General features: G+C 43.1%; 1 protein-coding gene across 3 annotated transcripts; it reads right to left on the bottom strand.

Moving 5' to 3' along the window:
* Positions 1 to 56436: 56436 nt before the first annotated feature.
* ZNF366 (zinc finger protein 366) lies at positions 56437 to 119691 on the bottom strand (the record flags this gene model as incomplete). 3 transcript variants are annotated; one of them, XM_079703855.1, is made up of 5 exons in its annotated part: positions 56437 to 56963; positions 60003 to 60177; positions 70226 to 70417; positions 73545 to 74890; positions 119498 to 119691. In XM_079703855.1, the coding sequence occupies 4 exons, from the start codon at positions 74874 to 74876 to the stop codon at positions 56437 to 56439; spliced, it is 2226 nt and encodes a 741-aa protein (XP_079559981.1). The 3 variants fall into 3 exon arrangements, with proteins under 3 accessions (XP_079559981.1, XP_079559982.1, XP_079559980.1); XM_079703856.1 differs by lacking the exon at positions 119498 to 119691 and adding an exon at positions 113584 to 113599; XM_079703854.1 differs by lacking the exon at positions 119498 to 119691 and having other exon boundaries at positions 73545 to 74945.
* Between the last annotated feature and the right edge of the window lie 24488 nt (positions 119692 to 144179).

Raw genomic sequence — 144179 nt, 5'->3', positions numbered from 1 at the left:
TTAGGAGTTTTGGGGTCCATGGATTAAGGGAGTCACAGGCCAAGAGAAAAAGGGCAGAAGCAAATATGGCTCGTTATAAAAGAAAATAGTGCCCTGTGATTTCAGCAAAAACTGAAAGCACAAATGACTCCAAGATACTGAAGGTCATGGATTTTCATTGTTTCACCAACACAGCAAATGCTCTGGCTAAATGAAGTCACAAAACTTTACAGTAACATTTTTATTAGCCCATAGGGGCAGTCGACCTAAAGTAATCGGAAACAAAAGGCGTGAACTGATAACTCACAGAATAAATACCTACAGGCAAGAAAGATATGAAAAGGGGTTCAACGTCAATAATATAATTTTAAACGAGATTTTTTCTTGCCCATCAGGTTGGCAAAAAATAAATAAATAGCATTCAGTGCTGCTAAGGATGTAAGGGAATAGCCAATCCTGAACACAGCAGGTCATGCAAAATTTTAAATATGCATAGATGTTGACCTAGCAATATCAATCCTAGAAATAAAGCCATCAGAAATTTTTCCATGGGTATTCACCTAATGCTCATTTGCTCTTAATAGATAAAACTTGAAACTACTCACACCAACAGTGGTTTGGCTGAACAAACTTTGTACACCCAAATAACAGAGTAGTACTCCAGAGCTGTTTTTAAAAAGGATGAGCAATACCTAAATGTACTGATGTGGGAAGATCTTCCTGTGAAAAACAAGCTTTGGAAGAGAACTCTAAAGAAATGTGAATGATCCAATTTCTTTAAAAGGTGCACAAGTGCCTACGTGTGCATGGGTGCACGCAGGCACACACACGACGCTCTCAAAGTCCCCGCCTGCCTCCACCCTCACATCTGGCCACGCCCACGTCTCACGCCTTGTCCTAGCACCAAACTGCGTCTCCAGCTTCTGTAATGTCTCTTATGAATACAAGTTCTCAGCCCTGGCTCCCCACTCAATGACTGGTCAACTCCTAACCTTAATCCTATGTTAGTGCAGGAATCTGGGAGAGTATACACCAAACTGTTAACGTGGATATTCCTGAGACCGAGATTACAGGCTGTTTTCTCTTTCTGTATCAAACTTTCCTGTATTGTTTGAATTTCTAATAATGATAATAATGTTTGACTATTTTGTAATCAAGAAAAAAACCCACTGTAAATGTAAAGAATAAAACTGAAGGGGCTTCCCTGGTGGTGCAGTGGTTGAGAGTCCGCCTGCCAATGCAGGGGACACGGGTTCGTGCCCCAGTCCGGGAAGATCCCATATGCCGCGGAGCAGCTGGGCCCGTGACGGAAGAGGCCACAACAGTGAGAGACCCACACACCACAAAAAGAATAAAACTGAAAAACAAAGGGATCAGATTGTACTTCTTGTTCTGCAACTATTGCTACATTCTGCCCCCTATAAATTCCTCCAGTTCCAGTTAGATATCACCCATCTGTGGACTAAAAAGCTCCAAATAAAGCATCCCAGGAAAGTCTAGGATAGAGGGGGTGAGACAGAGAGAAAAAAAGGAGATTTGCCAGTGACTTAAAAGATGGTGCTGGGCTTCCCTGGTGGCGCAGTGGTTGAGAGTCTGCCTGCCGATGCCGGGGACACGGGTTCGTGCCCCGGTCCGGGAGGATCCCACATGCCGCAGAGCGGCTGGGCCCGTGAGCCATGGCCACTGGGCCTGCGCGTCCGGAGCCTGTGCTCCGCAACAGGAGGGGCCACAACAGTGAGAGGCCCGCATACCACACACACACACACACACAAAAAAGAGGGTGCTTACTTCCAAATTTCAGGTGAGGAGACTGGAGTATTTTTAGCCCTATGGAATGAAAGCTGAAGCTTTGGTTTATTGTTCAACTTCTCAGAGAACCTAAAAAGAGAAATAACTTTAGTAGGAACTAGACACGATGTTTAAATTTTATATTATCAAGCCCCCAAGCCAAAAAAAATCAAAGAATACACTTCTGTTAACTGTAAAATAAAACAAAAAAAAGCTCTGTCACTTAATTGATCTTATACAAGTCAAAGTATGCTATATTTGAAAATTTGTAAGTATCAGAGCATCTGGGTTACAATTTGAGTTCTACAATAATATGTGGTGCTCATGTTAGTGCATGCCACTCCAAACATAGTAAGTTCATCTTTAATTTCTTTCTTTCCATCTCCTGCTGACCTCCCCACCCTCCATCCAATGAGTCTCCAGGCTCTGTCAATTCCTGTCCCTGGGTGCCTCTCAAATCCATCCACTGCCACTGCTCTACCACTGCTCAGCGCCCTTCCTCACCTGGACCACAGCTTTATGGCTGTTCTCCTAAGTCCTAGCAGTCTCTTCTCCACACTAGAACTGGACTGATCTGTTACCATTCAAAATGTGATCACGTCTTTTCTCTGCTCTAACCCCTTTGGTGCCTTCCCAATGCTCACAAGACAAAGTCCGAACTCTGATTGAGTCAAGGGTGAGGCTTGAGGCAGCTTTCCTATTAGGCGCTGCCTTGGTTAAAGCAGTGATTCTCAACCCTGAGATTTATGCCCCCCCCATATTTTAATGCTGATCCATTTTGAAAATTCATCCCAGGTGACTCTAGCCTAAGTGGCCAGATGTCCACTTAGAGGCACACTGATGAGGGACAGGAACAAGGAGAGTCAGAGGTCCAAATGTGGGTGCAGCCCGGAGTCTGGCATTAACCAATGGTGGCTTCCAAGTGCAGGCTAAGCCCCTGTTCTCAGAATCTGCACCAAAGAAGCCTCATTTCATCTCATCCCCTCTCCATGGAGGAAGGTTCTGGTGACATGCTCCAGCCAGGAGCTCTTTAAAAAAGGAATGTAAATATTGAATCTTCCCTTTTGTAAATAATGCACCTATTTATTTATAAGAAGTGAATATTTAACAAGCAGCAGTGTGGCGATTTTAATTTGGAATTTAACCTGTTTACAAAATCCAAGAGCAAAATTCCACAAGGGCAAGAAAAATTCATACATATGCTGAGTCTCCATTGCATCTCCAAGCTTTCCTGTGTACCGCTTGTTTAAATACGCCTTGGATCCGGGGCAGGGGAAGGGGGCAGGAAGGATGCTCCATACACTCTTTTAATCCCATAGCTTCTCATTGAGCTTATTATCTTTTTCCCTTCACACAGGACTGAAAAGTAATTCCAAACAGCATACATCTATTGGATGCTTGAAAAAGAACTTGAGGAGAGTGTCTCTCTTAGGTAACTGTGCATTCTAATTTCTAAGTCTTATTACAAGGGCACTTTTATACTTATTTGTATACAAATTATCTCCGCTTGTTATTATTATTACTCTTCAAACTAGCCAGGCCTGGGGTTGAATACCATCCCTCTGAGCTACTAGTTGGCTAACTCTGGTCAATTTACTTACCCTTCTCAAGCCTGTTCTCTGGTTATTCTTCTTATTTAAAATAAGTATGCAGGACCTGGTAAAACAAGGTCGGTGTCCCATGAATGTCAGTTCCCCTCCCTTTCCCTTCTCCCCGCTTCCCATCACACACCACAGCATTACCTCCAGGCTGCAGTTGCGCTGTTGATAATCTCCTTTTAGTCTAGAATTGGAATTTCTTTTCTTGCAGTCATGCACTCTGTAATAATATCAGTTTAAAGGAAACGTTGTTTGGTCTCACATGGTCCAGCAGGGCGTCTTCTAAGAGTGCGGCTGGCTGGCCGTCAAGGGGACTTTGAAGGTGGTGTTTACCCTGTGGGAATTCACGATGGCCCAAGGTGTCATCTTCAGCCTTCCAGACATGGAACCTGATTTGTCCAATATGCTGATGGAGGGTCTCTCCTCTCTTGGACGCTGTCTGTTAACCGAGGTCACAAAGACTAATACATACAAACCAGAACACCGATTCTTTAATTTACAGCGGTAGGGGAGGGACACTTTATTAGAGGTACAAAACAAGAAAAATTGGCTCTATAATGTCACTGCCTAGGAGGCCCTGACAGCTCTCTCTCCCACTTTCAGAGATAAGAGTTTGCTAAGGTAGACACATCCAGCTTCTTATGTTCTAGATCCCATTTTCTATGTTCTAGTTTATGCTTTTCTGCTCACGCATCTTTCTCCAACTAAAGTACAAAACTATTCTAGTCCTGCCGCCTTGCATTCTCCTTGGTTGATATCCTGGCTGCCCCCAGCTCTGGAGTCATGCTGTTACACCCTCGTGGTTTACCGCCACTACATGGCAATGCTTTCCCCATGGCTGTCATTTCCTTCTTTGTGATGGAAGATCGATTAACATAATAGCTCAGATTTTCTTTCACTCTCCCTTTCACTCACAGTCTCCTCCTCTTGACTCTCTAGGAAGATGGAATGACTTCTCCACTTGGTCAATTTGGGGAAAATAAACTGGATGTTCAATATCAGCTTCTTTTTCTTTTTCTTTTTGGCAGTAGACCTGTTCACGGAGAATGGGATTTCTCTGTTCCTCCAGTCATGCTTCCCATAAGGAGAGGTCCAGCACTGCCTGGGCCAGGTGGAAAAGGCTGCCTCATTCTGGGGTTCAGTATCAGGGAGCCCCTCCCATAGATAAAAGCCTTGTTCTGATCTATCCTTATCAGTGAAAACACCGACTATTTTGATCCCTGTTTGTCTTTCTTACATTATTGCTCATTGTTTCAGAAGTTGAGCAGGGGGTTAAATGATGCTGTTTATTAGGCCCTATCAAATGTCCAGTGGCTGTTAGGTGTTCACCAAAGCCATTTCCACTTTTTTTAGCGCAAGGGTGATGGATCAACCATCCTAGTTTGTCTGGAACTGAGGAGTTTTCTGGAATGAGGTCCCTTCTTTTTTTCTTTTTGCGGTACGCGGGCCTCTCACTGTTGCAGCCTCTCCCGTTGCAGAGCACAGGCTCCGGACACACAGGCTCAGCGGCCATGGCTCACGGGCCCAGCCGCGCCACGGCATGTGGGATCCTCCCGGACTGGGGCATGAACCCGTGTCCCCTGCATCGGCAGGCAGACTCTCAACCACTGCGTCACCAGGGAAGCCCCATATCTACACTTTTTAAGGTTGTATTAGAAGCTCAATAAACCTGTGTCAATTCAATGGATTAGTTATATGAGATTCACAACAGGCCCTTGTCTTTAATAGCGTTCTATTTTGTCACTGGCAACAATCACGGCTGCTTTGTTTTAAAATTGTGGAACCATGTAGCCAGTGAAAATATGTCTTATAATAGCTTTATGCTTAACTTTCTATATTTTGAATCCAAGTCCCCAGAAAATAACAATAATTCTTACCTGTGACTTTGACTAAATCTTCACAAACATATTGAAAACAAAAGGATTTAAACTCTGGTTGTTTTAATACTTTGATTTGTGTGAACACATGCAAGAGATCATACTGACTATGCACACGAATGGAAGGAAGCATTGACACAGAGAGTTTTAAAAGAGGATTAAAATATTTTCCTGATTATTTTTGAGTCCAGATGCGCCAAAGATCCTGGAACTCCCATTGTTTCAAATAAAATAATGAAGTCATTGTGAAAAGATTTGATTTGGGAGAGCTGAGTCATGCTTCTGTATCCTGTCTTAACAAACTGTTCCCTGATCTTTACCCCATCATGAAAATTGACTATAGCACCCCTCACACTGATGGAAAGTGAAACTTATCAACACTTTGTCTCAAAGCTGGCTGTCTTCTATATCCTACTTCCTTGATGTTGCAGTAAAAGCTTTACTGGGCTTCCCTGGTGGCGCAGTGGTTGAGAGTCCGCCTGCCGATGCAGGGGACACAAGTTCGTGACCCGGTCCGGGAAGATCCCACATGCCTTGGAGCGGCTGGGCCCGTGAACCATGGCCGCTGAGCCTGCACATCCGGCGCCTGTGCTCCGCAATGGGAGAGGCCACAGCAGTGAGAGGCCCTTCAAGCTTTACTTATGTGTTTTAACTGGAAAAAGAGTTAACAGATTTAGACTAATGTTGACAAATTATTCAATAAAATTAAGTTGATGATGGTAACAGAACTGTAAGGCAAATTTTGCTAGTGGTGACTCACAATGATGATATGGTAGGAGTTTGTAACCTGTGCTCCATTAAAGAAAAAAAAGTTCAATGACACTGGTTAAAGATGGAAAGACAGACTTTCTTCAGGACCATCATGATAGGTGTAGGAATCGCTGCATCGGGGTGTTACAGTGGGGAAGAGAGATTTGGCTCAACTCTGAATACAGCCTGGACAAGTGGGAATCTATAGCCAAAGAGCAGGGTGGGGCCCCATGCATGGAAGGTTACTAGGAGGAAACATCGGGAGTAGGGTTTTTTTTGGCTAAATCAACCTAATAGGATTCTTACTGAAGACAGGCCAGGGTGATCAGATATCACCTGAGAGATGGTGGAGGGTGAAGAACCTGATTAGATGTTAAGGGTGATCAGATTTTATGGGTGGAAAATTCTAGTTAAACTGACTTAGCAGGGCTCTGGTTAAGCTAGATTTTATAGGGACGTGCACAGATGGGCCTAGGGGAAGGTTCAGGAGCCTGACTAAAGTTTGGTCAAGTAAAGAATCTTTGTCGGCTCCCCAGACCTCTACGGGCTTTGGCAGGCCCCTGAACATTCAGAATGCAAGCTCTAATGGTCCATCCCCACAAGGAGTTTTTCATCCACTGGGGGAAGAAGACAATAAACAAGTAAATACAGAGGATAACAGGTATTAAAAGAAACTACTAGGAAGCTGTAAAGGAGAATTAGAAGAGGCCACTTTGGCAAGTCAGTCAGGGGCGGTGCCTTGAGCAGTGAAAAGCGCTGAGGCCAGGGGGAGCCTGGTGTGGTCTCAGAAGGGAGGGCAATGCCCAGTGCCGACGTCGAGAGGGAGCTGGGTCCAGGACACGCAAGGGAGGGTCTGTTTTATTGGATGTACAGGGTAAGCCAGTAAGGGGCTTGAAACCAGGTTGAGATTGGGCCTGACTTGCTTTTTTTTTTTTTTTTTTTTTTGCGGTACGCGGCCTCTCACTGCTGTGGCCTCTCCCGTTGTGGAGCACAGGCTCCGGACGTGCAGGCTCAGCGGCCGTGGCTCACGGGCCTAGCTGCTCCGCGGCATGTGGGATCCTCCCGGACCGGGGCACGAACTGGTGTCCGCTGCATCGGCAGGTGGACTATTCAACCACTGAGCCACCAGGGAAGCCCCTGACTTGCATTTTAAAACAATTGTTCTGCTCTCTATGGAGAGAAGTGGTGGTAGTGGAGCCAGAGGGAAGCAGAGAAGCCAGTTAGGAGGCCATGCAGCAGGCAGTAAGAGCTGACGCAGGCTTCTCTAAGGCTGGGACAGTGGGCCGTCAGGAAGAAAGATGGTGTCAATCTGAAGATGCATAAGTAAAGATATCTCATAGTTAAATAAAGGCTTTTTAAAATATTGAGTGTTTTAATGTTGACGTCCTCAAGAAATGCACTAACGTTATGGAACAAATAATCCCCAATTTCCACATAAATGCATAGGATTGACATGTAATTGTCCTTGAATCTTCACGCCTAGCAGAAGAATCCTATACCAGCCATAAAGCATAGGAGCTTGGAGACGGTGACTGATTCTCCTGCCAAACAAAATCCTGTTCTCCGTGATTAACAGAGGCTGAGTCATGCAGGCAACAAGGCTGTTTACGGACAGCTGTCTTAAAATAGGCTGGGTGGCAAAGCGAGGGAAGGAGGAAATCACACTCCTAAGGTTTTCTTACTAATTTCCTCCTTGGGGCATTGGGTGCAGGCAAGGATCTATTATCAAAGATGGATCAGGTTATCCTGGGAAGATGTAGTGAATGAAGGTTGTATGCACACATGTGTGTAACTCACTGCTTTAATCACCTATGCATGGCTATAACGAGCTACAAACAAAACAAGCTCATAGAAATTCCATTAGTGAAAAGGTTCGGAGAGAAATGATTTCATTTGGGGACATAAGTAGAAACTCCACCAAAGTAAACTTCATGTGACATCTAAATTGCTTGGCAGGAAATATTAACAGGTTTGAAATAAATATCTTGGTGAAATCATTCTACGGAAGCTATAGTCTATGAGGCAGAAACGGGGCCTATTCTCTGGGTAATGAATTTATCATGTAAAATGGCACTCTTTGATTTGAACCCAGCAAGGGAAGGGAAAACTCAGTACCTCTGCTTCACCTCAGTCTTTAGGCCTATTTCCCATTTTGAGGCAATATGTGGCTGGCTAGGGTGACTGAGATGTTGGAGGTGAGGAAAAATCAGAAGACTTGAAGGGGCACTGCTACCGGAGGGCGGAACAAAAAACTGGGATCAGCTCAGCTCTTCCTCTCCACAAGCCAAAGCAGTCAAATAATTCATTCATTTTTTTTTTTAAGAATGAATGACATTTTGTGAATGGGGATGAAAGGAAAATGCTATTATAAGATAATTTATTTTATAAGATTTTAAGCATACCAATAAAGCTCTAATCCAGGATATAGAAGATGCCCTCCCCCAAATTATTCAAAATTGGTTTAATTGTTGAAGAAATATTGGTAAAAATTTCAAACAATTCAGAAGCATAGAAGGAAAAAATTGAAATTCCCCTCCTCACTTCCTATACTTTCTCCTCCCCCCAAAGCAACCACTGTTACATGTGGTCTATATCCTTTCAGATTTTTTCTAACCATATATAAACTTATATATAATACACAGCATACTACTAACACATAGCATAGAACATAGATTTTTTTAAAACAGGGATTCTATTAGATGTATTCTTCTGCAAATTGCTTTCTTTACTCTCTAGACACTGTACATAGTCACCTCATATTAAAAAAATAAATGCACCATTATTTTACCAGTGTCCTATTGGTGAACATTTAGAAAGTGAATTTCAAAGAAGAAGTTTTCTTCATGTAATGGTAGGATTCTTTCAATGTAAGGTAGAATGTGCCTATGCTGTGGTAGGATTTTTATCCAGGTGGTTTAAACCAAGTATGGATATGAACTGAGAACTATTTGAATTTACAGATAGCTGAGGCCCTGAGACACTGAAGAACTCATCCAAGGTTGTAGGGCCCTGAGCTGTCTGCCTGCTTCTCAGCCTGGGATCTTCCCTTTTGAGCCAGTGAATGTCACTGTCCCCTAGGGATTCGAAGAGTGCTGAGAGGGGGAAGAAGTTTTTAGCGGAGGAAATAATGCAAGGAAAGGAGGCAGGAAAGTGACACAACAGGCAAGGGGAGAAGGAAGAACAAAAGGAGTTGGTGACCTTGCTGGGGGCCCCCGAAGAGAAGAAGGAGGCTACAGGAGGGAACTGAAAGACTGTGTGGAGATCCTCGGAATGCAGGAGATCCTGGAGTCATTGTTTTCAAAGGATATTTTGATGCCAAAATAAAATTTAAGGGAGAAACCAGAAACTATTCACATAGGAAGGACATTGTGAAATTTTGATTACATTCTGACAGATGACTCAAAGCAAAGAACATTGCCATGACTCAGATTGGAATAAAAAGCATGATGCAAGTTTTAGGAAGGGAGTGATTTTTCATGTAGTTACTTTGGGGGTCAAGCATGCCAGAGATGAAGGTTACAGAGATGATGTGTGTTGCCTCCAGGCACAAATTCCAAAGGAGATCCAACTTTGCCTGGGTCCCCATTTCCCCTTTCTCAGCCATCTTCCGCCTTGTAGGGTGTCCCCCGCTCTCCAATGCCCTGAGTCACAGTGGCAGCTCCAGAATTTCTGTAGTGGAGGAACTTAGGGGCAGCAATTCGAGTAGAAGGAGGGGCTAGAGGCCTAACCTTGAACTTGCAACTATAGAGCAAGCAAACCATTTTTTGCTTAGAGTATGTCATAAAGCAAGACAAATAGCAAAGTTTCTAAAGATGCTTTTGCTCACACTCTTCATAATAGTAAGAGAAAGTTAATTATTCACCTCAAACGATGTTTCTCGTATTTTCTACGGGGTGGCTTGAGAGAATAGAGGGAGGGAATCTCTTCCCGGGCCACACACTCATTCCTTTGTACTGCTGGCCACGTCCTCGTGTCCTCTCTGCTTCCTTCTTCTCATCAACACTTGCTCTGAGGACAGGTTAGGATGAGCTCAAATAAGGCAATTCTGGATCACAGGTTCAACTATCACAATGACTGCGCTATCTGTATTTTGTCAGGGAAAAAACCCAAGCCAAAGAATCAGTCTCTTTGGGGTACAATGTTAGCTGGTGGAGTGAGGATTCTGGAAGAAAAATTGCTCTTCTCAGGCTCCTAAAGTTTGCCTGCCTTTCTGTCTGCTCCTGAGGCCAGGTCAAATAAGAGTCAAGGGATTTAGTTGATGCTTTTAGGTTGGGGAAAAATTGCACTGTCATTAGTCAAATAAATAAAACACTGGATAGATCCTTGAGTATGTAAAGACACACAAATGAAGATATTATCTTCATTGTGAATGATGTGCTATTTTAAACACTTGAGCCCTTTTCATGTGATCAAGCATGACAAGAAGCTCTGGAGGGGGTCTCCACAAGGACTGAACGCGAGGACTGCCCTCAGGAAGTTTATAAGAGAATGCTAAAACGGAAGTGTCAGCCTGGCTCTTGATGTGCCAGTGAATGTGGTTCCCTACTCCCTTTCCTAAGGGGAGGTATATCAGTCAGGGATCATTTGCAGGAAACAGAAACCACTCTAGATATTTTAATCAGAATGAGGTTTACTTTAAGGAATTTGGTGCTTAGAAAATTTTAGAAAGGCTGGAGCAGTAGATTTCAGGCCAGGCCTACAGAAACGACTGTCAGAAGAAGACCACTAAATGGGTCCCCAGGGGAGCTGCTACTCTGGCCACCATCCAGAGGTGAGGAGTCAAGAGGCCAACACTAGGGCTCTAGAACCACTGGTGCCAAGATCATACCACCAGGACTGTGACCCAGGGAGGAGGACATCTCTGCCATCACTGATGCAACTACTTCTTTTATTTATTTATTTTTTAACATCTTTATTGGAGTATAATTGCTTTACAATGGTGTGTTTGTTTCTGCTTTACAACAAAGTGAATCAGTTATACATATACATATATCCCCATATCCTCTCCCTCTTGCATCTCCCTCCCTCCCACCCTCCCTATCCCACCCCTCTATGTTGTCACAAAGCACCGAGCTGATCTCCCTGTGCTATGCGGCTGCCTCTCACTAGCTATCCACCCTACGTTGGGTAGTGTATATAAGTCCATGCCACTCTCTCACTTTGTCCCAGCTTACCCTTCCCCCTCCCCATATCCTCAAGTCCATGCTCTAGTAGGTCTGTGTCTTTATTCCTGTCCTACCCTTAGGCTCTTCATGCATGACATTTTTTTTTTAGATTCCATATATATGTGTTAGCATACGGTATTTGTTTTTCTCCTTCTGACTTACTTCACTCTGTATCACAGACTCTAGGTCCATCCACCTCACTACAAGTATCTCAATTTCATTTCTGTTTATGGCTGAGTAATATTCCATTGTATATATGTGCCACATCTTCTTTATCCATTCATCTGTTGATGGACACTTAGGTTGCTTCCATGTCCTGGGTATTGTAAATAGAACTGCAATGAACATTTTGGTACATGACTCTTTTTGAATTGTGGTTTTCTCAGGGTATATGCCCAGTAGTGGGATTGCTGGGTCGTATGGTAGAAGATATACAGATTGCCAACAAACACATGAAAGAATGCTCATCATTAATCATTAGAGAAATGAAAATCAAAACTACAATGAGATATCATCTCACACCAGTCAGAATGGCCATCATCAAAAAATCTAGAAACAATAAATGCTGGAGAGGGTGTGGAGAAAAGGGAACACTCTTGCACTGTTGGTGGGAATGTAAATTGATACAGCCACTACAGAGAACAGTATGGAGGTTCCTTAAAAAACAAAAAATAGAACTACCATACGACCCAGCAATCCCACTACTGGGCAACTACTTCTTAATGTCCATGAAGATAGTGGTTGGCCACTGGATCATGGATGCAGAAAAGTTCTATCTTTATCTCCATGGCCTTGCATACGGTAAGAAGATCCCTCACCCCATCCCCCTGCTCCATTCTGCCTTCCAAATCTTGTTCAAGTGCCATCAATGGATGGAACCTAATTTGCTTCCAGAACCCTAACTGCAAGAGAATCTGTAGTGCAGTACAAGAAAGCACACAAGAAAGGAGATTGGAATTGATGCTAAGGACCAATTCACTATACGGTTATAGAAGGGAGGACTTGGGGTAGGTGTCAGGGGGTGATTTCCCCTTCCTTCAGGTCAAGAGAGAAGGGCCTCAGGGACACTATTCAGAAAGTGAGAAATGTGTCCATTGCAATTTAGGAGGGAGGAGGGGGATACATTCTCACCCCTACCTAGGGAATCTAAAAATGAGAGACACCCTGACAGCAGGAGCAAAGGTGATTTTGGTGCTACACTGTCTGGCCTATTCTCCCAGAGTTTGGGACTCAAAAGGAAGAAAGTAAAAGGAAGCATGAGGGTTTCCAATGGACATAATGGCCCACACATGAGAGGGAGCTGGTGTGAAACTGACTCACATCTGTGCAAGTGGGTCGTCTGAAGGGGAGAAGGGGTTTCAGCAGGAAGATGCTGGAAGTCAGCCCTGGAATTCTTCGGGGTTGAGGAAAGAGCTGCAAGCACTGAGCAGGAGGATGTAGCAACCATATCAAGAAGGCCTACTAAGGACTGAAAAATATTCTTCCTAAGTGAAGGACTCATGTTTACACTCTACCAGGCCTGGGGAGTGTACTGAAGTCTCACACCAGCTTCAGACAAGTATAAATTGTCCTGCTGGGACTTCCCTGGTGGTCCAGTGGTTAAGACTCTGTGCTTCCACTGCAGGGGGCACAAGTTTGATCCCCGGTCGGGGAACTAAGATCCCACATGCTGTGTGGTGTGGCCAAAGATTAAAAAAATAAAATAAAATAAAAAATTCAAATGGTCCTGCTTCATTAAATCTCCTCTCTCCCCATATTCATGGGTCAGAAAGTAGGTACAAGAAGGGAAGGAGGAGGAGAGGCAAGGTGATGAAAGTAAGTTTTACAGACTGAATTGTGCCCCCCCCGAAATTCATATATTGAAGCCCGAACCCCCAGTGTAACTGAATTTGAGATAGGGCCTTTAAGGAAGTAATTAAGGTTAAATGAGGTCATAAGGGTGGAGCCAATTAGGATCCACTAATTCTAGATCCAACAGAATTAGTGCCCTTAAAAGAAGAGACACCAGAGAGATCTCTCGCTCCACCTTGTGAGGACACAGTGAGAAGGTGACTGTCTGCAAGCCAGGATGACAGTCCTCACCAGGAACTGAATTGACCAGCACCTTGATCTTGGACTTCCCAGCCTCCAGAACTGAGAGATATATTTCTGTTGTTTAAACCTCTGAGTCTATGGTATTTTGTTATGGTAGCCTGAGCAGACTAACACAGTGAGAAGCCAACCAAACCCCTTCTCTGTCTCATCACAACTCACAAGCTGAAGGGAGGGATGCACCAATTTGCTAACACAAGTCCTCAAGTCTTCTGGATGACTTGACAATTCATGCTAGGTTCACAGGTTGGTGTTCTGGTTTGTGTATATCAGTCCCTGTGAGCTTGGCTAATGTGAGTCTGCACCTGAGGGAGAAGTCCATTCTCAGTGCCTGCCAAACATCAGTCAATCAAGCAAGCCATGGAGTGATAAGAGTTCTAATTTTAAGACTGATACCTGAGTCTAGAAAATTATCAAAGGAAATACTTTATTGTGTCTCTTGGCAACTAGCTGTTGGCAACTAAAGCTATACTTCTGGAGACATGCATTATCAGATGCCTTTCCATTTCCAAAAGTACCAAAGACCTATATAAACAGAGGCAGAATTCAAGTTCGTGAGCCCTTCAAGGAATCCATGCAGATCATGGCACTTAAGTTGGAGCTGTTTAATGAATTGCAAACTAATTTCCTCCACTGTTCATGGCTGTTTTGTTGTTGCTGAAAATGTTTGCCAAGTAAAGGATCATACAACTTTTCTTTTTTTTTTTTTCTTTTCTTCTTCCTTTCCCTGCGGTATGTGGGCCTCTCACTGCTGTGGCCCCTCCCGCTGCAGAGCACAGGCTCCGGACGCGCAGGCTCAGCGGCCGTGGCTCACGGGCCCAGCCGCTCCACGGCACGTGGGATCCTCCTGGACTGGGGCACGAACCTGTGTCCCCTGCATCGGCAGGCAGAACCCCAACCACTGCACCACCAGGGAAGCCCCACAACTTTTTACTTTAACATGTTAAAGCATATTTGGTATATGATGGTATATGATGCCTCAGGCATTCAGCACAGAGCCAATTTATAATCTATGTGGAAATAGCAATTGTGTAAATAGTCTGATAAGGAAGTGTAATTTCATTCCAGTGACTGGAAGCCAAAGCAAGGAGATTCTGTCCATTAGCCACCTCCAGTCTGCTTTCTTCAGCCACTCTGGCCCTTTTCCCAAGCAGGATAAGTCTCACTATTGAAACAGCACAGCTTTAAAGCAGGCCACCCACATGATGTTTGAATGGAATGAAGACACATGGGAAACATTCTCGGCCTTCTACCAATAAAAAACCAGAATAGGTTAAGGTCCTCTTTGTAGGAAGAAGCCTAATCTGACAGGTAACAGACAACCCAGATTCTGATGAAAAATTTGACCCTGTTAAAGGCAAACTATGTTGCCTCTCTTCACCACTAGTCTTTAAATTTTTTAATTAACTGAACAAGGTGAAACCATTCTTTCAGGTCTAAAAGTCAGCATTTCAAATGTGTCTGTTTATTCAGTGTTGGATTTTGAAGACGTTGACTAACATTGTCAAAATTTGGTAACCCAGTAAAGGAAATCAACATACACTTTAAAGGCTATTTGTAGTTTATGTTGCTCAGTGGCCAAGCAAAGGCAAATGGCACCAAGGAGCAGTGTAATGTGTTTGGACCCTCTCTCCATTGTGATGCTAGAGTTTTCCCAGAAATGAAAGATGCCAAGCAAAGAAGCGTGGGTTAACAAGGTTCAAAAGTCAATAAAGCTAAGGATAAAAAACTTAGCAAAACAATTCTCTAATTTGTATATCACATATTTTACCCATTATGTTTCATTATTTCTAACCAATTGGCAGTTATATGACCATCATCACACCCAGTTTTAGAACTTTTCTACTGTTCCAGACAGTGTCTTATGCCCATTTACAGTAAATCTCCATTCTACCCTCAGCTTCAGAAATGAATCTAATTTTTGTCTCTATAGATTTTATATAAATGGAATACAAGGTGTACTTTTGTATACATCTGGCTTCTTTCAGTTGGCATAAGGTTTGGCTTTTATGAATAATACTGTGATGAACATTCTATACAAGTATTTGTGTAGATGTTTGATTTTATTTCCCTTGGGTGGATACTTCAGAGTGGAATAGCTAGGTTGTATAGTAAGTTTATGTTTAACGTTTTAAGAAACTACAAAACTATTTGCCAAAGTGGCTCTATCATTTTACAACCTCATCAACAATGTATGAATGTTCCTATTTCTCCACATCCTCTATAACACTTGTTATTGTCCGTCATGATTTTAGCCATTCTAATGAGTGTGAAAAGGTAACTCATTGTTTTACTTTGCATTTCCTTGATGAGTAATGACATGAACACCTTTTCGTATGCTTATTAAAATCCCTATTTAAATTTTTTGCTCACTTTTTAATTGGGTTATCTTTTATTATTGAGTTGTGTGGGTTCTTATACATTCTGGATATAAATCTTTTATTAGATACATGATTTGCAAATATTTTCTCCCAGTCAAGAGACTTGTTTTGGTTTTCTTAGTAGGGTCTTTTGAAACACAAAAGGTTTAATTTTAATCAAGTCCAATTCATCAATATTTTTATTTTATGGATCATGTTTTGGTGTGACAACCTTTTTTGTGGGGGACGGTTCTATCATAAACTAGTTCATGGGAATATATATTCTCCTTTGTCCCTTTTGCTATATCCCTAAAGCTGCCCAAAAGTATTCAGCTGAAGCAATACAGGGATATAGGGAAGAGTTTTCAGGTATGCACAATCTCTAACAGATTATTTTGAGAGTGGAGAAAACTGAGCTTGCAATGAATAAAGGTAGAAAATAACCTAAAACACAGTCTGAAAGTTACTATTAGAGAAATGTTGCGGTAAACCTAACATTAAATTAATGTGAACAAGAGGATTGAAGAGCAGGAAAGAAGAAATGGTCAAAAATTAATGCTATTGGGGGCTTCCCTGGTGGCACAGTGGTTGAGAGTCCACCTGCCGATGCAGGGGACACAGGTTCGTGCCCCGGTCCGGGAAGATCCCACATGCCGCAGAGCGGCTGGGCCCGTGAGCCATGGCCGTTGAGCCTGCGCGTCCGGAGCCTGTGCTCCGCAACGGGAGAGGCCACAGCAGTGAGAGGCCCACGTACCGCAAAAAAAAAAAAAAAAAAAAAATTAATGCTATTGATTCTTTCCAGGGATTATAAAAGAACAAGCAGACGGCTTTGGGGGGACCTTGACTCCAGGTGGGCCACGGGAGGGACCGGTGATGTTTTCCTCTCTGTCATTCTCTTAGCTCTCTTCTGGTCACATGAACTGAGCGGGTGAGCAGAGTGTAGTGAACGAGAGGAGGAGAACAGAGCAGTCTGCTGGTAACACGTTCGGAAAACGATGATGCGCAGGAGCTGAAGTCAGAACACCCAGGCTTGTATTCCAGCTCTGCCCCCAGCTAGCTAAGTTGCCTCAGACGGAACCCTGGATCGCCAAGACTTGTCTCTTCCCCTTTAAATTGGGAACAGTAATTCTGCTTCCCAGGGGGTTGTGAGGACCCGGTGTGTGTGTGTTGGGTGGAGGGTGCTTGTGAATGTGCCCGCTGCACGATAGGAAATAAGTCGACTCCACCACGAGGATCCAGAAAAGTTCTGGAGCAAAGTACATCTAGATTTGACAAGAGAATGCCAGCACCAGGTCCCAGAAGCTAGAGACTGAAATAACCATTCATAGCAAAAGTCTACATCCCCACTGGAAGCCCTCCCAGACACTATGAGAAGGAATCCCAGGGTCATCAGTAAACTGATTTGCAGAGTGGACTATAGGAAAGGCTCTCTGGGAGAAAGAAACCCCATCGTTTTTTGTTTTTATCTTAAGTTATTAGAGGTGTTGGAGATCTTAGACCCTAATTGAAAGATAACGGAGAACAAATGGGAGAGGGAGAGATGAGCTGAAATCTGATCACTGTCATTAATAAAGGAAAAAAGCAGGAAGGATTTTTCTCATCAGTCAGACGAAGGGGTTGCCATAGATAACCTCGGAGACTATTGCTTGCTTATGATTCCACCAGGAGGAAAAGCTTTTCACAGAAGTAAGACGGTACTTGCCAGAGGACAGTTTCCAGAAGAGATTTTAAGGTAGTTGGTAAGACAGAGAGCTGCTCAAAAAATTCCCTTAAGAGGGAAGGTATTTTGAATGAAGTGAGAAGGCAGAAATAAAGAATTCCTACCTTAAGACACATGCCAGTACTTAATTGATGTGTGGAAAACACTGAGGACATATTTAATTCTGTAGATAGAATTTTCTCTATATAGGAATTCAGAAAAAGTTGTTATTTTGGAACATGATGCTAACTTTCAGATTGCAATGTTAGTCACTGCAAAATAAGTACATTTGGAAAGGCCTGGAGATTTGCAAGTAGATTATGAGAATCAAGAAGGCAACTGAGGGACAGATTATTTAAAGGGCCTGGACCTACACTGGGGCTTGAAAGAATACTGTGACCCACATATGTCACAATTAAACAGCTTGTCATTGAAAAGAGTATTTCCAGAGACTGGCAATTTCGCCCTAGTTCTCTAGGCCTGCAACTCTGGTTGACAGCACCCTGAAGCTTAGACGCACCAGGCAGGTTTATTTGTGGCATACGGCTATGACTGAGTTTTAAAATATGTTCTTCAGTACCTGGATATGATGTTCTATAAAGATGTAACTACTAAAGTAACTTAGTCATCACACCTGTGCTGAATCTTTTCCATTCTTCCCCCTATATCTTTTCTCTACCTGTCACTGCTCTGCTCTTGGCCCTGGAAGGCTGCCCTCTTTGGTGTGCATCAGCAGAGCCCTTTGCCCTCTAAATCCCTGCTGGGACCCTGGCAAATACTATACCTAGTGCTAGGTGTTAGGAAAGAAACCTGATTAAATTTCTCAGTCTCAGGAGAACAGGAGTTTTGTTTGAGGTGTGAGTGTGAGTGCGTGTGTGAGTGTGTGTGTGTGTGTGTGTGTGTTTAATTACATAACAACATGTGTTGATTTTGAAAATTTTGAGTATATAATACTGTATGGAGGAAAAAGTAAGAGACACTTTTCCCTTTTGGATCAGAAGTTGATAACGGGACATCAGACTAAATAACAGTTTCAGCCTTCAGAGTGATTGCTCATAGAACTTGGTCACATGCTCACAGCTGAAAAATGTACAGGGAACGCTGACTTTGAATGATATTTCTCTCCCTGAGGTTCACAGTTTCTCCCTGTCTTTGTTCCCCTCTTATTTTTAGTGAATAACTATTTGGTCATGACAATTTTGATGACCATGATCTTAGAGGAGCTTAAAAAGCTTTAGGTAGGAATTCTTTTCCTTTCTGAACAATGTGAAGGTATTTTTGAATTAAAAAAATAATTTTTGTAACAAATTAGTACATTATTATCATAAAAACTTTAAACAAAAACAGTTAAATCAAATGTAAAGGTGCCCTGTTCTCCTCCCAATCATTACCCCAAAGTTGCCTCAATTCCACACTTGGGGGAAACTACTGCTTAAATATATTTTTTTAAAAAACTGAATAGAATGGCTATCATCAAAAATAATAAATGCTGGAGAGAGTGTAGAGAAAAGGGAATGCTCCTACACTGTTGGGGGAAATGTAAATTGGTAGAGCCACTATGGAGAACAGTATGGAGGCTCCTTAAAAACTAAAAATAGAGCTACCATATGATTCAGCAATCCCACACCTGGGCATATATCTGGAAAAGACAAAAATTCTAATTAAAAAAGATAATGCACCCTGATGTTCATAGAAGCACGATTTACAATAGCAAAGACATGGAAGCAACCTAAGTGCCCATCAACAGATGATTGGCTTAAGAAGATGTTGTGTATATATACATATATATATATATATATATATATATATATATATATAAAATGGAGTATTACTCAGCCATAAAAGTGAATGAAATATTTGCATGCATATTTCCATGTCATTTGCAGCAACATGGATAGACTTAGAGATTATCATACTAAATGAAATCAAACAGAGAGAGACAAATATTATATGATATTACCGATATGTGGAATCTAATCTAATAATACAAATGAATCTATATACAAAACAGAAACAGACTCACAGTCATAGAAAACAAACTTATAGTTACCAAAGGGGAAAGGGAGTGAGGGAGGGATAAATTAGGGGTATGGGATTAACAGATTCACACTACTATGTATAAAATAGATAAGCAACAAAGATTTACTGTATAGCACAGGGAATTATATTCAATAACTTGTAATAGCCTATAATGGAAAATAATCTGAAAAAAATATATACAACTGAATCACTTTGCTGTACACCTGAAACTAATACAATATGGTAAATCTTACACTTCAATTAAAAAAAAGAGAACTGAATAAACAGAACAATTTTTATCAGATGTTTTTAAGGTATGAAAAAAAATTTTGGAGAAAGAGAATCAACCTATATTTTGACCATTTTAAGTGGGCGGAAAGGGATAACACCAACACAAAACTTACAAGGTGCGAAGGAGGCTTACAAAGCAGGCAGCAAAAAGGTAAGAGACAAGGTAAAAAAAAAATTCTGAGAGAAAAGTGTACCCCTAGAGAAGAATTCAATCTGTTGGGGGGGAATTAAGAAGCGATTCAATTTTAGCAAGTTTTAAGAATTGAAACTTCCAGAGGGAAGTAGAGACGGAGTGTGGTTCATACACCAGGGGAAATGGCTCACTCAGGAGGTCGTGGAGGGCTTCAGCGGGATGGTGACAGGGTTCCCCAGGGATGTCAGGGAAATGAAGGAGAGGGCTGGCCACACTTGATTGCTGGATGCCTAATTTTAAGCCCTCGGGCACAACCGATTTGGCATAGAGGCAAAGGAATGGTGGGATGGACTGAAAACGGTTGGTAATAAGAACATATTAAGGAGACAATAGAAAGCTTGATATGAGAAGAGGAACATTAATGACCCCGATGGTACATTGCTTTTTTTTAACAGTTTAAGATGATGTTTATAATTAGAGAGTGTGGTTAAGAAAATAAAGACCAAGGATGTGTACCAAGTAGGGCACAGGTGAAAATCTTTCTGGTTTTGTTGATGGCTACAACTGTATGCAGGGCCTGTTACTGATTTGTAACCAGACTTCTTGGAATTTCTTTTTTTCTTTCAAAAATAGCCACCGTATTTTTGGAGATTGCTGTGTTGGGATTAGAACCCTAAAGCCATTTTGCAATGAGAAAATGTTTGAAAGTAAGATCCTGCGCAAGCTTTCATGGGACCAGTTATGGGCTTGAGCCCATTTAGGAAAGAAAGAAAAATCCTCCTTAAGGGGAAGTGAGAAGAAAAATGAGAAACAAAACTGTAAGAAAGAGGTAGGCTAGAAATGTTTATGTTCAGTAACTTTGTTATCGGTTTCTGAGTGTGGTGTGAAAAAAATTAATAGATGATGATTGAGCAGGAAGTGGTAAAGTGGAGAGAAAAAGAATCAATCCTCCAAAATAAGGTTAAGCTATTTTTGTTATTATTGTTGTTAGGCAGTTATTAGTTGCTGAACTGGGTGGTTTTTCTTTTTCTGTTTTTTATAAGTATAGGAATTATGAAGTTAAAAGAGTTGGTATAGGAAGACGTAACACTTGTTTCGTTATTTATTTTTTTAAACTTCCTTTGTAGCACTTTTCCTACTAGAGTATGTTGATCATTAAGTTGAAATCTGGCTTTGAAAAGTCAGCAACCAATATTTACCCTAATCATCCCATTGATGGAAGCCCAGCTGTGGAGCCTAACAATTAGAAGAGGACTGTCCAGCTAGCATTTCTTCAAGTGGGCAGACTGAAGCAAGTAAGTGGCAGAAAGAGTTTTTAATAGAAAGTGGTATAAATAAAGTAGCAAAACTAGCTGTTTCCACCTCCAGTCCTCCTACTCTTATATATATGCTTATTAGCTGCATGCTAAAAAAACAACAACAGCAACAATTTAAAAAACCTATTTGGGGCTTCCCTGGTGGCGCAGTGGTTGAGAGTCCGCCTGCCAATGCAGGGGACACGGGTTCGTGCCCCGGTCCAGGAGGATCCCACGTGCCACGGAGCGGCTGGGCCTGTGAGCCATGGCCACTGAGCCTGCGCATCCGGAGCCTGTGCTCTGCAGCGGGAGAGGCCGGCAACAGTGAGAGGCCCGTGTACCACACACACACACACAAAAAACCTATTTGCATTTCAGTCTGTTGAATATCAAGAACCCCTGTCACGGTTAGAATTCCTTTGATTATAACAAACAGTGTGGTTACATGCTAACAAAGACACATGCTGACGCCCCTGGGAGTCTGACCACCCGGCCACCGGGAGGGTGAGAATCAAGGCAGCTTTGAGCCCTGGCTACATTCTCTCCTCTCCTTTCCTGCTTGCCCTTTCTTTTCCCTCCCCCTTCCTTTCCTACTGCCCCTTCCCCCTTCTCTCCTCTCCTTTTCTTGGCAACTTTCTTCTTTCCTCTGTCTACACAGTTGGTCCAAAGGGCTTCTTCTGGTTACCGCACCCTCTCTCCCTCATCCCTCTGTATTTGCATGTGCTGCATCTTCACCCTGACTGTTCTGCTTCCTCTTCTTAGCCTGGCTACATCCTGTCTGCACCTGGTGCAGGATGCAGCTTTCTCAGGTGCAGCCTTTTCCAGGTAGCTGCCCTTGGTCCCCCCAAGGCTGGGGTAATTGTCCCACCTCTGAGCTTCCAGGTTCGCCGGTGTTAATTATTCCACCTTACATCTTTCCACTCTGTACTGTAATTGCCTGACCACTGGTGCCTCTCACTGCACTGAGCCCCTCGAAGGCAGGGACTGTCCCTTGCTCCCCTGGAGCTTTACACAGAGTGTGGAAACATCTGTGAATGGCATGCCCTGGAGCGACAAAGTGCCCTCTGACCAGGAGCTCAATGAACACATATTGAATGGATGACCGGGTGAATAAATGGATCTATTGCTCACACTTCTGGATTACACGTAAATTGTTTGTATTGTCACAGGACCTAGTCTTCCCATCTTTGTCTTCCTCAACATAGCATGCATCAGGTTTACTTGCGACTGGAGTTGAAGTCCAGAATTTTATAGTGCAAATCAGTACAGGTCTAGCACTAAGTAAAATTGTACTGGAACTGAACATAAAGGACCCTGACTCAAGTCTTGGACTCCCTGACTGAGAATTCCAGCTGGCAAAGAAACAGCACACATGCAGGAAGATGGCTAAGATGAGTGGCTTTGTCCATATCCATAAGACAAGTCCCACTTTGGATATCAAAGGACTGAACTGGTTGGTACTCCTCTTGAAAGTTTCCATTCCCAGCTGGAGAAATTCACAGTGTATAAAGAAAATAATGGCTTGTGATTTATATTTTTGTGACCTTAAGAATATTCCCAGGAGGCAACTTATGTGTTCATCCTCTCACCAGGCTCATAAACTTTTGTTTCGGATCTTTAGCTAGATTGCAGAAATTGGTTTTATCATTTCTGATTTGATTCCATCATAGTCTGTGAACACTGCAAATCGGCCGTGTCTATGATGTAAAAATAGTCTATTTTATAGTTACTGGTTCCTCCAAGAGTCCATTACTACCCACTTCAATCTGGGCTCATGCTCACCTGTAAAAGGAGGGTAAAAAAGTGGGTTTGAACCCTAAAATATTTCAAGGTCCAGTATAGATAACCCTATTCAAGCTCTTTTCCATAAGTACCAGGTCTAACTGCTGAGTTACAGGTATCATATTCCCAGAGGGGCTTATTGTGAATTCTTGGGACATCAACATCAAGAAAAATCATGTTCTCTTTCTAATTGGAGGCAGAAGGATATAAAGAACATTTCTTTGATGCGGAAATGGGATTTTCCTCCCAAAGCTCATGGGGAAATTTTTGGCTCATTTTTTGGCTGCCATGACCATGGAGGTAAAATGTCCTTAAGTACAGTATAAGAAATCAATTTCTAGTTGTCAAACTCTGTACCAAACCAGGGATTAATTTATCTTTTGACTAGTTTCAATGGCTTTGTCCATAGTTATGCTTCTCTCTCAAGCATTCTTTACTCAAAATATATAACAGAATAATCTCCATGGTAGACTGAGGGGCATTCTTTACACATGAGCACAAGAGGAGTTTGCAAAACGCAAATAAGGTTCTGGGATGGGAAGGTCAGAGAGAAAATCAAGTCAATTTTTTTTGTGTGTGTGGCGGTGGGTGGTTGGGTGGACAAGGAATAGTGCCTTTATTTGGAAAGCCAGCAGATCTAGAAGATGGTGGACCAGTGTCCCAAAGAATCATCTTGCTTGGGTTTGGATGATGGTTTCTTTTATAGAACAAAGACAGGGAGGTGAGGACGTCAAGTACAAAAGACGATAAGTTTGTTGCAGAAAATCAAGTCAATCTTAATTAAAAATGGCCACTTAAACAGTGAGACTCTAACATAGATAACCGCATGGAAGTTCACTTTTGTTATAAGAAGCCAGGTGGATGTCTATTAAATATGTTGTTTCATTAAGTTTAGCTCTGGCGTTTGGTTTCTGGGACATTGTGAATTAGGCAGAAGCTGAAAGGAGGTAGTTTATAAGCAAATTATTTCCTTTTGCAGGAAATAGCCCAACCGGTGGTGTATCGGCTTACGGCCATACCCACTTGTAAAGGTCCAAGCCAAGATTTTCTCTTTCCTGGATTAAGATTTTTCCAGAACCATATTTAGGAGCAACTGTATCCTTCCCTTATTAAGCCTCGGGCTATGGAAAGAAGAATGGAAAAGGAGGAAGCTTGTCTGTCAACAGGGTCACTAAGGTGCTTGGGCAGCCATTCAGAGTTGAAAGGCCGCAGGACACCTGGACCAGGTGCTTCCTGCCTTACCTTGACGGCACAGGAGCCACATACTTGGACAATACTGAATGTGAACTGACCAACCTGCCTTTCCAATTCCCCTGCAAATCATACATCAGGCATCAGGTGATGCCAAAAATAGTTTTTCAAGGCAAAAATATCTGCCCTACTTTCCAGTCTCTGATGCCTAAAATACCACCAGTCAATATCCTCGTACTGAAGAACTGAGTTCATAAGCCAGAGGTTTGGGACTGTGTCATTGTGTACTGCGACAAGGCACTTAACCGCTTTGAACCTCGTCTATAAAATCTGGTAAATAATGTCACCTTTCAGGTTGTTGCGAGGGTTAAATGGGATATTAGCTGCTTTCAAACTTTGGTGCATATGAAAATTATCGTGGGTGTTTGTTAAAAATGTAGATTCTCAGGCTTCCTTCAGAAGATAATGTGTATTAACTAATTTTGTAAATATGAAGAGTTGTACAAATATAAGTAATCACTCTTATCATCCTGGGCACTCCTAGAAGGTATAACACTTCGAGTAGTAATCAGCCTGTTACACAACGAGAAAGGGAGTGGGGTTAAAGAAACGGACATTTATTGAATATCTAATATGGTCTAGGCCTATTAAATACTTTAAATTGTTTAATTATATGAGGTGGATATTAGTATTCCCACTTTACAGATGAGGATATTGAGACTCAGAGAAGTGAAGAGTCCTGTTCAGCATCAAACAACAGGGTCTGTGAACCTGCTTTACTTGCCTCCAAAGACCAAACTCTTCGCGCTATACTAGAATTACATCACTGATAGGTATGGATCCTCTCTAAGTAACCATAAGCAGAGACTAGGCCTGTAGAAGAGGAGAGATATAAACACGAGGTCCTCAAAGTGTGGTTTCCAGGTCAGCAGCTTTAGCATCACCTTGGGAACTTGTTAGAAATGCAAACTCCTGGGCCCCAGGCTTCTGGATCAGAAACTCTGGAAGTGGGCCCCAGAAATCTGGGTTTTAAAAGGCCCTGCAGGTGATTCTGATGCACGCGCACGTCTGACAACCTCTCCGGTAGACCCAAGGTGCTGAGTGTGAGTGTGTGTCTGTGTGTGTCCCTATTGTGGGGAGGACGCTGGGAGGGTGCCGAGGAGGGGCGGCCTGAGGTAGGAGGTGACCTGAGAAGGGGGAAGGTAACTGAAGCAGAAGTAGGAGACCTTGCAATGCTCCCCTTGCCTCCCCAACTTGCTCTGTTTGTCTCACTCCCCAGGCAGGGTGGGGCTGTACATCACACACCCCATGCCTAGGAATGAAATGGTGTCGGGAGAGTCTTCAGTAAATCGGAGGATCTGCTAAAGTTCTGAGCTAATCATTCATTCATTTTATACAGGTGACTAGAGACTTAGGGCAAGTTCAACAAGAAAATCTTCTACCAAGTATCAGAATGATCTCATAATGAATGGAAACAGAAAACCTGCATTAAAAACTGTTCCTCTTTTCTTTTTGCTTTTACCTCACCTCCCTTCACCGCCACCCCGAAAACACTATCTGGCCATCACTGGAACTATCTTGCTCCCTTTCAAATTGAAAAAAAAATTCCCCTCAGAAATTTTGTTGAGATTAAAAAAAAAAAGGAGTGAATGGAAATCAATAACTAAGTGGCAGGAGGTTTAAAAGAGAATTCGAAAGTAAATATCCTTAAGAATCGAATGACTAAAATGCAATTTTTGAACTGTGTTAGGTCATGAGCGTAAATTAACCGTAGGCATATAAGAAACTTCAGAAAATTACTAAGTGTGGCAGAAATGGATTCTTTCAATTAATTGCTTAGCCTTTTAAAAATGTTTTTGAACAAGCAAGTATACTCACATGGTTCAAAATTTAGAAGATTCAAAAGGGCACACAATGAACAGTCTCCCCGTCCCTCTCCTTCAGCCACCCAGCTCCTCTCATACTAGGCCACCAAGTTTATCGTAAATCTTTCTAGAGATAGTTTACACATTTAAACATTGTTACCTGAATTTTGGGATAATATACAGTCTTCTGCATTTGACTTTTAAAAACCTAAAAATATATCTTTCAAACCATTAAAAATATGATATTTTATATAAAAACAGGAGCCAGAATTATCAGTGTGCCTTCCAAAAGAGTATTCCCAGAATAAAAGGGTATTTCAATATAACTTCTTCTATGAACTACTGCTGCATTCATTAACTTCATTCTATCTAACTTTGTCATCTATTGGTGGTTTCTTGCTGTGAAAGAGAGACGGGGGAGGTGAGCCGATGTTTCCAGTGAACACACTTGGGCTGGGTGGCCTAATAAGAGGGGCTACCATGTACCTTTGCACATGGGGGGTGGGGTATCATGAACCTTTACAGGTCCAGAAACACCCCTTTATTTCACCACGAGTTGTTCCACCTCAGTAGGACTCTCAGAGAAAATTTATAAGTGCCCATTTTAAACAAGACCCCCAAAGAGTCAAGTGGACTCCTGTTGGCTGATGAGTCCCATCTCTTTTTCTAGGTAAGTGTACCTAGGAAAGCAAATCACTATCTAGAGGGTACTTGGTAAAACTAGAGCTTGAGGCATCAGGTGGTGGTATTATTGGCTTTTGTCGTTGAGCTACTCATAACTGCTGGCCGGCAAACTCTTACTTTTATACTAGCTATATTTTTGTTGTATAGTTATTACTTAATGCTTGTCACGTGCGGAGCACTTCACTCCTGTTACCACACTCAGTTCTCACACAAGGCTGTGAGGTCTTATCTGAACGTTACAGATAAAGAAACTGAGGCTACGAATGGGTAAACAACTTGCCTAAGGTCACACAAGATTCCTAACTAGTCCTCTCCACTCTCTCTTTATGATCTCTGGGCAAATGCTCCAATTAACAGATTCACTCTTCTCACAGGCTAAAGAACCTTGAGGTCACAGTTTTTTTTATTACATCCCAGTCCTAATGACAACCCCTACTTTTCCAGCACCTGTTCACGCATGTATCCAGCATCACTGGCTCCTTGGCTGCTAGAAATGCAGGTATGAAGGAGCTCCCACCTGGTGCCCTCGTCTAGGGGTGAAAAAGACTTATAAACTAATATTTACAATGCAGGATGTTATCACAGAGACTACGTATATCAAACTTTACTGTAGGGTGTAGGAAATGCTTATAATGGCTAACATTTACTGAGTACTTGCCACATGCCAGGAACTGCTCATTTATTTTATACTTATTTAATCATCTCAACAATCCCCTGAGGGAAGGGCTATTATTATACCGTCAGTCACAGGGAGGTTATGTAACTGGCCCCAGTGACACACAGTTATAATGTAAGCTAAGCATTTCCATGATGTGTTTTTCTTAGTTCAATTCAGAGGACAACATAGCCGAGTCTTGTGGCACCTTGCCATGACACTTAAGAGCTAACTGTGTTGTTGTAGCTAATGTTTGATGATGTGGTAGCTAGAGTAGTGTCTGTGGAGAAAGAATAAAATATGAAGGCACCCAAAGAAACTCCTTTGAACTTTAACTGCGTGGTCAGATCACCCTTGAGGGAGAGACTGGGGAGAGGAGACTCAATGTGGTATAGACATAAGTCAATTTCAAAAGTGATAATGCATTCCATTTAGGGTGCAGTGCTCTTGTGCCTGGATTAACTTTTCACTCCCTGCACTGGCCACCCAACCTTTCCACTGGGAAAAGCCCTGTTTTGCAGTTGGCCAAAGACTATACCTCGCAATCAGCCAGTTTGCTCTCCAATGCGTGAGGTCACAAGGGAAACTAGTCTGAATGACTCAGCATGACCCATAACTGCCACTAGAAAAATCACCCAAACCAAGACTCATGGGCTCTGATTTCCTGGTGTCCAAAGAGCAGTATCATCTCACTGATCCTAAAGGAATCCCCTCTAGAAAGGGGATTTCACAGAAGCACCTAAATGTGTAAGATGAACAAGAATGCACATTGCACATGGGTGGGACCTGTGCGGGAAGGGGACTCGGGGCATTTCAGAAATGGGTTGGTCTGGGGTGGAGTGTGGACTGGGAAGGGAAGACAGAAAGGGTCTATCCTAGGAGAAGCTTTACAATCTATTCTCGGAGAGGGACCGAAGGTAGGAGCTGGGGAGGGGAGTCAGGAGAGTAGCAGCCTCTTGGGGCAGTTGCCATGCTCTCATTTCCTCTTCTGAGAACTGGCCCCTAATCACAGACACTGTGGATGGGCCCCCAGCTGCTGCGTCTCAATTCCTTGACCCTGTTCTTTCTTGACCACAGCGGATTGGTCCAGGGGACCCCAGAACTAAATGGAGCCAACCAGATTTGTCTCTGAGGAATGTGAAAGTTTGAACCGAGGAGCACAGATAGCAGGATCCATGCTGCTGAGTGGGGTTGGTGGCCTGGAACTGTTGCTAATGTGTATGACTGATTTGCCTTGGGTCCAGCACCCCCTCAAGCTGATTGTTCAGCTCCTGCTGGGTTTTCCTTATTTATTTATTTATTCATTTACTTATTTACTTACTTATGTTTAAGTTAGCTACGGTTGATTTCTGTGATTTGGGATCAGAAGAGCATTATCCGAGGCTGTCAGAAAGCTGGCAAACACCTCTTCAGGCTTCAATGCTGTCTGCCCAGTTCTGACTGAAGGAAACCCATTTCTTCTAAGTATGATTGACAGGTTACTCGGCTGCAAATTAAGGCTCCGATGAAGTCTGAGAATCCTGGAGAGTGGAAGCCAAGAAAAGTGCAGCCCCCAACCCCCATCTCTCAAATCCTTTAAATTATATCTCAGGGAACAAGATTAGGGTCCAACTGTGTTGACTCCAGCTAGGGGTGGCTGAGAGGCCTACCACCTGATGACAGCTAAGATTTCTAGAACATACTACTGGCTGCTAAACCAGATTTATTACATTAGAATAGCTACAGAAGATCTAGGACCCAGGAATGTGCATTTTACACAAGCTCTCCTATTAAGTTTTCTGTTATTTTTTAGATGGATTATATATATCAGTTATCTTGGGTAATTCCAATTTTTAAAAAACATTTACTAATCATTGGCTTACTATATTAGATCTTTGGGGCTACCAAAACAAATGACCACAAACTAGGTAGCATAAAATGACAGAAATATATTCTCTCACTGTTCTGAAGGCTAGAAGTCCAAAATCCATATATAGGCAGGTCTGTGCTTCCACTGAAGACACTAGGGAAGGATCCTTCTTCTCTCTTCTAGCTTCTGGTGGTGGCCAGCAATCCTTGGCCACCCTTGGCCATCCTTGGCTTGCAGCTGCATCACCCTAGTCTCTGCTTCCATTGACACATAGCCTTCTTTTCTGTGTGTCTGTATCCCTATTTCCCTCTTCTTACCAAGACACCATTCAGTGGAGGAAGGACCCACTGTAATTAAGTATGAGATATCTTAACTTGATTACGTCTGTAAAGACCATATTTCCAAATATGGTCACATTTGTAGGTACTGGGAGTTGGGACTTGAACATATCTTCTTGGGGGACACAGTTTAACCTATAACACTTGCTGTTGGATATTTAAGTTGTTCCTAATTTTCTTCCAAATGATAATGCTACAGTGAACTTCTTTTGTATACATCTTTGATGTCACCTTCTCTGATGATTTCTCTATGATAGATTACTAGAAGTGAGTGATGGGTCAAATGGAGTAGCAGTTAAAGTCCAATCAGGGAAACAAACAAAAAAAACACTCAAGTTTTTCTAACATTGGGGAATTCATGCAAAAAACTGAACCTCTGTAAACAGGTTCTAGAAGTAGCCGCGGAGCCATCAGGGGACGTGAGGTTACCCAGAGCTTAAGAGTGAAGCCACTCACCCTCTGTGAGCATCTGATGGAACCTAGAACTAGGACAGGACTGTTGGGCAGGAGCTGGATCCCCAGCAGTGGCTTTTAGAGGTGCCGCCCAAGGTTGAGAGAGAGGAGGGACCTGCCTCATCCTCTCCTCCCATCCCCCAGCTCATCACCAGTGTGTCCGTGACCAGGTGACCAGGGGGCCTGAAGCACACAGTCCATAGGGATCAGCCCCCTGCCATTCAGAGCAGACTAGGGACAGGCAGAGAAAGTAAGCTGAAGGCAAACAGATCAAGACTAGAACAGATGCGTGGCATTTTAAGGGTTTGATATGGTGCTAAATGCTTTCCAGAAAGTGGCTACCAATGTACACTCTCACAATAATAACTGAGGGCCTGTCTCTTAAAGCTTTCGCTAGTGTTGAGTATTTAAGTTTAATAAATAATATTTCCTCCTAATTTCCAAGGCAATACATATTCATGGTAAGAAACTTGTAAAGTAGAAAAGTAACGGAAAAATATTAAAATCCCTTCTAACGCTGTCACTCTGTGACAGCCACTGTTAACAAGTGCCTCATACACACCAGTGAGAGTTCAATAAATATTCCAGAAACTAAGTGGCATTATCCATTAATTGCCCTACTATATGCAAAGTAAGAGTTGCCCACGAATGTCCCTGTTGAAGATTTTTCTGAGCATTTGCTCTCCTGAATTCCTGAGCTTGCATCACTGTTAAAATATGCAGTATGATGCAACTCAAACATCCAGCAAGGAACCCCACAGATTCTGCCTTCTGATCCTTGGTTTAGTCATTCATCTTGCTGGATGGAAAACATTCAGACCTTTCCTTCTCAGTTTCCTATCCCCAAGTCCAGCCCAGTGTGAGGCTCATAGTAGGTACCCTATATAAATGTGTATGTGTATGTGTGTGCTTAATGGTGAGAGAATGAGTACACCAGTACTTTCTTTAAAATTAACCACATCAGCACAATCAGCCTTATACAAACTCAAAAGTAAGATAGGGAATACTTTTCTCACAGAATAACATAATACAATTACTGCCTTTGGCCGTGTTCTCAGAAGTGAAGGAGATGTGTTTCAGGCTATGAAATATGCCATAGGTGCTAGAGTTTACTCTCTTTTTTTTTTTTTTTTGTGGTACGCGGGCCTCTCACTGTTGTGGCCTCTCCCGTTGCGGAGCACAGGCTCCGGACGCGCAGGCTCAGCGGCCATGGCTCACGGGCCCAGCCGCTCCGCGGCATGTGGGATTCTCCTGGACCGGGGCACGAACCCACGTCCCCTGCATCGGCAGGCGGACTCTCAACCACTGTGCCATCAGGGAAGCCCCTAGAGTTTACTCTTCCTCGGCCGAGGCAGCTTCCCTAGGTCTATTGTCTAGCCAGATTTCAAATCAGGCAATCCATGAACATATCCAGGATTCAGACCAAAGACAGTGCAGACTTAAGTAAACAAAAGCCTATAGGACCTGCAGAAAGAGAGGAAACAGTTTGCTTACATTCACTTACAGACAGATGAGGTACAGACAGCAGCTTGTCCCAGCTCCCAGCGCTCCGCTCACAATATCAGAGGCTCAGGCAAATCAAAGGCAGAGACTGCCTTTAAGTTCTCATCACTGGACTCTGCTTTGTATTTTACTTCCCCTACATTACCAAAGTGATGATAGAAAGGCCCCACAGGCCCCATAAAAGATAGGCATTTTGCAACTTTGTTGAGTCCTTGAAATAATTTCCAGACACTCTTTCCCAAAAGAGACAGGCGTGGTCCACCATGATGCTTGGTGTTACGTCAGACGAGGTCGTGAGTTATGAAGGAAGCTGGAAGAGGGATGCCTTCTGGTGTGTTAGGTCTAATCCAGGTGTTTCATGGGGGACCCAGGGGAACACGGCTGGGCAAAGGGAGCTAGAATCTAGACACAAGGGTTGCAGGAGTGTGGCTGCCCCAAAGTAGGAGATGGGGAGTGAGAGCCATTCGCGCCTCAGACACCCTTGGCTCTTCTTGTCTGGGGTTGCCATGGGATCGACTTCATCTCCCTTAAGTGGTCTAGGGCTAGCTGCTCCTCAAAAGTATTTTTTTCCTTCCTTCCATTTTTAAGCCAAACTGTTCAATGGGAAGCATTAGCTATCGATGCCTAGGCTAAAAGGCCCCAACACAGACTGGAAGTCCTGGGACACATCCTAGCTGGGTTCCACTGCTCCGTGCTCCCTTCATGCCAGCATCTCTGCAGTGGACCTTCTCCCAGGGGAAGGGGCTACAGCTCTTTTTCTTCCTCTGCCTCATTCAAACATCACCTTATCCCACCACCCTGAAAGATCTTGAAGAATCAAGAAAATGTAAGAAGAGTTCCTTTTACAAAACGAAGTCTTAAACTAGGCAATTCATTCTTTCCTCACATATTTACTGAGTACTTAGCCTGTCTAAACCAAATTCAGACCCCAATATCCCATTTGGGGGTATCAGTCAATATCAGCCCAATGTCAGTATAATATCTGTCATTTTCCATATTTTCCCTTTCCTTCGGCTTGCACCTGGACACTGGCTCCTTACAGGTGTGTCTCCAAAGATGTGTGTTATTGTGTGATTGTGTGTGTGTGTGTGTGTGTGTACAGGGGACAGGAAAAGGCGTCTGGCTATCATTTCACACCAGTTGCCCTCGGCATCACTCCGCCTTTGCTGCGCACTGCTGCTGCTAACTGGCCCCTGTTTCAGCAGATCTCCGCCTCCACTAGAGGTCTGGGTATAAGGGCCCAGCTCACCTCTGAAGGCCAGCAGAGTCATTTGGCATCTGGCCTCTGTAGGCATCACACAGGTCCTGCTGGTCAGACCCTCCCCACGAGGAACACACGCCCTACCTCTCTCCTAGTATCCTGGAAACCAACGACCCAAATAAGAAAAGGTGCTCTCTTTTATCTTCAAAATACAAAAGGCATTCTCCGTGCAAGGCAATACTCCATGCAAGGCAATACTTTGAGAGTAAGGCCTCTTTGGGGTTGTCTGGCAGTTTTCCTTCGGTGCGCGTGTGTGTGTGTTTGTGTGTGTGTATGTAGCATCACATATAAAATTTACAAAACCACTGTTAACTCCTCCTTGAAGGTTAGAATAAAGGGCTAACTGCCTAGCCTTTCTTAGCGGAGAGAAGGGGGTAAAATTCCCTTTGTTTCTTTCCAAATGTCTAGAGTAAGGAAGAGAAACAAACAAAAAGGCAACAAGTCATATTATAAGAACTCATCTTGTTACATATTAATTCATTCCAGACTCAAAATCAGGTTATGTCTGGATTCCAAAGCTGAAATAAATGTGAGCCAAAAGAAAATACCGGAGTGGTGGGAGAATTTGTCTGTAGAAAAGGCGTTCACAGCGAGAGGGGGCAGGGCCTAAACGCTCAAAGATCTAGGCTCCTCGATTCTAAAAAGTGGAAGGAGTCATTGAGACACAACTTCCCTCCCCATTTCAAAACCAATTGCATGATATCCCTTGCAAGTGATGACCTAGTCTCAGACTATCTACACATAGTAGGAAACGGCTTTCTTCTTTTGGAGGAGGTTTATTCCTTGTCTTAAATCAAAACATTCTAAATTTCATCCCTTAGCCTTCGTTTTGCTTTTCAGGAGTAATGTGGAAGCAGGCAGCACAGCTTGAAGGCTGAAAGTCAGTTATCACCCTAACCCACCTGGCTCCCTGAGCGCCCCAGTTTCCACAGCTGGAACTGCTTCCTCCTTACTGCAGGCCAGTTACAGACCCAGAGGAAAGCAGCCTCGAAGTTCAGCCTCTGTGCTTCCCGTCAAGCGGTAAGATGGTGTGTTCTACTTCACCAATATACCCTAGTTCTAGTGACTCATGTTAAGAGCAATGTTTGTAATGCTTAAATATGCCAGAGTCGCTGGTCTAAGTGCTTTGCATGTGTGTTTGTGTATGTGAGAGATTTAATCCTCACAACTACCCTATGAGGTGAGTACTATTTTTATCACCATTTTATAGATGAGGAAATTGAGATCACACAGCTAGTTACTGGCAGAGCTAGGATTTAAACTCCAGCATTCTGGCTCTAGAGTTCCCATGCTTAATCACGAAGCCAATGGTTCTCAAGTGTGAGCACGCATTAGAATCACAGAGGGCCTATTCAAACATAGATTGCTGGGTGTTTCTAATTCAGTAGGGCTGGGGTGGGAGTGAGAATTTGCATTTCTAACTAGTGCCTGGGTGATACTGATGCTGCTGGCCTGAGAACCACGAGTTGGTGCTGACTCTTTCTCTTGATCCCCGTTTTGATGCCTGCCTGGTACCCCAGCTCCTCAGGAACTGGACAGCTCCAAGTACCAGAATATGGCTGGGCCTCCTCTCTCTGCTGTCAGATGCCCCTGATACTACTTGCTTTCCTGGACCTCTGCCTGCGTTCTGTCATCTGCAAGATGTTCCTGTTTCCATCCACCTTCCTGGGCTTTCAGATGCTAGAAACTTCCCCAATCATAGCCACTCTGTGGTAGGTTTATCTGGTCTGTGGATTCTACTCTGTCCTGTCCTACGACTGACTGAGCTGTGGCTGACAACTGTCACATAACCTTTAACTTTTCTCTGACCTAGAACGGTTAACCTAGGTCCTGTGTTCTCAAGTGACATCGTCTTCCGATCTGTCACTGTTCACATGACCCTCCTCTGACTGTCCTCTAGGCCATCAATGCCTGACTTTAGTGTGCGGAGCTCAGAACAATGCCCCTATGGGATCCGACCAGAATTCACTAGAACTATCACTTCCCTTCTCCCAGACTCTTCTATTTTATTAATACTGCCTATGATTGCATTCATCTACCCTTCTGGCACATATAGACTTTGAGCCCAAAACTTCCAAATATTTTTTGAATAAATTGTTCTCAGGCCCATCTTTTTCCCATTTTATGCTTATGTAATTTTTTTTTTACCTTAACACAACGCTGTATAGTTACTCTTCTTAACTTTCATCTGGTTTGTTTTTATATTGTTCCAGACAATGGAATTTTTTCTTTTTGAAATGTCTCTTTATTATTTTTCTTATTATGAAAGAAGTACTTGTTCATTACCAAAAAAAGTCATAAAATATAAATAATCTAAAAGAAGAACATTCAAACTTTTATTACACCACCCACCCAGAGTTAATCATTATGAATACCTTGGTGTATATCTTTCCAGACCCTTAACAAACATCTTTCCAAATTATCCATAAATAAACTTCTGTACATAAATGACCAATAGAGATCATTTTTAGACTCATTCTTACATCCAATATATTTAGTATATATCTCTTCTAGCTCTGGGTCAGTCACAAAGTGACTTCTCTGTTTTGGTATAAGTTGTCAAAAAATATTGTATAAGATGGGCAAGAACAGACTCCTGCAGCATAGTCCAAGATCCTGCCCTCCAGAAGGCTGTTGATTCATCATTCAACATGTATTGTATAGCAGTTTTCAACCAGTTAGAAACTCAGGTGTCAGTACTTTTAATCCAGTTTTCCATCTTATTCTGATGGATAGCATGAGGGGATTCACCTAAGTTGTGATAATCACTATATAGCCCGCAGGTGTGATCTAAGTCTTGTAATTCCCAAAACACCAGGCTTCATATTAAGTAGACTATTTGTAGATTACAAACCCCAATATTATACTATCCTACCTCCTTTCAGGCACCTTTTCCATTCCATTTCCAATTTTCAGGCACCTTTTTTATTCTTCTCGATTTTCCAAAAATTACTGGCAATAACTCTGCAGTTACTTTGGTTAGTTCTCTTAGCCCCTTGGGATAGAATTCATTCAGGTCTGGAGACTGCAGTCTTTTATAGAGAGACATCCTGTTCTCTTACTATCTTGGCTCCTATCTTGGACGTCAATGACCCCCTAACCATGTTTATTCCACACAGTCAGGTCTGAAGATCTTTCTCTTTTATTGAGAAGATGGAAGCCAATTAGGAGTTGTGAAGAAATTCTTTTCCCCTCCTGTCATCCACTGGCCTTAGGACATCAGCCTCAGTACACAATCCTGGCCATTTGTACTCTCATCATATCCAACAAAAGACCATTTTGATGACTCCAGATTTTTCCATAAAAAAATTGTTTTCTTGGCTTCAGCCTTCCAGCTACAATTTTTACTCTTTTACACCAATCTTTCTTTCTCCCCTTAGTAATGCCTGTTCTCTGATCTTGTGTTTGTGTGTGTGTGTGTGTGTGCGCATGTGTGTGTGTTCTTTTACAATCTGATATCATTGAAGTGGCCCATTTGCTTCCTATATTCCTCTCTCTTTTCCTTCACACCAAGATCATTTTTTAAAATCATTTTTTCAGATTTATTTCTTTATAGTCTTAAGCCACTTCCCCCTTTATAGGCTCTAGATATACCAACATATCTATCTCTTTAAGGTTTTGAAATATCAGATAGATGCCTCATTCATGCCCTCTGTTTTCCTCTGGGCTATCACAAGGATGATATAGAGTATAATATTCAATAAAGAGTGTATGGATGTCATATTCAATATGGTTATTAGGTTAGTAGCAGCAGAAACAGACTCTGGCTAAGTTAAACAACAATGGAATTTGTTGGGAGGGTTATCAGGAAGCTCACAGACTAATAAGAAGATTTGGAGCCAGGCTCTGAAACGGACAGAACCAGGATGGCTCCAGAAGTTCACTTACCAGGAATTATTCTCTCCTTGTGTCAATCCACTTAAAATTAAAAGTCTTAGGAGAGGGCTTCCCTGGTGGCGCAGTGGTTGAGAGTCCGCCTGCTGGTGCAGGGGACACGGGTTCGTGCCCCGGCCCGGGAAGATCCTAAATGCCGTGGAGCGGCTGGACCCGTGAGCCATGGCCGCTGAGCCTGCGCGTCCGGAGCCTGTGCTCCGCAACGGGAGGGGCCACAGCAGTGAGAGGCCCGCGTACCGCAAAAAAAAAAAAAAAAAAAAAAAAAAGTCTTAGGAGAGACAGTGCATCTGATTGGCCTAGCTAGGTCCGACAGCCATCCGTTGGCTAGGGGAAGGCAGGAAACCTTGACGGACATGCCCCAAGACTGCATGCAATGCCGGGGGAGGGAATCACTCCCCAGGGGATTGGGGTGCAATTACCTGTAGTGGGGTGAATAGAGTGCCGAAGAATAACAAATGTCCACTAGCTACCGTCTCCCAAGGATAACCTCACTTCCACTTTACCAATAGGATCTAGCTTTTTTCTCAAAATTAAGCATTGGTCAGCATTGATTTTATCTGCTTCTGAAAAAAAGATGTTGTTAGCAAGGGGCATTAGGAATTTATGAGATGCTCTGTTTTGAGCAAGGAGAGACTCCCCACAGGTATCTGAATAGTGGAAGGAAACCCTAGGAATACCAGTAATCTCTGCCAATTTTAATAATATCTCTGAGATTCTATTTCCCTTGTGCTCCCAAATCTTCTAGAAAAGAGGATCAACAAACAAATGCATTTACCTCATATTAAAATACTAAATTACAACCATAGTTTGGGCTTATTATGTAGACACATAAATGTTGTTCCTGAACCTTTCCCATTATTTCTTCCTCAAAATTATTACTTGTCCTCTTAATAACATTAATAACCCTTTTCATATGGTGCTGAATATGGGCCTCCTGACACTCTGTTTCATCTTTCTTTCATTCCTGTGCCCTTCATAATATTTGATGTTACATTTTTTTTCTTAGACTTTTTTCCCCCTCATCACTGTTTCAGGAATGTCATTTATTATTAACCTATTAAATGTGTTCCTTCCAGGCTTTATAAGTGGCCCTCAACTTCTGCCAGGAACTTCTGCCAGTCATGTATGTAGCCATTCATTTCTCATGACTGTCTTCCCTTAAGGAGAGAATATTCAACAAGAAGGAATAAAAAAATATTGTGATGCCTAGTTCTTCTCAGTTTCCTATCTAGAATCCTATCTAGATATGCAAGTTTCTTCTAATTTTACCATTTGCTCCCACGTGGCAGGTGACTTATGACAGGCTTTCCTTTTCAAACACCCTCCAAACAGATAACCCAGTTCTAAATTGACCAGGACATGTCAGCTACAGTCATCTCCTTATCCCTCACCACGGAAAAGCCCCACAAGACACCTTCACCTGGAAAATCATTGAGCACATAGATATTGGAGGAGTAAGCAGTTCTTGGAATCATTGATTCAGAGGCAAAATCTTACAAGATAATGATAGTGGGTGGAAGAATGAGATTAAGGGAGTAACAGGGTAGTAGAACAGCAAAATTCATTGATGAGTTTTTCTCATATCATCCTGGAGATCTCCTGCCTCACAAATCAGAATGACAGTAGAACTGGGAGATTATTTTTTAAAACTTCATACTTCCAGGGACTGTATTTGAAACTGAGGAAGGGCATACAAATAGTCTACATGTCATACACAGGTGTCATCAACCCCAGAAAGGCTTGGGCTTTATAAGGGAAGTCGGTGACTTGAGAAACCACAGCAGCCAAGACACGATGAGAGCCCTGTTAAGATTTTATATTGGGACCTGTCATTGGGATGCCCTTTCAGTTTCAAGGACACACTAATCTGGAAATTTGGAACTTGCCCATGACTCAGTTTCCTTTCCTTTCAACTGTCTTTCATGAAGTCACGAGATCTGACAATGGCTAAACAACCAGATATGGATGGATCCTAGGCTCTGGCACTTACTAGGCAAAGTAGCTTTTGGGGGTACTTAGATGTGAAGGAAGCTGAGAGTGAAACAACATTTGTCTAAAAGAATGCTAAGCATCAAATGGGGGAAGCCAGGTTCATGGTCCAGGGATTCAAGAACAACACAAGAAGAGAGGAGAAAAAGCAGGAATAAGGAAAGACCATTTTGTCCTGAGTGGGTCTGGGAGACTGGAGCTCTCTCTGTTTATCTGACTGACCCTCTGGCGTGTGGGTAGGGCAGCCTGGGTTAAAGGTACTGGGCAGACTGAATAAGAACCACTGTTTTCAAAGAAAGAAATACCCTTCATTCTTTTAATCTGACAGCAAAGTAAAAATCAAGAGACTTTCTCCTAGAATGCCAGCCGCTCAGCTGATCCCCTTATCAATAGAAGCTGAAACATCAAAGGCATGATTTGTCACACAGTGTACCCAAACCAGCAGCTACCCCTGAACGGTGTAGGACAGCCTCGGGATGCAAACGTTGTTGGGAGACAGGGCTAGGAGGCTTAATTGAAGCTAGATTGAGTCAGATTGTGTATTTATTTGGGGTCAGCTCTAAAGCTGATGGAAATGAGGGCTGATGGCTCTGGAGCGGCCACAGTCCTCAAACCACCTCTTGGAACCACTTCCTTTCACAGTCAAATTAGCTTACCCCACTGATGATTAAGGCATGTGAAAGATGAGAACTGTGGAAAAGATGTTCGGTGGCGCAGTGGTTGAGAGTCCGCCTGCCGATGCAGGGGACACGGGTTTATGCCCCGGTCTGGGAGGATTCCATATGCCGCGGAGCGGCTGGGCCCGTGAGCCTTGGCCGCTGAGCCTGCGCGTCTGGAGCCTGTGCTCCGCAATGGGAGAGGCCACAACAGTGAGAGGCCCACGTACCGCAAAAAAAAAAAAAAAAAAGATGTTCTTGGGGAGCAGTGATGGTGGTGGAGAACGGGACACACAACGATACCGTCTGACCCCAATAATTTAACTAACCAATGATTGTAAGGGAATACAATTCAGATTTCCAGTCTACATTTCCATTTTCACTCATGCAAATAGGAACACAATGAAAAAGATGGTGAAGGAAAAAGATATCAAAAGAATGAGATTATTTCATCATATCAAGGAAAAGAGAGAAAAAGTGTTCTTGAGTAAGTCAAAAAGGGATGTTGGGTAAATAATGAGCACATATTCTCCGTGATGTCAGGGTACACATAATAAAAGCAAATAGACTACAGCCACAGCCAGAGGGGACATTGACCTGGTAGTAGAATTTCCTCCTCAGGAGGTCTTTAGAGCAGAGGGGATGCTCTTGTTCTAACATGGCTTCCGGCTTAGTTGCAGTCCCCGCCCCTCACACACATCCTCACTGCCTCTGGCGTGGTAAACTCACCTCAACAGAACACCTCAACCAAACACACCCCGCCGCTGTCACCAGTCTCTGCCTGAATTCCTGACCTACAGGGTAACAGTTCACATTGTTGTTTAAGATGCTAAGTTTGGGGGTGATTCATTACACACACAGAGAACCAAAACAGCAACCTGTGGGGCAGGAGGGAGGGAGGTGGGTCCAGGCAGGGGGACCAGTTGATCTGTGAGAGCCTTAGCCGTCCCTGTGAGAATTTCTGAAGCCGGCATGACCCTTTGGAGTAACATGTTTTCTTTTCTTAAATTATAGCAATTTTATTTTTTCACCCGCTCCATGTAAGTAGATAAATGGCTTCCTTATTCTTTTCCACAGTTATATAGTATTCCACCGTGTGGAGGTAGGTACCATCATTTATTTAGGAAATCCCCTATTGGTAGGCGTTTAGATTGTTCTGAGATTTCAAAGCATGCTTCACAGTACATATGTACACAGTCCTTTCCATGCACAAGCACAGGTCAAAGCATAGAACAAAGCTCTAGAACTGGAATTGCTGATATGCAGGTTTCTCACTCACGGTCCAGTACTGATCTATAGGAATTGTGACCTGGGAACTGCCTAAAGGCCCCACTGTACCCATCACACAAGGGGCACTTCATGTGAGCTCAGAGGAGATGCTGGAAAACCTTATGGGTGCATTACACAAAGACATTAAAAGAGAACTATCTCAACAAGTCCTCCGCTGTGTCCTGCACAGACTTTCAGGTCAATACAAAGTTCTCAAACACCTGCTGTGCTAGGACATCGTGAGACAGACGAAAGAAAGAAAAGACTTCAGGAGCTGAAGATCAAGTCTACCCACTCAGTGGGACCCAGAAGAGCTGCATCCAATCAGCTGGGTTTTCTCCCTCACTGAGGCAGTTCCAGTTACCAGGGGAGAGGCTGCCCTGAGGTCACTGAAAGACCACACTCTGTGGTGGTCTTTCCCTCCCTCTCACTTGCTCTCTCTCTCTCTCTCACACACACACACACACTTTTTGTGATAAAGTACACAAAAACAAAACAGAGGACACTAGCTGAACGATTTAGGTTTCCCATTATCTGCATATAATTCTTTACTCCGGAGTGGGTATTTTCATTTGTTTTGATAAAATGCACATATGTATTTCTGTACATCTAGTATTTCAGTGGCTTTCAAACTATTTTGACTATGACCAACGATAATAAAAACATTTACAACGCAATCTATCCATCTATGTATATCTAAAAAAAGTAGCAACCACCAAAAGCATTTAGCTTTATTGTGCATAAGACTCTCAGATATTTTCTATTCTAGTCTATTCCATTTTGTAAAAATGCTGGTCTCAACCCACTTGATTTCATGACTCACTCATAGGTCAAGATCTGTAGTTTGAAAAACAGGGCACACCATAGGCCTGGGGTAAAACTCAGGTGTTCGTCTTGTGTGATAAGAGCCTTAAAAGCCTGTGCTGTCTGCTTGCTAAATTGTTCTTTCTTTAAAAGTTAAAAGTCATCCTCGTTAAATGTACAGGAAGCAACATAAATTTGCCTTTCTCAGAAGCTGGCATTAATGTGCTGTAATTTGGTGCCAGTGCTGGGAATATCAGTAATATGCACCTGGCTCTGCCATTCTGCTTGTCTCTCTGTCACAGTTGGGGCATCCCTCTAGATGCCCTTTGATGCAGCTCAAATGAAGAGAATGCAAATGCTAGTCAGCCTGGGCCAAGAATCTGTCTCCCTGACTGGCTCCCTGGCAGAGAGAGGCATGTGCATGTCTCTGTCACTCGCAAGAGTGATTTCTTGTAAGGGGAAGCCAGGCAATGGAGTAAAATGAGAAGCAAGGAAAGAGGTGCAGGTGTGGGAGAATTCTCCCTAACCATATGCTATCACCCCCAAAGCAGTATAAATGATGCCACATTTGTGTTCAGGTCAGTTCAGGAGGATGGGGGAGAGAAACCGACATGGTTTGTAAGTCACCTGTGTGTCAGGTCCTTTGCCAGGCACATTCCCATGTGGTCACTGTAGTAAGTGTAATAGGAGCTAACTGTATTGAGTGCTTATCTTGCTTTAGGCATCTATAAGCATTGTCCCTCTTAAATCTCACAATTCTATGAAGCAGATGTTATGCGATTCCTAACTTTGCAGAGAGAAGACTGAGGCTTAAAGGGGGAGAATCACTTCCTCCAGGTTACATTACTGGTGTAAGATGGAACCAGGACCAGAGCCCAGGTCCGTCCGAGCCCAGAGCCTGTGCTTGTCACCACCGATACGCATCATCTCTATTTGGCAGATAGGAAACCAGCTCAGAAAGGTTAAGTAGTCTGCCCAAGGTCACACCTGTCAAGGTGACACAGCCAGGATTCACATGGAGTCTGCCTTGACACCATGTTCTTTTAATAGAACCACTCGGCACTGCTGCATCCCAAGCCCACAGTGACCTGGAATAATCTAAGGGGAAATGCGGTTCTTCCAGGAATGCAAGCATGAATGTGGTTGGGTGGACCGACCCCAGGGCTGCTACTGAGAAACATGGACACCGCTGATGATTCTCCATAAGATGGCTGGGTGGGGGACGGAAGGGGGCAAGTCTCAGATGAATCACCCCGTGTCTTCAGACAAATAGCAGCGCAAGCTCGTGGATATTTCTGAGCTCCCTAAGAGTCAAACCTAAAGTCGTGATGGCTTTGAAAACTTTTCAACTCAATCTAAAGCCTTGACTTAAAATTCCGTCTTAAACCAGGCACCTTCTGAGAGGCCAAGAGAAATGTTATACTTCATTGCTTAGATAAGTAGAAGCAGATCGCTGGAGGGCAGGAACCATGCTGCTTGGTTCTTAGAATACTTAGTACTCAAGTCTTTCTTCACTGTTACCTTCTAAAGCCCCAGAAAAGGAATTTCTAATGCCAGGGAAGACATTTAAAACGTGGAGGAAGGGAGAGGTGTCTAGATAGGTAACCTCTACCAATTCCACTGAAGGCATTTGAGTAATAGTTGTTAATATTATACATAGTTGATTTACATGAGTAGAATTCTAGAATCATCCCCTCAACAGGAACTTATTTATTCTGCTTGTAATTTGAGAACTTTCTATACAACTGATGTATAGTTGTTTATTAGGGCACTCATATCAATGGTCTTTTTATTTATTTATTAAAAAAAATTTTTTTTACCATATGATATCACTTATATGTGGAATCTAAAATATGACACAAATGAACTTATCTATGAAACAAAAACAGACTCACAGACACAGAGAACAGACTTGTGGTTGCCAAGGGGGAGGGGGATAGAGGAAGGGAAGGATTGAGAGTTTGGGATTAACAGCTGCAAACTATTATATAGAGAGAATGGATAAACAACAAGGTCTTACTGTATAGTACAGGGAACTATATTCAATATCCTGTGATAAACCATAACGGAAAAGAATATGGAAAAGAATGTATATACATTATACATATATATGTATATATAACAGAATCACTTTGCTGTATGCCAGAAACTAACACAACATTGTAAATCAACTATACTTTAATAAAATAAATTTTTTAAAAAATTGAATTAAAAAAAAATTTGAATGTAAATGATGTTAGGTGGGGATGTAGTTCCCACTTCATCACAGTTCCCCCAGCTCTACATTATCTCACACAAGCCCCAATTCTGATTTTATGCTACTTGCCTGACACTGCAGGAGTCAGTGTTTGCATCCTTTCTGTTCAAGGCAACCCATCCCTTTGCAGAGAAGGAGTGTGAAGCCCAGAGAGGCTGGGTGACAGGTCCAGAGTTGCTCAGGGATCACTGTCAGGGCACAGAGGAGGGAACCCAGGGGTCCTCCCTCCCAGCCAACACTCACATCTAGAGTTGTCAATGGCCTTTTTATAAAATGGCCTCCTGAGGTCAGTGGGGATGGTGACCATGTGATGCTCATTCTGGTATCTCCAGAGCCTCCCAGCACAGTGCCTGTCACATAGCAGGCACTCAGTATACGTTCATTGAATGAATAAATGAAGTTGCTGATGCCCCTTTTTAAAATTTTCAAATGGGAAAATAATGGTTGGTAACTACAGACAGATTTTTAATTTTAAGAGTAAGGATCAAGGTTTTGATGAATGGATACTCTTCCCTAGTTTTTGAGGCTAAGTATAGACTTTGATCACTAAATGACTCATATTAGTACTAAACTAGCCAAACATGTTCTTTCTCTCTAAACAAACAAACAAAAGTCTCATAGAGGTTTTCTGTTAAATTTTTTAAAAGTTTTTACAGTGTAAAATTGTAAGCTTGGACAAGGGGATAGACAGTTCCCAGCAACTTGGCTCCCGGTTGGATGCATGTTCTACTGCTTCCGTGTGCCTGGGTGTCACCACCCTCCAGGCTCACCCAAATGGAAGGTGCAGCTCTGCCCACTATTCACAGACAAGTCCCAGCAAAGACTAACCCCAATCTTTTTGGTACAAATTTTACAAGGGCCAACCCAAGGTATATCCAGCTTACTAGAGTTATTAGCTCACCTGGCAATTCAGGGTCAAGGGAAAATTGGATCAGGGAACAAAAAAGAAAATGGACTAGTAAAACAGAATAGAGCAACTGGGATAAAGACTTCTTTTCAAAACTCAAGCAGAGTCTTTGTCCTTTGAAGGATAGGAGGTACCCAAAAACAGCAAGACAACAGGAATAAACCCCATATAAATCACTGGAGCATCCACTTTCTGTTTACAAGGAAAAAGCTCCAGTCCATCTTTTATTTTCTATTTTTATATTCATGAGAAACAAACAAGTAGATTATAAAATGAATTATGGATCTCAGCATTAACAGCTGAACAGATAAAGGAATTTAAATAAAAAATTATGATCACAATGAGATACCATTTCACACCCATTAGGATGGCTCTTATCCAAAAAATGGAAAGTTACAAGTATTGTAGAGGATGTGGAGAAATTGGAAGCTTTGTGCATTGCTGATGGGAACGTAAAATGGTGCAGCCACTATAGGAAACAGTTTGGCAGTTCTTCAAAAAGTTATACATAAAATTACCATATGACCCAGCAATTCCACTTTTAGGTATATATCCAAAATAATTAAAAGTAGGGACTCAAACAGATATTTCTACACTAATGTTCATAGCAGCATTGTTCACAACAGCCAAGAGATAGAAACAACACTACTGTTCATTACAAGACAGATGAATGGATAAACAAAACGTTTATCATACAATTCAGTCTTAAAAGGGAATGAAATTTTGATACGTGCTACAACATGGATGAACCTTGAAAACATTGCTAAGTAAAATAAGACAGACACAAAGGACAAATACTGTGTGATTACACGTATATGAAGTTATCTAGAGTAGTCAAATTCGTAGAGCCAGAAACTAGAATACAGGTTACCAGAGGCGAAGGAGAGGGGATACTTATTGTTTAGTGGGTACGAAGTTTCTGTTTGGGATGATGCAAATTTTTTAGAAATGAATAGTGGTGATGTTGTACAACATTATGAAAGTACTTAGTACCACTAAAATGCACACTTAAGAATGGTGAATATGGCCAGTTTTATGCTACACATCTCTTACCACAATAAAAAAGAATATATTGTAAAACCTGTGAATATATCAAGTATCTTCACAATATCGTACAAACATCACCACCAGCTGCTGCCACCTCCCCCAGAACAGGTGTTCCATAACACAGAGTCAGGCGAAATGGGATCTGCTGATGTTCACTGGATGCTCAGCTGGCCTAGAATAGTTTTTGTACACCAGGAACTGGGAAAATGGGAGCTGCCCCTCGGCTTCTAAATCCCCTGGAATAGCACTTGCACAACGCAGGGCTGTGGGGAAGGAGGGACTGGGCTCACCACTGCCCCGCTCAGCTCCTCCTTAGTGAGCAAAGGTTTGGGTGGGGGGAACTGACACCACCGCCTGGTCACCCACCCAGGATAGGTCTTCTGCACGGAGCTGGGGAGATGGGAATTACTCCCTGGCTGTCAAGCCCATGGCAACAGTCTTGCACAACATGGATCTGGGCAGGTGGGGGGCAGGGGTGGTACAGACATGCCTACCACTGTTCCTACTGAGTTTCTGCAGATTTTTTTGAATACACATTTCTGAAATTGTAAGTTCTTTGGTCAATCTCCAGAGATTTTGAACGGTTATCCTTACTAGTTTTTACCAGTTTAATAAATGTCTCTCTGGGAGTGAGGTTGCACTGGGATCCGCACACCGCTGTTCTGGGAGCCCCCTCCTTTGCTACAGAGTTCTAACCATAATGGAAAGATGGATATTTTTGAATAGCAGCATTTTGTACAGGTCCCCTTGAAGGATACTCCTGGTAAGTTCATGTGTCGATTTTATACCCTTCTTAAAGTATTCCAAGGAGAAGCAGAGATAATGGCCACATCCAATCTCAAGCCTGTCTAAAACCCTGCTGGAGGTGATGTCGTGGTAGCCAGGCCCTTGGCTCAGAGAGCTAACAGTCTGAATAAGGAGAAGCATCTGATTAGATAAATCTGAGATCAAAAGTGAAGTGTCCCTGCAGGAAGGTAAGAGGATTAGCATCTTGGAGGCACACAGAGCTTTTGGAAAGACAAGCCCTTTGAAATCCACAAAATCACCTGTGTTCTTCAGATAGGCAGAGAGTGACTTCTGAAGGGATTAGACCCTGTCTGCAGTGCTTGCTTCACAGAGATGCATCATCCTACTTGATGAATGTTTATCGAATGTCCCCTGGGAGAGTGACATTGTCATATCTGTTTCTAAGGCTCTGGATAACCTTGTTTTGATGTGTGCTTTCTCCTCCTGCAAAGATGTGGCTATTGCTGGGGATTTCATACTTCTTTTATTTTTAGTTGGTTTTTAAAGAGTGAGAAGAGGTAGCTGACTCCATGTTCTGTCTACGCAGTCTTGCAAAACCACAGCTGAGGATATTAAATAATATTCTGACTTGGAGAAACTGCCACTCAAAGTGAAGGTGTTTTCTTCACTAGACTTGCTACAGGTTGGAAGGGAAACGACCCTTCAACAGTGGCAAATGACACAGCCATCACATCTGCAAGTCCAGAATGATTGATAGATTTCACCTCATCTATTCCCTCATCTCACGCAGGTTGCAGACCAGTTTCATTATTACTACTTTCTCAAAGAAGAAATAAAATTATTTGCCAGCATGCTCAATGTGATGCATTGCTAAAACAAACGAAGTAACCCCTTTAGATTTCTCTTAATGTATCTCTCCATTTTCCTTCCAAAGGCCATTTGTTTATTAAGATCTGCCCAGTGAAGAGACCTGCAATGCATATGTCAAACATCAATTTAAAATGATTCTTCAGGTACGATGCCAGAAACTAATAGCCCCCCTTCACATTGCCTCTGTGATCTCTGGCATGTCCTTCCAAGCACCCTCCTCCTTTCCCCCTCCCTGCCCACGTGCATGCTGAATAGCAAGGATTTCTGGCTGGACTCATTGTTTGGGTCAAGTTCAGAGAGTGTTCTTGTGTTTCTTTCATCATCTAATAAAGATGGGGGGGCGGAGGTCAGGGGAAGTACGTCTTGGAGATGAAGGGCAAATTGAGATCTTTGATTCAAAGACTGTGGCTCCATCACTTTCTCTTACATTGAAATGGTATTCATCCCACACTTCCTACTGCAAATCACTCCGGTAAGACGTGACAATGCAGCAGATACACAAGGACTTTTCCCACATCACACTACAAACACAGACACCCTCTCCGGGGAACCTAAGAGAAACTTTTGGGCTTCCACTTCCCCTCATTTGTTTGAAGGATCAAGAGAACACAGTTCCATTTTCAACAAAAATTAAAAAGGAAAATCATGAAAAGAGCCAACCTCCTTTTTTTTCTCTCTTAATATATTGTTGCATCCAGGGAAGAGGAAACAGTGAGCGCCACTGATACTGGGTCCCCAGAGACCCTGTAAGGGTCACTCCCCAGCTCTCAGATGAGCTCCTCTTACTCTGCTTGCAGAGCAAGTTCCTAACGGGACTGGAAGTTACTCTTGGCTCAGGGCTGCTGTGCAAAAATGAAATGCCATGGTGCTTCAGGGAACCAAGCTGCGTTCGCACCTGGGTTTTTACAAAGAGGACAGTGTTTACCTTTAAGGCTTTGGAGATTTGGATACGGAGATTTGAAAAACCGTGTTCCTGCCACCTTCCATAGGCCTGTAAGAACTGTGTGTTCCTTAAGGGCGGGGACAGACTCCTGCCACACATTTTTGTTTTTTATTTCTTCTTAAGGTACTGTCTCTGGTGCCATGGACCAATTCACTTTGGGACGCAAAATATGACAACATCTCGTTTATTCTGCAGTGTTGCAAAATAATGTGTGCACTGGATAAAGTTTTCCAGATAACTGGACTGTCACCCTTTGAGAATTGAATAGTTTAAAATGAAAATGGATTTGGAGTACATTTAGCTAGTAAATACGGTAGAGAGGATGAACTGTTTTTTGACTGTGCAAGTCCATTATCATGAACATGTATTATTTTACTGGCTGGATCAGAGATGTCCCCAGGGCCTGGGGAGATGAAAAGGACTCTTTGAGCCTCACCTTACAGTCTTGGAGTTCTAGCCTCCTTCCCTTGGTTCACTGAGTTCTAACTCTGTGTCCCTTTTTCTTCACTGCTGCCATTTCTTCCCAGGATCCGTGTAATAACGTTCACTGTCTTTTTCAGTCTCAACTATTTTCTTTTTCGCCAATCATAACCCAGAACAAAATTGAGAGAAACCAGGTGGACTTACTTTTACGTATATTACTTGGCAAACGTGCTCTTGCCAATAGAGTAAAGAGCATGGGTTTTATGACAGCTATAAAAATCTAATTCATCCTTTCTGTCATTTTGTGAGGAGATGGACTTTATATCAAGTGGCATTCTATTTTGTACTTAGAAAAATATGTGTTTATCTTGTTATTAAAATTAAAATTTGCTTTAAGCAGAACAAGTCGATGGGACCTCCAAAACAGATTTGGAACCATCCATTTCTAACTTCCTCTTTGCTACCTTTTAAATCCAGGCCAGTATTATCTTCTCCTCTTACGCAGACATAGAGAATGGACTTGAGGACACGGGGAGGGGGAAGGGTAAGCTGGGACGAAGTGAGAGAGTGGCATGGACATATATACACTACCAAATGTAAAACAGATAGCTAGTGGGAAGCAGCTGCATAGCACAGGGAGATCAGCTAGGTGGTTTGTGACCACCTAGAGGGGTGGGATAGGGAGGTTGGGAGGGAGGGAGACGCAAGAGGGAAGAGATATGGGAACATATGTATATGTATAACTGATTCACTTTGTTATAAAGCAGAAACTAACACACCATTGTAAAGCAATTATACTCCAATAAAGATTTAAAAAAAAAAAGAGGGAGGGGATATGGGGATATATGTATAGCTGATTCACTTTGTTATAAAGCAGAAACTAACACACCATTGTAAAGCAATTATACCCCAATAAAGATGTTAAAAAAAACAGAATTAAATGTAAGACCTGAAACCATGAAACTTCTAGAAGAAAACATAGGAATAAAGCTCTTTGACATGGGCAAAAAAACCCTGCCTCTTAATGGTCTCCCAGCATCATCCTGGGATCCAACCCACCCTTCACACGATAGTCAGAATGAGCTTTGGAAAATGTAAATCTCATTATTTCACCCCCATGCTCAGTGGCTTTCCGTGTCAGCCTCACCTTGCATCACCCTCCCTCACCTGCTGTGTTCTCCGCACTGTCCTTCTTTCCTTGGCCATGTCCCCTTAAATCACAGACCTTTGTAGATGCTGTCTGCTCTGCCTGAAATGCTCTTCCCTTTGTTTTCTCCATGGCTGGGTCTTTCCATCCTTCAGGTCTCAAATTAAACGTCACTCCCTGACCACTCTAATAAAGGTAGATATTCACTATTATTGTCTATCTAGAGTAGAGGTGTGTGGATATGGGAGTGAACACAAAGTATGAAAATCTTTGTATCACATGCTAACACCCATCAGATAGCATCCACCATGGATGAACATTAAATAGTGAGGCAGACAAGTGACCTTGCCAGTTGACTTCAGCCCTCTGTCAACAGCCACTCCAGTGCTGTAACAAAGAGCATATGAATGAAGTGGCCACAGTGGCAGAGATGGAGGCTACACATGAGCACAACAGCATGAATTGCATTTACCAAGGCTGATCTATTGCTGAATATCCAACATACCAGCAATGAAGACTAATGCTGAGCTTGCAATATGGCACCATTGCTCAAGAAGACCAATTAGTCACTTGGTGAGAAGTTGACTATATCGAGTCCCTTTTGACTTGAAGAGCCAGTCATTCTTTGCCTCAGGAACAGATGCATAGTACTTCACATGTAGGTTTGCCCTTTCTGCTGGTAGGACCTCAGCCAGCACTACTATGCAAGGGGTAGGGTTATGGAGTGTTTGTTCTATTGGCACAGAATCCTATATACTATCACATCAAACCATAGAATTCACATTACAGTAAATGAGGTGAGAGACGGCCCTATGACCACAGGATCTATTGGTCATATCACATACACACCACCCAGAAGTGGTTAGCTCCCTAGAGCTCCTTAGAGCTCTTCTTGGAGGAAATACTCCACAAGGATGGGGTGTCATCCTCCAGTGCATGCACTGAATCAAAGACTTTTATATGGTCCTATGTCCTCAACAGGAAGAATGCCTGGGTCCAGGGATGAAGGGTGGAAGTAGGATTGGCCCTACCTCTCTTCACTCATAGTGACAGGCTGGGAGAGTTGGTATTTCTCGTCCCTGTGACACTGAGCTCTGCAGGGTTAGCAATTCTCCCCCTCAAAGAGGGTACACTTCCACCTGGGGCATAGCAAGAGAACCATTGAATGATAAGCCATGTCTGTTGCCGGGGCACTTTTTATTCCTTGTTTCCAGGGACCAGCAGATGAGGAAAGGAGTCACCATCTTGGCAGAGGTAAACCACCTGATCATCAGGAGAGAGTAAAGCTGTTGTTACACAAGGGGTCAGGGAAGAACGCATGCGGAACCTGCTTAGGGTTCTTTTGGCACCTCCTTCCCCACCTGTGACTGTAAATGAACAGGTACAGCAACTCCATTCTGAGAAGGACATCTGTCTTAGTCTGTTTGGGCACAGACTGAGTGGCTTACACAACAAACGTTGATTACTCACAGTTCTGGAGGTTGGGAAGTCCAAGATCAGGTGCCAGCAGCTCCTGTGTCTGGTGAGGACGCTCCTCCTAGTTTGCAGATAGCCACCTTCTTGCTGTGTCCTTACAATGTAGAGAGAGAAGACTCTGATCTTAGCACTGATCCCATCATGGGGGTCCCATCCTCATGAATTTATCTAAACCTAATTATCTTCCAAGAGTCTTACCTCCAAATACCATCTCACTAGGGGTTAAGGCTTAAGGGGCACGGGGGGTGGGGAGGACAAAGCCATTCAGTCCAGGGCAACATGATGACCAAGGCTCAGACCCTTTGGAGATGAGGGTCTGGGTCAAGCCACCTGGAAAGCCACTGAGCCTGGCAGAGAGGGATCTAGACAGGTAATGGAGGAAGGAGAAAATGAACATCAGTGTGTCTCCTAGACTAATTGCAGCGATGGGGCTGAAGTTTATCCACTACTCTCCCTTTTCTTAGTTTTCCCCCAGGGAGAGAGGCCCACTGGAATCCTGGAGGAGATATTCTGTGAGTGGATGCGAAGAAGTGGATTGGAGTGATGCAAGAGGTGGGCTGCGGCAGACGCAGAGATGAGTGACCCAGTCTCTCTTCAAAGACGGCCTTGTGCTGAGCTGTGGGGAATGCAGTCAGCAGACGCCTCCAGCCAGCAGCTCCCTGACCCCTTCAGGGTCTGTCCCTGCTGCAGGGTCACACCTTCCTGAGGTCACGTTCTTCCTGGGCAGCTCACATCTGGTGACTGAGCAAGGCAGGTGCGCAAAGGCCTGGACGTCTCTGCCCAGTGTGGCACAGCTCTGATGGGCAGACCTTGCCCTGGAGCTGCCCACCACATTGGGTGAGGCTCGGTCAGGCATGCATTACAGTCTGGATTCTCTTTGCTCAGTCTTCTTTCCTCCCCCTTCTTTTCACTGGTACTCATCCCTAATAGACATCTTACACCCAAATCTGTCTCAGCATCTACTTCCAGAGAACCCAACCTGCTACAGGCTATATGCTTGGAGGGCAAAGGAGGAACTTGCTAACTAAGTAATTTGGAGCAAGTCATTTCACTCTCCTGACCCTCCATTTCCTCATCAGTAAAATGGAGATAATAACCTTTGCCTCTCAGGGTTGCACGAGGCTTAAATGAGATCGAGTGTATAAGTCACCTGGCACAGTGCTTGGCAAATAACAGCATACAATGTTTAAAAGGGAAGCTTCCTGAGAAATGGACAGCTTCCCATGCTGACACAGCTTTGTGAGTGCTGTGTTAGAGAGAGAGAGTTGAGTGTTCAGTTTTCTGGCCAATTCACTGATGGTAATAATAATGGCTAAGTCTTACAAGGCATACACTGTGAGCCAGGCACAGGAGTGTCTTCATATATTAACTCATTTAACCCACAAAACAATCTGGTGAGAACGTGCTGTTCCAGGCCCCATTTTACAGATGAGGAGACTGAGGCACAGAGAGATGCTCACAAACTCGTCTCAGGTCCCAAAGACTGCAAGTGAGAGAGCTGGGCTTTGAATCCAGGAACCTGGCACCAGAATCTGTGCTCTTGCCCACGAGAACATATATTGTACAAAGAACTTGACGCAGAATAAAGTAATCCTGCCTCTAACCTCCCACTTCTCCATGACACCCTTCCAGAACGAATTTTTCTGAATAGGAGAGAAGAGGATGAGGAAGATGTCACCTGCCTGCTGCTGAGCTGAAGTTTATTAATCCTTTTTGAAGCCTTGAGGGAGGGAGACATCACCCGTGTCTCCCTGGGGCCAAGACACCCACCAGTAGGAACTGCTCTGGCAGATCATCTGAGGGCAGGAGTAAGACATTGACAGTGGCAGCTTCCTTGCAAAACTTCAGGTATTCACAAATAATTAACTCAGTTTTTTCAACACGTCTTTATTTGCTTAAATTAACAAAATATAGGTTACATGCTATTTTCAGGTAAACTGCTTTTTCACTGAAGCAGAAAGCAATATTCACAACTTGGGTTGCTACACACTTTGAGTTTTATTTTTAAATAGCAAGCCAGAATTCTGTACAAAATCAACATTTGGTGTAATGTTGTCCAAATATGTGAAGGATTTAAAATGTTAGCTCTGTTACATTTTGTTCCAGCAAAGCAGACAAAGATCATAATTCAAAACACGATGTTAATATTTTATTAAATGCCCTCAGGGCTTAATAAATACAGTATGCGCATTGGGCTGTCTCATGTAACTACTCATATACAAATATACCAGTTACCCTTCTGGGGTCATGGAAAGTCAGCCTCAGTCTCATGGCCAGTCGGTAGTCAAATTTTTAAAAAGAGAAAATGAGTTGAAAGGCAACAAGAGGGGGTAATCATAGGCCGGAATAAGAAGGATAAAAGAAAAATATGCCAGTTGGCCGGGTCAGTTGGTTGGTTCAAAGACAGTGGTCAAAAGCCTGGAAAGCATTTGGTAGTGACCTATTTTCAGAGTGTCACAATGTGATGGATTTCATGCTATCCTGGTCCTGGGATTGCTGATGACCTTGGATGGTTTCCTCCCTTAATTCTCTTAACGATGGCCTCATGGCTTCTCTTTCAGACTTGCATTCTGGTTAATTAGCTCTAGGCAAGGTTGGCCAACGCTTCCCTTAGCTCTGCACTTAATGCATAGGGTGCCCATATAATTTATCACCCAAACTGGAACACTTTTGAGAGTTAAGGTGACACTCTTAGTAACTACCTGGGGACAACAGGTATAAGCCCGGGATGTCCCAGGCCAACCAGGATGTTGGTCACATACAAAACCAAGGTTTAAGCCTTGGTTCTCAGAAGGTCAGTGCATAGGAACCAGTGGGTTATATCTAATTAAGTCTCTCATATCCAGAGTCAAGAATGAAAAACAGGCTTTAGAATACATTCCATAACAATTTTTTATGACTTTTCCTAGACCCTTTTCTCTTCCTCCAAATGAAATTTTACTTGGAAGGCTAACACATAAAACAGATGGAATCTGAGCCGCTCTGAGTGAAGTGGGGATATGGGTTGAGAATTTTCCCTCCCCTGGCAGCTCTAGAAGGGCCTAAGAGGGACCGCTTGCTTCTCAGCACACGACGTGGAGACCAGCATTCGAGACCATACTCGTTCCATCTCAACATTAACTTGTTCCTCAAACACTCTCACATGATTCGTTCTGGGTGGGAAAGTCTACAGCTTGCTCTTCTAGATTTTCTAGTTCCTATTCCAGCTCCACACACCCAGAGCAAACTGGAAATCTGCAGCCTTTGTAGCAGGTCCTCAACACCTTGCTGCTGAAAGAATGAATATGTAACAGGACCCTAGGAGGAGGCCTCACAGAACACTCTGCCAGCCTCTGAGTGATGTCATCAGAGGCACAGATGAGCTGTATTACTAATAATGGATGGAAGGCAAATTGCCCCTGTGAAGATCTGGATGGATTCTTGGCCCAGAGTTGTGCTGGTAACCGCAGAAAACCACACTCTTCCCTTCACCATCCCCTTTGCAGGTGCTCTGACCTTGGGGCATAGATGGCAGTAGCCAACCCAAGCAGCTTTGGCACGTTGTAGTGGTGGTGAGGCTGGACGAAGGAGGCTTAAGCAAGGCAGCGGGAGGAACGCATCAGGGATTGACAAAGCGCACGTGTGACTGATGAGAACTAGATGAGGCTGACGGTGAAGCACCTGGGCCAAGAGAAAAAGCCAGCATCCCACAGGCAGAGATGGGCCAGGTCGTCTAAAGAAATGTACTGGTAACTTTGGGGGGAGAAGAAGCAAATAAAAAACAGTACCTAGCTCTACAAATACGAGTTGAAACTACCAAGGGACAGTTTTTACATAAACACAGACACAGTACCAGAGGGTCACTGCTTATGGTCAGTCACACATATGTGACATCCTGCCAGCACTGCTTTATTTGTCAGATGCCGGTGCCTAAGGGAAGCCTACAGGCGGGGCTCAACCCACCCTTTACAGTCACTACCACTCACTGGACTCACGATTCACACATCCAGGAAGAAATAATTAGTCACTATAGGCTGGCTATGTATTTTTAAACATTAAGTGACCATAAGCAACACAGGCATCATTTCTAGTACAAACAGTGTGTGTTTATACAGTGTGTGTGTGTGTGTGTGTTTCCTCTCGTGAGGCTCTTACAGAACAGGTAAGAAGGCCTAAGTCAGCAGTATGATTTCAAGGTCTCCTGCTTTCTATCTTAATGAGTCTAAAGCCAGAAGCTGAAATATTTACGGAGTCCCTGGGAGGGGGTCTTGGGAGCCACTCTTTTAGCCTAGTCAATCTTTCTCAACCCTGGCTGCACGTAAGAGTCTTCTGGGGCAACTTGGAAAATAACCAGTGCTAGAGCTCCACTCTAGACCAATTAACTCAGGACCTCAGGGGGTCAGGCCCCAGCACTGGTATTTTTTAAAAGGCTCCCTGAGATGATTCTAATGTTCAGGTAGCATTGAGAATACAGCCCAGAAACTCCTTTACTAGTGATTAGCCTATGGTTATTCTAATACTCTAAATAAGTTAGAGCTTAAATTTCAGGAAGAATTCCTTCCCCCCACCCAGCTCCAGCACTGAGGAGAAATCCACTGCTCGTGGGGTGACAACTCTTCCTGCAGCTCTTTATGGGGCATGAAGCCTCGAGCAAGGTCTCCAGGAGGGAGCTCTGCTCAGGACATGGGGTTAGCCTGCAGACGCTGAGCACTGTCGGGCTATCTGAAAATATGCTCCAGATGCCACATCTGATGAAGGCAGCAGAAGCCAAACGAGGCAGACCCAGGCAGGAATCTAAGTATTGCTGGCTTTTCCTTAGTCAAAACTATTCTTATTCTCTTGAAATGTTATCTTATATCTGCAGCAACTACCTGAGAACGTCCTCTTCAATAACTCACCCTCCTGTGTCATTTCTGGCGTTTTTTGATTATTTAATAAAGCAAATTTTAAAATATATACAACTACTAATATTTTCATCTATCTGGAAAAATATTATACCTTTTACACATTCAACTAAAGAGTCATTAATAAGGTAACATGTCAAGCACCATATTTTTGCAACTAGAAAGAAATTTACCGTATTAATCAATGGAAAATATAATTTCTAAAAGCACCTCAGCATCAGCTTACAGTTAGATGTCTAGAAGAATATGTACAGTTTATTACACTGGAGATCTACGAAATAACACTGAAGAAGACCTTGCATGTGTGTTAAAAATCAAGGGCCCAATGAATGACCTGAGAAGCATTTACATGAGTGAGGACGTCCCTGCTCATTTAGTCTGAGCCATTTGTAAAGATTCGCGCCCTTCTCCGGTCTCCAGCAAATGAGAGCTCATGCGGAAAGCTGTACTTGCACAGCCTAGTGCTCATTTTCCAAGTGTAATTTTTAAACCGTCCACTTAGATCCCTAAAAGCACTGCTTGGTTTTCCATTTTCCTCTCCAGTAATTCTTTTAAACTCTCATCTCTGTGCTTGAAGTACAAGTAATCAGAAAAGGAGGGGCCCCGCCGAGCGCTTTGCAGGGCCCGGAGGAGGCCGGGACACTCGTCTCTGCGGGCAAACTCTCTCTCCCGGCCGCCCTCGGGGCCAGAGCTGGCCCGCCTCTTCGGCTGGAGGTCCCCTTGCGGCGCGTCCTCCCCCGTCTGCGCCTCCGTCCTGGGGCCCGGCTCGGCCTTGTTGGACAGGTCCTGGGGCGCGCAGAGCAGCGGGCTGCGGGGACCGAGGCCCGGGCTGTCCCGCTCCGCCTCGCAGCAGTTGTCGTCGTCGTCCTCCTCGTGGCAGGAGCTGCCCCTGGCACTCTCCGCGTCCGGCTGGAAGGCCGGCCCCTTGGCCCGGCGCCTCTGGGACAGGTCGAAGGGTTCCTCCTGCTCCAGACTCCTCAGGCCCCCCGCCGTCTGCGCCCCGGCAACTCTCCCCCTTCCAAAACCTGCTGGAGCAAAGGCACGTTCAGGCCCCTGGAAACGTTCAGGTCGCTGGGCGGAACCCAGGGCCGGTTAGTGTAGCTTGCTTTTTGCATTTGAAAAATAGAGAAATCCCCAGGAAGGCTGTAGAGAGATGGGCCTTGTCACAGATGGAGTCTACATCGGTATGACTCCTTTCAGGGGAATTTGGCAACGTGCAAGAAAAGCTTTAAAAATAAGCACACCTTTGACTTAGCAGTTACACTGCTGAGAATTGAAACTATGAAAATAGTCTGGCAGATGCACAAAATGTATATGTAAGGATGCTCATCACCACGCTTTTAATAGTGAGGCTGTGAAAATAATTATCAATTTAACGATAGAGGTTTGTTTAAATAAATAATAGTACCTCCATACAATGAAGGTATTATGTGTGTAGAAGGTACTTCTATGTGTAGAAGATGTAGAGACCTATTACTGATCATAAAAGGTATTCTCTATATACTTTAAGTAAAAGAAATATATATTTATCATATATATTATTTAGCATATATATTAATCGTGTAGATTCTATTTTATATATCAAAAAATATCTGGAAGGACATATGCCAAAATCTCAAAAATGATTAACTATGAGGTGATTTTTACATTTTCCTTTTCACTTCAAATATATTTCTTTTTATTTTAACAGTGAGCACATATTTTACCATAAGAAAAAAAAATAAAACAATAATAAAGATATTTTCAACTTGAAAAAAACCCCAGATATTCCATTTGGGACCAAGGGGGCCACCCCATAACTGGGCCCCCTAAGCATAGACAGAGTAGGTAGGGAGGGTGCAGGAAGGTCCTCTGAGGAGCTCAAAAGCCCTTGTGTCCCACCACAAGGGTCCTTGCTGTTGGGCACAGTGATGTAAGAGGGTCTCATTTTTAGTTTCAGTTTGAAGGCCCTTGTAGGGATGGACTTTTCAGCAGCCAACAGGCATGTGGTAGGGCTCCACCTGATTTGATCTTGGAGGTGCCTGCCCGTGGTAAGCCAGCAGCCAGGCCCTGAGGACCAGGCGGGGAAGACTGAAGAGAGGGATAGGAGGGAGGGGGCTGGGGTGCGGCCAGACCCTGCTGCACGGGGGGAGGCAGGCTTCTGGGGTGGGGACGCACAAAGGAAGCCGAGGTCCAATGCTGCCTGCTTTATGGTGTGGTCAGGCGATGAAGCTGTCTGTAGCTTTAATCTTGTCAGGGGCACAGGGAGGATCTTTTTAATCTGGGTCTTGATTTTTTTTTTTTTTTTTTTTTTACATCTTTATTGGAGTATAATTGCTTTACAATGGTGTGTTAGTTTGGGTCTTGATTTTTGAGCCATTTCAAAACCTAGAGTGAAGAAATGCTAACACCTTTTGTAGTTGAAAACATTACAATTGTTGAAAGTCTGTTAAAAACTTTCAAAGCAACTCTCTGATATATGGTGATGCTCTTGATTTTTCCAGAAGAATGAGTCTTTAGTTGCCTGTTAGGATATGAGTATCCATATGGGGTTAAGTCCTGGTGACCAAGTCAGGCTTTCAGATGGAGGACTGTCTCCTCATCACCTTCTATGTCTCTAGCCCTGGTGACTGAGCATCCTTCACCTATTCTGGAAAAATCCAGGCCTAGCTTGGGAAGTAGCTCAGGCAACTAGAGATGCAAAGAATGATTCAGAAAAAGAACATTCTCAGGGAAATAAAGTGTTTTTGTTTTTTAACCAGAATTTTTTCAGGGCTTTTGTACAAACTCCAGGCCTTGTTTTATGATGATCACAGTTTCCTCTCAACCAGGAGTCACCATAACCTCAGTGGGTGTTTGAGAAATCTGAAAGCTACCATCATTTTGTTTCATGCTGGGTGTGCAGGCGTGCATCCTATTCACGAATACGGGTGCCTGGTTGACCACCTCTTTTGTAAAGGGGTGGGAGAAGCAGCAAACATGAACAAACCCCCCCGTGTTTTTACCCAGTGCAGTAAGCACTGGCTTGAGCCAGAAATTCTTGAGTTAGAATCTCAGTTCTGCCTTCAGACTTGCTGTTTGACCTTGAGCAGTTTATGTAACACCTCTTGGCCTTAGTCTCCATTTACATAAAATGAGAATAACACAGTCTACTTTGTGGAATATAGGGGATGAGCAATAAAATCTAAGTGCATCACCCTGTGCTGGGATCATATGTGAATCAGAACATGTCAGCCAGTTAACATGATATTGTAAGTTACATATATGTGTGTCTTCTCTCCCCACACACAGACCTCCCAGAGGGCGAATGAAGATGGTCTCATTCCCCTCGTATCTGCCATGGCATATAGCACACTGCATTGGACAGAGAGCAGTTACTGCCCATTTATTGAAGGACAACCTACTGAACCCAGTACACGTGGAATATAAACTCTTCACTGCTAAGGAAGGGACGGAGAAGATGAAGGAGGCAGGAACTTTCATCAGTTCAGTTAGAGCTCAGCTAGGGAGACTCACTGCTCTGCCTATGGGCCAATCAGCCCTACCAAGCACGAAAACTGAGTTTCTGGTTGTGAACAGATAGACGAGACCTAGCCTGCTACAGACACACTTCTGCTGACAGCAGAACTTGCAGACCTGCCCCTTAACAGCAGTGCGATAAAGAGGATACAATAAGGCTTTAGAGTCAGAAAGGTCTGTGTTCATATTCTCGGCCTGCTACTTTTCAGTTGAGCAAGTTAATATTTCAAAGCCTCATAACAGAAGTTCCTCCAGCCTGGAGTTACTATAAAGATTCACAGAGACCAAGCACCTGCTGCAGGGTCTGGAACAAAGCACTAATAGTGGTACCGACTGGCATCATTATGATATTCTAATCTACCCCCTAAAATTCACTTTTACTTACTACCTTCAGATACCAGCTTTACGTGTGTTATGGCAACACTGCCAACCTGCTCCTGCTACTCTGCTGTAGTCTTGAGAATTATGCTCCCTTTTATGACGGTAAGAATAACCCCCCAAAGTAAAGCTCCCTAAAGACAAGTTCAGCTCCCATTTGTTCCTCACTGGCCTGGAAGGGTGATTACCTTGAGAATGGAGGCCCCGCTCCATGACCCCATGCTTCACTTTCATGTGGCGTGTCAGGTTCCCCTTCAGGGTGAACTTGCTGGGGCAGTAGAGGCACTTGAAGGGTTTGCTGTCAGAGTGCAGGTGCATGTGGCCCATTAGGTTGTGCATCCGGTTGAATTCCTTCCCACACAGCTGTGAAGACAGTGATGAAGAGAACACAGGTTACTCAAAGGCAGGGACCCTGCCCAGGTGACCACATCCAGGGCCTGTGTGAGGATGGATGTGTTGCTACTTTGTTTGGATCTTGGCATTTTTAAGCTGCTTCCAAAGAAACTGTCCCCGTGGAAGTCAAGGAGGGGCTGGATTGAGCCCAGGCTCAGAGGTAGAACAGGTAGGGATGGATTCATGAGATTTTGCTCCTGTTGTATTGGGATTTTTAAACTCAAGGTAAAAATTGCAAAGCTATTAAAGCTTCTTTTGAGCGCAACCTTTTGGAAAGGAGAAAAGCTGCTCTGAAAGCAATTGCTCAAAGTGTGCTTCACTTGAATGATAAGGATACGATGACTTGTTTAATATTTATGGAGTGTTTACAATACGGAAGGCGCTGTCCCAAGTCTGCCATGGACTATCTCATTTAACCCACATCAGTCCTATGAGATGGGTGCTGTTCTCATCCCTATTTTACAGATGGACAAACTGAGGGATTAAGAGTAAAGACTGGCCAAGGCTCACAGCTGGAGCTGGGATAATAAACTCAGGTCCTCGGACACCAGAGGCCACACCGTCAATCACCACATCATACTGTGTACCCCCAATACAACTCTTCTGTTAGACTATATCAGGCAATGCTTTTCTAATTTTTAAATTTGCTAACTTTGGGGATGGATTTCAGAGTTAAAAGGAAGGAGTGTGTCTTTTCTCTGGGTAGAGATCTGAAGTACTGAAAATATCATCCTAGGTATACAAAAAGCAAACATACTTTATTCACTTTTTTAAAATTTCTATTTCCATCAAATTGCAAATACATCATGGACCACAGCACTTCTCCAGCTCCTTTGGGAAGAACAGAACTGCCTTTTCAAAGGCAATGTGTGCAGATGCAGATGGTGTAAGACAGAAGCAGTTGTTCTGGGGTGCTTTCCTTGCTTTTCTTGTCCCCAAGCTTCAGCAGAGCAGGGTTTGGAAGCTCCAGCCCTTCCTTGACTGTGCTGTGAGGAATGCAAAGAAGGATTCTGTGTCTGTGCTGGGACCAGAGCATTAAGGGAGGAACATTCTCCTTCCCTTTTCCCTTCCCACCCTCAGAGGCCCATGTCATGAGGGTAGTGAGATGAAGCAAGAGGTGCCCAGAGAGAGGATGCGGGGTACGGCATCCTCCAAAGCTGACACCGGTCTTCCTTTCTCACCCAGAGATGTTTTCGGGGCCATTGTGGAGGTTCTGGGTTGAACTTTTATTAATGAAGACAGTGTTTTCTTCAGGTGGCTATGGAGGTGAGAGCTGAGCTGGTCTTGGAAGAATGGGTACACCTAACAACTGTGACCTTGGGAGATTAGCCGAAAAGAATGCGGGGCAGTAAGAGGAAGCCATCCTGGGATTACAGATTCGTCACAGATAATCCATGCATGGATAATAAACGGCTGGTTCTGTATTTTTAAATGATTCCTATTTGGGGGTTTTACGTACTTTTTCTCTTTTTACTTCCTTACTAGCGAGAATGAACTCAGCATACTGGTACCCCACACTCAGTATTCAGAGCACCCCTCACCACATTCATTTGGAAAAAGGTGACCCAAGAGGGGGAAAGCTGAGAGAGTGGGTCTAAGTTAGGGGAAAGTATGGATACTCGCTTTCTCTTTATTCTCAACCGAGACAATTTATAAAGATATATCAACCTGTGGCTCAGTTTTGCCCGTGTGTGAGAGTTCTGGTAGAGTTCTCTTTATTAGCTTAGTTTATCCAGTTCTCCATCCTGGCTAAGAAAAAAAAAATGTGTATCTAGAGCTTCTACATTAGGTATTTCCAGTCATGGGTCATTCTAGGAAAGATATATCTCATTTGGTTCATGGGACAGTTCTGATGATTTGGAGCAATGCTGCTGCTGGACTTGCTGAGCTGAACAGTCCTTCATTAGACTGCAGCATCTCTGAAGGCTCTGCCTGCCTTTTGGTTATAATCCCTGCCTAGCACCAGGCTTGACACATGATAGTTCCTTAGTAAGTCTCTGTTGAGTGAGTGAAGGGGTGAGGCACGTCACAGCAGAAGATCTGAAAACAGCAAGAGCCATGGGTAGTTAAGCACAAGACATGTAGGTGGAGGGGAGATAGAGGTTGGAAGGTCAATTAGGCCACTGCACTAGTCCAAGCCTGGATGGGCCTCATGGTCCTACAGGCCAGACGGAGAGAATTGAAGGAAGAAATGGGTGCCTTTTTCCTTCAGTGACTTCCATGGAGGGTGATATTCCACTTTTAGTTATCATCTGTGGTTGCTGAGGTATTAGAAGCTGGATTGGTCTGAATGGGTTTTATAAAGGAGATGAAATTTTAGCCTAACCTTGAGGAATATGTGGAGTGCCTTTTGTTTTTGTTTTGACACAAGAATAAAGTCTCCTCATTAAATATTTTCAGACACTTCAATCAACCTTAAACTACAGGCACAGTAACTATTACTATTGTGATAATGATCCACTGCTTGTTGCTGCTGCAACTGCTGTAACTTTGGGGTTAGAGCAGATCCTGTAATTCACCTGCCTGAGGTCGCAGCTCCCTTCCCCCGTCACCCTACCTCCACCCAAGACACATGTGCACACATAAAGAGGGCTACTGCTGGGTATTTTCCAGATTCTTCCTCAGCCTCAGAAAAGCAACCTTTTATGATCATTATAGCTGAGTGTGTGTTTTCTACTCTAATGCTTTTCTGGATCAATTCATTCAGTACTGAACTTCTTGGGACATTTTAGTGGTATATGGGGACATTAGGATGTTTTATCATTTTAGTAAGTGATATTGTCTCCTGAAGTCAAGGCCTACAGCCTCAGGGAAGAAGATCCACTGTGGAACATGGCTGGTCAGCTATATTATCTGATGTGTGATTGGTAAAGAAGACTAATTTTGTTGCTGTTGATAAAATTTAATTTTTATATACCAGAGTTACCCTTCATGGTTTATGATTGCCTACTGATAGCCAATGGAGAGCTTTCCCAGGGCTAAGCAATAATGTGTCAACTCTGAAAGATGTTTAGGGCACTAAAAGGTGTCCTAGGTAGTATTCAGAAACATAAGAACTACCTTCCTCTTCCCTGAGGCCAACCCCAGTATCAAGCACAGGGCTACACACACAGTAACACTTAATGCATATCTAAGTATATGGTTAGGAAATAAACAACCAAGTCAGAAAAAATATCACTTCCTTATGCAAAAATTCCACAAAGCAGCCATCACCAACTCTCTCTTGTGCCCCCTTTAAAGCTATACACATTAGTTTGAAAACCAAAATCCTCAGTGGCAGAAGGATAGAAACAATTAACTCAGGACCTGAAGTACTTGGACACCACTCACATCTCAGCAGTTGGTACCCTTAGCTTCTTCCTCTCAGCCTCTGACCCTTCCACAAAGCCCTTCGGCCTTTATCCAGAACACCTGGCCCCTTCATCCTTCTCAGAGGATTGTCCTCACATAACTAGACGCAAATGTATGGATATATTTTGTGTCTGTGAAATTTGGAGAGGTCTCTCAGTCACCATCAGTGAAGAGAGGCCACAGAAGGAGGACTGAGGCAAATAAAGATGGCACCCTCAGGTGGGGTTAGAGTGTGAGCTCTAAGCAGAATCCTTGTAGTAGAGGAGAGGAGTAGACGGGAAGGAAGAAAAGCTGGGAGGGAGCATCAAAGCTCTAGTTTCCTCTCCTGGGAAAGCAGTCATCTACAAGGCCCCCTTTCATCGTGAGACATGAGGCTAAGAGCTTGCCCAAGTCAAGACTTGCTGAATCACCTGCTGCCAAGGTCTGCGGAAATTAAAGGCAGGGTGGGTATTGGTACAGGAAGCTGCTGGAGTGATAAGGAGTCAGATTTCATCTTGCAGGTAGTTATCTCAACCAGTCCAGCCCTTTTGAACTCTCAGTTGCTCTAATGAGCAGTATTAGTGTGCTTCTGACATTAAATATCAGTTTTTCCACCAATACCCACTTTTCTATTTTTTTTTCTTCCTTGTGCGGTACGCGGGCCTCTCACAGCTGCGGCCTCTCCCATTGCGGAGCACAGGCTCCGGACGCACAGGCCCAGCAGCCATGGCTCACGGGCCCAGCTGCTCCGCGGCATGTGGGATCTTCCCGGACCGGGACAGGAACCCGTGTCCCATGCATCGGCAGGCGGACTCTCAACCACTGCGCCACCAGGGAAGCCCCACCAATACCCACTTTTATACCTACTTTTAAAGAGAGAGGTGGAAGTCTGTTGCTTACTTCCCTGGTGGCACAGTGGTTAAGAATATGCCTGCCAATGCAGGGGACATGGGATTGACCCCTGGTCCGGGAAGATCCCACATGCCGCGGAGCAACTAAGCCCATGTGCCACAACTACTGAGCCTGTGCTCTAGAGCCTGCGAGCCACAACTACTGAGCCCAAGAGCCACAACTACTGAGCCCGTGCACCACAACTACTGAAGCCCCTGTGCCTAGAGCCTGTGCTCTGCAACAAGAGAAGCCACCACAATGAGAAGCCCGCGCACCACAACGAAGAGTAGCCCCTGCTCACCGCAACTAAAGAAAGCCCACACACAGCAACAAAGACCCAATGCAGCCAAAAATAAATAAATAAATAGAGAGAGAGATTGACCTCAAAATGTAATAGAAAATTGGAACAAATGTTTTAAACCGTCCTTTAAAAATGGGTTGCATGGATCATTAGGCTTTGAGATGGCAAACAGAGAGGCGGTGGTGAAACCCCAGAGGGATACAGAACTTGCTCCATTTTCTCTTCTGTAAAATGTTGATGATAATCTTAGTTTCGCATGAAGGCATTTTTTTTAGATAAATTTATTAATTTTATTTATTTATTTTTGGCTGCATTGGGTCTTTGTTGCTGCACACGGGCTTTCTCTAGTTTCAGTGGGGGGGCTACTCTTCGTTGCGGTGCGCGGGCTTCTCACTGCAGTGGCTTCTCTTGTTGTGGAGCAGGCGCTCTAGGCACGCAGGCTTCAGTAGTTGTGGCTCGTGGGCTCTAGAGCGCAGGCTCAGTAGTTGTGGCGCACGGGCTTAGTTGCTCCGCGGCATGTGGGATCTTCCCGGACCAGGGATAGAACCCGTGTCCCCTGCATTGGCAGGCGGATTCTTAACCACTGAGCCACCAGGGAAGCCCCAGGGAAGCCCCAGGGAAGCTCCTCCTATTAAAGTTTTTGATTCAGGTAAAGGGATTGGCAAATAGTAAGAGCTCAATAAATATTAGCTCTTATTACTATCATTATCATGTACATTTTACATTCTGGAAATGGTAAGTTCTTTGTGGATAAGGGTACTGTCTTTTTAAACCAAATTATGTGGAAGGAATATTAAGGAAGGACCTCAATATTAAGGTATTGAGTAAATACCTGCCAGGTTACTTGAGGCATAAAGAGAAATGTAAGCAGGTGTGGCTGAGGCAGCCCTGGGAATGTGGATGGAAAGAGAAGATTCACCCTAGATTGCAGGCTTTGGGGAGCCTATTATCTGGCTCTCTGATCCTCCGTCAGCCCTTTAAACAGCTGGCAGAGGTCCTGTCCCCTTATCTTCATAGAAGCTCCTAATTCTGGCCTCCTGACGCCCCTTCCCTCCCGGGTCCAGGCAACTTCCTGTGAGTCCCAGAGACAGCGCTGACAGCCAGAGTCCCAGAGAAGTCGCTGTGCACAGAGGCAGAGTGATGGCCGTGGGCAACCACTGGGCTGGGGCCAGAGGCCCACAAAGCCAAAAAGAGGCACGCTACTGAGACTGCGATGCACCAGGAAGCCTGTGTTTCCCTATTCTGAGAGGAAAGGTCAAAGAGCTGCAGCCTGCAGCCTCGGAGAATGGCCTCCGCTCAACTGCCCTTCCCTTACATCCTTCTCTCTCTCTCTCTCTCTTTTAATAAGAAGGGTGTTCCTTTCCTCAAAGGGAGAGAGAGGGAGGGAGGGAGAAAGAGACTGTAAACTGTCCAAAAGGACCGTGAGAAAACAGGAAGCTTTGAAAAGTACAAGAGAAAGCAAGATGAAATCTATTTGCAGGCGGGCCCCTGGGGACATGCGGGGCATTGTTAAGCAGGCAGTTCATACAGCTATATCCTTCCTTCTGCTGAGGAGGGCTTTGCTGCCAAAAGGCTGCTATCTGGTCACTGCCTTAACCCCCTCAATGCCAGCCTGAAAACCCTGATCCCAAGCACTGGGCCCCTACAAGTCCCCACTGGGTTTCTCCCCTGATGGAGCATCCAAGAGCTGGAGGGGGAGATGGAGCCAATTTGGCGGAGGCGGTGGGGACCCTTTTCAGGGAGACCTCATCCTTTTCTATCTGTTCTTGCCTCAGCCTTCGGCCCTCTGCTTTGGGCCAGGCTGCAGATGACCTGGTGATTCATAACATAGGCAGCTCCCGGCTTCACCCATCTCAAAGGAGAATTTGTCCCGGAAATTCTGGATGACTGCTTTTCCTGGACAGGTTTCCCAAAGACAGCAGCTGGTTCTTTGCTATTATGGAGTGTGGCTGCTACGAGGATAGCATCCAAATCAACCCCTGCGTGCTTACGCAGAATCTGGGAAGCATATTTCTGAAGCATGGCTTAAGTCTACAAGCACAGGTCTCTGGAGAAACTCCAGCTGGCTCCAAGAAGCAAGGAGTCCAGAAGTCGAGCCAATAGCAAAAGAACCCAGAAGGGCAGTAATTCTTTTATAAGGAAAAAAAAAACCAGAAACCTTTCCTCCTCGAATTTTCCATCCTATTGTTAATGCCTAATCCCGCAGTAAACGAATGTTTCTGTTTGCTGTGGACAGCTGTTTCCACTGAGCCAGGGCCAGAGAGAACCAGTTCATGTGGCCACAGCGGGAGGGATTTATGTTAGGAAGAATTTTTAGTGCTGAGAATCCCAGGAAATTAGAATCTGTTACTTAAAGACTCTCCCTTTTTTTTTTTTTTGGCAAGTTTTGGGGTAAAGGAGATGGAGTCAACTCTTGGAATATGACTGGAGCCAGGTCTGCCTCTTTTTTCCAGCCATGTCAGTCACATAAATGGAATAACCCTTCCCTGTTACCGCAATACAGCTTGGGTTTAGTTGTCTGGGCTCGTTCTCCAGCATCACCGTGTAGGCAGCCATCCACTCCTCTCTGAGGGCTGTGGATTGCACGGTGATGAGCAAATGGTCTTCTGTTCCTCTCCCAACTCTCAGACCCCAGCAACCCCTACCCAGGGCCAGATTTACAAGAATACAGCACAACATGAGTAAGAAGCAAAGTCCACAGGACACCATCTGGAGATGGCCTATCCCACAGTGGGATCTGGAGCTAGTTTATAAATACACAGGGCCCCATTACATAATCTGTAAATTCAGACATGCTCTGAAATTCCTTTGAAATGAAGAAGGGCGATGGTATGAAGAGGACACCAAGCAGGTGGCACTTAGCAGGGAGATGGGGACAAAGAGAGGAAGAACCTGGCAGTATGTTCTGGCACTCGCCAGGGGACAGAAGCTCCTGATCGAGGTGATTGACACCTGTTCTTATTTCAGGAATGTCTAAGAATGGAGAAGGGCCACCTAAGTTTGACAAACATATACTTTAACATCCAGTTCTTTTTGTTCAAATGATACGTACTGCCTTCTAGGCAGCCTCCGACCTGCTGCGGTCTCCTGAGAGAACCTGCTCATCAGGAAGAAGTGACCTTTGCAGATGACCAGTCCAATTCCTGTGCCAGGCCCAACTCCCACTGGAGAGTTAAACTGTATTCTATCACAGCTGTCATTTCATGCTACAAGCCCCTCTCTTATGGGGTTTGATGGCGTGACCAGATATCTGGAGCCTTATCCACCCTCAAGGAGACGTCAGATTGAGTTTCTGAACTGTATAGTTGACCAGCAGACACCCTTTGAACCATGTGTGGTGTGCTATCATTGGGGTGAAGGGAGGCCTGGCATCATTGGGCCCATCATGTCCCATCATGTCCCGTCTCTATGCACTGGTACCAGAGAGAACACTCTAAATCCTCAAGGACCACTTGGTCCAAGATCCTCCAGGCCCCTCTGAGGCCCTTGAGGTAGAGAAACAGAACTGCCTCTGTGCCCCCAAATCACACACAGCTGGCAAGCCCTTTTCCTGCATTGGCTCTGCCCTGACGTATCCCTCTGTTTCAGAGATGTTTTCTGCCTGGTTTAACCACTACGGCTGGCCCTGAATTGGTGAGGTGGAGGAGGGAGCTGGCTGGTCTGGATGGACGTGGATTTTGGGGGGACTACGAACTATGCAATGGCTCCTGAGTATTTTAACGATTTTATGTGCCCCACCACCAGCTGATAAAAATACAGTTCATGCTCGAAGCCCAAGAGTAAACTCAACACAAGGAATGAAGAGGGGCTATGAGCCGCTGATAGCACCTCTACCGTAGGAAACAGTAAACCCCCGGCAGGCGAGAACAGCTCTGTTAAAAGTGAAGTGTTCAAGGGACTCAGCGAGGCGGAAGGGAAACCAAAGGCGTGTCTAAAGGGAGACAGAAGAGCTGGTCTGTGGAGTCCACAGGGTCCCGCAGCCAGGCCTGGCTGGACGGGTGTGTGGCCTGTGTGGTCACACGAGGCCCTGAACTCAGAAGTGTCCCGGGTTTGGTGTTACGCTCTGCTTTCATTGTCTTGAAATTTTGAATAGCATCTGAACAAGGGGGCCCCGTGTTCATTTTCCACCAGGCCCTGCGAATTACGTACACCATCCTGCATGCAGCTTCCTCCCCCTTCAGCTCAGATCACTCAAGATGGACATAAATTGACTTTCAAACCACTGGGAACTTGAAGGAAAGGAGGGGAAACACAAGTGGGTGGCAGGAAAAGGGCTGGAGGGAGACCCCTCCCTCCCCCGCCTCCGGAGAATGCCCACACAGGTCTAGGGAAGCTCTGGCTCCTGACCCCTCTCACCCCGTCCAGGAGTGGCCAGCACAGGAAAGAAGTCAGCTTCACAGGGGGTTCCTTCAAGTGGGGGGACATGCCGCTGAGGGGTTAAGGCAGGAACAGCCCCTGGAAGCAGGGAACCCTACTCCAGAAACAGGGATTGACAAAGAATATCATTTGGACGCCATCAGACACGCAGGACAGAGAGAAGGCAAATCCATTTCAAACAGAAAGGCTCTAACGATATCTGAACGTGGTGATTTCCCTCTGCTTCCCCCTCAGCCCTCTCCTCGGGACTGAGGTGTCACTTGCCAGTACCTTCCTTGAATTAAACTGCCCAATCCTGAGCAAGATTCCTTCTCATCTTAGAAGTGGAGAAGAGAAACAATGGGGGGAGGGGAGCCAGCCTGGGAAGCCTGAGCATTTCTGCGTCATACCCGTCAGTGCCTTGGGCTTTACAAATCTCCAGTTCACACTTTACCTTAGCGCATGAAATAAAAACCCCACCAAGTTAATGGGACGCAGAGATTGTAACGAAGATGCTCCATCATATTCAGGAATAAACGAGAAGCACCTCAGCTGACCTTGCACACAGTTGTTCCTCGGCCCACGCGAGCATCTCTGAGGTCACCTGAGGGGCTAGCCTTGGAATCTCTTCCATACCCTCCGGGAGACCTGCCCTCAAATGACAGTGCTCAGTCCAAGTGTGAGGAGGGCAGGATCGGGGGGAGTGGGAAGGGAAGGGGACAGGGCTGGAAGCTTCTCGGACTCCTCTGTGTGTCCTACTCACTGGCTTGTACGGGGAGGAGGGCTACACCTGACGGCTGCCTTCTAGAGCACCAGCTCTCACACCGCCTTCACCCTTTAACGACCTCATTCCCCAGATGGGCCTTCCACCCTCGGCGCTCCCTGCACTGGTTGTCTCCACGCCCTGTGCACCGATTCCACAGCGAGACACGCAGGGCAGCTCCTAGGGCTCAGCGAGCACAGCTGCGGTGGAGAGAGGCACAGAGCAGCAGATAGGCCTGGGCTTGGTGGGAGACCTACTCTGAGCCGCAGAGGTCCCTCTGATGAGACAGAGTAGAAGGTTCCCTGGAGATTCTTCCTGCGCATCTGCACAGCCCTCTGAGCCCTCCCTCTCCGTGCTCCTCCCGGGCGGCCGCCCACCTTGCATTTGAAGGGCTTCACATCCGAGTGGACGATCATGTGCGCCTTGAGGGTCTGTTTCTGCACGAAACTCTTGTAGCACAGGTGACACTGGTAGGCGCGGATGTTGGTGTGGATTAGCACGTGTCTCTTCATGTTGGCCAGCAGAGTGAACTCCCGCCCGCAGATCCCGCATTTGTGCTCCTTCACGCCCTGGAAGGGGGCAAGATGCAAAAGAACCGTGGTTAGCAGGTAGCAGACTTTCATCAGGACAGTAGTCTTTGCTTTGCTCTCTGCCACACAAATCCACGAAGGATTTGGTGAAAGATGTTGAGTTCCAAATGGTGTGCCTGTAGCCTTGTTAAACTACTATTTTCTTGAAAAGCGTTGATTACGTCATCCTTTTTTTCTTCTAAAAACCATAAACTAGCCAGACTGTTGGAGGAAAAGAAAGCTACTGCTTTTGTTGTTCCTGCTGCTGCTGGGGTTAATTCTACGGTAACAGTTCTCAGGGATTAATAAGATTTTGGTAAGAGCACCATGGAATGAATGGTATGTGAAATGAGTCTAATCCAGCTTTCATGATAATGAAAAAACAAAACCCCCTAAACTGATAATATCATTTCCCATATGAAAACCAATGTTCTCTTGAGTTCTCATTAATGGATTTGAAAATCCAAGAAGAACAACTCACATCCACACTTCAAAAAATTACAACTCGATAATTTCCTCTTGAGATGGTCCCCTGGGCTCCCACGGGCCACAGTGGCCTCTGTGTGATTTGGCTATGGAGCCTCCAAGCCGGCTTCTGTCCGACAGAGCAGTTTGGCAGAGGACAGCTTTCTGAATTAGAAAAGGAGAAAGAAGAAGATTTTCTAGTTCCCTTGCTGTTTGTGAAGTGTTTTAATACTTAAGCATCAATGCCCTCAACTGAAAGCATTTCTAGGGACTCACGGCGTGAGTAGAGTATTACCTAATCCTGACTAACCAGTGCTTCTCTGAAACGGCCGCTGCAAGAAATCTTGACCCAGAATGACTTTTTGGAAGAACTAGGTTAAATTAAATTAAATTAGCTAACAACTGTATCTTATAAAACCCATATGGCCTGATATTCATAGTGAGCTAAGGCAGGAGGGGTTCCAAGGTTCCCTCTGCCTATATTTTCATTTCTTTAATTTGGGACATGGTAAGAGAGTACCACTCCTCAGTTTAGGTGAGCCCATGGCACTAAAGGGTGAGTTTGGGTCTCTCCCCAGCTGTTTACTGGCTGCATAACACTTAGATGAGTCCTGCAGCCTTTCCTGGTGAAGGCTTCCTCATCTCAAGTTGAAGTGCTGGGACATGAGAACCCGGGGGCTCTTTCTAACCGGAATACTGTCTAGTCTAGATGATTGCAGATGAGTATGGATTTATGCTAATGAAGAGATCTAAATTTTAATGTCCTCCTAAGAAGATGAATTTTTAAATGCGTTGCATATTCAAACAGTGAGTTTAAAAGTATTAAATTAATAAAAACTATTTTCTTGATGGGTTTAAAATTTACTTCAGCATCTTTCTTCTCAAGATTGTCCCTATACTTGGTTATGATCTACTTAGTACCTACTTATCACTGTTTTTGGAATTCTCTAAAGAGAATTCTGTGAACAAAGTAAAATTCACATGTGGGCTGGCCTAGACCTCAAGTAAATGAGAGACTGGACACAGCTTTAGGAACAAAGGAAGCTGCTGTGTCTTTAATAAGATCAATGAAATCTCAGAGAGGGGACCTGCAGAGCTGCTGGGTGAAGGGAAAGAGGGAGTAGTCTTGATAGTTGTGTTCAAGAGATCAGGTGCTAGAGACAGAGATGCTGGGTGACTTCCCCATGGCTTGGTGTCTTCACCTGCAAATCTGGAGTAACGATACCCATAGGTAGCTCTTACAGTTGTTGAAGAGGATTAACTGAGAAGTAGAATACCTGGCACTTAGCAAGTGCTCAGTAAATGCTACCTCTCACTGTTTGCTGACTCCTTTAATTAAAAGGCATTTTGCTTCCTAATTCAGACAAGACCTATTTCAGATACCGGGCTGTTTTCTCCATTTTGAGTTCATTGTCTACCATCTTACAGAATTTTTACGTGTTCTAAAATGCATTTCTGATTCCTCTTCCACACATGTAGGAGTCCCTGAAATTAGCACATGGCCCCCCTGGTGGCTGACTCTCAGTTCAGGCTCCTTGTTGATGGCTCCTGCACTAGGCAGGCATCTCCTCTGGATGCATCTAAGGTGCCTTTTGCAGGGCAGCTGTTTGTGCAGAGCCCACAAGGCAGTCATGCATTTTGTCCATATTTGGTCCTAACCTATCAAATGAAACCCACAATGCCAGAGCAGAAATATTATCTTGGCTGAGCAAAGTCCTCCACTGACCTTTCAGAATGAAAGAATGTTTTAGAAACTCTGGCTTGCTAGAAGTCTCTTCTGCCAAGAAAACCACTTGAGGTCAAGGGTGTGAGAGTAGAGTTTAGTGGGGCAAACTTCCCCTCTTGGAAGCTCAAAGCAGACCCAAGTTAGCTTAGCTGGGTAAGATTTCAGGAACGCACTGGGGCCTTCTTTTAGTTCATCCTGAATGACTCCAGGGCTTTGTCTGCAAACTAGGCTGAACTTAGACATGCGGGCCTATATTTCTCCTTGAAGACCTGAGGCTGGGGAAGGTAAAACCAAACCCAACAGAGAAGAATGCTGTCTCATACCTCCTATAATACAAACCACAGAGCACTGCCACCAACTAGGCAGAAGCTCAATGGGGGAAGCACAGACCCGGCTGGATCCAGGCCAGGCTCTGCTCCCCTCAAAGCCACCTGCAAATGAAACAGTTGAGGGAGAAAATAAAGCAAAAGGTAGCCACAGCTTTAGCAGAAAAAGACCGAGAGAATTTTCTAGAGTTTTCTAGAAGGCTCCGATTAGTGTATCGCAGGCACAAAGCTGGTCTTGGGTAGATAGGGACTGATGCACCCTCATGCTAGCACCCCGGATGAAGTTTCCAGAAATAAAATTTTAGGGATTCTGGGAGGCGAACAAGCAACAGCCCAAGCACCAGCTGCTTCCTTCATCCTTCCGCACCCTCCTCTCCAAACTGCATTCTTTCTTTCTAGGACCGCCTGAGACTCCAGAAGTCGAGATGGGAAAGGGCTTGATGGCTAGTCTCCTCATTCTCCCCCATTTCAAGGTGAGGAAGAAGAACGTCTGGGCTCAGGTAAGGGACGCCTCCTGCCCAGGGTTACACGTGTCAGGGGTGGGAAGCAGCGCAGGTCTCCTGGGCCCTCGGCCCGGGACTCGCTCCTCTCCCCTGGGGCCCCGCAGTACCTTGTGCGTGAGGGAGTGCTGCTTGAGGTGGTGGGGCTGCACGAACTCCATGCCGCACTCGGAGCAGATGTAGGGCCGGATGTCCTTGTGCTTCATCATGTGGTTCTGCAGCTGACTCGGGTACTGAAAGGTCTTGTCGCATTCGGAGCAGCTGTACTGGATGGGGCCGCGGTGCGTGGTGAGGTGCCTCTTCAGCTGGGCCAGGGTGGGGAAGTCGAGGCCACACTCCACGCAGATGTTCTCCCGCCCGCTGGCGTGCTTGGCCTCGTGGGCCTTGAGCTCGCTGGGGTAGGCGAAGCCCCGGCCGCACACGCGGCAGTTGTGCGGCTTCACCTCGCTGTGCTGCATCATGTGGCGCTTCAGGTGGCTGGTCTGGGTGAAGGCCTTGTGGCACACCTGGCATTTGTGGGGCCGCGTGCCTTGGTGGGTCAGCATGTGGGTGTGCAGGTGGCTGAGCTGCTTGAAGAGCTTCCCGCAGCGGCTGCACGCGTGCGGCTTGATGCCGCTGTGGCCCAGGATGTGGGTCACCAGGTTGTACTTGGAGGTGTAGGACTTCTCGCAGGTGGGGCACTGCCAGCGCTTCTGCGCGCCGCCCACGTCCACGTAGTAGCTGTCGTCGATCTGCACGTTCACGTCCACCCTCTCCACCTTCTGCTTGGTCTCCTCGCTCTCCCGCGCCTCGGCTTTGCGGGGCAGCAGCGGCTCCGGGGGCCGCTTGGGCAGGAAGGTGTGCCGGCTGAAGGGGAAGGGCGAGGCCGAGGGCACGAAGAAGGGGAACACGAGGCCCGGGGGCACTTTGGGGTAATAGGGGTAGGGCGTGGGCAGGAACGGAGGGGGCGCGGGCCACGTGGCGCTGGACTTCACGGGCTCCTGCTTGACGGCCTTGCCCCCCAGGTGCTCCAGGCTGCGGTAGAACTGAAAGCCCACGTTGCACAGGTCGATCATCCGCGAGTCGTACTTGGGCCGCGGCGGCGGCGGCGGCGGGAAAAGCAGGCGGAGTTCCGGGGGCCCGGGGTTCTTGCTCTCCTCCGGGTGCAGGGCAAGAGCGGCTTCTTCCGAGGGGTGGTTATAGGGCATCTTGGTGGGCATGCTCTTCCGTTTGCGAGACCCTCCTCCTTCAAAGACCCCCGGGAATCCGTCTAGGTCTCCTGGAGGAGGCTCATACCGGAACTGGGAAAACGGCCCCCGGAGTGCTTCCGGGAAGGGGTGTCTTGGAGGAGCTCTTCCTCGGGAAACCACTGGCTGCAGGCCGTGGGGGAAGGAGGGGGCCCTCTTCGCACCCAGACTGAAATGCACATCCTCGTCTTTGACCATCTTCATTTCCTTCTGCATCCTTGGCAATTTTCCTTTAAAGAGAAAGAAACTTATCGTTAAAAAAAAAAAAAAAATCCCTTTTTCCATGAAGAGTTGTGTCTAGATGTCGGTACTAATTTATGAAGAGTAATGTTTGTTTAATACCGCTCCCCATTTATCCTAAGGCTGTTTAAAATATCATATTTTCCCCCTTTGCAAACCCGGTTACTAATGTGGAAAGCACTGACCTCCTGGAGTGGGACCCTAGGGCTCCAGTGTAAATCACAGCCACGGAACCATAGCTGGGGGTGGGGGAGGGGAGGTATGAGAGTGGGCTGGATTGGGAGGAAACCTGAGAACTCATCTGGCCATTGTCCCCATCTGAGATGAGGGTACCAAGGCCCAGAGAGATGAAGCAACATGCTTGAGTCCCACAGCCACTCAGGGCAGGAGTCACAACTGGAACACATTCTTCTGCGACTTTTCAGCCTGAGATGGAATTGCATCTGCCAAATGGCGCTTTAAATGTCTTTTAGGGTCAGTTCTTCTCTAAGTGAATTGATTTCCACTGCCTCTCCCTGTCTAGGGGCCTTTGCTTCTGGAGGATGGGGATATTGAAGGCCACACAGGTGAAGGGACTTTACTGCTTAACTCAGATCTCAGACTTTCTGAGTATCCACCCCCAGCAAAGTGTGCTGCTGGGATATATCGAGCAGATGAGATCAATGTGATTAAGAAAAGCATATAATCCAATGTTACAGAGTCATCCTGGCAATTTATGCATTCTAATCTTCCACCTGAAGCAACTTCAGGGAAAAAATTCCAAGATCGTGAGTCTCTAAAAGTGCACTTGTGTCTCTTCCTTCACGTTGGTGTCATTCAGAATAAAGCTTGGCCTTTGGTGTTGGTGACTCCTGTGGTGCCTGTCATTTCCCTGCTGAACCAGTTACTGTGTCCTGGTGATAGCATCAGGTATATCTAGGAGAGCCCATAGGGCCAGAATCTAAACCAGGGGCCATGCTTCCTTTCACACGTCTCCTTGCCAGTTTTCTATCCTCCTCACTTGGATACAAGTGGAAAGAGCCAAGTGGCTGACTTCACATTTCCAGTGAAGGCCCTTTCTACCTAGATCCTCTGAGCTTGAATGGGATTGGTCCCCTTTGCTCAGCAGAGGCTCCCACAGAACCAGTCAGCCTGGTCAGGTGTCAGGTCTGGCCTCAAGCCACTGAAGACAGGCCTGGGATAGGTTCTGGACTAACTCAGGTCTCTGGCCCCGGGAATGACTGCATGCTGAGCAGTGCAGGGTAAGGGTTCCAGGGGTGAGAGGACCAGTGATTTTCTGTAGTCCCTGGTGAGGCAAATGCAGTTTTTACAAGTACCTGGATATTCCCAAATCACATGTGTGTCTTTATGAGAGGTTTGAGAACCACAGCACAATTAGAACAGAAATGGGTCTTTTTATGTTGGATTACCAATTCATACACAGAAATCCAACTGAGGGAAAAAATATGTGCCCTTATTATATGAATATTTGGACATTCTTTAAAACTTTTATGTGAAAATGTTGGAGAACTACAGCATAATGTCAGTTAGTCTTTGCTTTGTGTTTCTGTGAGTGGGAAGTTAGCCCTGACTTGTCTTCTTTCTGTGGGTTTGGGGCTTAGTAATTAAGAGGGGGAGTTTGTCCAGCCTGTGCCCCATCCTTTTTTTGCTTCTTCCTAAAATTCTTACTGAAATGCTAGGTCTTCTACCACTGCTGCCTCAAGGACCATGTACTTGTAGGAAGTGGTGAGAGCAGTACGAGAAAGCAATGTCTAGCTTTGTGAGCCCAGGAGGGGTGTGGGGACGCCATCAAAATGAGGGGAGTAGTGCAGCTGCTGTGAAAGGACCAGGACAAGGATGGAGAGGGCAGAGGCTCTTGGATCATTTCCTAGATCATCTCTTGCCTAATTCATCAGGTCCGGAGCCCTGGATTCACACACAGCTAATGGGGGTGGGGTGGGGGGCTGGCCCATGAACTTGTTGCATCTATGAAAATAATTGGCTTTCAGACAAAGCTAATATGTCCTATTGAAATAGAGGGGAAAAAGTGGCAGCTCCTTTCTCTGGAATTTCATTTTGGCCACAGTTGGTTATATAGGAGATCCTATTTGCAAAAAGGCTGCTCAGACTGGAGAGAGCTGTTCCAGGCTGCAGTGACTAGGGCAATCCACAGCAGAGCCCATCCAAATGCAAACAGGTTCTGTTTTATTCTTATCTGGTTAAAAATGGCAATGGTTCCTATGTCATATTAGAGAGCTTGATTGGAGAATTGGTAAAATAGACATATCAGAACATGGGCCATAACTTATTGAGTTTTTTGTGTATTTTATTGTTAAAAAGCTGTTTGAAAGTGCATGGCTAATGCTGTCTGGTACCTTTATACCATGTGCTGTATCATACCAGAATGTTACTTACTTGGAAAGGAGTGTTATCACTAATTTTGAAACTGAAGTTATTTTGGTTTGTACACATTATTATGATCTTTGTTTAACATTTTTGTTTTTAGTTGTGACATAGTCCACTAATTCACTCATTTTAATATATTAGGAGTGACACTTCTAATATAATGTTAAGTTCAAAAGCATATTTATTTTCAGTGTTTACATTTTTATTTTGTCACCATTGACCTAGTAAAGCAAAGAAACATGGTTGAACAGAGCTGATGTGATTTTTAACATAAACAGCAGAATTATGTCTCCCAAATCTAGAGATTTTACATATGTACATTTTAATTTCCTCCCTATTTTAATATGGTAAAAATTTTTACCCAGTTTCTGACTTGTGCATATACATACCCCACCTCTAAAATAGTAGTCTGCCTGCTCTAGAATAAAATCAGTAACTCAGGAGGTTTCAGAAAGCATTGAGATCCATCCATGGACATTTTCCCAGACCTGTAAAACAGCAGCCCCTTTCTGCATAAAGATCTGAAGGAGCACTGCCAATCCCTACAGAGGTCAAGGAGAACTAGATCTGCTTCCTCCCGACCTTCTTGAGACATAAGCCAGCTGTAGCTGCTGCTAGTTATTCATATCGCTGTCTTTTGAGTCCAGGGTGCCAAGGAGAGCCCTGGGGGGTGGGTAAAAGAATTACACCCCCAAAACAAATCCATATCAGGGATGGGGAGTGTTGAAAGGATGAGCAGGGAAAGGATGTCTTCCTCTGGAGGTCATTTATCAGTCAACTTAAAACTCTGAATGGCCTCTACAAAAATATTAACAGATTCCTAGAAAACCTGAATGTGTGCCACCCCACGCTCCCCTCTGTCTCTAAAAATAGCTCCACAGGCATCCATGACAGATGCGGGGATTCCTACGTAGGAGGCAAGAGAGTCTTGGGGGCAGCGTAGGGGGTGGGGGAACCGCAGCCCCTTCCCTGGCCAGTAATCTGTGGCTGCTCCCAGAAAACCAGCAGGTTAGAAGACCATTCCCCACCAGGATGTGCTGAAATAATGTGCAAAAATAAAGAACTGAAATTGTCAAAGTAGACAGCTATAGGAGAGTGCAAAGAGCATTGGTTTGGAGCCTGAGGAACTGGGTTTGAACGCTGGCTTTGTGTTAGCAGCTGTGGGAAAATGAGCAAATTAATTTGGAGGTTTGATTTTCTCATCCATGAAACAGGGGTTGGGATATCCCCATGGGGCTGTTGGAGACTTAAAATAGAATGTGTATGTGAAAGCTTATTAACAGTGGACAATGTGGTAGTACTCTTGAGTGGTGAGAAAGAATAGACACGAGAGGAGGGTTGGGGTGATGATCAGTGGATTGAAGCTGACTGACCTCATCTCTGTTTTCCAAGTTGAAGCTCTTGGTCAACAGTGACTGGCATCTGGGCCTCCTCAAAACCAAGGCTTTACCCATTTGCCCCGAGCTGGTCTTATCCCAGCAGTGAATGTGAACCACACTAAAAAAGGCCAATGGGTAAAGCCAGGATGAGTTTATTTGTTCAGTGTGGAGATCAACCTTCTAGTATAAGAATACTCCCCCATCCCTTCTCTATGGCTCTTTCCTCTTACGGACATATCTTCGAGCCTACATTAGTAACAGATGACTTTGGTTACAAAAGGGATTGGGGATTGGGTGGGGACAAAGGGGACTAGGTGGTCTCATGAGCTATTTTAGCCAGTCTGTGGGAAGCTGAGGAATTGTTCCTATTTTAATATCAGAGGTCACCTTCCCAGAGACAAGAGGACCTGTTTGTCAAACCCAAAGTCTCAGACACTGGGACAGTGCTGGGTCAACACGGGCAAACCAGCTCTTGCAATGCCTGCGGGACTGTGAGGGCAGAGACTGGGTCTGTTTGATTCACTGCTGGGTTTCCAGTCCCCAGCATGATGCCTGATGCAAAGTAGATGCTCAGTAAACTGCTGTGGGATGAGAGAAGGAATGAATGGTTCTTGTTTTTAAAGTCTCCATATGGAACTTTAAATGTCTAATTTTATCTTACACTATCTAGACTGCAGGTGACTTTTGGGGGACATCCCTAATCAGATCATGAGCACACTCATAAATTCTCGGGTAGTTATTGTGGGAAGAACCTGATTTACACACCTTGTGTGTGCTCTTGCTTGGCTCCGTTCCCAAGGTTACCACTCTCTGAATTGACCCTCAGGTTTAGGGTAAGCCCTAAATCCTGGCTGTACTAATGCTAGGATTCAAGATTCTGCAACTCAGTCAGAAAACAGATGCCTGAAAAGTCCAATAGAAAGACCCCCGGACTGAAACTGTGAAACATAAACCAGGAGTGGGTGGTCACCCCGCCGCACTCTCCCACCCCAAGGAAATGTTTGGGAAGTTGGTAGCATCTACCCCTTGTACTAACGTGGGGTGGAGAGGGAGAGGCCTCTGAATAATCATGCATCTTCATTGCTAGAGTCAGACAATGTTTTAAGGTTCCTGGTTTTCTTCCATATATACTCAATCACCAAACCCAATAGGCTGTAAGTCGGGAAGCAAATGGTTTGAGGAGGAAAATATTGGGTTGATCCGTGTTAGGGGAAAATGGGACTCAGGATGTCTTCTGTAACAGGTATTATCCATAAGAGTTAGTTGTGAGGAAATGGGGAATGAATGGATTTTAAAAACAAAAACAAAATCTCTTTGAACCATAAATACCGATTAGAAATGCAAGGCTTAACCAAGATGAAACTACTTTTAGTTTGGGGAAAAAATTCTTCTAAGAATGCCCTTTAATTGGGAATTCACCTACTGCACCAAAATATAAATATTCCCCAGATAAAATTACTGGTATTTTGTGGTTCTCATTGGAATCGGAGGTCAGTCCAGTAAATGCTATTAGAAGAGTCACTGTGAGTCAGCATCCCAGGGGCAGACCTATTTATCCCCACTCTACAACACTGATTTCTATTCATTCTGAAATTCATGAAAGAATATATTCTCTCACATTCTTTATTCCTTGAAGGTTTCCAGTGTTTCATTGGAAAACATTACATTTTACTACTGGAGACACTGACTTCCCTTTTACTTTGAGAGAATAGCACTTTACTTACGTGGTCAGCCCTGGAGCTCTGCCCTCAACAAAGACGGAAGCAGTGAGGAGGTGCAAGTGGAGGAGAAGTTTAAGAATAAGAAGCAGTGCTGAGAGCAGCGAAGGGTGGAGAGTTGTGGGAGGATAACAGAAGGGCAGGATGGGAAATGTATGGACTAATTGCCAACCTCTCTCTGTTCATACAAAGGGATCCTGTTATAAGGCTCCTCCAAAGTGGGATTTTATTGGATCACCTGGTTCTTTCTGACTTTGTGACAACAGAAAGAGACTTTGAGTCATAGAATTAAACATTCTAATGATTCAACACTATTGTTCTAATATATATGTAGTTGTACTGTTGAGTTCTTCATCTGCCGGTGTTTGGCAAGTAATGATTCAGTCTTGCATTCCTGATATTGGCAGGAATAGAAGGATCTCCATATGCATCTGGCAGGTAGAGCAATATGTTCTAAAGAGATAAATGGTCTGCCTTGTCACTCCCTGGGTTAGAGGCAGAGTCAAGAAGAGGGAACCAGAAGCCTGGTAGCCAGATCTCAGAGCCCTTCTGGATGCCCCTGTGGCCCCTGTTTAATTTATAAACCTGAATTCCTTGCGTTTTGTTATAAAATGTAATCTGTCAGCCATGGCATGAGCTGAGTTTTCTAGGTTGGTCAGAAAATATTACTTGGTGATGAGACCTGTTCACATGTGAAATAGTCAACTGAACTCATATATTATTTTTTTTAAGTTCCTAAATACCGCCAAGACATAACATAGAGTCAAGTTTAGTTTTCCATTGTTTAAATTGTCCGTAATGAGTATGCATACATACCATTTACATATAGATATAGATATATTTTGTAAAGAGCCCTTATTAAGACAGCAGCAAGAAATTCAGCTACTAACTTGCATAGGTTAAATGGATATGGGTTTCATTTAGGAAAGTGCTTACGGCCTAGGTCTGGTTTCTGAAAAGCAGGGATAAATATAATTACTTGAGCCCTGGAACAGTTGCTAGCATGTTGGGGTTATCACTGCCCTTGTGACCCATTTAAAGGAAGGAAACAAATTGGAGATATGACTTAGCAGTTCTCTCTCCCATCTCTCAGAGCTAATATATCTCTTGGGGATGGAGCTTCAACTGGAATGTTAGAATTTTTCTCCTAATTTCTTTGGAGTAATGTCCTTAGAATATATCTCAATTTTGTTGTTGTTTTATGTTCACAGATCAAGTAAACTTGATACAGCCACTCCTAGCCAAGCAAATGAACACATGCATGTTCAAAAGCTTCATTTTGTCTGTCTCTGAGGATGACTGCATATATGGTCTGGTGGGCCTTAGAATTGATAGATAATACCAGAAAATATGACATCTGGCAAGCAAAAGTAGTAAGAATCAACACATAATAGATGAGGTTAGCCATCTGTGGAAGGAACGTATTTAAAAATGTCACTCAAGGCAATATTTTTGTGGGGAGGGGAGTAAAAAACTGCTTTGTATCATGATTGTGGTAGTGGTTACACAACTCAAATAGAACTCAAAAAATGAATTTTACTGTATATAAATGCAAATAAGTTAAAAAAATATAAAAGAAACATACAACAAATGTTACTCTGTACATTATAAAAGGAGTAATTGAGGATATTTGGGAAATATCCAACAACAGTTAAGGTGACCAGATTCTACTCTCTAATCAATTCAAATCTTTGGAATGCATCCTATAATATGCATATGGTATATAAAGAGGGGTACTGGGTTTTAAGAATTTTTTTTTACTTTTTTTTTTTTTTTTTTTTTTTTAAGCGGTACGCGGGCCTCTCACTGCTGTGGCCTCTCCCGTTGCAGAGCACAGGCTCCGGACGCACAGGCTCAGCGGCCATGGCTCACGGGCCCAGCCGCTCCGCGGCATGTGGGATCTTCCCGGGCCAGGGCACGAACCCGTGTCCCCTGCATCGGCAGGCGGACTCTCAACCACTGTGCCACCAGGGAAGCCCTGGGTTTTAAGAATTTGGTGATCTAAATTCCTGCTCTATCCAAAGGGGAGACTTTATATTTGGCAGATACTAGCATTAAGTTATACTTCAAGGTCTTCTAATCTTTGGCCCTTCTTGGATGTTGACCAAATAGTCTTTAATTCCTCCAACACTCTTTGAACATAAAGTAGTCTGCTAATAGTGGATAAGATCATTCTAGAAATGATCTAGAAAATCATTTCTAGATCTAGAAAATATACTCCTACCCCTTGTCAATTAATAGGTTGATATTGACAGTTAGGTCCATAGATCACTCTTATGAATGAATCATTTACCCTGAGACTGATTAACTGAGTGCTCTTACAAAATGGAACTCATGAATCTCCAAACTCACTGACCAAATCCTGAGTCATGGCAGCCCCACCAGAAGATGCTACCCCATGAAGTCTACCTGAGCAGCCAGCTGCCTTCTTTCTCTGATACCTTTCACTGAATATATTAGCCAGACTGTCCCAAGTTTCTACAGGGCAGGAGGTGGAAAGAACCTCACCGACTGGTGGCTTTATGGAGACTTAGAGGTGAAACTTTCCATTCCACCAGAACTGGAAGAAAATTCCTCACTTCTCTGAAGTCTATCACATTTGTTTGATGTTCCACTCATTGACTGGGTCCTGTACTACTAGTCACTTTTCTGTGTGGGTGGGTAGCTTATATTTCTAACAGAATCTGGTAGAAAGTCAGAAACTTGCCTGTTGCCTTATATATTGTTGGGATCTAATCATTACTTGGGAATTTATTTGACAAATGCCATGTTCTAGCTTGCTCTTGCTCTGTGATCCCAAGCAGAATTTTGTGTTACATGAAAGAAGGAATAACTGCTTTACTTGGCCTGTCCCAATTCATCCTGAGCCAACTTCACATCAATAAACTGCCAAGAACATCTCCAGTGAGGAGAGGGGTTTAGTGAAGGTGTAGCAATGACTAGGTTGTGCTTTTCAGAAAACATGGCCCCCTCTGCTTTATCCTGGCTCAGAATCTTTGGCCAGTATGTGCTGTATTCCTTTGACCTGGAAGATGGAATGTCTTATTACACTGAAGTAATATGAATGATTGTGGGAGGGCTCTGGAAATGCCCAAGGGCACAGGGATCAAATGCCACTGAGTCTCCCAGGGAACGTGTCACCATAGAGTACAACATGCCCACGTTCTAGTAAACAATATCCCAGGAGGGCAGGCCACCACCATTTCTCTCACTTACTTAACAACTGCAAGTGCCCCATGCTCTCCTGGCAAATGCTCATTAGCTTTGTGGAAACACCCATCCTAATGGGCAAATGGATCTGTGACCTCACCCTTTCTTTTTATTTTTACATGGGTAGGATTCCTGTTCTTTTTCTGCCTTCTGATGAATAATTACTCTTCTTTTTTTCCCTTATACTTTTTAGTTCAAGATCTTCTCACTGATCTGCTTTATGTTGATTTTTCTATTGATTCTGCTCACTAAAATCATTCTTGGAAAATATATATACTTACAAAATATATAGACTTATCTCCTCATGTACTTGTACCCTATCTTATAACCTATCTTTGGCAAGAAACACAGGAATCTTTTAATATTAGTTGCCTCTGGGGAGAAAGACTGTATGGCTCGGGGTGGAAGCCTTGGGAGTCTATCTAGCAGCCAGGTTACCCACTTTAGGAGGGACCAGTCCCATCAGAGTCTGTAGGAAGGTGCCGCTCAGTTGTACAGCTCCCTGGGCAGAGAGGAGACTTTTAAATGTATACCCTTTCAACTTATATTTTTGTACACTGTGACTGCTTTAGCTATTCAAATACTTGCATTTAAAATATAAAAATGCATATTGTCTTTCAAACAGCAAACATTCAGACAAAATTAGTCTTGAAATCCCCTCCCTTTTGAATGCTGAACAATTCTCTTGAAGCGTTTCTTTGGACTCTCCATTTTTCTGCCCCTGGCAGAGTTTACCCTGGTTTATACTTTGGGCATGCAGCTTTATGACTCAGGCTTATATCAACAAGGAAATAAGTATAAGCAACCACAAAGACCGCATGAAGAAAGTCAGGTGTGTATAAGTCACAAATAAACTACATTCAACCTTGGAAGTTAAGATAAAGATGAGTCTGACTTGAAGATTCACAGTAATTACAGAATCACACTGCAAATATGACTAATCCGGTTTCTCCATTCTACCCACCCCTGAGTTTTTCCTTGGCTCCTTCCCCAATGCTGAGAGGGAACACTAAGATTGTAAGGATGAGATTGTTGGATTGGGGGCAATGTCAGGTCCTCCCCCCGGGGCCTCAAGGTAGTTAAGGATAAAAGTATGATCGTATTTATGCCACTGCAGAATCATAAAATGTCAAAGCGCAAAGCATGCTCCAGCCCTCAGATGGGATTAGTCCCTCCTTCCTCTCAGCCCCCGAGTCTGTACCCACGCCCCTGATGTAGCCTCCACCCGGAGTACTGCAGCCATCTGCCTCCGCAACACACTGTGGTCCCCTTGTGGTCGGGACTAATTCCCAGACTTTTCTGTGTCTTCGCTGACTTGTACAATGACTGGTACTTACTAACATTTTTAAGTGATACATTTTCAAATCGCAATAATTTTCTAGTCTTAAAATGATTTCATTCTGTTTTTATATGTAATAATATATAATGTAAGATACTCTAGGGCTTGTTATTGCTTCAGCATGTCTCTGATTCTAGGATTTTTCTTTATCAATTTCTCCTTTCTAATAAGTTCTGTCTCATCCACCCCAAATGTTAACTTTCTACATAGAGAAAAGGACCAAGAAGTCAGTTTGCCAACACCTTCCATCTTGACCATTCATTCTTGGGTGGTCTTTACAAAATCCTGTTCATTTTTCCTTGGACATGACTATTAGCTTCTCACCTTCTTCCCATTCCCATACCTAGTATTCTAGTTCAAGTGCCCACCACATCACTGTAGGGTCACTTTCAACAGTTTCCATCCACTCTTCCAGATCTTCCTTCTCCTTCCTTCCAAATCCCTTGAACACCAATGCCAATTCCATCTTCTGAAAATTCATCACTTTTCAATATTTTTTTGGCTACACTGCACGCTTGCAGGATCTTAGTTCCCTGACCAGGGGTTGAACCAAGGCCCCTTGCAGTAGGAGCTCAGAGTCCTAACCACTGGACCTCCAGGGAATTCCCTGAAAATTCATCACTTTTCCTAAGACAACTCTTTGTTCAGGATCCTACAACAATCATGTGTAGAGATTGCTAATTGCTGCTCCAATATCCATTCCCCCTTCCTTGAGAAGTGGAACCCTGATTTTGCTTGTGGTGACAATGTGCCCAGCAAAAACACTAACCTTCCCAGACATTCTTTCAGTTAGGGTACCTTGTGCCACAGTTCTGGCCAATACGGATGTAAGCAGAAGGCTGCTAGGAATTCCTGAGAAAGCCTTTGCATTCCTAATACAGAAACCACCCACTTTATCCTTTCCTGTCTCTTTTTTCTGCCTGAAATGTGGTTATGAGGCTGGAGGTGGAGCAGTCATATTGGAACCGTGAAGCAATAAAGTTAATGACAATGCCTTCCACAAATCATGGCAGAGGGGAAGAGGGAAAGTGTCATTGTGGAACTCTTGAACCCACTTGGTGCTAGTCTTCTTGCTTTCTGAGAAAATGAATTCTTTACTTACTTAAGAAAATGTATTCAGATTTCTGTGGTTTGTAACTAAACACATTCCCCATCTGATACACAGAGCAAATCAAATGTAAAATATCTCTCCCTGACCTTCAAAGTCCTTTATAAGCAGGTCCAGCTCAATTTCCTTTTTCTCTAAAATTCTCTCAACCCCAGTGAGACCAGGCCTTCACTATTCTCTACATGGGGCAAACTAATTCCTACCTCTTTGCCCTTACTTAGACTGGTTGGTCATCCAGGAATATTCTTTCTATTGACCCACCTCTTCTTCCAGACTGAACTTAGATTCAGCTTCTTTCTGGAAACTTTTTTCCCTACTCTTATGCCCAATTATCTCTCCCAAGAAGATAAATCCTACTGCGTCATCTCATGGAGCCCTGGAGATTCCCTAAGAAATTAAAAGTAGAACTACCATACAATTCAGCAGTTCCACTGCTGGGTACATATCCAAAGAAAACAAAACTATTATCTCAAAGAGTTATCTGTACTCCCATGTTTGTTGCAGCATAATTCACAATAGCCAAGGTATGAAAACAACCTAAGTCAATCTAAAGTTATATAATCTAATGTTACAGATCTCCCCACCTTCCACCTCTCTTTCACAGCCCCAGCTTTACTTTCCTGGCAGAACTATTAGAATATATCTTGGCCATTCATTTATTTATTGTCTGTCCTGCCCCACTGGACCCTAAGCTTTGTGAGACCAGGTACCTTGCCTATGTTCTTCACTGTTTTACCCACCTAGAAGAGTGCCTGGCACAAAGTAGGTCGACACATTAGGATCATTTGGAAAGTCTTAAACATGTAACACTCCCCCCCACACACACACCTAAAATAAATGCAATGCCTAGACCCCTCCCCAGACCTGTATTACATCGGGATCTCTGGGGGTGGGGCTCCAGGTAAGGCACTGGTGTTTTTTAAGAGCTCTGTAGTTGATTCTCATGGCCATTCAAGGTTAAGAGCTACTTTATGGAGGTGCTCGATACAGAGCCTACACAATTAGGGAAGCATGAGCGGGCATGAGGGTGGCAGTAAAGGAGGGATTCTGATGGAAGAATCCCTGTAACTTGCAGTCATCCCTGCCTTTCCGCCTCCCACCCAGGCTCCTAGTGATGGGGTGTGAGGGTGAGGAGAAGATTCTTCTCTATGCCAAGGCTGAGTTGATGAAGCATAGCCCATGGCAGTGGCCACTTTGAGGTCCAGGTAACCCACAAAGGAAAGCATCCTGGAGAGGTCATGCTGTACCTGGTGAGAGGGAGGGCACCACAGTGCACTATTTGCACACATACAAGTCCTAGACTGGAGAACACTCCTGACCCCTTTTCCTCCTCCCAGGCCTCCAACCCACCCCAGGGCCCTGCCTAGCCACCTTGCAAGAAGCTGAGCTGGAGATTTGCACCCACCCTCAACCCCCCACCACAGGGATGGCTCTTCTTGACTCTTTTAATCTGCAAAGGTTGACAATAAGGAAGAGGTACGAGAAGATTTTCTCCCTACATGATTATGATACTTCTGAAAGGTTGAGCTGCGGGATTTTTTTTTTTTTCACTTCTCTCCTGGAAATCACCTCCATATGCTGATTGGACTGTAGGATAAGACTTCTTCTTTACACTGAGAAAGCATTTCCCACTATATTTAGAAGACAAGTAGAACTGCTATTTTTTCAGCTTCCTTAATGGCTTTCAATGCTATTTGTCACGGTTGATTTTCTTTAACACATTTTTAAAAAATTTTCTAACAATAAACAACTAGATGTAAAATCTTCCCTTGTACTTTGATTGGTGGTTCACACCTTTTGGAATATCTAGCTCATAATTTCAGAAGGAAGCAGCTGGTACTCAACGTTTAATTCCAACAAAATGCCTCATTCAATTCTCCCTCTCCCAGATAGGGTACACAGGCAATTGGAAAATATTCAATGACACTGATCCAAATGTCTGCATTAAGTGTGGAGAAAAGGTTGAGTATGTTTTAATATCCTGGAAGCTGAGCTAATGGCATTGAAATGTCTGATCTTAAGAAAACATGATTGTGGTAAGAAAGGGTGACTATTTTAGCTGCCGTTGATATCTGCATGGGGAACCTTTGAAACTAGGGTAAACACACAGGTTTTTGTTCCTGAGTCTGGATGAGTGTTTTACCCAAGGAGCTTTGCTGTAAATCAATGGTTTAAGTATTAATAATGATAGGTATTGTTAACTGAGGACTCACTGTATGCAAGGCTTTTACATAGATTATCTTGTTCAATCACTACTATAATTATCCCTATTTTACAGATAAGGAATTTGAGGCATAATGAGTATAAATAATTGTCTAAGGTCACATAGCCTGGAAGTAGTAGCTCGTAGCCAGGGGTTGGCACACTTTTACTGTAAAGGATCAAAGAGCAAACTTTTTTGGCTTTGTGAAGCCTACAGACTCCATTGCAACCTCAACCCTGCTGTTGTAACGAAAGCAGCTATAGTCACCAGGTGAACAAATGGGAGTGGCTGTGTTCCAGTAAAACTTTATTGGAGATAGGTATATAAATGGGAGAGAGAGAGAGAGAGAGAGAGAGAGAGAACTATATCTCAATAAAACTGGAAGAAAAGTAAAAAAATAAATAAAATTTAAAATTATGAAATTAAATTTTAAAGGCTACTGTATTGTATATTTGAAAAAAATCCTTTAAAACAAAAGCAGGTGGTGGCAGCCAACATCGTGCTCAATGGTGAAAAACTGAAACCATTTCCTCTAAGATAAGGAACAAGACAAGGATGTCCACTCTCACCACTAGTATTCAACATAGTTTTGGAAGTTTTAGCCACAGCAATGAGAGAAGAAAAAGAAATAAAAGGAATCCAAATTGGAAAAAAAGAATTAAAGCTGTCACTGTTTACAGATGACATGATACTATACATAGAGAATCCTAAAGATGCTACCAGAAAACCACTAGAGCTAATCAATGAATTTGGTAAAGTAGCAGGATACAAAATTAATGCACAGAAATCTCTTGCATTCCTATACACTAATGATGAAAAATCTGAAAGAGAAACTAAGAAAACACTCCCATTTACCATTGTAACAAAAAGAATAAAATACCTAGGAATAAACCTACTTAAGGAGACAAAAGACCTGTATGCAGAAAACTATAAGACACTGATAAAAGAAATTAAAGATGATACAAACAGATGGAGAGATATACCATGTTCTTGGATTGGAAGAATCAATATTGTGAAAATGACTATACTACCCAAAGCAATCTACAGATTCAATGCAATCCATATCAAACTACTACTGGCATTTTTCACAGAACTAGAACAAAAAATTTCACAATTTGTATGGAAACACAAAAGACCCTGGATAGCCAAAGAAACCTTGAGAGAGAAAAATGGAGCTGGAGAAATCAGGGTCCCTGACTTCAGACTATACTACAAAGCTACAGTAATCAAGACAGTATGGTACTGGCACAAAAACAGAAATATAGATCAGTGGAACAGGATAGAAAGCCCAGAGATAAACCCATGCACATATGGTCACCTTATTTTTGATAAAGGAGGCAATAATATACAATGGAGAAAAGACAGCCTCTTCAATAAGTGGTGCTGGGAAAACTGGACAGCTACATGTAAAAGAATGAAATTAGAACACTCCCTAACACCATATACAAAAATAAACTCAAAATAGATTAAAGACCTAAATGTAAGGCCAGACACTATAAAACTCTTAGAGGAAAACATAGGCAGAACACTCTATGACATAAATCACAGCAAGATCCTTTTTGACCCACCTCCTAGAGAAATGGAAATAAAACAAAAATAAACAAATGGAACCTAGTGAAACTTAAAAGCTTTTGCACAGCAAAGGAAAACATAAACAAGATGAAAAGACAACCCTCAGAATGGGAGAAAATATTTGCAGATGAAGCAACTGACAAAGGATTAATCTCCAAAATTTACAAGCAGCTCATGCAGCTCAACATCAAAAACCAAACAACCCAATCCAAAAATGGGCAGAAGATCTAAATAGACATTTCTCCAAAGAAGATATACAGACTGCCAACAAACACATGAAAGGATGTTCAACATCACTAATCATTAGAGAAATGCAAATCGAAACTACAATGAGGTAACATCTCACACCAGTCAGAATGGCCATCATCAAAAAATCTACAAACAATAAATGCTGGAGAGGGTGTGGAGAAAAGGGAACTCTCATACACTGTTGGTGGGAATGTAAATTGATACAGCCACTATGGAGAACAGTATGGAGGTTCCTTAAAAAACTACAAATAGAACTACCATATGACCCAGCAATCCCACTACTGGGCATATACCCTGAGAAAACTGTAATTCAAAAAGAGTTGGACTTCCCTGGTGGTGCAGTGGTTAAGAATCCGCCTGCCAACACAGGGGACACGGGTTGGAGCCCTGGTTCAGGAAAATCCCACATGCCGTGGAGCAACTAAGCCCATGTGCCACAACTACTGAGCGTGCGCTCTAGAGCCCGTGAGCCACAACTACTGAAGCCCGTGTGCCTTTAGCCCATGCTCCGCAATAAGAGAAGCCACTGTAATGAGAAGACCACGGACTGCAGTGAAGAGTAACCCCCGCTCGCCGCAACTAGAGAAAGCCCACGCACAGCAACAAAAACCCAATGAAGCCAAAAATAAATAAATAAAATAAAATTTAAAAAGAGTCATGTACCACAATGTTCATTGAAGCTCTGTTTATAGTAGCCAGGACATGGAAGCAACCTAAGTGTCCATCGACAGATGAATGGATAAAGAAGATGTGGCACATATATACAATGGAATATTACTCAGCCATAAACAGAAACGAAATTGAGTTATCTGTAGTGAGGTGGATGGACCTAGAGTCTGTGATACAGAGTGAAGTAAGTCAGAAAGAAAAAAACAAATACCATATGCTAACACACATATACAGAACCTAAAAAAAAGGTTCTGAAGAACCTAGGGGCAGGACAGGAATAATGACGCAGACGTAGAGAATGGACTTGAGGACACGGGGAGTGGGAAGGGTAAGCTGGGACAAAGTGGCATGCACATATATACACTACCAAATGTAAAATCGATAGCTACTGGGACGCAGCCGCATAGCACAGGGAGATCAGCTCAGTGCTTTGTGACCACCTAGAGGGGTGGGATAGCAGGGTGGGAGGGAGATGCAAGAGGGAGGAGATATGGGTATATATATATATATATGTATAGCTGATTCACTTTGTTATAAAGCAGAAACTAACACACCATTGTAAAGCAATTATACTCCAGTAAAGATGTTTAAAAAATAAATAAATAAATAAGCAGGTGGTTGGCTGGATTTGGCCCTGGGGCAGTAGTTTGCTAACTCCTGCTTTTAGCCAGGATGCTAAGCTCTGTTTTGAGGCCTGTTGCTGGACTCTTTTATTTCAATAATCCTCTTTCAAGATCTTTTACATTTATGTATGAGCTATTGAGCCTACTTACACAATGACCTACTGAGCAAATAATTGTGATTTTTTAATGTCACATTCTTTAATGCCAGCAACACTCTAAATGTTATAGGAAAGAGCTTCTGGATGAGTGGGATTATAAGCCAACCAGGACTCTTCAGAGGAAAGCCTCCGTGTGCATCTTAGCTCTCAGGAGATTGTAAGCTGGCACGGTGGGAGAGGAGCTGGGTTTTGCAGCATCCGCTCTGTGCCAGGCCCTGTGCAGAAGCTCTTCATGCTCTCCATGTCCTCAGAATGTCTGTATACCACTCTTTCCATATAGGCTTCAAGGAGGCCCTCAAAAATACACAACACCAACAAGATAAAAGAACTGAAGAAGATGGAGTACTGTATCATTTAATCCCCACATCAATCCTGCAAGACAGGCACCATTATTCCATTTTATAGGTGAGAAATAGAAGCTCAGAAGGGAAGTTACTTGCCTGAGGTCAGAGAGTGAGTAAGTGGCTGAGCATTTCACCCCAGACGTGCCCAGTTTCTTTGCCAGTACACCTTCCGATTGGCTACAATGCCCCTTTGTAGTGGACTGCACGCCTCACCTTACTTCATAACTGAATCATTGAATGAGTTTGGAAAGTCAGTTCAATTTGAAATTCTGTTTGCTTCTACTCTGTAAAAATGAGGATAGGAAACCTTGGTGTATCCTACTCGCTTGACATAGTTGCTAAGATAGTCAAGCGAGGTAGAGTACGTGAAAGATCCTTGCAAAGTGTGGAACTCTGCCAAGGTGCCATGGTAGCATGTGCCAGAGAACTGGTCAGAGTTGCCGTGAGGCAGCAGCTTTTACCCCCTCACCACACTGCTGGCTACTGAAAGGGTTCCCCTGCCCCCAGGGGACCCTGGGCCACTGAATCATTCAGATTGCCCAAGTCTGGAGAGGAATTGGCCCCCTAAAATCCTCTGAAGTCAACCCAAAGCTCAGGAACTTGGAAAACGTAACAGAATTGTCATCCAATTTCTATTCACATTAGATGACTCTTACGAAGGCACTCATAAGTGTCATCACCATCTCTCCCCACACCGCCTTCCTCCCAAGGGACCTTCCTCCTACTTCTATTCCTCTAGTTTCAAAAAGGGCTCTTTCTCTTCAGGATACGTATAAACCCAACCCTTTCTCCCAGCTCGAACCACTGCCCAGTTGTTTCAACGACGTGGTAAGGAACGCGGTGTGAGACAGCTTTCATGGGTCTTTGCCTCAACCCTGTGACATTTCAAAACTCTTGGTTGAAAGTTAGAAACTAGAAAAGTGGAATAGCTTGATTATATAAGGAAAAAAGTGTCTGTATGTCAAAAATCACATAACATTCAAAAGGAAATGGCAAACTGGAAAAATATTTGCAACACAGGACACAGAACTAGTATTACTCAGTATCTAAGATCTTCTACAAATCAATCACAAAAGTGACTACTTAAAGTGGAAAACTGGGGAAAAGCCATCCAAAGGCAATGCGCAAGACCAATTCTAAAGACAAATTAAAAAAAAACTCTTTGCCTAGTTTGAAGTAACACCAGATATCCAGTTCTTATGGAAGCATCAATAAAGGAAATGTTCAGACAAAACATACAGGATTACACCGGCATATTTAAATTGTGTGTATGTGTGTGTGTGTGTGTGTGTGCACTCACATGGGCGTGTGTAATCTCTCTGTATAAACCTACACCTGCCAGAGACAATTTGGATGACTGGAGAGAATGATATTGGAGACGATGATTGGACTGAATGTCAGATTTAAAACTTATGAAAACCACATATACAAACACAGCCAGGATTTCAACTCTGAGAATTTTGACAAAGGGAGAAAGAAGCAGATATGTTTAGGGAGGAAGCAGCCTCATAAACTCTTGTTTTGCAACAGTGTCTGGAATGAAGTATATAAGGCCTGAGGCTCCATCTAAGGCAAAATCATACTGGAGAAAAATCCATTCATGAAACTAAGTCATCCTAATGCAAATGACATTTCATGAGTAGAGACTGAAACTAGTGTGAAGGACATTTTCTAAATCAATGTAAAAGTGTGCAGAAATAGCTGGATCTAAATTGAATAAGAATTGTGTGACAAATCGATGAGGTGGTGAGGAAAAGACAATTAAGGTACTGATGGGCCTGTCAAGAGAATCTGAGTGCTACAAGACCGAATCTAGAAGATTCTGGGTAAAGATGTTTCCTTGGAAGGGTTAGCAAAAGAAAGAGTTCTTTTAAGTGCTTTCCCAAAGCGTATTTTCTGTCCTTTGGAGCTTTTTGACTTTGAGTGGTTGGGAATGATTGGTTTTGATGATCTCAATCGCTCTCTCTCATTCTCTCTCTCTCTCTCTCTCTCTCTCTCTCTCCAATACCACTAACAGGCTGACTCCCCCTGCCCCCTCCAATAACAGGCTGATTCTGTTAGATTGTTAACCTTCTCGTTCTTATAAAAAGAGTGCATTTGATAACATCATTTAATGGGGCACTTGAGAAATGGCCCCTTTCATGTGTTCATCTTCATTTGTCCTGGTTGAAGAACTGGTGAGGCTAACTTAAGACAGAAGTAAGCACCTTTCTACTGAGGGTCTCACCTGGTAAGAGGTAGCTCATTTGGGTCCATTTAATGATAACAAAAATATGAACAAATCCAATCTAGAGGTTAGGGAATTGCCTATAATTTCAAAAATCTTTGAGTTTCAGCTATTCTGTAGAGATTGAAGGGAAATTCAACATGAGTGGAGAACGTTCCTGCCTTAGAACTTCTTAGGGAGAATCAAGCAAACCACAATGTAAGAGTGACCCTTTGTATATCTTATTCTAGAAGAAACGAGTCCTGGGCCAATTCATGTTTTCTGAACTTCATGTGAAGAGTGTGTGGGATATTCAAAGAAGGAGTGAGCACCATATGTGGACACCTTAAAATTGACAGGTGACTCAGCTCTCTCGGCGCTATCTAGGCTGCTGGCAAATGACAGGCGTAATACAAAGCCCATACAGTGTTGTGGTTGGCAGAAAAACTGGAAGAAAGTCATGAAAGCAGTTGATATAAGCTGGCTATTGATCAAGATGGATTAAAAGACAAAATGAGTTGGCACCAGAATTAGATTAAGATGAGCAACTCTACACACTTTATTTTTAATGACCTTTAAATAATATAAATTCATTACCATTTTTAAATTTAATACTGCAATGTTTAAATTCTTAACCCTGGTGGTGCAGTGGTTAAGAATCTGCCTGCCAATGCAGGGGACACAGATTCGATCCCTGTTCCGGGAAGATCCCACATGCCGTGGAGCAGCTAAGCCCGTGCGCCACAGCTACTGAGCCTGCGCTCTACAGCCCGAGAGCCACAACTAAGCCTGTGCACCTAGAGCCCGTGGTGCCCCGAAACAAGAGAAGCCACCACAATGAGAAGCCCACTTGCCGCAACTAGAGAAAGCCCGCGCGCAGCAAGACCCAACGCAGCCAAAAGTAAATAAATTAAAAAAAAGAAGAAGAAAATGAAAATAATCAATAATACCACCACCAAGAGTAACTGTGTTAATATTTTGGTTTGTTTCTTTCAAGTCTTTTACTATGCATGAATACATTTTTTTTTACAACACCGATTATTTACTATATACCTCTATGCAATATACAATTAACTCTGTAGTAGACAACTTTGTACGTAAATCTTGGTTGAGTGTCTATCATTTCCTTAGATTAGATTCTCTAGAAATAGAATTACCGAGTCAAAAGATATGAATTTCGGACACATGGACACGGGGGGAAGGGGAGGGTGGGACGAATTGGGAGAGTAGCATTGACATATATACACTACAATGTGTAAAATAGCTAGCTAGTGGGAACCTGCTGTATAGCACAGGGAGCTCAGCTCAGTGCTCTGTGGTGACCTAGACGGGTGGGATGGGGGGCAGGGAGGCCCATGAGTCAGGGGATATATGTATACATATAGCTGATTCACTTCGTTGTACAGCAGAAACGAATACAACATTGTAAAGCAAATATACTCCAATAAAAAAAAATATGAATTTTCAGGTCTTAACATGTATCACTAAATTGATTTCTGGGAAGGTCAACCTAACTTATTCTTAAATTATCCGTTTCTTTAAATGCATCTTTTTACCTTCTATGGAGCCTTTCATTTTCCCCTTGAAATTAAGTAATCTCCTAAACTTGGTTCAATATTGTAATAGGAATAAAAAACAAATCCAGGTTTATTGAGAGAACTATCTTGTGATTTTGTTGTAACTTATACTGAGATAATTCTCAACTTTCTCAAATAGTTTCATACCCGTTATTATATTTAGTCACCACAAAAAATCCCATGAGGTGAATAGAATTAATTAGAGAATGTTTTAAGCTTTGGGAGAGGGTTTCAGGCATTATCTTGTTCAGATTTTATTAATGTTTCCATCTGACAAAGGCACAGGGAGGATATAAGACTTTTAAAGTTCTAGAGCCTAAGTGTTTGGAATCTCAGTTCATATATCACCTTCCCACTGGATGACCTTGACTTTATACTGGTCCATGTAAGGCTTTGTGGCACTCCCAACTTCCTCCTCCCCCTGCACTGTTTTATCAATGTATTGGGAACTATGCCATTCAATCTCTCCTTATTATAGGGATATGCAAATAATTGGAAATCTGCACTGAGACTCATAAGCAGAGACAGAGCAAACTTGAAACAAGCACTTTATCTATGATGTGGATGATGACCTAGAAAAGTATCCCCAAGAGTATGTAGATGAAAATGAGCCAATGGCCTTGAGAGAGGTCTGAACTTGGGGTGAACTTGATAAACCAAAGTGGGCAAGGGAGATTTAGTGAGAACAAGTTTAGAGCTCCAGGCTCAACATATTTTAGTACTGTACTGTTCTGACCATGAGGACTGCTGAGAGCTGGAGTATGCAGAGACTCAGAGGGAATCGTTTCCACTAGTAATTCTCACCTGCTCACATGATTTAAATAGCATAGGTGAGTTCTGTCAACAGACAGGAAGAATCCTCAAGAAGAAACATCAAGCCTCCTTCCACCCCAAATATTTGGACATTCTTTACAGATTATCATCTGCCTAAATCAGTGTGGATTACAATATATTGCATAGAAGTTAAAACAGCACTCTGCTGATGTTTGATGATCAACCAGTGGTCTATCATGGTCTCTGGTCAGTTGTTGCTTTGTTTTCCCCCAGGGGTCAAATTTATTTTATTTAAAAACATTTCCATAGCATTTCCACTTATTTTGTGTGTGTGTAATTTTAAATTCGGAGGAACCACTTCTTAAAATGCCTGACATTTAAGAAAATCTGGTGCTGTATTGCCACCACGGAAGCCAAATATCATGTGTATAGAAAGTAGCACAGTTCAGCACTTGAGTGTACCAGATTTTCCTTAAAATTAACATTCATGCCATATGTTGGTGCCCTAAAATCAATACTACTTTGGCTGATGAAAATGCAAAAGGAAAACATTCTCAGACTGAGTGCTGTTCTCTTTCTTTGTAGACAATGTTTTATGTAGACATTAGCAATTATCTTTGGGAGAGAAAATCATGAGTGCCTGCTCTGTAATTCTTGGTGAGAGGTCAAACAAACACCCAAAGGCCTGGAAGCCAGAAGATCCAGCTTGTAAGGCAAGAGAACCTGAAGGTATTGGCCCTGTAAGATAGTCCTGTATTCTCAGTTTACTATTCAGCTCCAGACAATGCCTTGGCAGAAACTTGGAGGTAGACGCCAGACTCATCCACCATCATTATGTTCAAGAGAGCAAGGGGGAGAGGAGGAGGCCAGAAATCTTTCACTGAACTTACAGAGGGCATTACACCAGAACTTTAGACAATGCTCTGGCAACCCAGGGCAACAAGTGACCTATACTCACACATTCCCTTGTGCGTCCCAGCTGGTGGGCCTTGTGACCGTCACACTCCCTCTGAGTTGCTCCTCTGCCCCTACCTGCCTCTGCAGCCTATGGCCTCCATGGTGCCAACAAGCAGTAAATCTTTATGCCTATGGTTCAAGCATCTGCACTGTTCTGGGTTTGCAATGTGTTTTGCCTATGTATTTATATCACTATGTTCCCTGGGCCCCTCTATGGCTTGGGCAGAGTCTGGGGCTCTCCCTGACACACAGGGGGCACAGCCTTTTGCTTATAAATATTGATCCAAAACCCATACTAAAGGGAAGGACAAGAGGGCAAGGTCACATTACTGCTAAAACCACGAGACATATTTAAACTATGATGGGAATTTTGTGCCTGGGGCTTCGTTCTGCTGCAGTATTAAATAAGAATGGTGTGTTCTCAAAGCTGAAGCAGGCTTTTACATCTGTACTGTAAAGGGTACACAGTATTTAAGGGGAACATTTGAAAATCCTACCAGTAGTAGAACCTAAGAAAGTCTGGAAATCTATCTTTTAAAAAAACTTTTTATTGTGGAAAAATTCAAACTATAAAAGTAAAGGGGATAATATAATGAATCCCCATGTCTCATACCAAGTTTCCATTATGACCAAGCTTATTCCACCTATACCCATTCACTCCCTTACCTCCCAACTAGGATGATTTTGAAGTAGATTCATGACATCTTATTATTCCATCTATACCTATTTTAGGATGTATCTCTTAAACATAAGCACTTTTTTCTTAAAACATAGCTACAATACTATATGTAATATCTAAAATAAATCAGTAGTTTCCTTAATCATTAAATATCCAATCAGTATTTAAATTTCACTAGAAAATCCAAATTTTTTGCCTTGGAATGAAAAACATTCTTGGAATTGTGTCAGTTTACTAGTAAACTAGCCAGTTTTCCACCTTTCAGATATCATATAAGTGTTTGAAAGGTTGAAAAGAAAGCTCCTTTTGGGAGCTCTGATAATGAAGATAAAGAGAAGGAAGAACTACTTGGACTTCCTTAACCCGGTGTCAATGAGTGTTGAGACTGAAAAAGTTGTTACACATTATCCAGCTCCACCCCCCTTCCTTGTTGTAAGCTGAGGCACAGAGGAGTAAACTGACTTCCTCACATTCACACAGCTAATTAACGACAAAGTATTCAATTTTAAAATTTAAGAGGCTCTATTTAAGATATTACTTATTTTGTTTTTAAAGTTGTTTTAGAAGGACCTCTACTTCCAGGGCTTTGTGCATGGATTTAAGGTCTGTGTGGCTGCTTTGATAGTTCAGAGCTGTGCTGTCCTATTCAGTGCTCATCAGCCATACGTGGCTCATGAGCACATGAAATATGACTAATCTGATTTGAGACATGCTATGCATGTAAAATATATGCTGGATTTCAAAAATTCGGCGAAGGGAAGGTAAAATATCTCATTAATTGTTATTTTATTGGTTAATGTTAAAATAACATTTTTGAGTTATTGGGTTAAATAAAATAGATTTGTTCAAATTAAGTTCACCTGTTTCTTTTTACTTTTTTAATATGGCTACTAGAAAATATAAAATTACATTTGTGTCTTACATTCTATTATGTTTCTATTGGACAATGCTGGTTTAGAGATTGTGTTTTTGATCCAGGCAGGCTTCCATCAACTCATTACACAACCAGGCCTTGGGGCTGGAGAGGGCTGGGGGAGGTCATCTATCCTACCCGTCTCTTACCACTAAGGCTAGAAACTAACTAAACCACCCTACAGTAAATCTTATTTTTAAATATTTGCAGAAAAATAAAACTTCTAACTTCCCATGGCTTTGCCTAATATAAGTAGGTGAGTTCTACAAGTAGGAGAGTCATACATCTACTTGTGCAAGTATTTTAAACAAAGCACTAGGAATTATTCTTGAACTCTCCCTCCATCGACCCTCATGGCCAATCTAAAAGCAAGTTCTACTTTCAAAATACCTCTCAGATCTCTACATTTATCCTCATCGTGACCTCCCCAACCAACTGCCTGGTCCAAGCAACAACGATCTCACCTTAGCTGTGGCGTTTGTCTCATAATTAGTCTTCCACACCATTCTTACTCCACTCTTGTAATCCATTCTCCACGAAGCAGTGCAGTAGCTTCTCAGAGAGCACATATGACCATGTCATTCCCCTCCTTGAAGGCCTCCAGTAGCTTCCCATTTATTTCAGGATGAAATTCAAAATCTGAACATGGCCTTCAAGCCCAGCATGGTCTGATCCATTTCTTCGGCTGCATCTTGACCATGTTCCCCAAGCTCTCTGCATTTTACTCATATTGGCCTTCTCTCAGTTCCTCTTCCATACCATGTTGCCCTTCCTTTCATTATCTCCACACACGTCATTCCTACTGCCTGAAAACTCTTCCCCTCCCTCCATCTACCTTTGTCTATCAATACATATTTATTCAGATCCAGCTCAAAGCATCCCTTCCTCAGCACTTCCTGACCAGGGCAGGTATGCTAATTTCAACACTCAGCACAGATCAGAGTGGTCATTTTCACTTATTTGTGTGATTATGCACTTAATGTCTAACTCCCTTTGTAAATTGTTTGCTCCATAATTGCAGTGAGCCCATTAGTTCACATTCACTATTGTATCCCAGCACAGTTCCTGGCACATAATAGGCCCTCAATTAACAGGAAGGACAAAGGAAGAAAGGCGAGGTGGTTGTACCGACAAGAATCCTGTCTTGGGCTTCCCTGGTGGCTCAGTGGTTGAGAAGCCGCCTGCCAATGCAGGGGACATGGGTTTGAGCCCCGGTCCAGGAAGATCCCACATGCCGTGGAGCAACTAAGCCCATGCACCATAACTACTGAGCCTGCGCTCAAGAGCCCGTGAGCCACAACTACTGAAGCCCGTGTGCTGCAACTACTGAAGCCTGTGCATCTAGAGCCCGTGCTCCACAACAAGAGAAGCCACTGCAATGAGAAGCCTGTGCGCCACAATGAAAGGTAGCCCCTGCTCGCCTCAACTAGAGAAAGCCCACGCACAGCAACAAAGACCCAACGCAGCCAAACATAAATAAATTTAAAAAAAAAAAAGAATCCTGGCTCTTCTTTCTTTACTACTCTTGAGTGGAGAGGAACACCCCTCATCACCATTCCTTCACAGCTCGTTAACTTCTTCCTGGACAGACTATCTGAGTACCCCAGTTATGGATTAGCAAATTCTATGGGCTCTATTTTCAGTGTCTATCCATAATCCAGCCACTTCTCACCACCTCCACTGCCTCTACCGTGGTCCAAGCCATAAGTTTCTTCTAGGAACTTTGACCTTTACTCTGAAATAATGGAAAATTGTTTTCTAATAGCCTCTTAACTCTTCTCCTTACTTCCACATTTGGCTCCTGTAGCCTACTCAACACAATAGTCAAACTGATTATATTAAAGTATAAGTCAGATCTTCTTACTCTCCTGCCTAAAACTCTCCAACAATCTTCTATTTTAGAGTACAGCCGGAGCCCAGCCTGTGGTCTGCAAGTATCTCCATGATGTCGTTACCCCACTGACCTCATACCCTACCACACTCTCCCTGGCTTACTCCACTCCAATCCCAATGACCTCTGGTTTTTCTCACACATACCAGGCTTTCTCCCACCTCAGGGCCTTTGCACCTGCTGCCCTTTCTGCCTGGACAGCCCTTCCTCTGGATACCTACATGATCCTCTCTTTGCCTCCTTTCAGTTTGTGTTCAATATCACCTTTTCAACGAGGCCACCCTAACCCTGCCCTGCTCCCCACCCCCGCACTCGTATTCTTTCTCCTTCCTTGTTTTATTCATTTATTTTTTTTAATTTATTTATTTTTTGGCTGTGTTGGGTCTTCGTTGCTGCACGCAGGCTTTCTCTAGTTGCGGAGAGTAGGGGCTACTCTTAGTTGTGGTGCGTGGGCTTCTCATTGCAGTGGCTTCTCTTGTGGAGCACGGGCTCTAGAGCACAGGCTCAGTAGTTGTGGCACAAGGGCTTAGTTGCTCCGTGGCATGTGGGATCTTCCCGGTCCAGGGCTCGAACCCGTGTCCCCTGCATTGCCAGGCAGATTCTTAACCACTGCACCACCAGGGAAGCCCCCTTGTTTTATTTTTCTCCATATCTTCTAACATATTATATAACTTATTTATTTTATTCATTGTCCACTTCCCTCTACTAGAATGCAGGCTCCATGAGGACAGGGATGTTTGTCTTCTGTTTCCTGTTATATCCCCTAACTCATGGCCAATCTAAAAGCAAGTTCTACCTTCAAAATACCTCTCAGATCTCTACATTTAGAGAGATCTGTCTATCAGATCTCTCTAAAGTGCCTAAAACACTGTCTCTCAAGAGGTTGTTGCCAGATAAATGTCTGCTGAAAAACAGGCAGGCTTGCAACCAGCCATCCAGCGTGACCAGGCAGAACTGGCCTGTGTTGTCAGCAGGGTCAGCTTGGCTCTACCTCAGAGCTAGTTCAGGAGACTTGGAGGCTCTCTAAGCCCAGGTCAGCTGCCCAATGTCCTAGCTCAGTTCTGGTAACTGTCTGTGAGGCCAAGGAAGCAATATGGTTCCAGAGAGCGTCTAAATGGCTCCCCCCAACATCCTCCCCACCTCCCTCTCCTCCATCCCCACCACACACAAATATACCACACAACCATCTCCCTTTCCAAGGACACAACTCAGGCTATTTCTAAAACTGAGATTCTGATCCAAAACAGTAGCCAACACATAGTGCATCTCCATGTGCACAGGAAAAGACAGGAGACATCTGAGCAATTTCCTGGCCCTATATTTTTCCATTCCAGTAAATGAGGCCTTCTTTAGCTCAGGAATCTATCTCTGAACCAAGCCAATGCCTTAATGGTGCATTCCATTCACTACTGCCTGGGCTTGTTTCTTTGTTCTTTGATTTTCCATTTTAAGTGATGGACACCTGGATCCCTTCTGTCATAAAAATTTTGACAAGGAGCTCTCCTGGGTGTTGACTACTAGTTAAGGTAATGCTAATAGAGAGCTCCTTTCCTAAATAGGCATTTTATTTAATAATACATAATACTTAAATTGCACTCTCTGCCTTCAAAGAGTTTTGCAAACTTTTAAGCTGAGCAGCATTCGAGTTCATGCTTTATGACTGAGAACCCAGCAAGGTTAATTTGCCTAGGGCCACAACTAGCTGTGCTTTGGACAAAGTACTTTGTCTTTTTTAATAGATAAGGAAAATATAACTAATAAAAATTGTAGTTATTTAGCAACTGTCATGCTCAGTAAATTAGTTTTGAGTTCTTTCTGTGTGTTTGTTTAAGGCCCTGTTTGGAGTTCTTTCTTGGCTGTACTAGCTCCTCCATGTTTCCAGATACAATTCCATGTTCCTCTTCTTCTTTGTCCCCAACCCCTACCCTCCTCCTCTTCCTCGTCTTTATTCTCTGTTGGGTGTGGGATACTCTAGCTGCCAGGAGGAACCCACCATATCCCCAACCTGACAGTTACCCTTATCCCTGTTTCTCTGGGACCTACTTTCAGGAGATAAGCATATTGTCGTTAATAGATTATGAAGGCTTGAAGTCAAGTTCCAAAGGGTGGAGAAAACCAAAGAATAAGTTGTATAATATCTTCCTGGCTTATCAGTTTTAGTGGTGAGTAATTTAAAACATTTTAAATGCAAACAAATACGGATATGTTATGGAGCAGAATGCAAAAACTAGGACACGTTAAAGGCTGAAATTCTACCTAAGCAGATTACTTAGGATTTCTTTTCTAGATTTTTCTCTCCCATTAGCAGTACTTGGATTAGAAAAGTCTAAGAAGAACTGATATAACACGGCACTTCCTCTGAGCTCCATGGAGGTGAAATATCAGGATTGACTTTCTAAGGGCTGGTAGAATCAGTCTTGCTATTTTATTGTGTCTTTGAGCAAGGAATGCTTCTTCTGGGGACTGTCTTGAAGGTAATGGAGGGAAGCTGGGGCATCCTTTCCTCTGGATCTTGAACATCCACCAGGCAGCAGCCTTACCAAACTGAGGGCAGAGTGGCCTTTTTCTCATTATTCAACAAATAAAAGAAATAAGCAAGGAAACCTATCATACCTGAGACTATGATTAAAAAGAAAAATCTGGCATGTGTTCAAGGATGAAATTTCTATTACAAACTGATTTCACACTGAATGTGTTGAAGACCTTTAAAGAGAATGGAAATATGTGAAATAAAAGCTAAGCCACGATTACTTGGATTTGGCTTTAACTTGTCCACAGAGGTGCACATACCCTCAAGCCCCAAGGATACTTAAGCTCATCACAGCATGTGGAGATAAGGTATAGCGCCATGCATGTAACGTGCCTGTAGAATGCACTTGTTATAGAAGAGCAAAGAGCTCAGGACACAGAGTCCGAATCCCAGCTCCCCGACCTACTAACTTTCCTAAGCCTCCCTTTTCTTAACTGTAATAACAGGATAATAACACTTTATCAAATATTTCTAGCTCCTCTTCTGAGCACATAGTCAGATTGCACTTCCCTATTCCCTTTACTTATAGGCATGGCCATGTGACTTGCTTTGGCCAACAAAATGCGAGCACAAGTGACGTGTCATTTCCTCGTGGAATCTTTGAGAATCAGTCCATGGTTCCCATCATTTTCTTTCCCTCTACCCTAGCAACCTGAAACATTTCCAGTATAGCTGTCCTGTCAGCCTAGGTCCTAAAGCTAAGGTGACCTGGGTCAAAGCCACTGTTGATTTACAAAATGGATATGTAATGGAAGGGAGATATAAATCCTTGTTTTCTTTCATTTTTCTTTATTTTTTTAAGCCGTGGGGATTTAGAGTGCGCTTGTCACTGAAACATTACCTAGTCTATCCTGACTAATACACTACTTCATGGATCTGGGGAAAGATTAAAACGAGATACCTAATAGTTGTTACTATTGCTATGTACCTGCATGGCACATAGCAAGTGCTAAATAAATGCTAGTTCTTTCCTCCCTTACTAAATTTCTCTGCTTTGTGATCCTTCCCAGCCCTTCCTTATCAGCCCTGAACTATGCTGCTCTTCAGATGGTTGTTTTCAATTTGAGAAGAATGAAAATCTTCGTTTTAAGACTTTTTAAAGTATTCCTTCATACACTTTAAGAAAATGAGAGAGCCCTTGAGTGGAGCAGAGTTGGGAATTCTCATGATGGGAAGAGAACATCCTCTCTGAAATTTTAAAAGAGAAAGGAGCTAAGTGTCTTATCAAGGAAATCAGCCAGAGAGTAAAACCAGTGAACTCTGAAAATTTCCAACCACAGAGAACGGTCCACCTGACAGCAACATGCCTCTATCACAGAGCTGGGAGCACAGACCTTTCATGGGGATCTGGTTCTGACTCTCCATTAACAGGCTCTCTGTCCTGGAGGGAGGTGGAGTCCTTGATCTACTTAGTACCTGATTTTATGACATTTCAGTAAGAATGATGAAGATGGTCAGACCTCAAACTTTTAGATTTTTCCTCACTGGCTTCTTAAGAGGCCTCTTCGTTCCTCTACCCAATCCAGGCTATAGCTTCATGGTTCTGAGAGGGGAAGCCAATTGGCCACTGCTGCTGCTTTAGCCAAATCACTTAGACTTAATCATTAACAACTCATTGAATTAGGCCATCAACCTAATACTTTTTTAGGGTGTTTAGCTCCACGTTGCAGGGGAAAATTTCCTACCTAAATTTACTCTAGAAAGCCATGTCTTTGAGACCTATTCAAAGGGTAAATGTTTATTGATCAATTTAGAAGGCATTCATTAGGGCTGTAGTTCTCTAAACTGTTGAAAATTTCGAGCATAAGAGAAGGAAAGAGGAAGGGAATATATATGAGACAGAGCTTAATAAGTCCTCCACTTTTGCAGTCACTCCCAGAAATTAGAGGCAAGCAAGACAGCTCTATTTCAGAACCTCCAGTGAGAGACGAGACATGCAGAAAAATAGGAAAGGTGGCAAAGGAGAACATTCATTCAGAGATTTGTATTAAGCATCTGTGGAAGGATAGGTGCTGTGCTGGGCATGGATGGACAATGGTGAGAAAAGTCATGGTCCTGACTTTCTCAAGGGGAGAGGACACTATTGCTATTTTGTGTGGGTTCATGGCAGAACTTTACCATCCCTGCCCACCCACAACCACTAGATGCCAATAGTGCCCCCTGGTCATTGTGATAATCTCCCTGTTTCCAAATGCCTCTGGGGTGGACTCTACTGTCCCCAGTTGAGAACTACTGAACTTGAGTATGATAGCTGTTGACGATGCTACATTAGAGAGCTCTCAAAGGGGCATAAAGGACCCCAGTGAGAGTAGGAGCCAAAGAGAAGCTCACCCTGAGATGGCACTTGCTGCCTACATCTTGCCCTGATTTACAGATCCGAAGTTCCAAAGGAGGCAGGACTAGGTTTGAGGTGCTGGTGGCTCTGAAGATACTCTGAATTTACTTGAAGTTTTGGGAATGAATAGAATTATTTGAAGAGGAGGAAGTTATAAGTGGTGTGGATTGGTTAGAAAGAACAGCTAGACATCCCTCAATAGTAAGCTAGTTGCCTAGTAGATTAACAGGGGCCCTTTAGAGCTGGCCCACAGCTCCTTGGAAGGAGCTTAGAGGGCTAAAGGCACATCATGTTGGAACTGATGTTGCACGGCCACCTCAGGAGTCTGGCACATACTTTTGGCAGCTCACAACCTTTTCCTCATTTTTAGGTTGCATTAGTTGGAGGACGAGAAAGGCTGATAAGAGAAAGGGAAACTAACATTTATTGAGCACCTAGTATGGTCAGATAAAGCACTAGGAATGTTCCAATGTGCTATATCACAGAGAGGCTGAGTGAGGTAGAAGGAGCATAAACTGAGAAGTTAGGCAGCCCAGGGTTTGAATTGTAGGTCTTTCACCTACCAACTGTGACCAGTTACTTAATCTCCGAGCCTCAGGTTCCTCATCTTGAAACAAAGAAAAAAAGAAAACCACCTCACAGGGTTAATTATGAGATTTCATAAAATAAGATATACAAAACACTTGATGAAAAAAAGTACTCAATAAATATAACTATACTAGTATTTTTGGCTTCCTAACAATACTAGTAAGAAGAGATTCTCGTGGTTGTAAAGAGGAAGGAGGAAGACCTGAAACAAGATTAGGGCTAGAGATCTAGAAAAATAACAAGACAAATCAATAATGCTCATTGCAAGTTCCTAGTTTGTTACTGCAGGCCTTTTCATCTGGACCTTTTGAGGGAAAATCTCAGCAATTGCTGCAGCTCTGAAAATGGGCCTCAGAGAGCCCCTCTCTCTACTGTGCACTGGCCAAACCACTGGGATGGGTGGGGGGGCATTCTGGGTCAAACCTTACGGACAGGGACACATTGGAGAGCACACAGAGGAGTGCAACCTGCTGGTGAGGAGATGCAAAACCACACCTTACTGAGATGGCTGACGGAACCTGGAGTGTTAAGAAGGAGGTGTGTTGGAGGTCTGGGGACTTGACAGCTTCTACTTGAATACTTCAAAGGGCCGATACTTGGAAGGACTGGATTTGTTCTGTGTGGTCCCAGTGAGTAGAAACAGTGTCAATGGATGGAGGTGACAGGGAAGCATATTCACTGCCATTCAGTATAACCATTAATTTACTGGAAACTTCTGGAAAGCTCAAACTGGGTTTTATTCATGTAGTGCCCACAGCACCAGCACATAGCCTTGCCCACGTGGTACAGCCAACCATGAGTAGCTGCTAGGATTATTACTGCCTGGTCTTGGGAAAAGCAGCCGGTTTGGAGAAGCTGACTATCTCTTCATTGGCCCATCAGCCTGAGACCTTTGTTAGAAACAATTATGTCAGGCAGTAGTGACACTCAGGGAATCCCATTTTTAAAAGTCTAGCAATGGCTTCTTTTTTTCTACCTTAAACACCTCACTTTGCAAACACTGAAAAAAAAATTTCTATCGGGCTCAAAGTTTGTTCATGGCATGAAGTTAAATAACTATCCATGGGATGATCTGGAAGTGAAATTTTAAGCTACATAAACATTGAGCCTGCGACGAAAGGTCATTCTGACTTCCTTTGACCCTCTCATAACTGTGATCCTCAGCATTTTGGTTTGTGGTAAGAAAGCATTGCTTCTCTCCTCCTGTCTAGATGGTTTACTGGTCTTGTTTCCTCTCATAGTTTCTAAGGAGGAATAAAGCCTGTACTTGATATCTGCTCCAAGCCCAAACTCTTCCTGCCTGATCTATTAAATGCATATTTTGATGAATCTAATGCATAAAGTTGATAGATTTGTAACAGCTACTGGACCAGAAGATATAGAAACATCATCGTCTCTCTAGCTTGAGCTCATTGAAGCAAATACTCCCAAACACAGTATCTGCATAAAAACTGCTGTCCTAACTGCCTGCCTGTGACTAAGGAAATATAGATGAGGAATTACATATCTAGAATTGCCCTTTCTTCCTATTCCACATTTTCACTTATTCATAAATTTATCCCCCAAATGTCTATCAAGTTCCAACTATGTGACAAAAAGCAGCAGCAAGTGGTGCCTAACACAAGACCACATTTGCTCTTTCCTATGCGACAAGAATGTGTTAAGGCATCACGTGCATTAACTCACGTGACCATCACAGCACCCTATGAGGTAGGCTCTACCCTTTTCCCCATTTTGCCAATAAGGAAACTAGTATGCAAATAGGTTAAGCAGATTGCCGAATGTCACACAGGTCAGAAAGGAATCTTTAGGGAGACAGCTGTTAGACGAAGGAAGAAATTAAACAATAATGATGACTACTTCCAGACGCTTTCTATCAAATATAGGTATAGGTAGCAGTTTAAGAGTAGAAAATCTCACTGCCACCAGAAGACCTAGATTATTCAAAATACCGCCCTGTAATTTATCAGTGAACACCAGCTTTGGTCTACAGACAGTAGTTCCCAGGTTTTTCAGCATGATTCCCTTTGTAAATTTCATAAATAAATAAACCCATTTTGCAAATCCCCAGAAAGTTTGAAAAATTACAAAATAACCAAAAGCTATTTTAAATTCAGCAACATTTGAAATTAATTTATATTTTATTAATTACCACTATATAACAAGATTTGAAAGCAGAGGTACGTGTACTTTCAAAACATTATTTAGTCAGTGTGCAAACAGTAGGTACTTGACATCCAAATACAGACCCCTTGACTCCTTGCAATAACCCCACAGACCCTGGAGATTCACAGAACTTATGACTTCTGCCGGATCGCCTACCTTCTCTGAGTCTCGGTTTACTCATCTCTAAAGTGGGGATAATAAGAGCTTTAATGTGAGACCAACAAGAATTTGGAGGGCTCTTGTCTGAGAGAGTATAAAAATAGTTAAAAACAGCCTCTGACAAATATGGTTCCAATGTAGGGAGAACAGACACACATGAAAGAATTAGTAGGCAGGGCAACCCACTAAGCTAAACTATGCCTTCTGGAATCTAGTTCTAGAATGTGATCTGATAATATATAAGGCAGTGAGTGTATGCAAAGAGGGTTCACTATCACCTTACACACAGAGGGAAAATTCAATTCACTTAAAAGCCGTCAAATATTTTTTATTGTTTTTGCTGGAGGGCTGCTATCCATGGCTGAGACACTTGAAGTTACAGGGGCGCACAGGTACATCCCTTGCTGGGCTGCACTGAGACTGAAGCTGGGAAACACGGGCATATGCACGTCATGGTGATGGAAGATTTTGGGCCTGGATTGGTTTGGTTTGGTTTGTAGCTGCAACTCATATTTATTAAATGATGACTACCATGGGGAGGAAGTTATACAATGGCCCTAATATTAATATTTAATGATATTTTGATCCAAATGTAATTTAAGGAACATTTTTCATGCAAATTGAAACTTGTTGCTTAACTTAACTGGCTCAACCCCCTGCATAATGTCACAATCTTGCAATTTTCCAGCCTGCATTTATCACATTTTCAGGATATAATTGACACCAGGGGATAGAATTGTGGAAGTAGTTTCCCTGAATGATACTAGCTTGGGGGCAGCAGAAATTACTCCAGTCTCTCCCTTTGTGCTGTTGGATTGGGAAAAAAAGGCTTTGAATCACCCCAGGACTCTCAGTTCGTGGTGCTAATGAGTACACAGCTTGATGACTTAGATGCCTCTCTTCCCCACTTCCCCAGGAAAGCTCCAGATCCCATGAGCAGGGAGAGTTCAGATAAATAACTAATAGGGCTAACATTTGTTGAATATTACTATAAGGCAGGCACTGTGCTAAGCAGTTGCATGAATTATCACTCTTAATCCTCACAACAAACCCTAAGAGGATGGTGCTATTTTATACCTGTCAGGCAGATGAAGAAATTAAACTACTCATGATCACACTGCTGGCAAGCAAGTGGGTGGGGACTTGATCTCAAGCAGCTGCCCCCAGAACATGGGTTGTAACCGTTCCTCTATACTGCCTTGCCACTCCCCTCTCAAACTCGGCTTTCTGGCCTGCTTTCTCACCCTGGTTGACACCCATATTTTACAAGTTGCCAAGGGAATGGGGACCCTATGATTTGAGAGTCAACTGAAGGAGAAGGAACAAAGCCTTTGGTTGTGGTTTTGTATGTGGCATTTAGTGACATGCGGGCAGGGAAAGGAAAAGAGGAATATAGATGGATGTGAAATGATCATCCTTAAAAAATTATCAGAGCATGGAACTTAAAATCAGAAGCATTTTCATTATATACATGTACTGTACTTAATTGAGCCAATCCCTTATTGGACAATTATGCTATACCTAATCTTTTTTTTTTCTTGTCTTGCATTGTAGGTATGTCTTTTTACATCATACAAGTATATTTGTAATATAATTTCCAAGAGGAGTCACTTTTATATTTTGATAGACACAAATTGCTCTCTATAGTAAAGTTTTACTAATTCACTATTCTACCATTGATATATGACAGTACTCTCCAGATCCCCAGAAACAAATATGTTAATAAATGCTTTATCTTTTGTTTCATCAAGTAGGTAAAAAATAGTATCTCTTAATTAGTTTTAATTTGCATCCATTTTTATGAAGTAGATTGAGTATCTTTTATTTTTTACATGTTTAAGAACCAAATATATTTCATTTTATGTGAAATGTGTTTCATGTCATTTGTCCATTTTCTGGTCATATTAAGTTCTTTGTGATACATGTTTAAAATGTTTCCCCCAGTTTTTATTTGCCCTTTTGACCTTGCTTATTGAGTTTGGGCCCTATAGAAGCTTTTTAATTTTAATGTATAATAAATGTTAAGGCTTCTAGATAAAACTAGATAGACTTTTCCTACCCTGAGATTCAAAAAAAATAAATCTGCCATTTTCCTATTATTTTTATGCTTTTATTTTTAACATTTTAAATCTTTGATCTATCTGGAATTTTAACTTAAGAAATAAAGAAGAGATATGTTTGTTTTTTCCCAAATAGCTACCTAGGTATGCCAACACCATTAACTATATAATCCAACTTTCCTCTCTGATATGCAATGCTATTTTTGTCATATACTAAATTTCCATATGCTTTTGGGTTCACTGACTTGCCTTCTATTCATGTGTCAGCGAGCACACTCAAGCCTCTATCTCTGACTCCAAGTTTAGTCTTCTCTTCTGCATTACTTACATTTTCAAAACAACACACAATAAGTGAATGGAACCCTTTATGAATTTCTTGCAATAACACTTAAGTCCTCTCTCACCTTCTCCCCTACTGCCACTAGCTAACAAAATTCAAGCTCTTTTTTTTATTATATCTAAGAAAAATATAATTACGATAGTAAATCTGTTTGAAAGTATAGGGGACTGAGAATCAGATACTACATTCTTGAGTCAAATAAACAGTTTGGGGCTAATCCACAGTTTCCTTCCATAAGAGCCAATGATTTTGGATAGTCTGTGTGTGTGTGTTTATACACACGTGTGTAAGGCACATGTGCCATGTACAGGAGAGATAACACTTTATTAAGTAAACCAACTCCCCCTCCCCCAAAATCCATATTGGTTGAAAAGCAAATAAATTTGGCACTTTATGTCCTAATCCTTCTGGGATAGGATTTGCTCACAGCAGAACGTCCTTCCTAACTGCAGGTACTGAATATGTGATGCCGAAATCCCTCTCCTAGGAGGCTCAGAAAGAGCCCAAGGAGCCAGTGTAAAGTGTGGAATGTTTGAGCACTTAAAGGCTGTAAAGACAAACCAAAATGACCTAATATTGAGCTGCACCTTCTTTTCCAAACACTAGGCTCTCCACTCCTTCTCCAACATCCTCTTTAAGACTCACCACTCAGGCTACAGCTAGGAGATAAGAACTCTCCATCCCTGGGGATCCAGAGACAGGGGACTGTGCTGATGTGACTGGGATGCAGGAGAGCTCTGGATGATGTTGGAGGAGACGCCGACTTGCTTGTTGCATTACATACTGAATATCTCCTGAGTGTTAAGAAAGATGGTGCTTGCCCAACTCTCCCTCTCTCTTTTTTTTATGGGCGGGGGGTGTGCTGTGCTACATGAGAGCGCAAAGTCCTAACCACTGGACCGCCAGGGAATTCCCCCCAACTCTTAAAAAATCCGGTAGGAGGCAGGATTCTGGATATACCTAGGAGTAACCTTGTAGAACTTTTTGCATGTTCTTCACCCTAAGATTTCAAGTTCTAGTAGTTCAGGAACCCCACCTTGGTGGATTAAGTACGGTGCTCCTTCGCACCTTAAAAGTCTTCAATGTATACATTTTTCAGGATAATGCTGAAAGATCCCCTTTCATACATTTGTTTAACTGAAAAAGCTATCAGGGGTGGAGGGGAGGGGAGGGAGCTCCACTTTGCTGTGGGGAAGAAAACTGCCTGAATTAGAAAAATAGTAAGAGACAAGCAGTGGCTTTTGTAGTGGGCGTTCCATAAAACAACGTTGAAAACGCAGAGTTCTTTCTCTCCCTGCACTTCCCGTGAGGAAGGCCAGAGGGCCTCCATTAAGGGGGAGAAGCCACCGTCTCCATCCAGGCAAAGGCGTTGTGTCCAGGCTGAAGCAAACCAGAGGTTATTCCGGTCCTCTCCCTCACTCTCTTCCGGCCCTGCTTCCTTTCCCCCACCCCTCCAACAATAGCCCCTCTTGATTTCTGTTCTAAGTGAGAACGGTGAGTCCCCAGTGCAAAGGAAGCTCTAAGGATTCTTTCGAACTGGGAAGAGTGAGGGGTGTGTGCTGGCATCGCTCCTTGGCGGTGATGCTGGGGACCCGCCCCCCAACCTTCTCCCAGAGGCAGGTAGCAGGGTTTCTTGTCCCCATTCTCCAGCATTCAAAGGGAGAAGTTGGCAGCGTACCTCTTCTTCCCAGAAGGGCTCTGAGATACTCTATCTCATACTGTTGCTTTTAAATATTTTTTCAAACCGCTGAAAAAGCTGGACACCTTTTTGCAATGATGTTCCCAAAACTTGTCACTGCCCCTGCTGGGTCTTCCTTACCTTGAGCCAGTAGCCTGTGGGACAGTCAGAGCCTTAGGCCCCTCCCTAGATTCATTAGAGCTGGGAAAGGCCTAGTAATCGGCCCCAGGTGATTCTGATGTTTGGTTCTCAGAAGACACTTGAAAAACAACCCCCAGACCTTTACTCTCTGAGATTATTAGGGTACCTTGGTATGGCGTTAACTTGCTAGGTGAGACCACAAAAATCATGTCTAATGTTGCTCAGAGCTGAATAGACTTGAGGCTTGTCCAGTAACACCATTATCCAAGAGGGAGTTATGTTGTCTTGGACAAGTTCAAAGTTTACAGAAGGGCTCTGTAGAACAGGGACCTACATTCTGAAATCAATCTGTGTATACAACAGATCAAAACCCTAAGGCAGTGTTGCTCAAACTTGAATGTGCTCCATATGGAGTACATATGGAGATCATGTTAATATGCTGATTCTGATTCAGGGGGTCTGGGGTGCAGTCTGAGATTCCCCTTTTCTAACAGACTCCCAGGTGATGCCATGCTGTTGGTTCTTGGACTACACTTGAGGAACACTGCCTTAAGGGATACTTAATTTAAAGAAAATAATTATTAGCTGCTTCCTCCTTAATGAGAAACCTGAAAACAAGGAACATCAATTCAGTGACCTTGAGTAAATCACTTAACTTTTTCTAGCCTATCTGTTAAACAAGGTAGTAGTTGCCTTTCCTCATCTCTGAAATGGGGAGAATAAAGCACCTACTTCTTAGAATGGGAGGGTTAAGTGAAATGATGTATGTAAAGTTCTTGGCAGTCCCCAAACTTCGTCATGACTCCTCCATAAATGTTGCGAGTGGTGGTGATCCTGTGGTTATCTCATTCTCCCATTAATACCAGTGGCCGTCACAGAATGAGGTCAAAACGGGGCCGTAGCAGATCACAGGAAAATAGGAGAAGGAGTCAGAATTCCTTTGTGTGGCCCTGGTATTCGGCACTAAAGAGACAGGCTTTATCAATGTGAACAAAGAGAGGTTTTTCCGTTCCTACTATGGATAATGGAAACCTAAGACCCCAGTGTTGTTATATTCATACTTATATTTATCACTTTAAATTTGCCAAATAAGTGCAAAACTGCCTCAATCCAGGATTTGTTCATTTTGGCTGTCTCCAGTGCCTAATTATATAAAGGAAAAGGTATTGTGTGCCACAAGGATATCACATTTCCCTCCCTGAATTCACTCCTTCGTGTTTGTGTAAACTCAGTGGCATCCCTTTAACTTGGATTTACAGCCCTGTCTATAAAAAAACCTGAGAGCACTGAGCATTTCCTACAAGGCTAAATCCTGGCTCACAACTCTTTTAGTCAAGGAGAAACAAATGACCACTCTCTCTCTGTCTCTCTCTCTCGCCAAAAACAATGTGCTAACCCATCATCTGCCCAGAAAACAAATGGAAAATAAAATGCAACCAAAGTCTTTTCTGTATATCTGATAAATGTTTATCTCCCATAAGCAAGTGGGTGGGTTCCTTGCCAAGATGACACATTAATATACATGTAACAGCCCCATGCATGTAATGGTGGAACAAGACATAATTCCAGTCAATTCAGTTGGGAATAAACATGTCAAGCTGGCAGTTTGGCACTGTCCAGAACCTCAGAAACTCTGACTAATTTTCAACTTACTAACTGCTGTATTTAGCATTATATTAAGATAGCGTATTTCACTCTACAGCCCACTTATTTATTGTCATCTATTCCACAAATATTTATTGTGCGTCTACTTTATGCCATGCACTATTCTAGGCCCCAGGCTATAGCAGTGAACGAACAAAGGCCCTGTTCCCATGGTGCTTACCGTCTAGTGAATTTATGTATTATACATAACTTCTGATGAAGACATTTTATTATTCTTTTATCTATATGTCATTGTTTTATCTAAATGTATTTGATATTTGAATGGTTAAAAAGAACAGCCATGGGCTTCCCTGGTGGCGCAGTGGTTGGGAGTCCACCTGCCGATGCAGGGGACACGGGTTCTTGCCCCGGTCCGGGAAGATCCCACATGCCGCGGAGCGGCTGGGCCCGGGAGCCATGGCCGCTGAGCCTGTGCGTCCGGAGCCTGTGCTGCACAATGGGAGAGGCCACAGCAGTGAAAGGCCCGCGTACCGCAAAAAAAAAGAACAGCCATCATTAGGCTAGCTGTTTCTGAGAGTGCACATCAAAATATGTGCTGCCTCTCTGCTTCTGTCAGGTGGAGACCTGTGTCCACTGCTGCTCTACTTATTAGCCAGATAAACATGTGAGAAAAAAATTCAAGAGATTTGGGTAGAAATGAAATTAGAGAAATCAGAAATTTTTCTCTAAGCTACAGATTTTTCTTATGATTAAAGCAGATTTAACAGGACTTGTGGGTGCCAGTTTTTCAAACACCATTATCAATCTTTTGCCTTTCCATGTCAGTATTAACTTAGGGACAAGGATCTAACTTCTAAAATAGGCTCAGCACAACACACACTGTAAAAAGGTAAAAACAAAACCAAAAAACTTATGAGATTGAATCTACAAATATTTTTTTAAGTGGATAGAAAAAAATAGTATCTGTGTTTTCCTTGATTAAAGAAAGAATGCATTTGTATCTTAATGTAAGATGCAAATAATATATAAATGCATAAATCGAAGAGTGCTATTCATACAGAATTATAATATTTATAATTCTAAGTAAGTACTCTTTTATGATACATATGTTGTTATAGAACATTCATCAATCTCATCCGATTGGTTGCATATTCCTTACTCCATAATGCTAACAGCTTCTAGAATAACAGTTGATACGTCCAAACTAATTTCTGGAGAGAACATCAAATGCCGAATAGGAATTATTCTTAAAAGTATGGCTCTTAAAACATACATTTTAGTTTAATGTCAATGCAATCCTGAAGAAGACAGAGCAAGACAGTGACCATCTGTTTTAGAGAATCACAGGATGTCAGCATAAGAATCTCATAGATCATCTAGTGCAGTGGGCGGGGGAGAAGAGTGTAAACAAGCCCCAGGTGAATTCTGAACACAATCACACACACAGACCACTTTGAGAGTCACTGATTTGGTCCAACCTCATCATTTTACAGAGAAAACTGAGGTCCAAGCAAGTGAAGAAACCTATCAGGTCACACGTATAGGGGGCAGCAGAGGTTGGACAAAACAAAGCAGAAGTGTTCTGACTCCCAAACTGGTCTTTGTTCTGCTCTAAGCCACCTTAGAAGACACATTTTGCGCATTAGGGTAGAAAAACCCAGCTTCAATTTGTTCTCTGAGGGTTAAGTTGTCCAAACAAGTCTCTATTGTATCAGAGCCTCTTATTCTAACAAAGAACCTCAAAGGTTTGGGTTATTCGTGGTAGATTTTGGTTGTTGCTGTGGTTGTGTGTTTTGCTTTTGGAAGATGGAGAGGGAAGTTTAACTAAGACCTAAATTAAAGTATCATTACTACTTAACAGACTAACCAGGATGTAGGTTTTAAAGGTTTGAGTGAGAGAAAAATAGCAGTTGGATCACACACACACACACACACACACACACACACACACACACACAAAGTGGTGATACCGGTATTCTATTCATCAGTGATAAAGTAAGTGGCTTGCCGCTAAAATATTTGAGGAGAGGGATCTGTTAGCCTTCACTGTGGGGAGAACATGTCACTTCAAGTCCTTTTCTCTTTGGCTGAGTCACTGCCACAATGGTCTCCAAAAAAAAAGTCTCTAGCCCTCCACTGCCAGGGAAAAGGTCACCAAGAGCACAGAGCTCGAGCTTGGGGAAGTGGGTGAAAGGGAGAATGAAACATCTACAATATCATGTAGTCTCTTCAAACATTCATCTAAGTTCAAGACTTTTATCCCAAGACAAACTCTTCCCTGCTCTCCCCTCTATTGAACACAGCTGGCATTTTAATGAGGCTAAATGTGGCGTTTCTGCCATTAGTGATGATGAACATCAAAATATTAAGCTCTGCTTTCCTTTGTTTTAAAAGAATTGAGCTTCACTCAATGTGCGCCCAACTCCAAAGCTATGAGGCATGATTTTTGTTCTGACAGACCCTTGGGATAGTATTGATCAAGGATAATGGCACAAATTATGGGGATATAGTCTACTCTCTACATTCCAAAGAGACAGTACCCTTAAGTATTAACATAAAACTTAAAAAAATTACAACGGACATTGGTTGACTCCTATTACTTGCCATGCTTTGTGTTAATCATGTTACATAAATAATCTTATTTAATCCTCACAACAACTCTATTATAACGTAGATGCAGTTTTACATTAGGGGAAACTGAGGCTTAGAGAGGTTAATTACCTGGCCGAAGTAAGTGTCACACAGTAAGCAACAAAGCTGGAACTCAAACCCAGATTTGTATAACAACAAAGCCTGTGCTTTTGATGTTCTGCTTGCTCTCATTTGATTCATATCCCAGCACACAGACCTACAGGACACATCCTAACATAATTTAACATTTATATGACAAATTTATAATTTAGTTATGTGTACAGTTTGGGCACAAATTAATTAACGCAACCTCTGTGTGTCAAATTATGGCTCATTCCAAGCTGGAGTTCCCCTAATGTTATCACAGAAGAGACTCTGATGACCCCAAAGAAGAATCACACACTGGAAGTTTCCACAAATGCCAACTCACTCCTTGGAGTTGAGTGAAGACAGATTGGTAGCAACTAGCCTAAACGAGTCAATGGCTTTTTTCTTTAGGGAGCTGATTTTTCCCCCCCAGCATCCAACAAATATTCTCATGGCAATGACTTAACGACTCAAATGGAAATACTGAATACATATTTTTTTCTTTTAAAGAAAAGAATCTATCCTGAGCTCCTTAATCTTGGGCCATAGTGGAGACACATGCTCGAGGCTGTTTTCTGCGCCATTGGCATACCCACCTTTTGCCTTACTTGTCTTTGGTCAGTGTGACTCTGCTGTCCTTTCTTTCATACTGTGTTGCATCTGATGCTTTTATTCAATAACCCAAATGAGAGAGTGTTCTCTGATGTTGTTCTAATTGGGCATAAAATCAAATACATTATCAAGGAAAAATGAAACTGAAAGAAGCAAGAAAACTCGCAGCCCTAAGTTTTCTACTGGGGTCACATTTGCTGATAAAAGGTGCAAAATTTTAAAAAAATGCCCAAGCTGATCCGTCCCGGCTCCCTTTTGACCTGAAGATCTATGAAATGGGGTGGCTGGGTAAGTGGTAGGGGAGCTGGAGAACACTTTCAACTGTTATTAGCATGATTTTGCCTCCTCAGCAGGCAAACGCTAATCACATCTCTTTTCCGCTGCTCATTTTATAGTGCTCCTAAGGAAAGCCTCTTGAAAAAAAGGAGAAGAAAAAAGAAGTCTGACTAATGGAACAAAACCCACATAACAGTCCAGTTCTATCATATTTTCTTATTCTTATTAAGATGATGGCTCAGTTTCGAATAAAGATTAATTACTTGATTGTGGTTAATGCATAGTCTGGCCAAGTTAATTTATAAATGAGAGAACAGCTATTTTTATCACACTCTTCACATCCCAGATGACTTCAATCAGTAAATTTCATAGAAATGAATATATGAAAAAACCTCTGCCTGTCCTTTGTCTTTCACCCATTCAACACCTCTCTGAGTTGAATGATTAATATTAGTAAATATACACAGTCTTTCAGAGTGACCTTGCTGGCCTGTTTTTGACAATGTGATCTTGGCTTCCTTGTGGCTTGCCATGATGAGTTCTTCAAAACATTATACTTTCTGCCGAATTTAATTGAAGTAGGTTAGACTTTTAAAAACTAGTTGTGTGTGTAATCTTGACCAGTTTGCTGTATTCTATTTGGTGCTTCGAAAACTAGGCTCAGGGTAAATATTTTTCAACATTTACCTTGGTTTTTCACTCCTACTACACAAGCGATCAATCTCAATCTTCCTCTTAGTGGCATGTTGTTTTCCAAAACTAAAGCTACATGCCCCAAAAATCTTTGCCTTCTTTTGTGTGGCAAATGACATCTTCCACTGACAGTGGATAATAAATTTACATTCAACCCACATGTGGAACCTGAACACATAAGCCCCCCCCCCGCCATGAAGTACAATTCGAAGTGACATTCCCTTCTTTTTTTCCTCCTACCTCAGTGATGCAGAATAACAATCATAAATTAACAGTTCTCTTTGGGGGGGGATGCTGAATGAAAAGAAAGGAACAAGAGAAGGCACCTCAATCTAGACAATGGGTAACAAAATCCCCACAGCAAACCTCAATTCTTAGCAGACACCCTGATAAGGTTCTCAGGACACAGCACTGAGGAAGAGTGAATTCTCCAGTGAGACACATCACATACTCCAGTGGCTCCTGGTTTACCCGGCCATCTTATCTGTGCCAAAATTCAGATTTAACACAATGTCCTCCTTAGCCCAATGCAATTCTATGCCCAGTTCTGCCAGCCTCAGCTCTACAAAACATCAGTATTCTCTTAAAAAAATATATAAGCTTAAATTCTGGGCCATTCTTCAGTCGTACACTTTGATTAAGGGTTACACCCAGTAAAGCATTTTCTGTTGAAGATGCCCACAGCAATATCCATCCCAGGGACATTGAAATGGAAGTAGAAAGGATTGCATGGGTAACTTACCAGCTCCTGAGTCTCAATGGCTGCAGCAGCCCCCGTGCTTTACCTGATCCCTTGCCTCTCTGTCTCTCTCCCTCTCTCTCTCCCTCCTTGTCTTGTGTACAGATTGCAGGGAACTTAAAGAACTCGCAGGGACAGTGTTCAAATGACTTAAGAAAGAGAACAGGAACAATACTTCGTTCTCTTTTTCTCAGATGAGTACCTTCGGGAAGAAGGAAGGAAGGGAGGGGAGAGGGAGGAAGTCAACAACCCTTTGCTTTCCTGAAAAAAAATAAGGAAACAGAAGATAGACATCTCATTTTCTCTTAAACAAAATGTTGGAAGGGGCAAAAAAAAAAAAAAAAAAAAACTTTGAAAAAAGGAACTCCTCAAATATGCTCTCTGCCCTGGGAGCTTTAAAGAGATGAAAAGCCTTACTGGCTTGGCCTGTCCAAACAAATGGTGTTCCAGAAAGTCAGGCTCTCCTGAGCTTGCAGCCTCTGGTATCTAGTTTGCAGAACTGACACAGCCAAAGGGGAACAAATCATGTCTTGTCCACTCTGAGCAAGGGAAAGTTTGGTCTGTCATGTTAACTGAGGCAAAGCGGCAGCCTGTGAGGCCAGGCAGCGTGCAGGTCAGCCAGAATGCGTGGCTCTTCCTAGGCTCTTTGAAACACCAGTGTTGCTGCAGTTCTTCAGCCTGACTCTAGAGCCTTATAGTTCTTCCCAGATCAAATAACAGATTTATGCACTGGTCCCTGCCATGGACCAAGACAATGGACTAAAACAAGCTTCCATCTTTGCTGGTGGATGAAGAGGAAAAAAAAAAAAAAAAAAACCAACTTGCCACACTGCTGTTGGACACAGTTATCTCAGAACTGTTGTTTACATTGTCCTATCCTTAACATTCTTAATGTTTCTTGGATTTGGTCCCCTCTGGAAAAACTGGAAGGTGATTTCTAATTTGTTTTCTAAATATTGCACAGGTCTTAGGTAAGTCAGCCACAGTTTGTGGTTTTTTTTCAGCAATATGTAGATTTTTAAATTTTTATTTTTTTATTTTATTTTTTAACACCTTTATTGGAGTATAACTGCTTTACAATGGTGTGTTAGTTTCTGCTTTATAACAAAGTGAATCAGCTATACATATACATATATCCCCGTATCTCCTCCCTCTTGTGTCTCCCTCTCACCCTCCCTATCCCACCCCTCTAGGTGGACACAAAGCACCGAGCTGATCTCCCTGTGCTATGAGCCACAGTTTTTGAAAAGGGATGGGGAGGCTGAATACAAAGAACTAGAAAATGGAGGGAATATCCTTTACCAAGTTAGGGGCCCTAGGAGTTCAGTGGGCAAGCATGAGCTCTGTTTAGGGTTTGTTTCGCTTAGGAATAAACATGGTTTAAAATTCTCCGATTTGTGTTGTTGTGTCTTATGCCCTTCATTCATCTGGTTAAGACCATTTTTCACCTCGAACAGGAACCAGCAGTTATGCAGATCTTTGTGGCAGCAAGAGAAAAAACAGCTTTAAGTACTTCCTTATTTCAACCAATTATGAAAAAATGGGGTGGAGAGTCACACCTGAGCACAAGGAGCAAGTCAAGGGAATTCGGGAAAATAATGATTCTGATTCAGTGTCTCTGTAAGACTGTTATGGGATTCAATGGACTATAAGATCATTCATTTATCCAGTTTTCTTCCCCCAGTAGTTATCTATCAATTTATCTCTCTACCTGAATATGTGTGTGTATGCATATGTATGTGTTTGTGTGTGTATCATAGACAATATAATGTCATTCGGTAAGTTTGTAAGAGCCAGGACAGTCTTATTCTTTGCATTCCCATGGCACCAATACTGACACAACACATGGCACTGGATTTCTGCCATGGGCAATCCAACCCCATCTACAGATGAAAAAACTAACGCCCAGAGAGGACTCTGTACTGTTTGCCCGAAGTCACACACATAGTGACTAAAACCAAAATGCTCATCTCTCTCCTGATTCAGCTCTGGTGCTCTTTGCCCTCTGCTGGCCTTCCTCTATATCCTGCCTTTGTAGAAATGGGAAAGAACATGAAAATGAAAATCTGAGAAAGCAAGAGAACAACATGAAAGAATGGCGTCGGGGAGGGATAGGAATTGATTCTTGTAGAGCAACAGCAATACTGGGGGCAAACCTTTGAGTAACTGTGAGGTTTAAGAAGCGCTCTGCTGAAATGTACAATAAAAAGTGGAAGTAGGTGGGAGGGAGTTGAGGGTGAGTGAGGAGAAGGAGGGAAATGCTGGGCTGGGTTTCTGAGGCACCAGTCAGCAGAGGCAAAGAGGGGATGTGAAAACCAAAGAAGCTCGGGCTGCAAATGTCTCTGATCACCTGGAGAAGCAATGACAGCAACATGCAGCCCTTTCCATGTTCGTATTCCTCTTGCAGCCTCAGGGCAGAGCCAGGGCTGAGCCCCAGGAGCCCAGTCAGAATCCAGAGGATTTCCCTTTCAAGTCTGCAGAATGTGGGGACTGTCACGTTGAGGCGTGTTGTTTTCTCCAAGCCAGCTGACCCGCCCAAAGACAGCCTGGATGGGGACATGTGCCATCCGAGCTGGACGGCTTTGATGTCACGGAGCTGCATCCAGCTGGGAGCTTGTGACTTCACCTCTGGAAAAGCTGGAAGGTGATTTCTAGTGTTTTCAAAATACTGTGAAGCAGCATGGGTCTTAGGTAAGTCAGCCACGGTTTTTCAAAAGGGATTCTCAGCCCTGCCTGTGCCCAGCTGTTCCATTCATATAGCTCGTTGTAACCCTCCTGTGAGATTCATAGAACGGGCTTCTCCCTCTTTCCCTCCTCTGCCAGTCATACAAATATGATCCCCTACTACTTGTAAAATCACCCACTGGGTGTCTAGAAGCTGAAATTCCTAAGTCCCTCCCATCAGGTTTCACGGGAGAGATTTCTCATCAGTTCACTCAGGCTGGTGAAGCTTCCTCTCCAGCCATCTCATGATTTATTCAGATTCTGAAGGAAAGTGAAGGGAATGGATGTTTGTACTGCAGACAACTGAGGAAAGGCTTGTGTAGAATTGGACTATGGCAGAGCCTCTGACCCAACAGGTGAGCTCCACATTGCGCTGGATATTATAGAAATCATTTCATTAGAAAGAGAGGGCTACAAGATCAGGGGACAAGGAGAAACACCAAAGTTAAAATTCAGTGAGGCAAAAGCAGTGACCCAAGACTCAGAACCAGCACTGCAGAAACATGAGCTCTACTCAAAACGGCTTCCCACTTCTGAAGCATCCTAACTGGTACTTCTCCAACTTCTGAATATCCAGAGCTCTAGGGCTATCTGTTCACCCCAGGACTTATTTGACCCCTGGCCATGGAGGGTGGGGAAGTGAAGAATGAATTGAAATATAACATATGTTCAGGACAGTGCACAAAAAAGTAAGTGTATACATCAGTGAATTTTTATAAAACAAACACACCTGAATAACAGAAACCTAACAGGAGACCCCCTGTGGCCCTCCAGCCTTCTACCTCTCCTCAAGGGTCACATGGTCCTAAATTCTCAAACCTGACGTAGATGCATATTACCTGGTTTACATAACAAATGGCATCAAATTGTACTTTCTGTTTTGTATTATATTTGTGAGATTCACCCCTACTGTTGAGTGTACTTATGGCTCAATTACTGTCATCGCTGGAGAATACTTCATTCTGTGACTGTACCACAATTTACATATCCACTCTACTGAAGATGATATTTGGGTTGTTTCTATTTCGGGGTTATTAACAACGGGCTGCCAGGAATATTCCTGTCGCTGCCAGATGTCTTTTTAAAGCCTGGTGCAGGACTCCCCTCTCTCTCTCCAGGATTGTCCACTCCAGTGATTCACAACCTTTTGTTTGGTTTCTTTGCACCTACTTCCTCTCACATGGGACGCATGGCATAGTTTTTTTTTTTTTTTCTATAATTCAAGTGGATTTGGTTTGAGGACATGGTGATGCCTTTGGAGACACTGGCAGAGTTCCTGAGTCGTTTCAGAACGGATTGGGAGCCGCGGCTCTCACTTACTGCTACGACCTGGAGATGCTGGTCCCTGCTGCTCTGAGTCAACCTCCATGGACTCGCCGTCTCCTTTCCAGACTCTGTGCCAGTTGGGTCTCCCCTCCCTCGTGTGTAGGCTTCTCACGCATTAGACTAACGTGCGAGGAGAGGGCCAAGTCCCACGCCTGAAACAGCTTTGAAACTTCCTTTGTTTCTTTGATTTATTCTCCTCATCTTGCCAGGCCCTAATATCCTCCAAGTCCCAACTCCCCAAACGTGAGAACATTCATTTCTTTCTTTCTTTTTAGTTTTTTTTTTTAGCATGAAAAAATGATATGAAGGATTATAAACAGGTTACTAAAGAAAGCCTGTTTTATGCATCTAGTTTCCTCATCTGACAAGTGGGGATAATATCCTAACACCTATTTTTCAAATTCTTAGGAGTACAGAAGAGGAGCTAAAATCTTCCATACACTTACCATGTGTGAGGCACTGTGCCAAACATACTACATGTCACAACTTATTTAATCGTCACAACAGTCCTCTGAAGTAGGTGCTATTGTTGCCCTTTATCTCCTCCTCTTTTTTAATAGATGAGGAAACTGAAGTATGGAGACGTTACACTACTTCCCAGTATCACACAATTAGTAAGATTCCAAACCCAGGGAATTCTGGCTCAGAGCCCTATTTCAATCAAAAGCTAACAAACACTGCCTGTCACACAGTAAAAACTGGTCCCTAGAATTGGAGAACATGTTCTATAATATAAAAGCTAAAAATGTATAGCACAGAGGCGCATTCTGCAACCATTTAGTAAGCACGTCCTATGGACCAGACGGCTCCACGTTAGGAGTGGGCAATGCACTTATGAATTTTACTTCCTGGCAGAGAGAGACACTTTCAATTAAATAAATCATGCTTGGATATCTGAACAATTACAATTGCAGTCACTGCTCTGAGAAGGAAACCTAAGAGTTAGGAGAGCGTGTAGTCAGGTACCAAATCTGTACAAAAGGTCAGGGAAAATTCTTCTTAAGAAAATGAAACATAAACTGAGACCTGAAGAATGAGCAGGCATGTGCCAGGCAAGGAGGGGAGGCAGCAGCTCCTGCAACGGGTAGCTGGGGAGTCCGAGTTCAGATTCTGAACTTGATCCTAAGATGGTTGGGAAATCATTAAAGATTTTACACAGAAGAAGGACATGATCAGATTTGCATTTCAGAAAGCCTGTGTTGGTCACTGTGCAAAGAATGGCTTGTGGAGGGGCAAGAGTGGAAGCAGATGAAGAGTTGTAAAGTCTAGCCTAGATCTGGTTGTGTCGAGAAGGGCCGTCAGGAGCTGCAGGTGGACGTGTTGGTGCCTAGAGAGGTCATGGGTGGTAAAGTCTGAGCGCCACCCTCATACACTGTGTGACAAGGGTTTCCTGGAGAGTGAATATAGGCATTGCCTGGCACGCAAACAGCTGGCTCATGAAAGATTCACACTTTTGAACAGCAGCACCTTCTACCATGTACTCACCCCCATCCCCAATCTCCAGAGCTTCCAAAGCTGAGTACCTACCCGCCTTTGCTCCACCCTAGCCTCTTGGTCGGCTTGCCTTACTCTCACTGTCCTCATGTGTATCCTGTGCCTGCATTTCTTAATATTCATCCAACAGAGATCCCTTTTCTCCAGCACACACCCATGCTGCTACTGAAAAGCTGGTAGCATTCTCAAAGCTGGCCCAGGAGGGATGAGTCTGAGGGATAGAGCAGAACTCAGTGTTTGAACTACTAGGGTTGGGGAAAATGTACTCTAGGTATTCCATGTTAGGACCCGGGCTGAAATTCTCTAAGGAAAGTCTGTTAGATGTGGTAGATGGATAGGGTTATGATTTCGTTACAAGACTAAATCTTAAGAACTGGCCTGTGGACTTAATCACCAAGGAACACATGGTTTCTACAGGAAAATGCATTCTGAGCTCCAAATATCTGATAGAAGCCAATGAGTATTTTTAAGTTGGGGAATGGCAGTAGTTGTATTAAAAAGCACCTGTGGGTTTCTTGTCAGGCCAGAGGTGAGCAAGCATCCTCCTCCAGTACTCACTTCCATTATTCAGTAGGGTTCATTTTTCCACAGTCTTCCTCCAGAGTGGTCATAAAGGCCTTTTCTTCTACTTACAGGCTCTCTCCAAGCACCCTAAGATCCTATGTTTCAGTGACACACAAGAGACAAGAAATAACTTTATTTTTATACATTACATTAAGTGTGATTAAAGTTCCCCCTCCTTGGTAAAGTTGGCTAACAGTTCTATACCATTATTTTTCATGACTCTCACACTCTTCCTTAGGTTGTACCAGACCCAGGACTTTCACAGCTCTAAGAAAATAGCACTGAGGCTTGATTCATGTTGGCTGATTCATGGTCCCCTCAGAGGTGGCTGGCTCTGCTCGTGCCTCTGCACTCGGTGCCAAGTGCAGTCACAGGAACGTCTACCCAAACTTCCAAGGCCATATTGACCAGATCTCTATGGTTATCCTCATCATCTTTACAACCCTACATAGATGAGACCCAAGGTTGCTGCAACCTGTCTTCTTTCCTAATCTTCTGGGATCCAACTCACACCAGGGGTCAAGCTACCCCCTTCTTCAACCCCATTGCCACACGTTTCAGCCTCCTTGGACCTAGACCAGGGGTAAACTCAAATGTTAAATGAACCAAGCAGGTTCATTTAACCAGTGCCCCATGTGTAATGCAATAGGGTGTGGTGGGGATCAAGGCAAATCGAAGAGTTAATAGCCCACCTAAAGTTGTTTGTGACCATGTGAGAACATTGGCCTAGTATGACCCAGACCATCTTATTTTTTAAAAAATAAGCTGAACATCTGAACTTTTAACGTGGAATTTCTTGATTTTAAAATTTTAGAACTGAAAAGAGATTATTTTTAAAAGAAATTAAGGAATTATTATTCATCATTTGGGGTGTGATAATGGTGTGGTGGTTTGCTTTTTAAATATATAGTGAAGTATTCACAAATGAAATGTGATTTGTTTAAGATTCTACATGAAAAAGTAAAATTTAAATCTGAAGGGAGTCTAAATTTGATGGTTTTAAACTATGCCCACAAATTCTTTACTCTTCTCTTTGAAAGGCAGAGTCTACTTCTAACCACTTAGACTTAGTGATTTGTTCCCAACACTAGAATAAGGCAGAAGTGATGTGGAGTGACTTAGGAGACCAGGGCACAAAAGGCACTAAGGTTTTCTTTTCCCTCACTCTCAGATTACTTGCTCTGGGGGAGGTCAGCTGCCATGCCATGAAGACCCTTAAGCAACCTGTGGAAAGGGCCACATGGACAGGGACTGAGACCTCCTGCTGTGATCTCAGCAATGGATCATCCAGTCCAATCAAGCCTTCAGATGACTGAATGCCCTGCCACATTCCGACGGCAACCTCACCAGAGATCCTAAGCCAAACCACCCAGCCAAGCTGTCCCTCAACTCCTGACCCATAGAAACTGTGAGATAATAAACATTTGTTTTTTTAAGCCACTAGGCTTTGGAGTAATTTGTTATACCCCAAAAGATAATTAATACATTAGCATCAGGAAGGCTGCTAGTTTACAACTTTTGGCCTTACCTTTTCAAACCAAAACTCCCAGGTAGGAGTATTTGCTGGTGGCAATCACAGTTTGAAACTCAACAAGGCTGTTAACTGTTACATCCACCTACACTCACCACCAAACAAAGGGGGTCAACTTTAAAGGATCACATGCTTATCCTATTATACATGGAATTCCTGAGAAGAGAATGTACTAGTGACCCCTGGTACCAATATAATGGACTATAAGAGTTCAGCTCATCATCTATACCATCAATTTGTTTCTTTACTTCACTCCCACATTTGTCAGTGAGTGATACTGTCTGGGCAAGTTTTCTTTTTAGGTGTCTTTTCTTGATAGATTTTAAACTGTCAGAGGTTGGAAGATCAGCAGCTGATTTGTTTTATGTACTGGCAAAATCTCTACTTAATGTTGTGAGTGTTTGATAGGTACCAGTTAATGCTTTGAAAGCTAGATATTGGAAAGATTTTATTTGCTTTAAAAGAAAAAAAAATTGACAGAACCCTTTGACCAAAAAGTAATCTTACTTAGAAACTAATATAGAAAACAGAATATAAGTTTCGTGGGAACCCAGGCTTTGCTGGTTCCTTGCTGTATCTCCAGTGTCTGGAAGTCACTGGCACATGGAAGCTGCTCAATAGACATTTGTTAAATGAATGAATGAGTGAATGAATGAATGAGACCAAAGAGAAGAGACTCCATTGGAGGAGGAGGGTGGAGTTCCATCCAGTAAGTATTCTCCTCCCTTCCCCCATCCCCTCTCAAATGTCACCATCACTGAGGCACTTTTGAGGCAGGCTGACTGCCTGAGAAACACAGTTCTAAATGTGAGGCCTGGCAAGAACCCCTTGGAACTAAACGCGAGCAGACCTGGCCCCCCCGTTCTTCCACTTACTGGCCACAAGGCCTGGCAGTGGTTTTCAACTGTTCTTCTTTGGTCCTGATTTCTTCTTCTGCAAAATGAGATAGAAGCTTCCAGCCTTAATTCCAGCGGTGTCATGAGTATGTCCAGCCTTCCCCTTCTTTTAACATTCACCCGGAAGGAGGCAAGTCACCACTTGTGAGGCACTTTGAAGCTGACAAACAGGAGGCTTCAGAGCGATGTGACCAGAGGTGCACAGCTTGGCAGATGACCTGATCTGACTGATGTTCAAAGCAGCTGTCAGTGAATAGAAGGTGGCCTGCACAAAGGAGCTAGCCAAAAATAATGAGGGAGGTGAAGAGAAAAAAGAAAGAAAGAAGGAAAGAAAGAAAGAAAGAAAGAAAGAAAGAAAGAAAGAAAGAAAGAAAGAAAGAAAGAAAGAAAGGAAGGAAGAAAGAAAGAAAGGAAGGAAGGAAGGAAGAAACAAAGAAAAACATGCAGGGCAGGGCTTGGGGTCACTTGGGCTTCCTCTGGTCTCACCACCGCCCCCTGCTCCTCCTCCACCCAGTCCTCAAACAACCCCTTTCTGTCTCCTCCAGAAGAAAAGTTAAAAGCTTTCTTTTGGAAAAAGAGCAGTTTGCTTAGACCGCTGCTGTTTACCTTTGGTAGGACAGCCATTGGTGGTGAGTTCAAACACAGGAAAAGGCCTCTTGGTTACAGGAAGAGCTGCAGACAGGTCTGGAAGACTTGCCACGATGCTGCGGAGATGCACCTTCCCCGCCATGCACAGGCCCAGGACCGACACTGGGTCCTTGCCTCCACATCAGGCAACCCGCCTTCAGCTATTTCTTGAACTTCGCCTATTCCTCCCTTCCCTCAGGGATATTGATCCTAAAGCACAAAGACGTGAGGGATGGCCGGTAGGACCGGGAAAAGGGAACAAAAAGAGAAAAAGAGGCTAACATTACAAACAAAAACACCATGACTTTATTTCCAGTCTAGTATGGAAAATACAATTATAACAAGCAGCAAACCTTGGGTTTACATTTGGGGGTCTTATTTGTTTTTGGTCATTAAAATCATCTTTCATGAACTAAAGAGGCCACATTTGTCAAAACAGGGCCAAAATTCTGCCCCAGAAAACTGATTTCTCTACAGCTACCTCCAGAACTGCGTGATTTATTTGTGAAAGGGAAGGGAAAGAACCTGCCTTCGTATTTTCAAAGCGCTTGCTCATGAGACCTACCCACCCCAAGAAGGCTTAGACTAAATTGTGAGAGAAAGGAAGAAAATCATGCTAAGGGAATACATGCTGTCAAATAATCAAAATCTTCTGGGTCTTTCCCATTTCCCCCAAATTTCTTTTCTCTAATTCCACTTCAAAAATTCCCCGGGCTCCAAGAAGCTCTAGACTTTCTGTTCAGACCATTCACAAGTTTACCATGAGGATCTCACTTCTCTTTCCCTGATTTTAGAGTCATTTGGGTCAAAATCTTTATGTCTTCCAGAGAGCCTGCAGCATCCTGCTCCCTCCAGAAGACCTTACCCAACCAAAATCGAAATGAAGGGCTGCTACTCTCTTTTCCAGCCACAAACCTCCATCCTACCTGGCACTCATTGTCAATGAGCTTCTCACATAAAGGCTGTGCTGTAGAGAAAAGCAGCAATTTCTCCTCCCCTGAAATATTCCCCCCAGTACTCCAAGTCCACTAAACTTTAGCTGCAGTATTGTACTTGGTGTGGAATGAGTCTGTAACAAAATCCTTTGGGTTCTTCAAGATTTTTCTCCTAAACTTTGGTTTTTAGCAGTTTGATTCTGATATGCCTGGGCTTGTGTGTGTGTGTTTTTAAATCTATCCTGTGAGGAGTTTGCTCTCCTTCCTAAGTCCGTAAATTCATCTCGTTCTCCAAATTTGTACATTTTTTACCTATTCTTTTTTTTAAAAATATTCTTTGCTGCACCATTTTTTTTCTCTTCTCCCTCAGTGACTCCAATTGCACATATATTAGACCTTTTGATACTGTCCACAGGTCCCTGTGGATCTGCTCATTTTTTTTTAAATCTCTCTTCTGTCTGTTCTTCATATTGGATCATTTCTATTGAACTATTTTAAAGTGCACTGATTTTTTTTCTTTTCTCTCTATTTTACTGTGAAGCACAACCAGTAAATTTTTTTTTTTGGATATTGCAATTTTCAGTTCTAGAATTTTCATTTTTTAAAATAGTTTTTAAAGAATCATTTTTGGATCTATCACCATACTCATCTGTGAAACATCCATATGAAGAATGGTGAGATAATTTTCTTAGTTCAATTTTACATCTAGAAAAATCAAAGAATTGAGAGGTTAAGCAGATTTATCAAGATCGGAGAGGCAGTGATAAATAGAGTCAGGATATATAATATATAGTATGTAATATGGTGGAGGGTGATGGAGAGAAGAACAGGACAGGAAGAGATTAAGAAGTGTGGGAATAGGGACTTCCCTGGTGGCACAGTGGTTAAGAATCTGCCTGCTATTGCAGGGGACGCGGGTTCGAGCCCTGGTCTGGAAAGATCCCACATGCCACAGAGCAACTAAGCCTGCGCACCACAACTAATGAGCCTGTGCTCTAGAGCCCACGTGCCACAACTACTGAATCCACGTGCCACAACTACTGAAGCCCACACACCTGGAGCCTGTGCTCCGCAACAAGAGAAACCACCGCAATGAGAAGCTCACCCACTGCAACGAAAGAGTAGCCCCCTTTGCAACAACTAAAGAAAGCCCATGCGCAGCAACAAAGACCCAACACAACCAAAAATAAATAAATAAATTTATATTAAAAAAAAAGAAGTGTGGGAATGGGGGGGAGTTTGCAATTTCAAATGAGATGTTTAGGGAAGGCTTTATTGAGAAGGTGAGGATAGAGGAAATATCTGAAAGAGGCAAGGTAAGGGGGAAAGGTTTTCATTCAGTGGGAAGATCAAGTGCCCTCAATAAGTATATATTTTGTGCATATGTTATATATGGATCACTGGATCTTCCATTATATTCTTATGAGTTGGTGGGGCACAAGTTTATCGTACAGAATTTCAAAGGCCAGAAGTAGTCAAATTGTTTTTTTGTTTTTTGTTTTTTTTTTTTTTGCGGTATGCGGGCCTCTCACTGTTGTGGCCTCTCCCGTTGCGGAGCACAGGCTCCGGATGCGCAGGCTCAGCAGCCATGGCTCACGGGCCCAGCCGCTCCGCGGCATATGGGATCCTCCCAGACCAGGGCACGAACCCGTATCCCCTGCATCGGCAGGCGGACTCTCAACCACTGCGCCACCAGGGAGGCCCTCAAATTGTTTTATGAACTATTTTATTTCATACCAGATTGGGTTCTTTTAAAGGATTTGATGAGTCCTACATAGTAATTTTGGTTCTACAGAATATATTACATCCTTGGCATGTGTAAAGTGCTTTATAGGAACTAACAAATTGGTAAGCATGAAGTAGAGATAGAAGACTATGAAAAATTTTCTTTCCTCTGATGAATATATAAATTGTAACTTTTACTCCCTATAATTGATGACTAGGAAATTTAGACCAACCCTCCCACTAAGGAAACCTAAAAAACTGTATAAAGCATGAAAAATATTTACTTAAAAGCATCAAAATGTTAACCAAGTAGTGAAGAGCTTAAAAGCCAAAATCTGGAAGTTAAGAACTCAGAGAACAGGACTGATATTCAAATCTAATTTCTCCCTAAGAGCATTTGCCAGTCCTAAAGAAACAGCTGCAAAACTGAGCTGTACTTTCGACAAATTTCTGGGGCCAGGGAGCAAAAGGCAAGACATGCAACCTACCAGAGGTAGAAATTCTAATAAATTACCTCCACTTTAAACTGGGGTCCCAAAGAGTTGCAGCTTCAGGTAAGGTGAATCATGAGTAAACCAATCCTTGCACATAATTTCCTTCTGGCTTTATGTTATCTGGGTGGTCCAAGGAACCTCAAGCCTTGAACTTGGTTTGAGATGGATCCAGACTGGTAGGACCTCAGGTGTCTGGCAGAGGCAAATGAAAATCCTCTTTGGAAGAAGATGCTATAATACTAAGCCTCAAATTATTCTTACAAATAATTTTTGAAGTACAAGGTCCAACCACTATCAAAAATCAATAGTCATACAGGGAAACAAAATACATTGAGCAAGAACCAGCAGAAACAACAGAAAATTAAAATAGGCTCATAAGCACTGGAGTTAATATCTGTTGAAATCATTAGCCACAAACTATAAAACCACCTTGCTATGTTTGAAGAAGAGAGCAAGAGGGAGACTCTTGTTTAAAGAAGGTTTTATGTTTGAGGAAGAGAGAGAGCCAAAGGTAATAACTTTTTAAGATATAATAACTGAGAATATTCAGAACTGATGAAAGACATCAATCCATAGATTCAAGAAGCCTAATTGTTTCTACACATTGTATCCACTCAGCACTTCCAGACACATCATAGTAAAACCATAGCAAGCCAAAGAAACGGAACTGTATATATACCATACATTAAAAGTAGCCATAGGGAAAAGGACATAATGCCTTCAAAGACATAAAGTTAAATTGACAGCTGACTTCTGAAAATCAATAATGGAAGTCACAAGACAGTAAAATGGTATCATCAACAGGCAGAAAGAAAACAATAGCCTGCTTAGCATTCTATTTCATATATATATATATATATATATATATATATATATATATATATATATATAGAGAGAGAGAGAGAGAGAGAGAGAGAGAGAGAGAGAGAGAGAGAGCACTCAATAATAAAGATGAATGAAGACTTTTTTAAAAGAGAGAGTTTAGGAAATTCTAAAAGATGTATGTCAGAATTCTAAAAAATGATCCAGATGGAAAGTTTGGGATACAGAAAAATATGAAGAGCAAAAAAAAATAAGTATCTATGGAATTTTAAAATTATATAGAATTTAAAATTTTGACAACAATAGCAAATGAGTTGGGATGTGGGTAAATGGGGTTAAAGTGTGCTTATGTTTCTGAATTGTATAGGCCAGTGATAAAGATCAATATTTATACTAGACTTAGAAAAGTTAACAATGCAAGGTTAAAAATAAAATAATAAATATTAAAAAAATAGTTTCTAAGCTTTTAACACTGAAAGAAGAGGTAACTAGTGTAAATCTTCCAAAATAGTAAATAAGAAAAAATAATAATAAATCTTAGTCAATCCAAAAGAAGTCAGAAAACAAAAGACAAAGAATCATAGAAGAGGTTGGACATAGTGAAATCATGAAATAAGATGATAGATTAAAACTCAAATATATCAGTAATTACATTAAATGAAAATGGGCTGGCATTACTATTGCTTAACAAGTACACATAAGAGGGCCGTGAAGAATATTAGAGAGTGCACTGGGCAGAGGGTGGGAAGCTTGAATTCAGGTGCTGGTTTAGCTATCAGCTAGCCATGGAATTCTGAGCAGTTCTCTGGACTTCGGTTCCCCCAAGAAATGAATAATGAATAGAGAGTGAGCTTCATTCATCCCTTAGAGACGTAGAGACTGCTCTCATGACCTCTTTTCATAGGTCCTAGGTCTTAAGACAGCCTCTTGTTGCTAAGGGCTTGATACATTCCTAGAAGGAAGGGACGCCCTCTGCTGAGATAAAATTGAATTCTCTTAAGCCCTTGTCAGCTACTGTGCAAGAAGATATCTGAGATGGCATAAGGAAATGGTATATTTAGAGGTGGAGAGGCCTTAGTTAAAGGCAGCATAAACACCCTTTAAATGACTGTTCATACTCTCTCCAGAATCTCCAACTTGAGTTAGCAAATGAAAGATGCAACTCATTGGTCTCTAAAGAAGGCGGGGCAGAACTCCCAAAGAAGCTTATATTCATCCTCCTCCATAAGAAATTTAGATTTATCAACATGTAGTATACCTAATCACACTGGTGCCCTCACTTGGTTCATATGTAAGATTGTCACAGGTCACAAACAGAGCTGGAGTTATCCTGAGGGAAAACTGGGAATTCCACAATGGAAAGGGGTTCACCCGAATACCATCATTCCTTCATTGGCTTTCAGTGTATTGTAACGTAATACAGCTTGTATGTTGCCAACTAACAATTTGAACAATTGGCTTAAAAATAGTCCTGCCAAAAAATTACAAATTGAATAGAATATTAATAGTACAAGCTTAAGCAAAGAGCAAGAAAATGGCAGAGCTGACCTTTATCCTGTGCCTTCATCCATATTACAAAGTAAAAACAAAATAATTATTCACATCTGCAAAGAGGCCTGCTGAAAATATATCAAGAAAGCTTTTTGAAATACAGATTTATACCTTATGTCAATAAGGAAAACCTCAACTAATATCAGCTGATATCCACTCATGACTGAATAGGGCCACTGTAGTTAGCAGGAAACCTTAAAGTATGATTCATTACAATTTTCCCCATCCTTTTAAAATTTCTTTTGCATTTGTTTTATAAGTTAATATGATTGCTTGTGTGTACAATTAGTAAACAGACATTTTGGAGGTAGGGTGGGGGTATGGAGTGGGGGCACTACACAGAGAAATCTGGAGACCCCAGGCCTAGTTAAAACCCAGATCCCTGGGGCTGACCTTGAGAATGACATGAATCCCAGGGCTACCTGGGAACTGAGTAGCCACAGGTCCTTCGACCAGAAGGGTTGAGCACTGTGGTGTAGTGGCTCTGAAGTCACACAGAGACTCCAGTTCCAGTCTGTGTCCTCTAGGCAAGTGGAACATGTCTAGCCATTGCTGGGTGGTCAGGCAGGGTTATTTCAGTCCCAGTTCCCTTGTGGATGTGCTGTCTCAGCACCCAGCTTAACTCAGAAAACCTGGTCCACCATGATGCATACAGTCCACTTAGCCCCATTTCCAATGGAACTTTGACAGAACCTACTTTCCACATGCTCCATGACTTCAACTTTCCAAACATTTGTTATTTTTAATTTTAAAAAGAGATTTTTCCTTTAGTTTCTGAGTATGAGTGATACTGTGATTTTTAATAAGAAATATGTATATTTGGTCTTCCTCCGCTGTTTTTGACACAGAGCTCCTAAAACCCTTGGAATTTCCGAAGTGGTGTGAGCGGAAAGGTGTCTTTTGTTATGTTAAGGATTTGACTTTTGGAGGCACCTAAGGATGGGGGCTGGTTGCCAGTAAAGCCAACCATGTGGTTAGAGGGCTGGAACTTTCAGTCCCACCCCCGGGGAGGGGAGACACTGGAGGTTGAATCAGTCACCAGTGGCCAATGACTTAATCAATCATACCTATGTAATAAAGCCTCCATAAAAACCCAGAAGTCCAGGGTTTGGAGAGCTTCCGAGTTGAGGAACACATTGAGATTCAGGGAAGCTCCTCAAACTTTTCCCGTACCTTTGTCCTATGTGTCTCTTCCATCTGGCTGTTCCTGATTTAGGCCCTTTTATAATAAACCGGTAATCTAGTAAGTAAACTGGTTTCCTGAGTCCTGTGAGTCACTCTAGCAAATCAGTGGAACCTGAATAGGGGGTGGTGGGAACCTCTGAGCCTTAGCAGTTTGGTCAGAAGCACAGGTGACAACTCGGACTTTCAGGTGGTGTCTGACACGAGTGGGGTGTGGACAGTCTTGTGGGACTGAGCCCTTAACTGGTGGGATCTGACACTATCTTCAGGTACACAGTGTCAGAATTGAGTGTAGGACACTAAGCTGGTGTCCCCAAAATTGCCTGGTGGTGTGTGGAAACCATCCCCTGAGTCCCCCTCCACATTAAAATTGGGTCCTGAACATTTTGGTGTGACATATTTTTCAATGTTTTGTATTCCATTTATATCACCATTCCTATGTATTAAAGTAGGGAGAAATATTCATGTGATTATTTTGCTATCTTGACTCAAAATCTTTGAACACTGATTTGGAAGGTTAACAAGCTGAAGCCCAGATAGGGTCGTTGAGCTTCACAGGTGCCACAGCAAGGTGTTATTAAAGTCAGGTCTCTTGATTAGGATACAGTGCTCTCTCCTTTTCACCACATTGAGCTATGGGATTTTATTTGCTTTGTTGGTCTATTTATGTAAACGTATTTATTAAGCTTCAGTAGCCTGGGGATCAAATAAAATAGCAGCTCTATTGTATTTCAAGCTAAATCAGCTCAGCTGGGATAGCAGAATGTGTAATGACTCTTGCGAGACATGTGCCCTCTCCCTGAATTGTCCAAGAATGTCAGGGGTTGTTTAGTCCAAAATAGCCATTCTTCCTGTCATGGTCCTGGTTCTCTTTCCAACAGATGTCTCACTCCAGATTACTTGAAGCCATGCAGTATCCGATTACTGAGCTGGTGAGCGGCTTAGCATGAACTATGTGACCCAATTCAGGCCCATTAGATAAGAGAGCAAGGGGGGAGGTGGGAAGGGAGGGCACATCTGGAGAAGACTTCCTCACTCCTAAGAAGAGAGATAAGACAGGTAACCACCCCCCTCCCCTTTTGTTTCCTCTGGACATTAAAAATGTCTGGATGTGACTTTTGGGACTTCCACGGATATATTCCCCTTGAGCTGAGCCAAATCAGAGTAAAGTGGAAAAGTGAGAAGCACCAGGTCCTAATGATGCCACTGAGCTCCTGTGTTAACAATCCCAGTGCTGGGGCTTCCCTGGTGGCGCAGTGGTTAAGAATCCACCTGCCAATGCAGGGGACATGGGTTCAAGCCCTGGTCCAGAAAGATCCCACATGCCGCGGAGCAACTAAGCCTGTGCACCACAACTACTGAGCCTGCGCTCTAGAGCCTGTGAGCCACAACTGCTGAGCTCATGTGCTGCAACTACTGAAGCCTGCATGCCTAGAGCCCGTGCTCTGCAACAAGAGGAGCCACCACGATGAGAAGCCCGCACACTGCAACGAAGAGTAGCCCCCACTCGCTGCAACTAGAGAAAGCCCGCACACAGCAATGAAGACCCAACGCAGCCAAAAATAAAAATAAATAAATTTAGGAAAAAGAAAAACAACAATCAACCCCGGTGCTTCCCAGCCCCGGACTGTTTTCTCATTATTATTTACATCACTTTGAGTTGAGGTTGCTACTACTTGAACACTGAAGCATCCTAACTGATAATCCCTGCTTCCAAATGGCTCCAGCCTTGAGAACAGGATCATCTAGACCAGCACTGCCCAATAGAAATATTGAATATAATGCAAGCTGCAAGTATGGGCCACGTATGTCATTGAACATTTTTTAGTGGCCACATTAGGATGAAATTAACTTCAATAATGTATTTTTAACATAATGTATGTAAAAATTTATCATTTCTACATGTATTCAACATAAAATTATTGAGATATCTTACAATCTTTTTTTTGTATTGTCTTCAAAATCCAGTTTGCATTTTACACTTATAGCATGTATCTTTATTCAGACTACCCGCATTTTAAGAGTTCAAAAGCCATCATAATGGAAAAGAATATGAAAAAGAATGTATATAGGCATAACTGAATCACTTTGCTGTGCAGTAGAACTACAACATTGTAAATCAACTATACTTCAATAGAAAAAAAAAAAAAAGCCATGTGTGACTAGTGACTGCTGATCTAGGTTCTCCAGCAGGCTGCGCTGGGGACTGGGTTGCCTCTCTCACTGGGGCATTCAGGATTGGAAATGGACTGAGTGGGGACCCCTGCTGGGGATCCCGAGATAAGCATTTTGGTTGAGTCCATTATACCTGGGAAGTTGGGGGTGTGTTCTAGCTTCAAACACGTGCTGACCTGGACCAGGTCTCTTCACAACGACATCCAGGCCTGATACTCAGCCCAGGTCACCAACCAGACCCTCCTCCTTCCCTGTGGGTTTTCCTGAGAGAGCCCTCGATGTCTTTTCCTGCTGGTGTGTACTTCAGTCAGGACCACACTGGACTTCTAAACAGAAGAGATCTTACATCTCTCTTCCCAGCAAGTTTCTTCATCTCCCTCCTTACAATTTTTTTAAAACTCTTTATGGGCCACCTCTTCATAACAAGGGCCACTGGGATGGGCAGAAACTTGTTTTTTAGGCCATAAATGTCATTTTACCTTCCAGGGCATTAAGTCCCAATTCATCTTATGTTTAGATAATTGAGAGGGGACACTTAAGTCCCAGGCAGGCAAAGAAATAAGTAGCTACTTTTAAAAGGAAGCATTTCTGCTCAAGTTCCATCTAAGCAGCTAACAAAACAAAACTGAAAAAACAAACAAAAAAAACCTTTCATGTTTTCTTTCAGTTAGACATTTGGAAGTGTAGATAAATAGACACAGTAGGTGCCTGATGAAGTGTAACTTTATTATTTTTCTAATAGCTGAAGAGCTATTGCTGGTTGCTTCCAGCAATGGTAGCCAAAGACAGTGCATCAACCCATCTTAAATAAGGGGTGTCATGTGGCAGTAACAGAAGTAACGGCAGGAAAAGATAGCGGACCTGCTGGAGGAGGGAACAAATTCTACATCTCTTTCTCTGTGAGATGCTTAGAATCAGAATGGCCCTTTGGACTGAGTAAGCTGCAGGGGTTTTCTTGGACAATTCCAAGGTCAGAATGAGGGGGAGGTCTAGAGAGGGATGTAGGGTTTCCTATGAATTAGTGCTGGTTGGGGGTGGGGGTGGGGAGGCTCACATGATTATTCTGAACACTAAAATTGAGTTTTAACCTTGTTTATACCATGGCAGTCCATACAATTACAGCAGATAAGAAACACCAGATATTGACCATCTGTAGTTATTGACATTAGCTTTTAACTAAAACTACATATCTAGTTCTGTTTTCTATGTAGAATGTGTAAAATAATGATGTACCATGATGATGTTTCTCAGATTTTCCTGTTTTTAGAATCACCTGGAGATCTTTTAAAAATCCCCATGCCAGAGCCGGAGGAAGATGGCGGAAGAGTAAGACGCGGAGATCACCTTCCTCCCCACAGATACATCAGAAATTCATCTACACGTGGAACAACTCCTACAGAACACCTACTGAACGCTGACAGAAGACCTCAGACCCCCCAAAAGGCAAGAAACTCCCCACATACCTGGGTAGGTCAAAAGAAAAAAAGAATAAACAGAGACAATAGGATATGGACGGGACCTGCACCAGTGGGAGGGAGCCGTGAAGGAGGGAAGGTTTCTACACACTACAAGCCCCTTCGAGGGCGGAGACTGCAGGTGGCGGAGGGGGAAAGCTTCGGAGTAGCGGAGGAGAGCACAGCAACAGGGGTGTGGAGGGCAAAGCAGAGAGATTTTGGCACAGAGGATCGGTGCCCTCAGGCACACACCAGCCCGAGAGACTTGTCTGCTCGGCCGCCAGGGCGGGCGGGGCTGGGAGCTGAGGCTCGGGTATCGGCTTTCAGTCGGAGCGCAGGGAGAGGTCTGGGGCTGGCGGCAGGAAGAGACCCTGAAGGGGTTAGTGCTAGCCCGGAGGGAGTCCGGGGAAAGGGTCTGGAGCTACCGGAGAGGCAAGAGACTTTTTTCCCTTTTGTTGCCTGGTGCGCGAGGAGAGGGCATTCCCCTCCCTCCCCTCTGCCTGAGTGAGCCAGAGCCCCCGAATCAGCGGCTCCTTTAAACCCGTCCTGTCTGAGCGAAGAACGGACGCCCTCCGGCGACCTACGCGCAGAGGCGGGGCCAGGTCCAAGGCTGAGACCCGGGAGCTGTGAGAGCAGAGACAGGGAAATCTCTCTGTGCAGCCTCCGAGGCAGCGGATTAAAGCTCCACGGTCCATTTGATGTGCCCTGCGTCTGTGGAGTGCATGAATGGACAGCGAATCATCCCAAATTGAGGAAGTGGACCTTGAGGACAAGATTTAAGACTTTCCCCCCTTTTTTTCCCCTCTTTTTACAACGAATTATCTCAAATTAAGGAGGTGGACTTAGCAAGATTTCAGACTTTTCGCCCTTTTCCTCTTTTTACAACGAATTATCCCAAATCGAGGAGGTGGACTTGGAGAGCAAGATTTTTGATTTTTCCCCCTGCTCTCTTTTTGTGAATGTGTATGTGTAATCTTCTGTGTAAGATTCTCTCTGTATAGCTTTGCTTCCACCATATGTCCCAGGGTTCTTTCGGTCCGTTTTTTTTTTCAATAATTACTTTTTAATTTTAATAACGCTACTATATTTCATACTTTATTCTATTTTACTTTACCTGCTCTTTCTTTTTTTCCTCCCTTCCCTTCCTCCCTCCCTCCCTCCGCTCCTCCTTTCCTTCTTACTTTTTCTTTCCTCCATCCCTCCCTCCCTCCCACCCTTCTTCTTTCCACCTTCTTTTTCTTTCCTTCCTCCCTCCCTCCCTCCCTCCTGTCTTTCTTTCTTTCTTTCCTTCCTCCCTCCCTCCCTCTCTTCTTCCATTCACTCTTCCTTTTGCTTTCATTCCTCCCTCCCTCCCTCCTTTCTTTCCTTTCTTTCCATCCTTCCTCCCTCCCTCCTTTCTTTCTTCCTTCCTTCCTTCCTTCCTTACTTCCCTTCTTCCTTTCTTTCAATCTCTCTTTCTTTCTTCTACTAATTATTTCTTTCTACTTTTTCTCACTGTTATTCTGAGCCGGGTGGATGAAAGGCTCTTGGTGCTGCAGCCAGGAGTCAGTGCTGTGCCTCTGAAGTGGGAGAGGCAACTTCAGGACACGGGTCCACAAGAGACCTCCCAGCTCCACATAATATCAAGCAGCGCAAATCTCCCAGGGATCTCCATCTCAACACCAGCACCCAGCTTCAGTCAACGACCAGCAAGCTACAGTGCTGGTCACCCTATGCCAAGCAACTAGCAAGGCAGGAACACAACCCCACCCATTAGCAGAGAGGATACCTAAAAACATAATAAGGCCACAGGCACCCCAAAACACACCACCAGATGTGGACCTGTCCACCAGAAAGACAAGATCGAGCTTCAACCACCAGAACACAGGCATTAGTCCCCCCCACCAGGAAGCCTACACAACCTACTGAAACAACCTTAGCCACGGGGGACAGACACCAAAAACAACGGGAACTACGAATCTGCAGCCTGCAAAAAGGAGACCCCAAACACAGTAACATAAGCAAAATGAGAAAGCAGAAAAACACACAGCAGGTGAAGGAGCAAGATAAAAACCTACCAGACCTAACAAATGAAGAGGTAATAGGCAGTCTACCTGAAAAAGAATTCAGAATAATGATAGTAAAGCTGATCCAAGATTCTATTTCCCAGATCCAAAATCTTGGAAATAGAATAGACAATATGCAAGAAACAGTTAACAAGGACCTAGAAAAACTAAAGATGAATCAAGCATCGATTAAAAACACAATAAATGAAATGAAAAATACTCTAGATGGGATCAATAGCAGAATAACTGAGGCAGAAGAACGGATAAGTGAGGTGGAAGATAAAATAGTGGAAATAACTGATGCAGAGCAAAATAAAGAAAAAAGAATGAAAAGAACAGAGGACAGTCTCAGAGACCTCTGGGACAACATTAAACGCACCAACATTCGAATTGTAGGGGTTCCAGAAGAAGAAGAGAAAAAGAAAGGGACTGAGAAAATATTTGAAGAGATTATAGTTGAAAACTTCCCTAATATGGGAAAGGAAATAGTTAATCAAGTCCAGGAGGCACAGAGAGTCCCATACAGAATAAATCCAAGAAGAAATACGCCAAGACACATATTAATCAAACTGTCAAAAATTAAACACAAAGAAATCATATTAAAAGCAGCAAGGCAAAAACAACAAATAACACACAAGGGAATCCCCATCAGGTTAACAGCTGATCTCTCAGCAGAAACTCTACAAGCCAGAAGGGAGTGGCAGGACATAATTAAAGTGATGAAGGAGAGAAACCTGCAACCAAGATTACTCTACCCAGCAAGGATCTCATTCAGATTTGATGGAGAAATTAAAACGTTTACAGACAAGCAAAAGCTGAGAGAGTTCAGCACCACCAAACCAGCTTTACAACAAATGCTAAAGGAACTTCTCTAGGCAAGAAACACAACAGAAGGACTATACCTACAATAACGAACCCAAAGCCATTAAGGAAATGGGAATAGGAACATACATATCAATAATTACCTTAAATGTAAATGGACTAAATGCTCCCACCAAAAGACACAGAGTGGCTGAATGGATACAAAAACAAGACCCATATATATGCTGTCTACAAGAGACCCACTTCAGACCTAGAGACACATACAGATTGAAAGTAAGGGGATGGAAAAAGATATTCCATGCAAATGGAAATCAAAAGAAAGCTGGAGTAGCAATTCTTATATCAGACAAAATAGACTTTAAAATAAAGACTATTAGAAGAGACAAAGAAGGACACTACATAACGATAAAGGGATCGATCCAAGAAGAAGATATAACAATTGTAAATATTTATGCACCCAACATAGGAGCACCTCAATACATAAGGCAAATACTAACAGCCATAAAAGGGGAAATCGACAGTAACACAATCATAGTAGGGGACTTTAACACCCCACTTTCACCAATGGACAGATCATCCAAAATGAAAATAAATAAGGAAACACAAGCTTTAAATGATACATTAAACAAGATGGACTTAATTGATATTTATAGGACATTCCACCCAAAAACAACAGAATACACATTTTTCTCAAGTGCTCATGGAACATTCTCCAGGATAGATCATATCTTGGGTCACAAATCAAGCCTTGGTAAATTTAAGAAAATTGAAATTGTATCAAGTATCTTTTCCGACCACAATGCTATGAGACTAGACATCAATTACAGGAAAAGATCTGTAAAAAATACAAACACATGGAGGCTAAACAATACACTACTCAATAATGAAGTGATCACTGAAGAAATCAAAGAGGAAATTAAGAAATACTTAGAAACAAATGACAATGGAGACACGACGACCCAAAACCTATGGGACGCTGCAAAAGCAGTTCTAAGGGGGAAGTTTATAGCAATACAATCCCACCTTAAGAAACAGGAAACATCTCGAGTAAACAACCTGACCCTGCACCTAAAGCAATTAGAGAAAGAAGAACAAAAAACCCCCAAAGTTAGCAGAAGGAAAGAAATCATAAAGATCAGATCAGAAATAAATGAAAAAGAAATGAAGGAAACGATAGCAAAGATCAACCAAACTAAAAGCTGGTTCTTTGAGAAGATAAACAAAATTGACAAACCATTAGCCAGACTCATCAAGAAAAGAAGGGAGAAGACTCAAATCAGTAGAATTAGAAATGAAAAAGGAGAAGTAACAACTGACACTGCAGAAATACAAAAGATCATGAGAGATTACTATAAGCAACTCTATGCCAATAAAATGGACAACCTGGAAGAAATGGACAAATTCTTAGAAATGCACAACCTACCAAGACTGACTCAGGAAGAAATAGAAAATATGAATAGACCAATCACAAGCACTGAAATTGAAACTGTGATTAAAAATCTTCCATCAAACAAAAGCCCAGGACCAGATGGCTTCACAGGCGAATTCTATCAAACATTTAGAGAAGAGCTAACACCCATCCTTCTCAAACTCTTCCAAACAATATCAGAAGAAGGAACACTCCCAAACTCATTCTACGAGGCCACCATCACCTTGATACCAAAACCAGGCAAGGATGTCACAAAGAAAGAAAACTACAGGCCAATATCACTGATGAACATAGATGCAAAAATCCTCAACAAAATACTAGCAAACAGAATCCAACAGCACATTAAAAGGATCATACACCATGATCAAGTGGGATTTATTCCAGGAATGCAAGGATTCTTCAATATACGCAAATCAATCAATGTGATACACCATATTAACAAGTTGAAGGAGAAAAACCATATGATCATCTCAATAGATGCAGAGAAAGCTTTCGACAAAATTCAACACCCATTTATGATAAAAACCCTGCAGAAAGTAGGCATAGAGGGAACTTTCCTCAACATAATAAAGGCCATATATGACAAACCCACAGCCAACATTGTCCTCAATGGTGAAAAACTGAAACCATTTCCACTAAGATCAGGAACAAGACAAGGCTGCCCACTCTCACCACTCTTATTCAACTTAGTTTTGGAAGTTTTAGCCACAGCAATCAGAGAAGAAAAGGAAATAAAAGGAATCCAAATTGGAAAAGAAGAAGTAAAGCTGTCACTGTTTGCGGATGACATGATACTATACATAGAGAATCCTAAAGATGCTACCGAAAAACTACTAGAGCTAATCAATGAATTTGGTAAAGTAGCAGGATACAAAATTAATGCACAGAA

This window comes from Hyperoodon ampullatus (assembly GCF_949752795.1).
Source record: "Hyperoodon ampullatus genome assembly, chromosome: 4".
Classification (NCBI taxonomy): domain Eukaryota; kingdom Metazoa; phylum Chordata; class Mammalia; order Artiodactyla; family Ziphiidae; genus Hyperoodon; species Hyperoodon ampullatus.
Note: the sequence above shows the minus strand (reverse complement) of the source record. Positions and strands in the feature narration are given on the sequence as shown.